Here is a 144,179-nt window from a genome sequence, read left to right as displayed (position 1 = left end):
GGACATGAGGCTTGTGCCAATATATCTTCAGACACTGCTGACACTCACAGTGGAAGCAGTTTTTACAATTATCTTACCGTTGAGCAATGAATTACATTTGTTTGAGGGGTGGAAATCTGTCCTCCTCTCAGTTTTCAAACTCTGAAAATGAAGCCGTTTCTTCTCTCGTCATATCTCCGCGATGGAGGTACAAAGAGCAATGAAAGTCGCAGTCAAAGTACACCAATGTCCGCTGATTCACCCAGTACAAGAATTATTCCGCTAGCCCTCCTAGTTTTGGAGTTACACGACGTTTTGTAACATCAAAAAACGGCGCTTTTCGCCTCTCACCGCGATCTAATTCTGACTCCTCAAGTCTCTGTCTTTCAGACCCTCACCCCCTTTCCAGGTGGCGCAATCAGTAATGACACGGCTCTGCAGCTCAAAAGTCGTGAGTTCAATCCCACCTTGTTCAACATTTTTTTTTTCACTACAAATTGATACACTATCACAGACCTGTAATTTATATTGCTAATTTATTACAATTCTGCAAAGTTTTATGATTTTAGCAGCTTTTCTAATATGGACCTCAGATTCTTGTCAACACCACATGGCAGAAATACATACAAGTAAACAGCCTGATGAAGCAGACAGAAGCAGTACCTCTGATTGGTGAATTTGAGCAGAACCAGGTTGTTCTGCCTCTTTTCAGCAGAAATTCTGCTCATTCACCTCTTTTCAGCGCAATGTTCTGCTTCTTTCCCTCTTTTCTGCAAAATTTTCAGCCCTTTTACCTCTTATGAGCACAATTCTCAGCAGCTTCTGCTCATTTCACCATAATTGTCAGTCTCTCCATCTCTTTCCTTGTGAGAGTCAGTTTGGCACAGTGAGATGAGTAGCTGACTTGAGCCCAGGAGGGCCAGGTTTGAATCCTCCTCAGGGTGACACCTTTGTTTTTTTTTCACCGCCATGCAACTTTTCATCTTTTTCAGCTTTTCAGCAGACAGCTTCAGTGTTAAGGCATCCACACAGCATTTTCGCAGGAAATGCAAATTTTTCTAGTTCTTTATTATACTTTATTCTGGTTGCTTCCGCACGTTTTTTGCCGCTTAACTACTGCTTCAGTTTTCAGCCGATTTTCAACGTTCAAACTCTATACTGTTCTGCTCTTTCTGCTGACGTAGGCTATGACTTTTGGTGTTTATTACTATTATACTTTTTAAAATATTACACTTTTTTCCTTTAATTTGTCCCATTGAAATGAATGGAAATCTTCAGAAATTCTGCTAAAACTTGCTTGTTTTTGAAACTTAACTACTTCCTCATACTTTCACCCAGAAACTCCATTCAAACTTTAAAATGTTCTCAGATTGGGCTATTCCTGTCTGATTCAGCTTTTTCAGACCTTCTACCGTTTAAATCTCATCTCTCTTTAAGTTTTCAGTTGCAAAATTGTGATTTTTCAGAAAATACATGTGTTGCTATGGTTGCTATGCAATTAACTCAGAGTGGACAGTGAAACTTTCTGAATTTTCACCACTTGTCTGAACAACTTCATGCTACTCGCTCAATTTCCACTCAACCCCCACAAATTATACATCAAAACGTAGGTATTTTTGCTGGCTTTCAGAAAATGTCACTATCATTCTTGTGGGACTTAGAGATGTTTTGCAAATCTCCTTAGAGTAACATAAAGTCTGAAAACTCTCCATAGAAACTCAATGGAGAGTTTCTTCAAAATCAGCGCTGGAATTCTCTAATGAGAGGCATTTTCAAATCGTCATATCTCCTTAACGAAACAAAGTTGAGACATGAGGCTTGTGCAAATATATCTTCAGACACTCCTGATGCTCACAATTCAAGAAGTTTTTTCTCACCTATTACCGTTCTGAGATGAGTTACACTTGTTTGAGAATAGGAAATTCGTCATTCGCTCAGATCTGTTCAGATTTCAAACTCTGGAAATGAGGCACTTTTTTCTCTCGTCATATCTTTTTGATGGATTTCCACAGAGACCTGAAAATTTCCATGACTGTTCACCAAAGCCTGCTGTTTCTTATGGTGAAAGAATGATTTTGATGCTCCATACAGATTTAGAGTTACAAAACGTTGTTTGAGGGCAAGTCAAGGCAGTTTTGCTTTGCCTCTACTCAGTTACAGCGTATTACAAGTCATATATCTTCAATAATTTATATTTTATCTCTGAATTATGAAGATCTGTAGATTCCCCCATCTCTTCTGAACAAAACGGTGTCAGAATGAGCGTTCTAGCCCCTACGGTTAGGAAATTATGGCCATTTGTTCGAGGGGAGTCCTGAATGTGAGAAATACACTGAAGAAGACTCATACTTCTCTCTGTGTCTGTGTGTGTAAGGGCTGATTACAGCAGGTGCAGCCAATTTAACTGACCTAGATATGCCAAGCCCAGACTCTTAACAGCCACTGTTCCCTTTAGGCTCTGTGTATGTGTGTGTGTATCAATATTTCTCCCATGTTAAAGTATTACTCCTCCATAATAGTATTTCTGCTAAATCAAAGTACTTCTACTACATCTTAGTACTTCTGCTCACACTGTTTTTGTGTCAAATCATGACATTTCTGATATGTTATAGTATTACTAGTAGGTCTAGGTATTTCTGTTGTTATAGTATATGTGCTGAATATAGTATATCTGCCAAATCATAGTATTTATCCCAAATCATAGTATTTATGCAAAATTACAGTATTTCTGCTAAAAAGCAGAAATAGTACCTTTTAGCAGAAATTTCTGTCAAAAGATATTATTTATGTTAAAACATAGTATTTCTGCTAAATCATAGTATTTGTGCCAAATCATAGTATTTGTACTAAGTCATAGTACTTGTGCCAAATCATAGTATTTGTACCCAATCATAGTATTTCTGCCATATCATTGTATTTGTGCCAAATCATGGTATTTTTTTGCCAAATCATGGTATTTGTGCCCAGATCATGTTATTTGTGCCCAATTAAAATTTCTGTTATGTTATAGTATTAGTACTAAGTCGTAGAATTTCTGTTATGTTATAGTATATCTGCTGATTATAGTATATGTGCCAAATCATAGTATTTATAGCAAATCATAGTATTTGTGCCCAAACATAGTATTTCTTGCCAAATTGTAGTATTTGTGCAAAAACATACTATGTCTGCAAAATCACAGTATAGCTGTTAGAATTAGAATAGAATAGAATTCAACTTTATTGTCATTGCACAAGTCACAGGTACAGGGCAACGAAATGCAGTTTGCATCCATCCAGAAAGTGCTTTAGTCGTGATATAGATATATTACAATATAAATTAGCAATAATAGAGATGTGTACGTATATTACAGAAATGGGTCTATTATGGTATGTTATAATGTACACAGTGTGAAGTATGTTATGAATATTCTATAACTATAAGTATGTACAGGCTGTAGTGAGTACAAGCTATGTACAGGCTATGAACAGGATATAAATATGAAATAAAAACTATACAGAAATCTGAGATATACAGTTATACAGAATGTGAACTATGTAAGTTATAAACAGTTGTGGGATTAAAAATTATCGTATGTACAGAATGATTATCTACACAGAACTATACAGTAGTGGTAAAGTGCTAGTGGTTGTGGGTGTGTGTATGTTCAGTCCATGAGTTTAACGTGGGTCAGATGTCAGGAGGCAGAGTTCAGAAGTCTGACAGCTGTGGGGAAGAAGCTGTTCCGGTACCTGGTGGTCTTAGTCCGGAGGCTCCTGTAGCGCCTCCCAGAGGGCAGGAGGGTGAAGAGTCTATGTGATGGGTGACTGGGGTCTCTGATGATTTTCCCAGCCCTTTTCAGACACCGCTTCCTGTAGATGTCCTTTATGGCAGGAAGTGGTGCTCCGGCGATGCGCTGGGCAGTTTTCACGACCCTCTGCAACGCCTTCCGGTCCGAGGCAGAGCAGTTCCCGTACCAGACTGTTATACAGTTGGTCAGGATGCTCTCGATGGTGCAGCGATAGAAGTTCACCAGGATGTCTGAGGACAGGTGGTTCTTCCTCAGAGTCCTCAAGAAGAAGAGGCGCTGGTGAGCCTTCTTGACCAGCTTGGAGCAGTTGGTCGTCCAGGTGAGATCCTCGGAGATGTGGACTCCCAGGAACTTGAAGCTGCTCACACGCTCCACAGTCGTCCCCTTAATGTGGATGGGTGGATGTGGGTCAGCATTCCTCCTGTAGTCCACGATGAGCTCCTTAGTCTTCTCGGTGTTAAGCAGCAGGTTGTTTGTGTCGCACCACTCAGCCAGACGATCCACCTCCTCCCTGTAGGCGGCCTCATCGTTGTCACTGATGAGGCCAATCACTGTGGTGTCATCTGCAAACTTAATGATGGTGTTGGAACCATCAGCAGGTCTGCAGTCGTGGGTGAAGAGGGAGTAGAGGAAAGGGCTCATCACACAGCCCTGTGGTACACCGGTGTTCATTGTGATGGTAGATGAGCAGCGGTTATCGAGCCGGACATGTTGGGGGCGGTTGGTCAGGAAGTCCAGTAACCATTTGCAGATGAGGGAACTGATGCCCAGGTCTGTCAGTTTCCTGATGAGTTGTGAGGGGTGGATTGTGTTGAATGCTGAACTGAAGTCTATAAACAGCATTCTGGCGTAGGTGTTGTTGTTGTCCAGGTGTGAGAGGACAGAGTGCAGTGCGATGGAGACTGCATCCTCTGTGCTCCTGTTCTGGCGGTATGCAAATTGGTGGGGTCCAGGGTGGGGGAGACAGGATTTGAAGTGTGCTAAGACCAGCTGCTCTAAGCACTTAGTGATGATGGGGGTGAGGGCTACTGGGCGGTAGTCATTGAGGCTAGATGGGTTGGAGTTTTTGGGTATCGGGACGATGGAGGTGGATTTGAAGCAGGCCGTACCACAGCGTGGGCCAAGGACAGGTTGAATATGTCTGTGAGCACTCCTGCAAGCTCCCCAGAACACGCTCTGAGAACACGCCCGGGGATACCATCAGGACCTGCAGCCTTGTGGACATTATGTTATGTTATAGTATTAGTACTAATGCATAGTATTTCTACCAAATCATAGTATTCCTTCAAAATCATAGTATTACTGCAATTTCATAGTATTTGAGCAAAATTGTAGTATTCGTGCAAAAACATATTGTCTGTTAAATCACAGTATATCTGTTATGTCATAGTATTACTACTAAGGCATAGTATTTCTACCTAATCATGGTATTCCTTCAAAATCATAGTATTACTGCAATTTCATAGTATTTGAGCAAAATCGTAGTATATGTGCAAAAACATACTATGTCTGCTAAATCACAGTATATCTGTTATGTTAAAGTATTACTAGTAAGTCACAGTATTTCTGCCAATTCGTAGTATTTGTACTAAATGATGGTACTTGTGCCAAATCATAGTATTTTTTGCAAATCATAGTATTCGAACCAAAACATAGTAGTATTTGTACGAAGTCATAGTATTTCTTCTAAATCATAGTATTTCAATCAAATCTCAGTAGTTGTGCTAAAACGCAGTATTATTGCCAAGTCATAGTATTTCTGCCAAATCATAGTATTTGTACTAAATCATAGTACTTGTGCCAAATTATAGTATTTGTACCCAATCATAGTATTTGTGCCATATCATCGCATTTGTCAGTTCAACTTATTTAACTCTTCTCAACAGGCAAACACCTCTTCTTCACCCCGTTTCAGCAGAATTGTGAGTTTTTTCACCCCTTTTCAGCACAAATCCCAGATTTTTCAGGTGTTTTCAACAGAAATCTCTTTTTCAGCAGACATTGTGCTGATTCACCTTTTTTCAGTGCAACTACTTCTTTACCTCTTTTCAGTAGAAATTCTGCTGATTCACCTATTTTAAGCAGAATTTTCAGCCTTTCACCTCTTATCAGTACAAATCTCAGTATCTTCTGCTCATTTCAGAAGAAACCTTTTCACCTCTCCTCTTTTCAGTACAAATTTGAACTTCTTTACCCCTTTTAAGCAGAATCATTGCCTTTCCACCTCTTTTCACCAAAAGTTTCTGTTTTTTCACGCGTATTTAGCAGAATTTTTCAGTTTCTTTACTGCCATACAATTTTTGCAGCTTTTCATCTTTTTCAGTCATTTTCAGCAGACAGCTTCAGCGTTAAGGCATCCACACAGCATTTTCACAGGAAATGCAAATTTTTCTAGTTATTAAGTGTGCCTATGCCAAGAGGCACACTTATTACTATTCCTCGGATTTATTATTCTTATTACTATTATTATTATTAAGTGTGCCTATGCCAAGAGGCACACTTATTACTATTCCTTGGATTTATTCTTCTTATTGTGTGGATGCCCTCAAAGGGCTTCCACACTATTGAGTTCCTGTTTCTCTTTATTGTGTGGATGCCCTAAAAGGGCTTCCACACTATTGTTTTCCTGTTTCTCTTTATTGTGTGGATGCCCTAAAGGGCTTCCACACTATTGAGTTCCTGTTTCTCTTTATTGTGTGGATGCCCTAAAAGGGCTTCCACACTATTGAGTTCCTGTTTCTCTTTATTGTGTGGATGCCCTAAAAGGGCTTCCACACTATTGAGTTCCTGTTTCTCTTTATTCTTTATTATACTTTATTCTGGTTGCTTCCGTACGTTTTTTGTCGTCTAACTACTCCTTCAGTTTTCAGCCGATTTTCTCAGTTCAAACTTTAAAAAATTCTGCTCTTTCTGCTAATGTTTGCTATGACTTTTGCTGAAATGAGCAGAAGCTGCTGAGAATTGTGCTGATAAGAGGAGAAAAGGCTGAAAATTTTGCAGAAAAGAGGTGAATCAGCAGAATTTCTGCTGAAAAGAGGTAAAGAAGCAGAAAGTTGCGCTGAAAAGAGATAAATCAGCAGAATTTCTGCTCAAAACAGTTTTTCCCGAAAACAGCTGAGACTTGTGCTAATAAGAGGTGAAAAGGCTGAAAATTTTGCAGAAGAGTTGAATAAGCAGAATTTGGGCTGAAAAGAGGTGAAAATTCTGCTGAAAAGAGTTCAATCAGCAGAATTTCTGCTGAAAAGAGTTCTGCAGAACTCTTTTCAGAATTCTGCTGAAAAGATGTTTTTGCTGAAAATAGCTGAAAAAGCTGGGATTTGTGCTGAAAACTGGTGAAAAAAACTGAAAATTTTGCTGAAAAGGGGTGAAAAAGCTGAAATTGAGTTAAAAAAGTTTAACTGTCAACTGAAAGAAATGTTGCCATAAGCGGGATTTGAACCCCGACCTCCCAGTCTGAGAACGGCTGCTTATCTCACTGAGCTAAAACACGGCTCAACCGGGCAAGGAAAACTAGTGAGGCCACTGATAATGTGCAAAAATGGGCAAAAAATATTGCAAAAAAAATTCAATATCTCAAAAAGTATAGAAGTTATGAGCACCAAAAGTCATAGCGCACATTAGCAGAAAGAGCAGAATTTTTTAAAGTTTGAACTGAGAAAATCGGATGAAAACTGAGGGAGTAGTTAAGCGCCAAAAAACGTACAGAAGCAACTAGAATAAAGTAGAATAAAGAATAAAAAGAAACAGGAACTCAATAGTGTGGAAGCCCTTTTAGGGCATCCACACAATAAAGAGAAACAGGAACACAATAGTGTGGATGCCTTTGAAGGCATCCACACAATAAAGAGAAATAGAATAGAATAGAATAGAATAGAATTCAACTTTATTGTCATTGCACATGTCACAGGTACAGGGCAACGAAATGCAGTTTGCATCCATCCAGAAAGTGCTTTAGTCGTGATATAGATATATTACAATATAAATTAGCAATAATAGAGATGTGTAAGTATATTACAGAAATGGGTCTATTATGGTATGTTATAATGTACACAGTGTGAAGTATGTTATGAATATTCTATAACTATAGGTATGTACAGGCTGTAGTGAGTACAAGCTATGTACAGGCTATGAACAGGATATAAATATGAAATAAAAACTATACAGAAATCTGAGATATACAGTTATACAGAATGTGAACTATGTAAGTTATAAACAGTTGTGGGATTAAAATTATCGTATGTACAGAATGATTATCTACACAGAACTATACAGTAGTGGTAAAGTGCTAGTGGTTGTGGGTGTGTGTATGTTCAGTCCATGAGTTTGACGTGGGTCAGATGTTAGGAGGCAGAGTTCAGGAGTCTGACAGCTGTGGGGAAGAAGCTGTTCCGGTACCTGGTGGTCTTAGTCCGGAGGCTCCTGTAGCGCCTCCCAGAGGGCAGGAGGGTGAAGAGTCTATGTGATGGGTGACTGGGGTCTCTGATGATTTTCCCAGCCCTTTTCAGACACCGCTTCCTGTAGATGTCCTTTATGGCAGGAAGTGGTGCTCGGCGATGCGCTGGGCAGTTTTCACGACCCTCTGCAACGCCTTCCGGTCCGAGGCAGAGCAGTTCCCGCACCAGACTGTTATACAGTTGGTCAGGATGCTCTCGATGGTGCAGCGATAGAAGTTCACCAGGATGTCTGAGGACAGGTGGTTCTTCCTCAGAGTCCTCAAGAAGAAGAGGCGCTGGTGAGCCTTCTTGACCAGCTTGGAGCAGTTGGTCGTCCAGGTGAGATCCTCGGAGATGTGGACTCCCAGGAACTTGAAGCTGCTCACACGCTCCACAGTCGTCCCCTTAATGTGGATGGGTGGATGTGGGTCAGCATTCCTCCTGTAGTCCACGATGAGCTCCTTAGTCTTCTCGGTGTTAAGCAGCAGGTTGTTTGTGTCGCACCACTCAGCCAGACGATCCACCTCCTCCTGTAGGCGGCCTCATCGTTGTCACTGATGAGGCCAATCACTGTGGTGTCATCTGCAAACTTAATGATGGTGTTGGAACCATCAGCAGGTCTGCAGTCGTGGGTGAAGAGGGAGTAGAGGAAAGGGCTCATCACACAGCCCTGTGGTACACCGGTGTTCATTGTGATGGTAGATGAGCAGCGGTTATCGAGCCGGACATGTTGGGGGCGGTTGGTCAGGAAGTCCAGTAACCATTTGCAGATGAGGGAACTGATGCCCAGGTCTGTCAGTTTCCTGATGAGTTGTGAGGGTGGATTGTGTTGAATGCTGAACTGAAGTCTATAAACAGCATTCTGGCGTAGGTGTTGTTGTTGTCCAGGTGTGAGAGGACAGAGTGCAGTGCGATGGAGACTGCATCCTCTGTGCTCCTGTTCTGGCGGTATGCAAATTGGTGGGGGTCCAGGGTGGGGGAGACAGGATTTGAAGTGTGCTAAGACCAGCTGCTCTAAGCACTTAGTGATGATGGGGTGAGGGCTACTGGGCGGTAGTCATTGAGGCTAGATGGGTTGGAGTTTTTGGGTATCGGGACGATGGAGGTGGATTTGAAGCAGGCCGTACCACAGCGTGGGCCAAGGACAGGTTGAATATGTCTGTGAGCACTCCTGCAAGCTCCCAGAACACGCTCTGAGAACACGCCCGGGGATACCATCAGGACCTGCAGCCTTGTGGACATTGATCCTGCTCAGCACCGCTCCTACATCGGTGGGGAGAGAGTCAGAGGTTGGTGGTCTGGCGTCATGTCTGTTATGGTTGTGGTTGTGGGGTTCCCTCGCTCAAAACGAGCATAAAAGTTGTTGAGCTCGTTGAGGAAGGAGGCATCAGAGGATGTGGGGGAGGGTTTGGTGGTCCTGTAGTCTGTAATGGTCTGGAGTCCTTGCCACATGCGCCGGGGTTGGAGTTGGAGAAGTGTTCTTCTACCTTCTTTTTGTAATGGTGTTTGGCTTTTTGATGCCCTTCTTTAGATTAGCCCTGGCTGTACTGTAGGCATGTGCATCTCCTGACCTAAAGGCGGTGTTGCGGGCCTTCAGGAGGAGACGAACATCCCGGTTCATCCAAGGCTTCTGGTTGGGGTACATGGTGATCCGTTTCTGGGTGGTGACACTGTCTGTGGTTTTGGAGATGTAATCCAGTACAGATGAGGCGTACTGGTCCAGGTCTTTGTGGGTGAACATATTCCAGTCTGTGTTTTTAAATCTGTCCTGGAGCACTGCGTCTGTCCCCTCTGGCCACACTTTAATTGTCCTCACAGCAGGTTTCACGCGTTGGATGAGTGGTGAATACCTAGGTGTGAGGAACAGGGAGAGATGGTCCGATTGTCCAATGTGGGGAGGGTGTTGCTTTGTAGGCTCCAGCCAGGTTGGAATAAACATGGTCTAAAGTCTTGTCTCCTCTGGTGTGGCAGGAGACATGTTGGTGGAATCTGGGAGGACTGTCTTTAAGTTGGTGTGGTTGAAGTCGCCAGCAACAATAAAAGCAGCCTCGGGGTGTTTATTCTGGTGTTTGTTAATGGCTGCAGAAAGTTCTTTCATGGCCAACCTAGCATTAGCATCGGGGGGGGATATATACTGCAGTGAGTATGATCGAAGTGAGTTCTCTGGGGAGATAATAAGGTCTGCATTTGACCATTAAAAACTCCGCATTAGGTGAGCAGTGACTCTCAGTAGTAGTGGAGTTCATGCACCAAGCATTGTTAATATAAATGCACAAACCTCCACCTCTGGTCTTGCCGAGTCATCTGCTAGCCTGTCGGCTCGGGTGTGTGGCGCCCTGCTAACTCGATAGCATTGTCCGGGCAGCTGTTGTTCAACCATGTTTCGGTGAAAAACATGACATTTGAGTCCATAATCCGTCTGTTGTTAGTGATGGAGAGCCGTATCTCATCCATTTTGTTTGCCAGAGAACGGACATTGGCGAGGAAAATACTGGGTAAAGGCAGCCGATGTGGTGTTAGCTTTAGCTTAGCCCGTAGCCCTCCGCGCCTACCTCGCCTTTGTTTACGTTCTCGGCGCCGTCTGCGTGCACTTCCGCCCGGCCGGGGAGAGTGGGCAGCCTCCGGTGTTCTGGAGATCTCTGGGATGAGTCGGAGATCGGCGATAAAACTGTTGGAGTTATGAGTCCAGATGTCCAGAATCTCTTGTCTGCTGTAGGTCAGCAACGCACAGCAATTCTGGATGAATAATCCGGTTAAAAGTAGATAAAAAACCGCTAAATAGCAGATTCTGGAGAGACACTGAGCCTCGCGTTGTTCATGCGCCGCCATCTTGGTCGCAAGAAACAGGAACTCAATAGTGTGGAAGCCCTTTTAGGGCATCCACACAATAAAGAATAAAGAGAAACAGGAACTCAATAGTGTGGAAGCCCTTTGAGGGCATCCACACAATAAATCCGAGGAATAGTAATAAGTGTGCCTCTTGGCATAGGCACACTTAATAAGAATAATAAATCCGAGGAATAGTAATAAGTGTGCCTCTTGGCATAGGCACACTTAATAAATCCGACGAATAGTAATAAGTGTGCCTCTTGGCATAGGCACACTTAATAACTGAAGTAAAAGGAAAAAGTAGAAATCAAGAAACAGACAGAATAAAGAAACAAATAAACATGGGGAGGCTATATATAATTTCACAGAGATAATCTTGGAAAAGCAAAAAGTATTTGGCACCAGACTGGATTTAGATCAGAATTCTGATCGCAAAAGCTTCCAGACAGGACAGGACTAAAAATGAAAGAGGTGTTGGCCGTCCGATTGGGGTCTGGGATGCGGGCCTCCCGGCTGCTGCAGGGCTGCGGGTGGTCTGCTTGTCTCCACCCTGGGGGAAAGGGAAACATCTCCTGGGTCTAGGTGTGATTTCCTCCTCTGGGGCGAGGGAACCTGGACCTGGGGTATAGAGTATGTTTGGGGAGTGTGATTATGTGTACAATGTCCATTTGCCATCGGGTGCCACGTGCACTTATGGACACTCTTGTTATGGCCAAACTGTGGTTTGCACAGAAGTCCAATAACAAAACACCGCTTGGGTTCAGGTCCGGGAGGCTGTTCCTCCCAATCATGGCCCTCCAGGTCCCGCTGTCATTGCCCACGTGAGCATTGAGGTCTCCCAGTAGGACAACAGAGTCCCCAGGAGGAGCACGCTCCAGTACCCCATCCAGGGACTCCAAGAAGGCTGGGTACTCTGAACCGTCACTCAGCGCATAAGCGCAGACGACGGTCAGGACCCGTTCCCCAACTCGGAGGTGAACGGAACAAACCCTCTCGTCCACTGGGAGAAACCCCAACATACTGGCAGCAAGCTGAGGGGATACCAAGATACCCACCCCAGCCTGCCGCCTCTCACCAGGGGCAACTCCAGACTGAAACAGAGTCCAACCCCTCTCCAGGAGGCTGTTTCCAGAGCCAAGCCATGCGCTGAGGTGAGCCTGACTATATCTAGCCGGTACCTCTCAGCCTCACGCACTAACTCAGGCTCCTTCCCCACCAGAGAGGTGACATTCCATGTCCCAATTGCCAGTCTTGGTGGCCGGAGATCGATCCGCCAGAACCTCCGCTCCTGGCCGCTGCCTGGCTCACAATGCACCCGACCCCTACAGTGCCTCATGTGGGTGGTAGACCTGCAGGAAGATGGGCCCATGTCCCTTTTTCAGGCTGTGACCGGCTGAGCCCCATGGACTAAGGCCCGGCCACCAGACGCTCGCCCTTGGGCACCCTCCCCGGGGTCTGGCTCCAGGGCGGGGCGTAACCCTATCACAGGCAAGGTGAACTGTTCCCTCAATGGTCTTGTCATAGGGGTCTTCTGAATCGCTCTTTGTCTGGTCCCTCACCCATGACCAATTTGCCATGGGAGACCGTACCAGGGGGCAAAAGCCCCCAGACAACATAGCCCCTGGGATCCCTGGGACACACCAACCCTTTCACCACGATAAGGTAGCGATTCGCGGAGGGGGGCTCTGAAATACCACCCTTATTACTGACATTAGTACTTTAGTAGTATAGGCCTATTTAACACCAAATTACAGTTTACATGAGACATTTTATTTCTTATATGAATGTTATTTATTTTAACTATCATAAACAGGATGTGACAAGTGATAATAACAACTGTACTGCATTAAAACATTCACAACTGGTGGGATATCCAATCATTAAGTTATGACCTGATGAAATCTGCTTCCAGGTCCTTTGCATTGATTAAGGCTGTTGTGTTTTTAACACGTTTTAATGCTTTGTATTTTGTTCTATTTAAACTGAACAAGCCCCTAAAAAACTCAGTGATCATTGTCAGGCTCTCTCGTTTTTTTTCATCACTATTCATTTTAAAGCTCAGATTTTATAACCTTATGATGTAACTACAGCCCAGCCCATGCAGCAGTATATTAAGGACTACCCTTATATTGCAGTTGTTCTTCTCACTCAAGTTTACAGCATCCTGCCATGCGATTGCATTTGTCCCTAACCATCAGGAACCCTCATTGAGTGGAAAAAAGTTAGCGTTCATCCTCCAGCTTAACTGTATTTATATTATGCTAACCCTAGCTGTGTAGCCAGCAGCACATCATTATAAACCAGCTAGACCAACTTCAGTAACCCTACAAATGCCACTGCTGTTTAGTTTTCTGTCATCATTTATGTTGGAAGTGATAGCAGACCTGTACGTTTTAATTTTTTCTGTGGCGTTTAAGCTGCCAGATTTTTGGCTTCACGACCCTCCTTTGAGAGTTCGTGCCCGTCGAAGTTTGCTCTTCGTGGCATTTCAGCCGACGACACAAAATATCATCATGTGGTGACCTCACTTTAGCCGCTGTCTACCCGGTGTGTGTGATGACCCTCCTCCGGGAAATACACCGCTCTCAAGGTGCTGCTGCTATGGCGCTACTCCCTCTACAATGCAGAGCGGGCCAAGAAATTCCTCCCTCTCTCGGGTTTGGGTGATGGTACCGCTCTCGAGCTCATGGAGAGCACGCTGTCCTTGCTAGGAACGGATGACAGCGAATTCCTCTTAACTCACGTCTTCCTCCGACAGTTGCCGGTACAAGCTGGCCTTGCCAACTCCCCACTGCTTGCCGCGAAGGATTACCGCTCACTTGCAGAAAAAGCAGATCACAGTCTCCGGGCTACCAGGAGCTTCGGCATTTAGGCGATAGTTCCCGACTCATCGAAGGCATTTCCCAAGCCCACACTGATTCTTCCAGGGGCCTCCGCCTCATCAATGGTGGCTGGGATGGCGGGACCGAGAAAAGGGCTGGGTTTTTACCATCAGCGTGACAGCGCCGTGCCGTCTTTGCAGTTTTAAGGCCCAAGAAAAAGAGCCTGCAAGCGCTCTGTAGCGGTCACAACCTCTGGCGATAAGGAAAGGCTGCTCTTCATAGAGGACTCATGCTCGGGGAGATTTTTTCTGGTTGACTCCGGCTCCCAGAAGAGCCTTGGGAACTCTCATGTCATCTTTGCATACCTACGCCATGGTATATTATTTAATCTTAAAAAAAATTTGGAGATTTCCCGTGTACCACCAGAGAGAGCCCATGTACCACTAGTGGTACGCATACCACAGTTTCACAAAGACTGCTCTAGCAGATCGTTACATGGAGAAACCTCTTGGATACAAGCGCGCTCATCCACACAGGTCTGCAGACAGGTGTACAAAAGGTGTTCACAAACACAAACTACATCTTTCTTGGCTGCTATCTCTAAGCAAATTGTGTGCTGTCTGTCCTGTATGCTGCAGAACAACATTCAATATTTAGTATTTACTGTCATTTACACTTAGCTAGAATAATGCGATAGTGCTGTGTTTATTATGTTGCGCTCTTTTTTTGCTTGTTTTCTCTTTTTTCTTTTTTATTCTCTCAACAGGTGATCCGAGAGATTTTTTTCTTTTTGAAGTGTCCTTTCTCACTGTCCCTCTTCCTTTGTTGGCTTTCAGACATCAATTCCGACAGCTAAAAAACCAAATGGGACGGACAAACCCATCCATCCTCCATCCTCATCCGCTTTATCCGAAGTCGGGTCGCGGGGGCAGCAGCCTAAGCAGAGAAGCCCAGACCTCCCTCTCCCCAGCCACCTCCTCCAGCTCATCCGGGGGAACACCAAGGCGTTCCCAGGCCAGCCGAGAGATATAATCTCTCCAGCGCGTCCTGGGTCTGCCCCGGGGCCTCCTCCCGGTGGGACATGCCCGGAACACCTCACCCAGGAGGCGCCCAGGGGGCATCCTTGTCAGATGCCCGAACCACCTCAACTGGCTCCTTTCGATGTGGAGGAGCAGCGGCTCTACTCTGAGCCCCTCCCGGATGGCCGAACTTCTCACCCTATCTCTAAGGGAGAGGCCAGCCACCCTTCGGAGGAAGCTCATTTCTGCCGCTTGTATCCGCGATCTCGTTCTTTTCGGTCACTACCCACAGCTCGTGGCCATAGGTGAGGGTCGGGACGAGATCGACCGGTAAATTGAGAGCTTCGCCACACACTCAGCTCCCTCTTCACCACGACGGACCGGTGCAGCGTCCGCATCACTGCAGCCGCAGCACCAATCCGTCTGTCGATCTCCGGCTCCCTTCTCCCATCACTCGCGAACAAGACCCGAGATACTTGAACTCCTCCACTTGGGGCAGGAACTCATCCCCGACCCGGAGTGGGCACTCCACCCTTTTTCCGGCTGAGAACCATGGCCTCAGATTTGGAGGTGCTGATCCTCATTCCTGCTGCTTCACACTCGGCTGCGAACCGTTCCAGTGCGAGCTGGAGGCCCCCACCCGATGAAGCCATCAGAACCACATCATCCGCAAAAAGCAGAGATGAGATTCTGAGGCCACCGAAGTGGAAGCCCTCCGCCACTTGGCTGCGCCTAGAAATCCTGTCCATAAAAATTATGAACAGAATCGGTGATAAAGGGCAGCCCTGGCGGAGCCCATCACCCACCGGAAACAAGTCCGACTTATTGCCGGCAATGCGAACCAAACTCTTACAACGGTTGTATAGGGATCGAATGGCCCGTAGCAGTGGGCCAGACACCCCATACTCCCGCAACACCTCCCACAGGACACCCGAGGGACACGGTCGAATGCCTTCTCCAAGTCCACAAAACACATGTAGACTGGTTGGGCAAACTCCCATGCACCCTCAAGTATCCTCGAGAGGATAAAGAGCTGGTCCAGTGTTCCGCGACCAGGACCTAAAAACCAGCGTTGTTCCTCCTGTATCCGAGGTTCGACTAACGGACGAACTCTCCTTTCCAGCACCCTGGCATAGACTTTCCCAGGGAGGCTGAGAGTGTGATCCCCTGTAGTTGGAACACACCTCCGGTCTCCCCTCTCTAAAGATGGGGACCACCACCCCGGTCTGCCAGTCCAGGGTACTGCCCCTGATCTCCACGCAACATTGTAGAGGCGTGTCAACCAGGACAGCCCTACAACGTCCAGAGCCTTCAGGAACTCGGGCGGACCTCATCAACACCAGGGGCTCTGCCACCGAGGAGTTGTTTAACTGCCTCAGTGACCTCGACCCCAGAAATTGGCGGGTCATTCCCTCATCCCCAGACTCTGCTTCCTCCTCGGAAGGCGTGTCAGTGGGATTAAGGAGGTCCTCAGTATTCCTTCCACCGCCTGACAATTTTCTCAGTCGACGTCAGCAGCGCACCGCCAGCACTATACACAGTGCAGGTAGAGCACCGCTTTCCCCTCCTGAGACGCCTGACGGTTTGCCAGAATCTCTTCGAGGCAGTCCGAAAGTCTTTTTCCATGGCCTCCGAACTCCTCCCACACCCGAAGTTTTTGCTTCAGCCACTGCCCGAGCCGCATTCCGCTTGGCCTGTCGATACCTGTCAGCTGCTTCTGGAGTCCCACAGGCTAACCAAGCCCGATAGGACTCCTTCTTCAGCCTGGTGGCTCCCTTCACCTCTGGTGTCCACCATTTGGTTGGGGATTACCACCACGGCAGGCACCAACCACCTTGCGGCCGCAGCTCAATGCAGCAACCCGGCAATGGAGACGCTGAACATGGTCCATTCGGACTCAATGTCCCCCCGTCTCCCTCGGAATGTTGTTGAAGCTCTGCCGGAGGTGTGCGTTGAAGATCTCGCGGACTGGGGCCTCTGCTAGACGTTCCCAGCACACCCTCACTACGGCGTTTAGGTGCACCGGGTCTGTCCAGCGTCCTCCCCGCCACCTGATCCAACTCACCACCAGGTGGTGATCAGTTGACAGCTCAGCCCCTCTCTTTACCCGAGTGTCCAGAACATATGGTCGCAAGTCTGGTGATACGATTACAAAATCGATCATCGACCTGCGGCCTAGAGCATCCTGGTGCCACGTGCACTTATGGACACTCTTATGTTCGAACAAGGTGTTCGTTATGGCCAAACTGTGATTTGCACAGAAGTCCAATAACAAAACACCACTCGGGTTCAGATCAGGAGGCCGTTCCTCCCAATCACGCCCCTCCAGGTCTCGCTGTCGTTACCCAGGTGAGCATTGAAGTCTCCCAGTAGGACAACAGAGTCTCCAGGTGGGGCACCTTCCAGCACCCCCAGGGACTCTAAGAAGGCTGGGTACTCTGAACTGCTACTCGGCGCATAAGCGCAGATGACAGTCAGGACCCGTTCCCCGACCCTGAGGCGCAGGGAACAAACCCTCTCATCCACTGGGAAAAACCCCAACGTACCGGCAGCAAGCCGGGGGATAGAATACCCACCCCAGCCGCCGCCTCTCACCAGGGGCAACTCCAGACTGAGACAGAGTCCAGCCCCTCTCCAGGAGACTAGTTCCAGAGCCCAAGCCATGCGTGAGGTGAGCCCGACTATATCTAGCCGGTACTTCTCAACCTCACGCACTAACTCAGGCTCCTTCCCCACCAGAGAGGTGACATTCCATGTCCCTATTGCCAGTCTTGGCAGCCGGGATCGGTCCGCCAGGGCCTCCGCTCCTGGCCGCCGCCCGACACACATTGCACCCGACCCCTATGGCGCCTCCTGCGGGTGGTGGGCCTGCGGGAGGATGGGCCCATGTCTCCTCTTCGGGCTGTGCCCGGCCGGGCCCCATGGACCAAGGCCCGGCCACCAGACGCTTCGCCCTCGGGCACCCTCCCGGGCCTGGCTCCAGGGCGGGGCCCCGTAACCCTATCCCGGGCAGGGTAAACTGTTCCCTCGATGTTCTTTTCATACGGGTCTTCTGAATCGCTCTTTGTCTGGTCCCTCACCCAGGACCAATTTGCCATGGGAGACCCTACCAGGGAGCAAAAGCCCCCAGACAACATAGCCCCTGGGATCCCTGTGACACACAAACCCCTCCACCACGATAAGGTAGCGATTCACGGAGAGGACAAACCCCACCCCCCAAAAACCCAGTAAGACTCGTGTTGTCTAGGCGAAATAAAGCATTTTTGTACAACATCATAAAGATAGCTGTAACTATTGAAAGAAGACTCAGACAAGCATATTTATGGCTGAATCTTATTGAATTCAACATTCCCATGTTGTGCAAACAGGTTTTGCAGCTTAAAAAAAAAGAAAAACTATTGCTGTGTGAGCTAACAGTTGGCTGGTGTTAGCTGAGGTCAGTTCATAGACTGCAGACTGTTAGGCGTTTCTCAATAATGTGCAGCTCCACATGATTATTAACAGAGAAAAAGAAATATTACTGATACAGAAATAGTTTTCTATATGAGATCACTGCAAAAAGTGCAGCCTTGCCTAATGTCCACCCTACAGTTACTCATTTTGTATTAAGATTTAAAAATCTAATTGGTATTTGTATGGCGAGTAGCCTTCAGTAATAGTAATAAGTCACACAGTAATAGTACATTCACGTACTTGTAAAAAGCATGACAATATATTAAGTAATACAAAGTATTCAGAATACATTACTCTCATTGAGTAACTTAACGGAATACGTTACAAAATACATTTTGGGGCATGTAATCTCTTATCTGTAGTGGAATACATGTTAAAAGTAACCTTCCCAAAGCTGGTGAAATCTGAAATGAAAACGTTTTTATGTCATGGAGATCATTAAAATAAAGTTCTCAGATACAGGGAGTGCAGAATTATTAGGCAAGTTGTATTTTTGAGGAATAATTTTATTATTGAACAACAACCATGTTCTCAATGAACCCAAAAAACTCATTAATATCAAAGCTGAATGTTTTTGGAAGTAGTTTTTAGTTTGTTTCTAGTTTTAGCTATTTTAGGGGATATCTGTGTGTGCAGGTGACTATTACTGTGCATAATTATTAGGCAACTTAACAAAAACAAATATATACCCATTTCAATTATTTATTTTACCAGTGAAACCAATATAACATCTCCACATTCACAAATATACATTTCTGACATTCAAAAACAAAACAAAAACAAATCAGCGACCAATATAGCCACCTTTCTTTGCAAGGACACTCAAAAGCCTGCCATCCATGGATTCTGTCAGTGTTTTGATCTGTTCACCATCAACATTGTGTGCAGCAGCAACCACAGCCTCCCAGACACTGTTCAGAGAGGTGTACTGTTTTCCCTCCTTGTAAATCTCACATTTGATGATGGACCACAGGTTCTCAATGGGGTTCAGATCAGGTGAACAAGGAGGCCATGTCATTAGTTTTTCTTCTTTTATACCCTTTCTTGCCAGCAATGCTGTGGAGTACTTGGACGCGTGTGATGGAGCATTGTCCTGCATGAAAATCATGTTTTTTTTGAAGGATGCAGACTTCTTCCTGTACCACTGCTTGAAGAAGGTGTCTTCCAGAAACTGGCAGTAGGACTGGGAGTTGAGCTTGACTCCATCCTCAACCTGAAAAGGCCCCACAAGCTCATCTTTGATGATACCAGCCCAAACCAGTACTCCACTTCCACCTTGCTGGCGTCTGAGTTGGACTGGAGCTCTCTGCCCTTTACCAATCCAGCCACGGGCCCATCCATCTGGCCCATCAAGACTCACTCTCATTTCATCAGTCCATAAAACCTTAGAAAAATCAGTCTTGAGATATTTCTTGGCCCAGTCTTGACGTTTCAGCTTGTGTGTCTTGTTCAGTGGTGGTCGTCTTTCAGCCTTTCTTACCTTGGCCATGTCTCTGAGTATTGCACACCTTGTGCTTTTGGGCACTCCAGTGATGTTGCAGCTCTGAAATATGGCCAAACTGGTGGCAAGTGGCATCTTGGCAGCTGCACGCTTGACTTTTCTCAGTTCATGGGCAGTTATTTTGCGCCTTGGTTTTTCCACACGCTTCTTGCGACCCTGTTGACTATTTTGAATGAAACGCTTGATTGTTCGATAATCACGGTTCAGAAGCTTTGCAATTTTAAGACTGCTGCATCCCTCTGCAAGATATCTCACTATTTTTGACTTTTCTGGGCCTGTCAAGTCCTTCTTTTGACCCATTTTACCAAAGGAAAGGAAGTTGCCTAATAATTATGCACACCTGATATAGGGTGTTGATGTCATTAGACCACACCCCTTCTCATTACAGAGATGCACATCACCTAATATGCTTAATTGGTAGTAGGCTTTCGAGCCTATACAGCTTGGAGTAAGACAACATGCATGAAGAGGATGATGTGGACAAAATACTCATTTGCCTAATAATTCTGCACTCCCTGTATGTTTCAGGATGGTTGCTGAGTGACCTGCTATTAGAATTATTTTTGATCTAAATAAAGGCTCAAATAAATATAGAAATAAAATTAATACACACTGGATGTTATAACACATGGTTCACCCTGACAACTTTGATAAAATTCAAGATGGGGATATGTTAGTGTAATTGACAGTACAACATTTGTACCTAGTAACTGTGACACCACGCATTGGTTTGTGAAGCATTAGGTTAGTGTTTCCAAACCAGATGTGACAAGTCAGAGGTGGATCTGGCTGTGAAACCACATGCTGATTGGCTAATTGACTGTCTTGTCAGCCTCATTAGCCAATGAGCATACCTTGAATAATCTACCATTCTGACACTTAGAATGACTTAACTGACTTAATGTTTTATTCATCACAACCTGTTACATCCCCGTATGGTTGTAAGAAGCAGGTGTCCCCGGCCCCAGTCCCCAAATCAGAGTCTAGTGCCAGTTCTCAGTAAAAAACATTGTCTACCTTTGCATACTTGGGGATAAACAAATATACCAATAATTTAAAGGAAATTACTCTGAGGTAAATCAGCAGCATTTCCACAAAGCAGTGCTACCAATCTCAGTGTTAAAACAATATTGTAACAGATCAGAACCACTGTGGGTTTCTAACATCCAATTAAAATCTTAATTGTGGACATTAAATTCTTAATCCTGTTGTTAATTATCCCTTATCCTGTTAATTAACCTGTATGGACAAAGTCGAACATTCATCTGAAGCAGACAAGGAAGCACACAGGCCATGAGAACCCACAGATTTATTTCCACAGACATTTCTAAAAATTGATTGAAAAATATTCAAACACAAAATAAACGAAACAAGAACTAAGGTGACAAATGATTCACATACACAATACAAGGTAAATTAAATCCAAGAACAGCAAAGGCTAAATAAACCTAAAACACGGACAAGATGTTAACAACAGCTCGACTACATCAAGATGGCCCCAACCGACGATGTCCTGAGGGAATATCTTAGGCAGCAGAAACCCGACCAAGTGGAGGAGGAGGAACCGTAATAGAAGGACCAGCCTCTGCACCGCGTGTACCACCAGCCGACAGAGGAAGTGGCTGACATCCAGAAATCCTACCAGTGGCTGGACAAAGGTGGACTGAAAGACAGTAAGGTGGCACTAATTATGGCAGCACAGGAACAAGCTCTGAGCAGAAGATCCATAGAGGCTGGGGTCTATCAAACCAGGCAAGACCCAAGGAGCAGGCTGTGTAAAGATGCCCCTGAGACAATCCAGCACAAAACAGCAGGGTGCAAGATGCTAGCAGGTAGAGCATACATGGAACGCCATAACCAAGTGGCAAGCATAGTATACAGAAACATCTGTGCCGAGTATGGCCTGGAAGTCCAAGGTCTAGATGGGAGACGCCCCCTAGGGTGGTGGAGAATGACCGAGCTAAGATCCTGTAGGCCTTCAGATACAGACGAACGAAATGGTGGTGGCTACCCAACCGGTCATAGTGTTGGGTAGACAAAAAGAGGAAGACGGCATGGTAATAGATGTTGCGATTCCGAATGACAGCAACATCAGGAAGAAGGAACACAAGAAGCTTGAGAAATACCAAGGGCTCAGAGAAGAGCTCGAGAAGATGTGGAGGGTGAAGGTAACATTGGTCCCAGTGGTAATTGGAGCACTAGATGCAGTGACTCCCAAGGTTGGCCGTGGGTCCAGCAGATCCCAGGAACAACATCGGAGATCTCTTTCCAAAAGAACACAGTGCTAGGAACAGCTAAGCGAAGACCCTCAAGCTCCCAGGCCTCTGGTAGAGGACCCGAGCTTGAAGCATAGACCACCCGCAGGGGCACGAGCAGAATATATATATATCCAGCAGTCATTATGACGTTCTATGTCACACATTTATGTTGAAATGCTAAATTAAACAGTTTCAGTTGCCATCTTTTCATTCCACACAAAAGAAAAGGTTTTGACTTTTATTAATATTTTCCTCTATGATTTTAAATAATCAGTACATTAATGTCTAAGTAATTCACACGGATACTTTACTCATGTGTCTTGAGACAGGAGTTGTAACTGATCCCCTCTGCTAACTGGAGTCAGTGAACTGGACCTCCTGACCTATGCTGTTGGTGGACTTTGGCTATTCTGAAGATGTTAAACAATGACCTACATTGTTATAAGAAGACACACTTATTTTTATTTCTCTGCTGCAAGTAATCCTCTTGACTTTTCTTCAACCTCTCAATCTCCTGTTCAAGGGTGTATATTTTTTTCTCCATTTCATCAGTATTCCCTTTCAAACCTTCTCCCATTTCAGATTTTTGGACTTCCATTTCATTTCTCAGATCTTTAATTTCCTTTTCAAGTTTTCTTATACAGTCATCCTTCTCTCTTTGCAGTTTTTTTATCTCATTCGAAATCAGATTTACTTTACATTCTATTGGTATCTTATAGTAGTTGCCACCATTGTTATCGACCATTGTTTGAATTTTGGTCATCAGCTCAGTGACTTGAAGGCGGTTTTTCTGATCTTTGTTGTCGAGGACATGGTATCTCCCTCCACATTCATCAATTAGTTTTTTGAGAAATTCAGGAGAATCTGTTTCTATGAAACTTTGAGCTGATTGATTGTTTAGGTTATCACCTCTGGTTAATACAACAAAGATAAAATTAACGGAATCCTGACCAAAGACCTTCTTGATCAACTCCACAGTCTCTTTTTCCTCCCGTGTAAAGCGACCGATTTGAAGCACCAGTAAGAACACGTGAGGTCCAGGAGACAACATGTTGATACACTTCAGAAGCTCCTTTTCAACATCATCATACGACAGCATTGTGTCAAACAATCCAGGGGTGTCGATTGCAGCAACAGGCTGTCCATCAACCTCTCCTGCTGCTTTCTGGCAAGACGTGGTCACTGACACAAAGCTGGCCTTCGATTCAAACTTTTCTTCACCCAGAATGGTGTTTCCAGTTGCACTCTTCCCACTGCCAGTCTTTCCAATGAGCACCATCCTGAGAGGCTCTTTGCTGTCACATGTTTCTACTGCCTTTTTCTTTTCTATAATCTCCAGCAGTTCTGGTATCTTGTCTTTGTCCTTCACATTGAAAACAGAATATTGTCGTCCAAACCTCTCACAGAGCTCCTGGATGTTCTTGTTTTCCTTTAGAAAGTTAACAACAGCTGGATCTCTAGGATCTGAGTCCACAGTGAACAGAATCATGGTGAAGTCATTGACTCGAGAGCTGAATGTGTTCTGGATGATCTCTAACTCTCCCTTGTCTTCATCAGTTAGGGAAGCCACAGGTAGGTCCAGGATGAAGGCATGGATACCCTCAGGATAACAGAGGGAGATACACCTGAGTGATTCCTCGATCACTGCCTCCTGAGGTTTTCCATACAAGGCAGGCAGCTCCACCACAGAAACCCGACGTCCACACACCTCTCCCTGATGTTTAACACACTTTGATGACTTGGATGCTGAATGAAGCTCTGTCTGACCTAAAATGGCCTTGGCTGCTGAAGTCTTCTCTGATTCTCTCCTCCCACACAGAACCAGGTTTAAGACTGGTTTGATGAGTTCAAACTTTGGTCTAATGGTCTGTTCAGTGACTGTGAGGAATTTTCCTTTGTTCTCATGCACAATGTCCTCAATCTTCTCCATTAACTGATTACGATTATTGTCAAACATGTTATAGTGTCTACCGTCACAATCTTTAAGAAGTGATTTGACAGACAAACTTGTCTCCTCCTTATGTGTGATGATGACCATGGAGTGTTTAAAGGCATCTTCACCAAACAAACTCAGGATGAACTTCAGAGTTTTTCTGTTCTCCTCAGTGAAATCAGAAGGTTTCACTAACAGCAGCAGAACATTTGGTCCAGAAGGACAGAGACTCACACAGCTCTTCATCTCCTCTCTCACTTTTTTCTCTGAGAGATCCAACATGTCTGGAGTTTTCACTAATCTAACTCTTTTTTCTCTCCACTCTCCATGGACAACTTGCTTTCCTGTTGAATTACCAAAACCTTTTTTCTTCACCATAAAGTCACAGAGTGCCTTCTTCTTTGTTGAGCTTGTCCCAAACAGCATAATCCCGAATTCACACTCTGTGAAGAAACAAATATAGATAAAAGATTTTAAAAGTTCCTGCAAGAAGTTTGACTGATCCTAAACAGCTTTTCCAGTACAGAAACTATTACAGGTTCTTTGTAGGAAGTGTCTCAGACAAAGTTTTATATTATTTCCTTTTTATTATAACATATTTATATTATTCATACATCCTCTCTTGATTGATGATCAGTAAATGCTGCTTCTGTTCCCTTTATTAAATTACAATGAATCAGTTTCAAAGTATTTATTAATAATGAAATTAAATGAACATGTTCTAAATAAATGGGCAAGGGATGCAGAAGTGTTTTATGCTTCAGGAATGTTTTTATTTCAGGAATTTCTCAAGGATCTTTGAGCCTTTTTCCTGCAGTTCTGGGATTAACAGCTACTATAAATCCAAGCTAACTAAAAAATGAACAAATGCATAAATACATTTCAAGACGGCTGTGTGTACTCAGTAGTTTACTCAACGTGGACTACAATACAAAAAACAAACAAACAAAAAAAAAAGTTCACGTTTAAATTAAATGTTTTTTTCACCTTAAAGTGTAAAGATATTTTCTATCACTTCAATGAACAAATCATAGTTCTTTGCTATTCTACATGATGCTTTGTGGATGATCTATTATTATCATGTTTTAATTTCATCAGTCTCTTGTATTATCTTAATCTTGTGTCTATGGTCATATAAAAATTGTGTACGTAAGTATGGATGATTCACACACTACTGCAGACCAAATGTAGCTGCAGTTACAAATAAAGCTCCCTGAACATGACCTTAACCATAGAAGTAACAGTTCTGAAACCATACTCATTTTTTGATGGCTACTGTCAAAAAATCCATTTTGTCTTACTATTGTTGTGAGCACTTTTAGAAAGTGACTTTACAATATGTTCAAATATCTGAGGAGGTTGACTTTCACAAAATTGTAAACAGATTTTTTTCTACACTTACCAATAGGCTGAACTTGTTTCCTTTGTTCGTTGCTGGGACAACAGGTCACATGTTTTCCATGGTTCCTTTCTACAGTCTGTTTTAATCCTCTCAGTAACTCCTGAATGTCAAGGTTTTTTAAATTCAGTGATGCGTTTCCACATCTTTTGATCATTTGTTCTAAGGGTGTGTCATGATTATGAGTATGTCTTTGATCTGAGAATCCTTCTCTGGGTGTTGATGCTAGAACCACAGAATAATCAAAAGATTGTTCACTGAACCGCTTCAGGACTCTGCAGAGTCTCCGTTTGTGATCTTCAGTGAAGTCTTCAGACTGTAGTACCAGCAGGAACACATGAGGTCCAGGATCAGAGAGCCTCACACAGGTTTCTACATGTTCCTGTATTTTGTCTTCAGAGATATTTGAATTGAGCAGATCAGGTGTATTGATGAGAACTATTTTTTTCCCTTGAATCTGTCTAGTGACTTTGACACATTGGTCCAGTTCTTTCCCTGGGCTGAACTTTGTGTCACTCAGTATGAGGTTCCCCACTTGACTCCTCTCAGACCAGCTGTTCCCCAGCAGAACAACCCGGACCTCAGACACTGAAATGATAGCAAAAGTAGTTTATGTAAAAAAAAATTATAATTGCAGATTTCTTCTATATGAACTGTATTTGGCTCATTCCATGAAAAGTTCTACAAAATCAAACCATGCAAATTTAAGGGCCTCAAATATACTGACAATATGAAGGTTCAAAGTATGTAGTGGTGAGTCAAGAGTTTCCTTTTCTTAAAATGTGTTTTTATTTCCATTTTTTGCACACTTTTTCAGTGATAAACACATGAAGATGAAGCTCTGTTGAAAACTGTAACCAAATCAATTTTTTGCTTTTGTTAATGATTTTTTTTCAGTTTCAGTTTCACTTTTTGTTTACTTTGTGTTCTATCTTAAAGTGTGAACTTAAAGTTTGCATCAAACACAATGACTTTTTTCAAAGACTCACTGAAGGGCGGCAGAAGTCCAAAGCTGCTCCTGTGTCTTCTGGGAAAAGGATCTTCAAGCTCTGCAAAGATAAAGACAAATTATTATTATTATTAGTAGTAGTAGTAGTAGTACTACTAGTAGTAGCAGTAGTAGTTTTTGTGCATTGGGACATAAGTTCAGGGACTATATCTGTGTGCAGAGAAGAAAATAACTTTTAATATCAAGAACAGAAACAGAAAATAAGGACTTACTGCCATGGTTCTGGGTCATTTTGACCCAGCTTTTTGAGTTTTTTATATTTTGGTATATTTCTGTATTATCATTTATTTTCTGTTTTTTTAAGTTGTGCTATTTTGATTATTATTCTAGGTTTAGTTCAGCGTCAAGTTTGCATCTTTGTGATTTGGTTCTTGTTTCCTGTTTTATTTTGATAGTCCCAGTCCTATGTCAGTGTATTCAGTTTTACTTCCCCTGTCTCATTAGTCCTAATTTCTCCCAGCTATGTCTGCCTCCTGTTTCCCATTCGCTGATTAGGTCTCTGTGTATAAAAGCCCTGTGTGTTCTTTTGGTCTCTGTCGCGTCGTTAACGTCTGCTCACCCTCATTCTGGCCTTTGTGTTTTGTTTCCAATTCTGATTTTTGACTTTGCCTGCAATAAATCAGTGGACTTTGAATTCTTCCTCCACAAGTCTGCATATTGGGTCCTTTATCATGCCTGCCTGCACACAGCCTTGACACTTACAGTCAGATGACAGTGGACTCATCTCTGTGCTTGTCCTGCTAGACCTCAGTGTAGCGTTCGATACTGTTGACCATAATATTCCATTAGAGCGATTAGAGCATGCTGTAGGCATTACAGGTTTGTATCATATCTATCTAATAGACTCCAATTTGTTCATGTAAATGGAGAGTCTTCTTCACTCAGAGGTTAATTATGGAGTTCCACAGGGTTCAGTGGTAGGACCAAGCACCTAACTAACGCAGTCTGCCAATCTGTTGCAGGGATAACACACAGAGACAGACAACCATTCGCACTCACACCTATGGGCAATTTAGATTGATCAATTAACCTATCCCCACTAAGTGCATGTCTTTGGACTGTGGGAGGAAGCCAGAGTACCCATGGAGAACCCATGCAAACACGGGGAGAACATGCAAACTCCACACAGAACGAGCCCGGCCTAATGGTGGAATTGAACTCAGGACCTTCTTGCTGTGCGGCAACAGTGCTAACCATCGTGCTACCGTGCTGCCACTGTGTGTGTTTCAAATAAATTTGATTCACTTTACATTTGCCTGCATTAATAGTGTCTGCTAATTTTGTTCTAGAATAATGTCATCGATGGCACTTGATGTAACAAATTCACCTTCGTTTAATGTCTAATATTAATTAAGATATTCATTTTTTTTCCAATCTCCATAAGTCAGGAGAGAAATCAAAAACTTAAATGACTGTCACAAACTGAAGAAAGTAGCTCAGCTAGTGTATGTAAGTGTGAGAAAGTGTGGTTGGACTCACCAAATGCTGCTGCCATACTGTCACTGTTTTTCAACTGCAGAACTCACTGACTGTGGAGTTAAAAACACAAAAACACCTTTATATCATCTGCATATGTTAACTTTAAAGTCATTTAAAACTTCTAAAGTGAAGGCAAAAGTTTTCTGTTTATGAGTTTACGATAAAACATCTTCCTGCTTTAGTTCATTGTTTAATAGTGATTTATTCTTATTGTCTCTGTTGTGCATGTTTTAATTTGTTACCTAAAAATACCATAACCAACTTCAGATTAATTTTACAATTTCTATTAATGTATCAGCACTGAGGTAGCTGAACTTTTATGTTAAAAGTTTAGTCCTTGTTGACCAGTTGGGAATTCCGCAGCACCTGATTTTTTTTATTGCTGTTATCATATCAGCAGTAAAATGAATCTTTCCTTGGACTTTAGACTGCACTCTAGAACAGAACTGTATCTGCTCACACTGATAATTGAATTATGTTGTTGAAATCTGAATAAATTTAAACTAGAACAAATTCACCAAATTACTCGACTGGATTTTTCTCTTTCAGGTAGAGTTCTTTAAACAGAACCACAGAGATCCTGCTGTCTGTGCCATAACTGATCAACATGCAGAGCTCACCTATACTGGCTGTAGCTATTGTGTCTTTGAAATCAATATACTGGTAATAGAATTCTTACCAACCGGTCTTTGAGCTAGCAGGCTTTAACAGTTTCCACCCATCTGAAGCAGATAAAGCCACTCACAGTGATGCATTTTGTGAAGCTATCTTTAGACTCGTACTTATATTTATATTTAGTTGTACTTACTGTGTGAACCAGTTACTGCTTCATTCTTTTTCCATGCACACGGCTTAATGTGATACTGACCTGTTACAAACATTTAATGGCACAGTAGGCAGGACGCTGTGCTACTGACATCAGCATGACATCACTGAGACACCTGAGTCAATTTTTAACCTGCAACACCTTACAGAAAACAACATGAATAAGAAGGACTTTGTTGTACTCACTCCATATACTGTAAAATCTGATATTGTGTTTAATTAAAAATATTAAGTAGACTGAGCTCAATTTTTTATCAATTTGTTATTAGAACTCACTTTAACTAAGTTACCAGGACTTTTTATTCAAAAAGCTGATCAACTCAGTTTATTTTAGTTGTCTTAAATTAGAAAAACTATGTAAACTGGAAATTTTGCTTCTCAGTGTGGAAAGATAAAACAATATGGATTGAAAATGCCATGTCACTGCCTTCCTCCTCCATCTCACCAATCAGTCCACATGTTCATGGCACCCAAAGCCATAAACCAGATTAGTGGCCTGTTAAATGGTTAAAGTCTAGGTTGGCTTTATAGTTGGAAATAAGGTAATTTAGCTTGTCCTTCTAAAGAATTTAGTTAAATCCCACAGTTGAATCATCAGAAACATTTTGGGGTTGCCTGTGTTACATATAAACACTGCCATATGTTTTATCTGGTCATTGTACTTATTAGAAACTTTATATATAAGTTAACTTTTAACAAGCATGTAATGATTACATTTAAATTGGTCCTGTATTTGAAGTGCAGACTTTAAGCTTTAATTTAGTGGGTGATTGAAAAGATTGCATAGAAATGTGAGGACGTAAAGTATTTTTAACACAATCTAATTTCAGGGTCTCAAAAGTAATTCTACAATTTAAATAATTGAAAATAGAATGTTAATTTCTCGTACTTGGTTGAAAACAACCAGAACTTTGCTGCAGGAGCTTTCAGTTGCTGTTTCACTAGCTGGGACCACATCCTCAGATGATGGATGAGCAGAGGCTCCCGGGCCCCGTGTACTACAACCCGTTCTCACTCCCAACACATAAAATACCGACGATTTGTCACGTGCCTAAACTTCTCATACTAACGCAAAAGGTACCCTTCCATATTTGTATGAAGCGCTGTGGGTTCTCAATTCACTCCAATATGAACCCGCTTGCGGCAGTAAGAGACGCTTAGAGCAGAGGCTCCAGCGGTCCATTTACTTCAATAACCTGGTCACAGTGAAACATGATGCTGCAAGGTACAATCTGATTGGAGAACAGAGGACCTTCTCCCAGGAAGTGTATTTCTCACTATTTTAGGGATTTCTTTTAATGACATCGTTGACATTTCTCAACAAAAACACATGAAAGTATCATTGATAATTCAACAATAAAATCGCTTCATGTTGTGGCCATCACATAGTGTTTTCCAAAGTGATTCAGGATGTGAAAGTGCACAGATTTAACGTATATAATGATTTGTTACGTTTATTATTCTTTATTTCTGAGGTCTATGTTTTATTTTCACACAAATGATATTCTCTAGGCACAGACTCTAAAATTTCTTTTCCTCATGTGTTCATACTCATACTCACACTTGTTGAGTCAGAAAATTGACAGAATAGTGTAATCAGCCACCTGCTTTGGTGTTATCAGTCCATTCAATCGATAAAAATAATAATATGTTAAAATAAACTTTTAACATATTTTCGGGCGAGAATGCAGCTGTGTTAACTTCAAGTATCTGAGCCGGTGAGAACAGCAAACTCCCGGCACATCGTTTTCAAACCCCCGAGGCTACTCAGATTAAACATGATAGATAAGTCACTTAGATAACTTAAAAATGTTATTGTTTGGCTTTTTTCAGTGTTTTATTTGTTCTGGACTAAATCGGTTTGGCTGAGATTAAAGTTATTAGATTAGGTTAAATTAAAATTTATTAATCCGTCAGGAGGATTCCTACACGGTTTTCACACAGCTGAATAAATGTCAAAAAGAAAACTGATTAAACAGAAGTGTGAGATGGTCGAGAATTTATGCCAGCGTCCAGTTATAATTTAAATAGCAAGGAGCAGACGGCAGAGTTTCACTCCACCCAGAGAGCTCATGGCGTAATTCTATTCAATTCAATTCAATTTTATTTATATAGTGCCAAATCACAACAAAAGTCACCTCAAGGCGCTTTATATTGTACAGTAGATCGTACAATAATACATACAGAGAAAAACCCAACAATCATATGACCCCCTATGAGCAAGCACTTTGGCGACAGTGGGAAGGAAAAACTCCCTTTTAACAGGAAGAAACCTCCAGCAGAACCAGGCTCAGGGAGGGGCGGGGCCATCTGCTGCGACCGGTTGGGGTTAGAGAAGGAAAACAGGATAAAGACATGCTGTGGAAGAGAGACAGAGATTAATAACAGATATGAATAACAGATGTGATTCGATGCAGAGAGGTCTATTAACACATAGTGAGTGAGAAAGGTGACTGGAAAGGAAAAACTCAATGCATCATGGGAATCCCCGGCAGCCTAGGTCTATTGCAGCATAACTAAGGGAGGATTCAGGGTCACCTGGTCCAGCCCTAACTATATGCTTTAGCAAAAAGGAAAGTTTGAAGCCTAATCTTAAAAGTAGAGAGTGTCTGTGACTAGAGATGGCACGATACCACTTTTTTATGTCCGATACCGATACCGATATCATAAATTTGGATATCTGCCGATACCGATATGAATCCGATATAGTGTGTTTTTTCATCAACAAAACTGTTTTTTTAATATCTTGCTGCATTTTGTATAAGTTCATACTCAAGTTTAAATAAACAACAACACTAAAGCTATTCTGTTATACCTGTATGTAAAAAATACACTGCACCCAAAATATTTCATAGTTCAGCAATACTGATCAATCTAATAAACTTAAACCTACTCCATCCTCCCTATTCTGGTATTTTAAAGAGTACTTAGCAGAAATATTAAGCAACCTAACTAATAGGGTTGCAAACTCCCAGCAAAAAAAAATAGATAACCACCCCCCACCTCATGATGCTTAATCGATGTAATCAACTTTAATTTGATGCAGTGTGAAACAAAATGCACATAAATAAATTATTTTTCAAGAATAATTAAATAGATTCAACATCTTTCTTCAACAGAATTGCAGACTGCACAGATGGTACCTTCCCAAAGGAAAAAGTACTATAGCTTACTAGGGTATATTAGACTTAACAGTTACTATATACAGTAATGGACTTCTATACATTTTACATCAGATTAAAACTTTGGGTGTAAGATTCAGATAATTATTTATTAAAAGCTAGACATTTTAAATGAGAATAAGAAAGAAAAGTATGTCTTTGTGCCCCCTTTTCCCTGTTCATGCCCTATCGGCCCCCCTGGCTAAACTTTGCTAGATCCGCCCCTGCACAGTTACCAGCCGTCAGCTACGTAGAAAAGGATCCTGGTCTAGAAAGTAATATTAAATAAATTCTAACAACAGCTTATCAAGCTTAAACGTGCTGCTGTTGTTCAGCCGCTGGTTTCCTCTTTCTGGTGCAAAGTGGTCCAAAAACAAAGAAGAGAGACGGACTCGCGACAGAAAAGCCGATCAGCTGATCATTAAATGTTTATATGCAGACTGCATTGTGAAAGAGTAACTCTGTGCCAAAATAAGACAGGAAGTTACATGTTTTTGTTCATTTGTCACCAACTGTTTATAAAAGCTCACCCACAGTGCCTGATATTTGGGTTCTTCTTCTCTCATCTCCACATGGTCTGCCACTGCAGATCATGACACTGCTATCTGTACCTGGGCTGAGGTAACACACAAATTTTCCTGCCATGGGATCAATAAAGTCTTACCTTATCTTATCTTATCTTATCTTAGAACTGGGCAGTGGCGTCAGAGAGGCGGATATTGTCCAAGATATTGACAATGCTGGATAACAGAGTTGGGAAATGGCTGCAATCACAGTATTGTACAATGGTCAGAGATCTACCCTTAGGCTCCCTCCTCAATTCAGAGATGGTTTTTCCTTTTCACTTTTTTTACTTCATGGATACTTATATGCCTTTCTACCCATTATCGAGTTATCTCATGTTTATGTGAGATGGTTTTTTCTTTTGGTGAAAGATGGTGGTGTTGGAATTTGATTAAAATGAAAGCAAAACAGTGACCACGAAACCTAGCTTTAGAGACATAGGCAGAAAGCTGTACTCAAAATATGTTGTGATTTCAGCAATATGTAATCTGTTGGACTGCACTGCTAATTTAACTAAAACCTTGCTTTTTCACAAATAATCATGATAATAATCAAAAGACGGTAATGTAAAGAGTTCTACAGGAAACACCATTCTCGGAAAAAAGAGTTTAAAGCTGAAAATAGCTGTTGTTGTGATTGACACTCCTGGACTGTTTGATAACAGTTTGTCACATGAAGACATTCATGATGAGATGGTGAAATGTGTCAGTCTTCAGGCTCCAGGACCACATGTCTTCCTGTTAGTGTTAAAGACTGACAGAATCACACCAGAAGAGAAGGAAACATTAAAACTTATCAAGGAAGGCTTTGGGAAGAATTCAGAAAAGTTCACCATCATCATTTTCAGAAGAGAAGGTTCACTGGAACATGAGGGGCAGTCCCTTCATGATTACATTAAAAATTTTTTGATGTTTTCTTTAAGAAGCTGATTGATGATTATGGGGGAATGAAAGAATTGGAACAACAGAAAACAGAAATTGAACAAGAAAGAAAACAGAAAGACAAAAGGCTTTGGAAAATCGAGAGAGACCTACACCAAAAAATGAAAGAACAAAAAATTTTAGATGAAGAAGATGGAAAGGAAAGAAGAGGAAGTGTTGAAGTGGAAAGCGTGGGAACCAAGGATTTTAAATTTAGAAGTAAAAATGAAAAAAGAACTGGAATCAAAGAAAACACCTGACAGACAACTGGAACAGAGCAAGGCAGAAATTTAAGAGAAACAGGAGGCATGGGAGGCACCTCAAAAAGTGCAAGTGTTGTACTTTTTTGTTGGTTGGTTGGCTTTCTTAACCAGGGAGGAGGTGTGCAGGGACCAGGAAAAATGAGGGTGAAAAATGTAGTGAAGATAATGGAGAGAGGTTGTCTGCCCTCCCATATCACTTATAAATACTCTAGGAACTATCATTAGTTAAAGCCAGAGACATTCTCACCAGAGGGGCCAGTCCAAATGCCCTAACCGAGGACTCCGAGTGGCAGTCGGGTCCAAAGTTTCTCCAACTTCTTGAAGATGAATGGCTGAAGAAATCCGCCGGAGAAGTCGCTGCCCAAGCTCGAGAAAGGGTCACAAAGCTACAGAAAAAGACTTTTGTTGCGGTCCTTACCAGAATCCACATGAAGGCAGCTCAGGACTCAGCACACGTAGAGTCGAGAAGACCACTGGCAGGAGTAGCAACCCAACAGCTAATCGACAAAAGGCGATTCAGCAACCTGAGAAGGCTGATTGGGACCATGGCGTGGGTCTGGAGGGCTGCCAAAAACTTCATGAGGTCCAGGACCAGAGACCAAGAAAAGTGGGAGGTAGTACCATCTTCGCGTGTCCTCACAGTCAGCGAGAGACGAGATGCTTTTCGAGACCTTTGCCTAGCAGCACAAGAGGGCGTCAACTTCCCAAGCACCACAACACACAGACTAGTCGTTTACAGAGACCAAACAAGTGGACTTCTAGTTTGTGGTGGCAGAATCCAGACCTTCAAAGAAGACCGCAAAGCCGTTCCCCTTCTACCATTCCAAGCCTGGTTATCCACCCTCCTTGCCAGAGAAGCACACAGCGAGGGACATGATGGAGTGACAGGAACCCTACTGCGGATGAGAATGAAGGCTTGAGTTGTCAGAGGAAGAATTATTGCCCAAAAGGTCGTTGACCAGTGCATCATCTGCAAGAAGGCAAAGGCAAGAACCTGTAAGCAAGAAATGGGAAACTTACCTGAAGAGAGGTCAAATCCTGCTGCACCATTCGACTTCACAAATTATCCTTTCAAAAGGCTGAAAGAAGTACAAACCATGGTCAACAACTTCTGGAGGTCCTGGAGCCAACTCGCTGGACCAAACCTGTTCATCTGCAGTAAGTGGCATATTGCAGAGAGAAAACATTGCTGTTGGAGACATAGTTTGGCTCTGCGACCAAAATGCCCTTAGAGGGCAGTTCAGACTCGCAAAAGTCATCAGCGTGAATCCTGATTCCAGAGCGATCGTTCGAGATGTGCATGTGAGGGGCCCGCCAAGTTCCAGCATTGCAGTCAAGAGTCCAAAATCCGCTACCAGAAGTCCTGAGCTGAGCACCATTTTACATCGGGACATCCGGCATCTTGTGGTCATTTTACCAGTGGAAGATCAAGCCAGGGACCAGCCCACCTGAGTGCGATCTTTCCATGCAGTGCTGAGCAAAGATCGAGTGGGAGGTGTCGCGCTGACCTAGTAGGTGTGGCTGTTACTCTTCTCTTCCTCCTTCTGCCCACTACCTGCTCTGTGCTGCTGCTGATTAGACCTTGTGTGCAATCTATAACTAAGCGCGGCCTGGTGTGCACTGCTCCGCCAGGTGAGCTGAATTAGAGCAATCAAGGGCGGGCGTGCCTAGTAGACCTTAAAATGCATGCAGCAGTCATTTGACCTGTGTGCGACATACTAAGAGGACAGCAAACAAAGCACAATCCACTTTCCACTGTGAGGAAGACTTTGGGCTAGAGCAGGCTATCGGTTTTCACTGTCAAGTGTTCTCTGTCTGTGAGGTGCCCACACTTGAAAAAGACCAGACTTTGAATTTCACTCAATTTATTTTTTGACCAGTTTCTTAGGTAGCTGTTTTGCTGGATAGATAGGTAGGTAGCTAGGTAGGTAGGTAGGTAGATAGAGCCTTTCGTCGATTAGCTGTTGGGTTGCTACTCCTGCCAGTGGTCTTCTCGACTCTACGTGTGCTGAGTCCTGAGCTGCCTTCATGTGGATTCTGGTAAGGACCGCAACAAAAGTCTTTTTCTGTAGCTTTGTGACCCTTTCTCGAGCTTGGGCAGCGACTTCTCCGGCGGATTTCTTCAGCCATTCATCTTCAGGAAGTTGGAGAAATTTTGGACCCGACTGCCACTCGGAGTACTCGGTTGGGGCATTTGGACTGGCCCCTCTGGTGAGAATGTCTGCAATGTTTGCTGACCCGGGAATCCACCACCAATCTTGGACATCAGTGCTACTCTGGATTTCACCAACACGGTTTGCGAAGAAGGTCTGGAAACCGTAGCTCTCAGGCTGGATTGCACCCAAGACGGTCTGGCTGTCGACGAGGTGGTACCATTTTTTGACCTGGATTCTGCAGTGTCTCTGGAAGTAGGTCTTCAGACGGGCAGCAAAACAGCTACCTAAGAAACTGGTCAAAAAATAAATTGAGTGAAATTCAAAGTCTGGTGTTTTTCAAGTGTGGGCACCTCACAGACAGAGAACACTTGACAGTGAAAAACCGATAGCCCGTCTAGCCCAAAGTCTTCCTCACAGTGGAAAGTGGATTGTGCTTTGTTTGCTGTCCTCTTAGTATGTCGCACACAGGTCAAATGACTGCTGCATGCATTTTAAGGTCTACTAGGCACGCCCGCCCTTGATTGCTCTAATTCAGCTCACCTGGCGGAGCAGTGCACACCAGGCCGCGCTTAGTTATAGATTGCACACAAGGTCTAATCAGCAGCAGCACAGAGCAGGTAGTGGGCAGAAGGAGGAAGAGAAGAGTAACAGCCACACCTACTAGGTCAGCGCGACACTATTCGTCATGGTCAGCTCAAGTGTAGGGTCTATGTGAGATTTGTTATCATTGTACTGAATTTATGAAGTTATAATATATGTTCACCCAAGTTATAATTCCCAAGTGATCAGTGAGGGTTTTATTGAAAATTTAAAATAATTGTTTAATAAACAAACTGGTTTTAAACATTTTATTTTACTTTAATTTTTTTAACAAGTCTGTATCATATGTGTAATATGGTGTAACTCTTCTGAACTTTTAATGGTAAAAAATGGGAAATGTTAAAACAATTGCTCCATTCTTATCTTTGAACAATTCTGCACTGTTTGGTTAGAAATAAATGATTTCTAATAAACGATTTCTAACCAAACAGTGCAGCACTAACTAAACATATATCTAGTTAAAGCTGTTAAGAAACACACAGTTTAGACATATAATGCTCTTCTTGGTCATTAGAAAGAATTTTGTCCTCCTTTGACTGTGACAAAAGGTGTCTTTTAACAAGTTAAACCTGCAACACTGTTAGAAACAAGGCTACTGTGAAGCCACCTCCATTATCATAGCCACATCAGAGTACTTTTCTACACTCAGTGTTAGAGTGTGTTAAGGTTCAAAATTAAGGAGGGATACAGGAGGTAATCCAAATAACAACACTGGTCCAGGACGATGAGTCAAACGATGATTTTAATGAACACACGTGTGGGAGATGAATACTGTACGCAGACAGCATTGATCTCTGCCCAACAACTACACAGGAATGGTTTTATATCATCAGGGTATGTTTACCTCATACGTCATCCGATACAATACATGCATGAGTTAAAACCACAAATGTTCTGTTGACAACTTTTAACACAGTTTGAAAAGAACATCGTCTTCACGGCAGGTGCTTCCTGTCGCTGCCGGACGCCCGCTTATCTCAGAACATCAGCAGCATGTCTTAAGGCATACTGTCACTTGTGCAGACACAATTTTGCAGTTGCAAGCAAAACATGATTAAACTTTCACCTATAAATGAACCCACTAACTGTATGTGTGTGTGTCTCGACCTTAAATGCTCTCTCATCTCACCTGTTGCACTTCTGACCTTTCACCAGAACAGAGGCTCATCCTTACATGTAACCTAACTGGAACTATATATGTAATATGTTGAATAACTGTTTTAATCAAGAACCTCTACTAAAAGCTTAATCAAAAGATATAAATGAATAAAAGACAATAATGAATAACCTGGTTATTAAAATAGCATCATCCAAACAGCTCCTCAAAGTAACTTACACTTAGATTCTGCTTTAGTTTCACTTTCACAAGCACGCTCAAAACCCTGCACTTCCTGTCTACTTTAGCACAGAGTGTACTCAGAGTTAGGCCTTTCTTTTATAATACAATGCAATCTGCCTATAAACATTTAAGATTGTACAAAGCATTCAAAAGCATTTAAGCTTATAGATTCAACTCAACAGTTTAAAGTGGTTATAACTGCACCTGTAATAAAGGATTATATAGTACCAGTATGTTTAAACATCTGAATGCAATATCAATATTAATTATTAATGTAATGGTAATGATGATTATAAAAATAGCAAGTGTCAGTCATCAAAGGGACAGGAATGTTGTGATTTGACTGGTCCCCCCAAAAAGTCTGCCGGACTAGATCCTGGTAAAGAGACTAAAAATGATAAATAATAATGAAATCAAAAACTACTAATTAAGCTGGGTCACCAACCCAGGACCATGACAGAGTAATTCAGAATCAATATTTCAAAATGACTACATGAATAAATCTTTGGATAAATACTTCAAATCACAAATGGATTTCACAAAAAAAAATTCTCAATAAAAAGCTCATGTAAAAACCATTTTCAAAGAATATCAAAATCCTTTTTTAAAATACAATTTTAAAAAGACAAATAAGTAAATGGATTCAAAAATCAAACATGTACTTCTGACATTTAAAATAGGAATTTCACTTCTCATTTCAAAATCCATTTCCTCACTACATTTCCTTTTCCTGTTAGCTCACAGATTAACTCTCCGATTAGCTATATTATTAGCTAACATATTAACTATTGGATTAGGGTTAGAATACTTGGATTTGTGGTTATGAATGAGAAATGAAAAATCGGAAATGGCTCGTTTCCAGATAACCAATTACAAATAGGGAAACAAAAACTGCTTTCTGTTTAAAAATAACAAACAAACCATTATCTGACTTCATTTGATGTGGTTATAAAGTCCGCTGTGAAAATCATAATTTTAATTTTTGCCCCTGAGCAGGGGATAGTACATACTTATGTACTGAGAGCCAACTTGATGTTGAAGTCACTAAAGGTATTGCCAAGGTAAGCTTTTTTCAAAAATTGTTTTCGTTAAATGATTAATGACTTTTGTGAAACATGATTACTTTAATGTACCTAAAAATCTCACTACAGCCTAATGGGAAGTCAGTCAGTGCTAATGCAACTTACAGATTTAACTGTGTAATAAACAGTGTTAGTCCTGCATCAGACAGGTGACCTGTCCAGAGTGTACCATGCCTCTCGGCCACTAGCAGCTGGGCCAGGCTCTGAATTTGAATTTAATATGTGAAAGAAAATGGATGAAAGGGCTATATGCATGCCTGTCGAAAAATATATTTTTCTTTAGCTCAAAAATTGTTCACCTTAGTCGCATTATTATTATGATAACTGTGACGGACCGAGCAGTGAAAGAAAGTCAAGCACAGGTTAAAGTAAAAAAGAATTTTTTTTTTGATTTAACCCAAAAACATAGTTGGTTAAATCATGCAAAAAAAGAGAAAAACAAAAAACAAAATCTCTGGTGCATAAAAGAGGTCAAAATAACAGAACTCTACTCAAAGTTAACAACAAACAATACTGATAACTCAAACAAACTGACCTAACTAAATGAGACAAGGGGGAAACTTAAATAGTGGCTGATCATCCCACAAAAACACAGGGGGTAAAACACACAAAAAACTGTTAAGGTTCAAAAATATAGGGAAGGAAACACAGGAGGAATGCAAGTAACCACACTGGTCCAAAGGGTAAAGACGATGATTTTAATGAAATGACACGCGTGGGAGAATGAGCGGACTCCGTAAGCAGACAGCCCCACAATCTCATCCTCCTAACATCAAAATACAGTTTTATATGCATCAGAGTATATTTAGTGACGCCCCCTCATTGCGTCATCACATACATCAGCTTCAAAACCACAAATGTTCTGTTCGACAACTTAAGGCCCAATTAAAAGTACACTGGCTTCCATCTTCTCCCCGGTGGTTTCCCGTAAGCCAGCTCAGCTCTCGCATCGTGCATCTACTGCTTCATCAGTCAACTCTCACCTACACCCCTAACAGTGTGTGTGTGTATGTCTCTCTTGCGTACACAGAGTGTGCATCTGCTCTCTGCACCTTAGTTGACCTCACTTAGGCAACCAGGCTAAGGCCATCCTGTGTTGTGATGATCTTAACTTCTATGTAAAATGTATAAGCTCATTATACAAACTCAGACTCTGGTTTTGGTTTCACTTTTGCAAAAGCACACCGTTTCCTGTCAGCCTGCAATCAGCTTCTCCCCCACTGAAGACTATGTGTAAGAATATAAAAACATTCAGAAACCTTTAAATTATAGATTCAACTGATTATAACTGAACCTGTAATAAAGACTAATATAATACCAATATATTTTGAACATCTGAGTGCATCTATGAAAGCAACATCCCTATTAACACTGAAATGTTAATGATGATTATAAAAATAGCAGCAACTAATAGCAGGACAATATTTCTATTCCTGACACTCCCTCTCTTGGTGACCCTTAAAAAGGGTCACCATACACTTATAACATTACTCTGACCCTCTCTAGCAATGCCCGCTCCCCCTAAGAACACTCCATGGGTAAAGTCAGGTTCGTCCTTGGTCCCTCTCTCGTGGAAATCTCCTCCTGTAAAGGATAGAAAACACTTTCTCCCTACTTTATTCAAACCTGATTCCAGCTAATATTACTCAAAACATGAACCTAATTTTGTATTTGGTTTTTTGACTTTTATTTTTATATCTCATTCAACCGTACTCAGCATTTGTAAAACTCTCAAAGCACTGCTTGCACGTCTCTGCAGGCTTCCTGTTGGTTCCTTATCTGATCACCCACATCCTGTACACATAACTGTCGCTGCTGCAAGTTCTTCTCACCTAAAGTCACCTATCACAAGAAAAATCCTAAACACTTATTCTACTAAAGGATCAAAGAAAAACAACCACTTTAATCAACTAAGTTTAAGCATACAATCAATTACTCCTAAATAACTTTCATCATAGCTAAAAGCTCCCTAGGAACAACTTCTGTGTGTTGACACTAACTTCATTGTAACACTCACAGTTCCTGTGTTATAACCTGTTTTAATATATCATTTTATTTCAGTTTACTACTCTTAATGTAATGGTACATTCTAATTATATTTTATCAGTCATTATATTTTATCAGTTTTAACCAAAATACATAAGCTTTCCCCCCTTTGGAAATGGTTTAAAGCAAAAACTTGATCCCTTCAACAAGTATTTGTTATCCTGTAGCTGCATTTTATATAATAAGACTCATTTGGAGCTGCATGTGTTATCTCAATATTTTACATGTCACCCAATTTAGTTACAAACGAAACTCCTATTCAGTTAAATGCTAAATGGATTTCAGGCCTTTTGCCTGGAATCAATACTGTCAGGTCTTAATGAACTCTATATGTCTGTAAGCGTGTGCAATCCTTCAATAACTCAGGTCATTCTCACAGTAGATTGGCTAATCATAACGTTAACCAAAAGTTTGTGACCCTCAAGAGACGACTCTCTGAGCCACAACTCCGTCAAAGGCACAAAAATGCAATGTGTATGAAAAATCATTTCTACATATATAATCTCCAATATTATTCATCTTATCCTAAAAATCAAAAAGAAATCCCACATTTTCTACTCATAAAATCTTCACTATTTTCCCCAAAGCATATCCTTTATTCCCACAATTACCCCTTTAAGTTTGGTGTACAACTTCTTATTAACCCCAGCAATTTATCTTCTAAACAGAATTCGGTTCATTTTACTCCTTTCTTTTAACAAATCCTCAGTTTTACTATATCTAGCTTATCAAACAACCCCAATCATTATAAAATCCTAGTAAAACCCCTTTCAAATTAAACAAATTAAATCTTAAATCCCTCTCTTTTTTGACACATCTCATGTGGCAAAAAACTCAACATGCTCCACCCAAGCTTAAAAGGAAAAAAGGTTAGTCATTTCATTTCTCATAACAGCTCAGCAATTCTCCTCTCCGGTGTTTTGCTTCAGCCCTGAAAACCTGTGTTTAAGGAACAAAATCAATTTAATCATCATGTCAAATCTTCTCCAACTCGTTGCTCCATTGAACTCTGGATCCTTGGAACTTCCTGGAAACAAAACCTGTACTTTACATTTCATACTCTCCCTCTATGATCCAGTCTGTGTCATGACAAAAAATAAACTTAAACAGAACAGTTATTAATCATGTGTTACCTCCGTTAATGGTAACTTGAGTTACATCAAACAATGTTTCCCTTTTAGCATTTTATAATGTAATAACATGGTCTAACCCAAATCAACAAAACAGAAATTCACTCAAAAGAACATCAGCCTCCCCAGATTTAAGTCTCCCACTTCTCCTGTTTGTCAACCTTTTATTTATTTCCCCCCTTGGTCCAACCACATGCATTCACTCCCATGCATTCACACATGATATTTTTTGCTGATCTGCAGCCCTCCGCGCACGTCATCAGATGCTCCACATCAGCAAAATGAGCTCAATCATTTGTTTTATTTCGTTTTCGTTTTTAGGAAAATAGTTCTCTATACTTTTGACTGGATTGAATCGATACAATCCATTTTTAGACAGAGACTTGCCGCCAATCAGTCTCTGATTGTAATCAATTATAATTCTGTAAAGCCCACCTGATTTTCGTACTTGGTAATTTTGTCAGCGCCGTCCGTTCACTCTCTTCCAGGCCTGCTTAGAACAAAAATGAAAAAGAGAGCTGATTATTAGCTCATCAAAGTACAAAACAAAATCACCTGACAGGTTTTTTCCTGAGTGCACTACTACAAAAAATTTTTTTTTTTTTTTTTTGGGGCCCCTCTCAGACATATCCATGTCTTAATTAAACACCCTCTCTGGAAATAAAACAACAGCCTCAAAAATCTGAAACAATCTTAAATTTCACCCGTTCAACACCGAAAACCTCGTCAAAAGATCAAAGACCGTTTGCACAATGTCACCCTTCCTCACTTTGCCATGTGTTCATTCAGCACAAGATAAAGACCAATTTCAACCACATATCATCCTTAAATTATAAATTTCCTGTCCAAATCTGCCCCTCTGAACAGGCCTGACCACCGTAATCAACTATCCTGATACTTTACCATTATATTTTCGCCAAATACTCTTCATCAGCCCCGATCTCTCTTGAACTGAAAGCCTCCGACACACGCACACAGGAAGTGTCTTTGTCACTCACTCACTCCAGCTAATTTGCATAAACCCACAGCTCAACAGCCAACTTAACAAGAGGAATACATGTTTAAACCTTATCACATTATTGAATTATTTTCATTTTCTTTCTATACTAATCACTTACTTTGATAAATCAGTGCAAGAGCACTCCTAAGTAATTACTCCTCTTTTGTTTTTGTTTTTTCCATAACTCACTCCCTTGTCATACAGCTTCGTTTGAGTTATTCCACAACAACTCTATTTTATCCAAGTGTGTTTTAAGTGTATTTTCTTCAACATTCACACCATTTTAACCCTCATGAAATTAGCAGGCTGATTTAATTACGTATGTTTGTGTTCTTAGCCAGGTTTTAAATCATTATCTGTTCATTAATCTTCATGAGCTTGTCTGTGTAAGGTTAGTGCATTTTCTGTTTGTATGTGTGATTCTTATAAATGTTTCTTTATGATCTTTGTGATCTTGTAAATGTTTCTTTTCCAGTGTTCCAAACTCCTTTTGACAGGGTGTATTTTCTCTCTTTGGCTCATCACTGGTCATTGTGAATGACATTTCCCCTCCGCCTGTGCCCAGTGGCCTTACCTGTTAAATCCCGTCTCCTCCAGTGACTCCAAGGTCACTCCGGGACTTAGGTTCGAGCAATCGTGACTGCGCCTTGCCTTAGGTTGTCCCAGGGTTTCGAGGTGGGATCTTACCCGTCATGGGCTGTCCAGCCTTCCATGCCCGCCTACTACAGGGGCCAACTGGGCAAGGGTGTTATCAGGCCTAGGGGACACACTGGTTCTGGAAATTAAAGGAGTGTAAACTGCTTTCTTTATTAAACTTTCAACAATAATTTCACATGTAACAGTTTGTGTACGTGCATTTTCAATTCATTAATGTAATTGTTAGTTCCTGTATTTATTTCTCTCAGTCTGTCTCTTTTCTAAAACCTGTAATTAATATAATTTTATTACTTTATTACTTTTCTTAAAACATGCATCCGCTTCATCTTCTTAGAATTTAACTCTGTCTATTTCTCTGGGTGCTCCCCTGACATCATCAGTCACACACACACACCTTCCTCTCACACACACTTTTAAATAGAGCTCTTCCAAACATCAGGACAACTAACACTTCTCCACGGACAGGACCATTCTTTAGGTCAGTTTTATAGCATCAGTCACCCAATAATCTCTTAACTGGGTTTCCCAAGTATATATACTTATGTATTTTCAATCGGAAAAAATACACTCAACCTGTCATAACATCTCTCATGGATTTCTTGAATTAAAAGCACTTTCAAACTTTAAAACATCCTACTTTTCCTCACACAAGAAATATATTTCACACTCCTTTATTCCATACACACCTTTAAAAGTTCTAACCTCTTTAGTCATTCAGTAATCGTCTCACACACACTGCCTTCTCTCTCTCAAACTTCCATTTTCCACTCACTCAGACAAATCATGCAGCGTCACTCAAATCAAATACTGACAGCCTTCACACAGTTAAAATCACACAAAATACGCTTTCATACGAGTATTTTGGACATGCCTTCCATGATCAGAAAGAGCAAGTCAAAAGAAAAAGAAAAGAAAACTGAAACCTCTCATCGCCTCACACCCGCTTCTCCCCCACACACATAACTGAAAATAAAACACACCAACATTTATGGCTCACGAAATATACATCTATCCATATTCAGTCATTTACTATACATCCACACTAATATATTCAAACTGTATTTACACTCTCATAATAAACAAAACCAACCTCTTATATACAGGCATTTAGCAAAAAGCTCAATTCTGTCGAAATTGAAACCACCCTCTCTGCGCGTCACTGCTGCTCATTTGCATTTACACACACCATCCGTGCACATCCGGCTGTGCATTACTGACACAGAGATTGATCCTACTCATAGATCTCATATTTTATATTACAGACGTCTTATTAATTACAACTGCACAGATTTTTTTAGGCCTTGTCGCTCCTACAAATTTCGAAAATTTTCCATAACCGACTCGAACGGGCAAACCTTCAGGTTTTTGCGACCAATTTAACAGACCAGACTCGAACTGCTCTGTCCAGATTTCTAGCCCTAACTTAATTTACGGTAGCCAAAAAGCGCAAGAATAGGGGACTTGAACCCCTAGCTTATCTCAGGATGCCCTGTACCCCACGGTCAAGCCAAACCGAGCTAACCCTACTCGCCGGTAGGTCAACAATGCGCGTCCGCATCGAGGAGGGATCGCAACGTCCGGGCTACGCGCTTCTTAACAGACGCCGCTGTCGTCCTAGACAAATTTAGAATAATTTGAAACAACAATCTACACCCAACACAGGATTAAGATTGAGGACAACCCTCAACAGTTTTAGAGATTCCCCAGTCCTCTTCGGATGTTGCCCGAAACTATCCCTAGTCATCGCTAGGTGAAGGATAAATTTCTCTATCCAGCAGGGAGCGTCACCTCCGAGAAAGTTCTTAAGGGTTGCATAACCAATGGGACTTGAACCCACACAATGACCAAATTCCCTATCATTCTAAGAGTTCACTTAGCAGCTCCAACTGCTTTAATTCTCTTTTCATTCCTTTATTCTTTACTTATTTTCTCTTATTCTCTTTACTCTTTACTTATTTTCAACGTTTCATCATCTTTACTTCAACTTATACTTTAGTTCTCATGAGATTTTCACCAAAATCAAAACAGACATCTATCAGTAATTTCAGTGAGTAGACTTTCAATTTACACAGCCCAATTTGACACACTTTGGTTCATAAGATCAACAGGTGGTGCCTACCTTTTGTTATATGCCGGCTTGTCACTCACTTTGACCACTGACCAATGCCTGAGCGCCTGACGCCTCGGACCTTTCTCCATCCTGTCTCACTTCCCCCCTCGGACGAAGCCCCCAAATGTTAAGGTTCAAAAATATAGGGAAGGAAACACAGGAGGAATGCAAGTAACCACACTGGTCCAAAGGGTAAAGACGATGATTTTAATGAAATGACACGCGTGGGAGAATGAGCGGACTCCGTAAGCAGACAGCCCCACAATCTCATCCTCCTAACATCAAAATACAGTTTTATATGCATCAGAGTATATTTAGTGACGCCCCCTCATTGCGTCATCACATACATCAGCTTCAAAACCACAAATGTTCTGTTCGACAACTTAAGGCCCAATTAAAAGTACACTGGCTTCCATCTTCTCCCCGGTGGTTTCCCGTAAGCCAGCTCAGCTCTCGCATCGTGCATCTACTGCTTCATCAGTCAACTCTCACCTACACCCTAACAGTGTGTGTGTGTATGTCTCTGCGCGTACACAGAGTGTGCATCTGCTCTCTGCACCTTAGTTGACCTCACTTAGGCAACCAGGCTAAGGCCATCCTGTGTTGTGATGATCTTAACTTCTATGTAAAATGTATAAGCTCATTATACAAACTCAGACTCTGGTTTTGGTTTCACTTTTGCAAAAGCACACCGTTTCCTGTCAGCCTGCAATCAGCTTCTCCCCCACTGAAGACTATGTGTAAGAATATAAAAACATTCAGAAACCTTTAAATTATAGATTCAACTGATTATAACTGAACCTGTAATAAAGACTAATATAATACCAATATATTTTGAACATCTGAGTGCATCTATGAAAGCAACATCCCTATTAACATGAAATGTTAATGATGATTATAAAATAGCAGCAACTAATAGCAGGACAATATTTCTATTCCTGACAAAACATTATGGTGAAAGATTTAGTGTAGTTTTATCTGCCATAGGGCAGATAAAAAGGGGGATTTGTAGAAATGTTTAGCTTATTTTAGAGTTTAGAAATGTGTTAAGATAGAATGTAGAATTATGGTAGAGACACTGACACTGCCCTGGATATAAATAAAGGCCTGATTGTGTCATGAGCTTAGAAGTAGATTTGTAACTGGATAACTGTGGTCTGGAGGGGAGATGGTATTTATGGCCCCTAGGAAGAGACACACACCCACAGTGTTTTAACTGATATACTCCCACACCTATATGCACACTCACTCACGTGCACTCACATAGACACGCGGGTAGGCGCACACACGGGCACTCCCTATATTTTTGAACCTTAACATTTGGGGGCTTCGTCCGAGGGGCAAATTGGGCTGTGTAAATTGAAAGTCTACTCACTGAAACTACTGGTAGATGTCTGCTTTGATTTTGGTGAAAAGTTGAAGGTTGAAGTAATGATAATGATAAGGAAGTATAAGTGACAGTACTGAGTAATGAGAATAAAGGAATGAAAAGAGAATTAAAGCAGTTGGACTGCGAAGTGAACTTTTAGAATGATAGGGAATTTGGTTATTGTGTGGGTTCAAGTCCCATTGGTTATGCAACCCTTAAGAACTTTCTCGGAGGTGACGCTCCCTGCTGGATAGAGAAATTTATCCTTCACCTAGCGATGACTAGGGATAGTTTCGGGCAACATTCGAGGAGGACTCGGGAATCTCCAAAACTGTTGAGGGTTGTCCTTAATCTTAATCCTGTTTTGGGTGTAGATTGTTGTTTCAAATTATTCTAAAATTACTTGAGGACGAGGAGTCTGGGACCCTTAAGAAGCGCATTTTCTCCTTGGTAACGCTTGCGCTAAGACAGGACGCTGATCTTAGACCTACTAGGACAGTAGGGATAGTACCGTCGACAGCGGGAGAGAACTTGGGAACCTCTGAAATTGCTAGGAGTTAGAGTCTCCTATTTGCGCTTTTTGGCTACGATAAATTTGGTTAGGGCATTAGCAATCGGGCCACCGTCAGGGGACGGAATACTGGCTAAATTGGTGCATAAAAAGTCAGGGACTTTTATCGGTTGGACCGTTATGGATAAATTTGTCGAAATTTGTAGGAGCGACAAGGCCTAAAAATCTGTGCAGTTGTAATTAATAAGGCGTCTGTAATATAAAATATGAGATCTATGAGTAGGATCAGTCTCTGTGTTAGTCATGCACAGCCGGATGTGCACTGATTGTGTGTGTAAATGCAAATGAGCAGCGGGGGACGCGCAGAGAGGGTGGTTTCAGCTTCGACAGAATTGAGCTTTTGCTAAATGCTTGTATATAAGAGGTTGGTTTTGCTTATCACGAGAGTGTAAATACAGTTTGAATATATTAGTGTGGATGTATAGAAAATGATTAGAAAATGACTGAATATGGATAGATGTATATTTCGTGAGCCATAAATGTTGGTGTGTTTTATTTTCAGTTATATGTGTGGGGAGAAGCGGGGTGTGAGGCGATGAGAGGTTTCAGTTTTCTTTTTCTTTTTCTTTTGACTTGCTCTTTTGATCATGGAAGGCATGTCCAAAATACTCGTATGAAAGCGTATTTTGCGTGATTTTAACTGTGTGAAGGCTGTCAGTATTTGATTTGAGTGACTCTGCATGATTTGTCTGAGTGAGTGGAAAATGGCAGTTTGAGAGAGAAAAGGCAGTGTGTGAGACGATTACTGAATGACTAAAGAGGTTAGAACCTTTAAAGCGTGTGTATGAAATAAAGGAGTGGGAAATATATTTCTTTTGTGAGGAAAAGTAGGATGTTTTAAAGTTTGAAAGTGCTTTTAATTCAAGAAATCCATGAGAGATGTTATGACAGGTTGAGTGTATTTTTCCGATTGAAAATACATAAGTATATGTACTTGGGAAACCCAGTTAAGAGATTATTGGGTGACTGATGCTATAAAACTGACCTAAAGAATGGTCCTGTCCGTGGAGAAGTGTTAGTTGTCCTGATGTTTGGAAGAGCTCTATTTAAAAGTGTGTGTGAGAGGAAGGTGTGTGTGACTGATGATGTCAGGGGAGCACCCAGAGAAATAGACAGAGTTAAATTCTAAGAAGATGAAGCGAATGCATGTGTTAAGAAAAAGTAATAAAGTAATAAAATTATATTAATTACAGGTTTTAGAAAAGAGACAGACTGAGAGAAATAAATACAGGAACTAACAATTACATTAAGGAATTGAAAATGCACGTACACAAACTGTTACATGTGAAATTATTGTTGGAAAGTTTAATAAAGAAAGCAGTTTACACTCCTTTAATTTCCAGAACCAGTGTGTCCCCTAGACCTGATAACACTCTTGCCCAGTTGGCTCCTGTAGTAGGCGGGCATGGAAGGCTGGACAGCCCATGACGGGTAAGATCCCACCTCGAAACCCTGGGACAACCTAAGGCAAGGCGCAGTCACGATTGCTCGAACCTAAGTCCCGGAGTGACCTTGGAGTCACTGGAGGAGACGGGATTTAACAGGTAAGGCCACTGGGCACAGGCGGAGGGGAAATGTCATTAACAATGACCAGTGATGAACCAGAGAGAGAAAATACACCCTGTCAAAAGGAGTTTGAAACACTGCAAAAGAAACATTTATAAAAACCACACATACAAACAGAAAATGCACTAACCTTACAGAGACAAGCTCATGAAGATTAATGAACAGATAATGACTTAAAACCTGGCTAAGAACACAAACATACGTAATTAAATCAGCCTGCTAATTTCATGAGGGTTAAAATGGTGTGAATGGTTAATACAATTGATGGAAAGATTTAAAAAAGATGGAAAAAACAAAAGAAAAGTCTCTATAAGAGTGACTCAGGAGTGCTCTCGCACTGATTTATCAAAGTAAGGGATTAGTATAGAAAGAAAATGAAAATAATTCAATAACGTGATAAAGTTTAAACATGTATTCCTCTTGTTAAGTTGGCTGTTGAGCTGTGGGTTTATGCAAATTAGCTGGAGTGAGTGAGTGACAAAGACACACTTCCTCTGTGCGTGTGTGTCGGAGGCTTTCAGTTCAGAGAGATCGGGGCTGATGAAGAGTATGGGGAGAAATATATAATGGTAAAGTATCAGGATATTTGATTACGGTGGTCAGGTCTGTTCAGAGGGGCAGATTTGGACAGGAAATTTATAATTTAAGGATGATACGTTGTTGAAATTGGTTTTTATCTTGTGCTGAATGAAAACGGTCTTTGATCTTTTGACGAGGTTTTCGGTGTGTTGAACGGGTGAAATTTAAGATTGTTTCAGATTTTTGAGGCCGTTGTTTTATTTCCAGAGAGGGTGTTTAATTAAGACATGGATATGTCTGAGAGGGGCCCCAAAAATTTTTGTAGTAGTGCACTCAGGAAAAAACCTGTCAGGTGATTTTGTTTTGTACTTTGATGAGCTAATAATCAGCTCTCTTTTTCATTTTGTTCTAAGCAGGCCTGGAAGAGAGTGAACCGACGACGCTGACAAAGTTACCAAATCACGAAAATCAGGTGGGCATTACGAATTATAATTGATTACAATCAGAGACTGATTGGCGGCGAGTCTCTGTCTAAAAATGGGTTGTATCGATTCAATCCAGTCAAAAGTATAGAGAACTATTTTCCTAAAAAAGGAAAACGAAATAAAACAAATGATTGAACTGATTTTGCTGATGTGGAGCATCTGATGACGTCTTGTGAAGGCTGCAGATCAGCAAAAAATATCATGTGTGAATGCATGGGAGTGAATGTGAGTGGTTGGACCAAGGGGAAATAAATAAAAGGTTGACAAACAGGAGAAGTGGAAGACTTAAATCTGGGGATGCTGATGTTCCTTTGGGTGAATTTCTGCTTTGTTGATTTGGGTTAGACCATGTTATTACATTATGGAATGCTAAATGCTAAAAGGGAAACATTGATGTAACTTAAGTTACCATTAACTGAGGTAACACATGATTAATAACTGTTCTGTTTAAGTTTATTTTGTGTCATGACACAGATTGGATCATATAGGGGAGAGTTGAGTAAAGGTTTTGTTTTCAGGAAAATTCCAAGGATCCAGACTTTGCATGGAGCAACGAGTTGGAGGATTTGACATGATGATTGAATTGATTTTGTTCCTTAAACACAGGTTTTCAGGGCTGAAGCAAAACACCGGAGAGGAGAATTGCTGAGCTGTTCTGGGAAATGAAATGACTAACCTTTTTTTCCTTTTACTGTCCTAAGCTTGGGTGAAGCATGTTGAGTTTTTGCCACATGAGATGTGTCAAAAAGAGAGGGATTTAAGATTTAATTTGTTTAATTTGAAAGGGGTTTTACTAGGATTTTATAATGATTGGGGTTGTTTGATAATTTAGATATAGTAAAACTGAGGACTTGTTAAAAGAAAGGATTAAAATGAACTGAATTCTGTTTAGAAGATAAATTGCTGGGGTTAATAAGAAGTTGTACACCAAACTTAAAGGGGAAATTGTGGGAATAAAGGATATGCTTTGGGGAAAATAGTGAAGATTTTATGAGTAGAAAATGTGGGATTTCTTTTTGATTTTTAGGATAAGTTGTAACAGTGACATAATGTTAGAATGTTGTTATAATGTAGTAAATAGATTTATTTTTAGGGTAGAGGAGAGCTTTTTATGAGGATGTTAAAAGTCTCGCTGACTCAAATGAATAATATTGGAGATTATATATGTAGAAATGATTTTTCATACACATTGCATTTTGTGCATTTTGTGGCTCAGAGAGTCGTCTCTTGAGGGTCACAAACTTTTGGTTAACGTTATGATTAGCCAATCTACTGTGAGAATGACCTGAGTTATTGAAGGATTGCACACGCTTACAGACATATAGAGTTCATTAAGACCTGACAGTATTGATTCCAGGCAAAAGGCCTGAAATCCATTTAGCATTTAACTGAATAGGAGTTTCGTTTGTAACTAAATTGGGTGACATGTAAAATATGGAGATAACACATGCAGTTCTAAATTAGTCCTCTTATATAAAATGCAGTTACAGGATAACAAATACTTGTTGAAGGGATCAAGTTTTTGCTTTAAACCAGGTCCAAAGGGGAAAAGCTTATGTATTTTGGTTAAAACTGATAAAATATAATGACTGATAAAATATAATTAGAATGTACCATTACATTAAAAGCAGCAAAATGAAATAAAATGATATATTCAAACAGGTTATCACCCAGGAAATGGGAGTTCAAAATACTGTTAGAGTTCAGCTTTTAGCTATGATGAAAGTTATTTAGGAGTAATTGATTATATGCTTAAACTTAGTTGATTAAAATGGTTGTTTTCTTTGATCCTTTCAGTAGAATAAGCCCTTATAATGATTTTATGATGATTTTGCTTGTGAAAGGTGACTTTAGATGAGAGGCCCTTGCAGCAGTGGCAGTTTTGTGAACAGGATGTTGATGATCAGATAAGGAAAAACAGGAAACGTATGACAGCAGTGCTGTAAGACTGTTAGAAAGCTGTAGATTGAGATGAGTGATGTTTAAGATTATATAGGAATAAAAGTCAAAAACCAAATACGAAATTAGGTTTATGTTTTGAGAACAATCGAGGAATAGAGTAACTTAGAGCATAGTAGGGAGAAAGTGTTTTGTTTCCTTTGCAGGAGGCCCAGAAGAGAGTGGGACCCAGAAGAGGAGCAGAGACCACTTAAGCATGAAGTGTTCTCAAGTGGGAGAGGGCATTTTATAACTAAGACCACCTAGATGACATGAGGTTGTCTGATTTGTTAAGTCACAGGATGCCAAGAGAGAGTCAGAGCTAAGAACAGTGATCCTAAATGTCCATGACGTCAGGGGTGGACAGGGAAGCAGTTGAATGGGCCAAGGGTGACCCAACACACAGTATGGTGACCTCTTGTGGTCAAGAGGTCAAGAGAGGGAGTGTCAGGAATAGAAATATTGTCCTGCTATTAGTTGCTGCTATTTTATAATCATCATTAACATTTCATGTTAATAGGGATGTTGCATTCAGATGCACTCAGATGTTCAAAATATATTGGTATTATATTAGTCTTTATTACAGGTTCAGTTATAATCAGTTGAATCTATAATTTAAAGGTTTCTGAATGTTTTATATTCTTACACATAGTCTTCAGTGGGGAGAAGCTGATTGCAGGCTGACAGGAAACGGTGTGCTTTTGCAAAAGTGAAACCAAAACCAGAGTCTGGGTTTGTATAATGAGTTTATACATTTTACATAGAAGTTAAGATCATCACAACACAGGATGGCCTTAGCCTGGTTGCCTACGTGAGGTCAACTAAGGTTCAGAAAGCAGATGCACACTCTGTGCACGCAAGAGAGACATACACACACACACTGTTAGGGTGTAGGTGAGAGTTGACTGATGAAGCAGTAGATGCACGATGCGAGAGCTGAGCTGGCTTACGGAAACCACCGGGAGAAGATGGAAGCCAGTGTACTTTTAATTGTGCCTTAAGCTGTCAAATAGAACATTTGTGGTTTTGAAGCTGATGTATGTGATGACGCAATGAGGGGGCGTCACTAAATATACTCTGATGCATATAAAACTGTATTTTGATGTTAGGAGGATGAGATTGTGGGGCTGTCTGCTTACAGAGTCCGCTCATTCTCCCACGCGTGTCATTTCATTAAAATCATCGTCTTTACCCTTTGGACCAGTGTGGTTACTTGCATTCCTCCTGTGTTTCCTTCCCTATATTTTTGAACCTTAACAGTTTCCATACTGTGACTCCCCATTTCCCAAAAGTGGTCTCCTGGTGTTGGACTTTGTATCAGATTCTCCCACAGCACGATTGATGAGTCTTACAAGCAAAGCTCTGATACAAGGCACACAACAACACCCACACGTCGCTAATATTGCAGTAAAAACAGACAAAGAAACCATAATTAACATAATGAAACCTTTCCATTGCCCAAAGACAGAAATCATCCATGCTTCCAGCAGGTTATCCACTCCTGAATGCTCATACATCGTGGTGGATAACGTCTTTAGGCCTTCCAGAGTTCGAGTCACAGAGCTGTCTGGAGCTGTGTTGTTTAAAATAAAAGTACAATACATATCCCCAAACATCGCGCAAACGCCTCCTTTTTATCCCAACAACATATCTAACACCATCTGATTTGTACTGTCATTAAAGATGTTGGACCCAACTGTTCAGCAAGCTCTTCAACCGCGTCCCTGGTAAGGTTCGCCAGTCTCAGGACGTTATAATGCACATAATTAATACAATCCACATTCTTATTTGGAGTTACTGGAAAAAATGCAGAAATTATTGGGAGATTTTCAAATCCTCCAGCAATTTGGTCCGCTAACTTAAATTTATTAGGCACACCCCTAGGAACCCCAATAGCATCTATGTATGTTGGTGATCCTATTGGAGTGCCTAGGGGTGTGCCTAATAAATTTAAGTTAGCGGACCAAATTGCTGGAGGATTTGAAAATCTCCCAATAATTTCTGCATTTTTTCCAGTAACTCCAAATAAGAATGTGGATTGTATTAATTATGTGCATTATAACGTCCTGAGACTGGCGAACCTTACCAGGGACGCGGTTGAAGAGCTTGCTGAACAGTTGGGTCCAACATCTTTAATGACAGTACAAATCAGATGGTGTTAGATATGTTGTTGGGACAAAAAGGAGGCGTTTGCGCGATGTTTGGGTCAAACGATCCTGGTGACCGTTTGGCCAACACATGACGTCTCCGCCTGGCTGTCAGTTGAGCGGTGCCGGGCTTAGCCAGACGCACCCCCTTTTCTCCTACTAAAACGAGAGGTGCACCTATACGTACCATGGCACAGAGACCAAAAGTCCCACTAGGAATTCTAACATAGAGTCTGTAGCCACCATAATAATACAAACCAGCACGTGCCCACAGGCCTATTTCGGTGCCGGTGTCTTTTGATACCTTTCCTCTGGCCAGGTACGTCACAGTGCACCAATCGGCGATAATCTCCCCGGCCTCATGCTCATGTCTGTCAGGGAAAGACACAGTAAAGTCAAAACACGTGTAGTTGGGTCTTCTTGGCATGAAGGAACCAAGCACAGTATATACCTATTGGTGGAAACAAACTTGCTAACATAGTACAATTACCTTCAGAAGTCGCTTCTCTGGTGAGTCTGAGCATGCACTCAAATCCCCACTGCTCTTCGGGATATAAAGGAGCTGGTTCTGTGAAAAGATGTGGGCGGGCCGCTGCGCACGGCACACAATCTGAAACATTCTGTTCTCTAGCATTTTGGATGAGGCAGTCTGGCCACAGATTGCTTTCACGATAGCCAGTGGCCATTGAAATGAACTGTTTAGGTTTGAGTCTCGTATAATCTACCTCAAGTATTTGTGTGCCCGATTCTGAAAGTGACAATGGTGGGGGAGGTGTTAATACAATTATTTCAGCCACATCAGGTGCAAAATCTCTAAAATTAATTTTAACCAGACCGTATGGGTCCTTCCCTGAGACGTCTACTCCTATGAATAAGTACACCACGGATCGAGCGGGCCACACAGTGTCATGCCAACGATTCAGTGAGAGGGTCAACGGGTTCTGCCCAGCTGAGAAGTCCCGCTGAAACCCAAGCTTCTGCCACGTGGTGTCCTTGTACGGGCGCCACGTGCCAGAATACTCCACTATGGTAGACCAGTACTCACACGGGCCCTTCCAATAAGTGTGATAGGGGTAGCCAAGCTTCTGATTATTACACTCTATATCTACCATTGGATTGTAACCTACCCAGACATCATATCCCCGCCATGAACTGTTTAAACCTTTACATTTAATGACAGCACAAAGATCAAATGTATACGAAGCTGTGGACCCTTTAACGTTGTCCAACTCTATACCGCCATAATAATCAAAACACTCATCTGATTTACCTGTTTCCCTACGTTTGGTTAAACCGCGCGTGGCCTGTGATGGTGGAGTCGCCGGAATGGATTCGGGTCTGTCTCTGGGCAATTCACTTATAAGAAAAATCACAGTTACAATAACAACAGTTATCACACCTAACACTACCGTTTCTCTCCAATTTCCCCTTAACCAGCCTAGAGAAGTTGACATGATGTAAATGTAGATGAAAGGCTTGTCTGTTTACATCTTTTCCCATGCAGAAGGCTTCTCTGCAGAGCATCAAATCATTTGTGCTGTTCACAAAATCACAATTCCATCGCTGGACTTCCTCTGTGCTGTCTCTTTTGGAGCTTGGCACGCTCTCTCCATCCCTCGATTCTCACGTTCCAACGCTGCTGAAGATTTTAAGGCAGAGCACGTCGTACACCTTAGTTGTCTTCCTCAACGTCAACGTCGACACTCTTTCATTTTATTTAAAATTTTGCTGTGCAGAGTCTCATCCTGACGATCTCCTGCGCGATGTCTGCTGTGCTGAAGGTGATCTCTGATCCTCCTGAAGACTCTCTCCTGGCCTCAGCTCCCATCTTGTAGACGATCCTCAGTCACTGCTTCTCGTCATGGTACCTCACGACATCTACAGATTTAAAAATAACACTCCTCTCCCCACATGGCTTTCACCATGTGTCAACTTCCCAGTGAGACATAGAATGTTGCACAGTCTCCCTAAAACAATCTCCAGGGTTTCCCACTTGGAGCAGCCATATTCCAGCCTGTAACCCTGTGTAAAAACATCAGTCAGCAATTAAATGTTTAGCTTGTCTAACTCCCAGCTCCACCTGGAGCCTATATCCTGGAAGACAAATCTGTTAAATCAAACTTCACATTTTCAACCGACTATAGATCATAAGAATAATAAAGTATTCAGCATAAAGACAAGCATCATGTGGAGGTTTTCTCAAATCATTAAATCACTATTATTGCCATAATTTGTCCCAAATCATGAATCATCCCAATTTAGTCCACAATTTAATCGGTGACCTTCCTTAAGGGTTAAGCAATGTCACTCCACTCATTTTATCACTATGAGCTCAGTAGTGGCCAGCTAATGAGTCCCATATTCAACTATTCCATAAACACTGCATCTCTTATTTGTTTTCTCATGTCACTTGTCTGTTTTCTGCTGAATCCTCTACATGCACTCTTAGAAAAACAAACATTAACAACACACATGGACAATCCTGGTGGTCAGGCGCAGGTCGACAGGTTCCAGAGGTGCTGTAAAAGGTCATAAAGTTAAGCCTGCTGTAAAAGGAATGACACTGATTTCAACACAGGATGTGTCTTACATTTTATTCACATCGTAAAAGTAACCTTCACATTCTCCCAACATCACAGTGTAACAGCATCACCAACTCATAACCTGTAAACACAGTTTTCTTCCCACATAAACCCAGCAATCCTGTAGTAGAAAGAACATTAACCATTAGTGTGTCCTGCTGTAACTCACATAATCAAACACATGATTAACTCTCTGCTGTAGAAAAGAAATGTAAATGTTAACACTGCGCACAAGCCCATGAATGACACACCCCTGATAGACTGACAAACACAGAAAGTGGCATTAAAAAGGTAAATCGTCACGCAACCTAGGATGCTGCTGTCATCTCCCTGCTCCTGTAAAAGGAAACACACATAAATTCATCCACCCTTTTGTCCTGTCTAGGTGGAGGTTAACCTTGAGTAGTGGTCAAGTCTTGTCAGCTTTTACCAGTCAGTCAGTTTTTTCTCTTTCACTCATTCATTCATTCATTCTTTGCTGATAGTGGAAATTATCGTTGCATTTTCATTTCCACCCACAGCAAAATGACGTCATTTCAAAAAAGAAAAGAAGAACTTTTAGATTGGATTATCTCGCTGAATCCTTTTTGGGCAGGGACTCATTTTCTAATTGTCCCAATTAAGCGGCTTTCTCCAGAGCCCCATTGTAATTTTTGGAGAAACTCACTTGCAACGGTTTTCTCGACATGTTGTATATGTTAGGATGCCTGGGTCGTTGACCCAGGGCTTTTGAGTTTATTATATTATTTATCATTTCTAGTCTTTGGTTTCTTTGTTAGAGTTATGTCTTATGGTTTATGTCTCTGTGTTCTCTAGTTGCTGTCTCCCTGTGTCCAGTCAGTCTGTGTCTGTAGTTCAGTCTGTGTTATGATTCCTGTTTTATTTTGAAGGTCCATGTCTGATGTTAATGTGTCTGGTTTTGCTTCCCCTGTTTCGTTAGGCCTGATTTGCCCCAGCTGTGTTTCCCTCCTGTTGCCCATTTCCTGATTGCTCCCTCTGTGTATTTAAGCCCTGTGTTTCAGTTTTGTCATTGTCGCGATCTCCCCTTATCTTGCTGTGTGTTCTGTCTACGTAAGTGTATTTTGTATTCTTAGTTTTGTTACACTTTTGAGTTCAGCATTAAAGCTGTTTTGAATTCACGTCTGTCTCCATAGTCTGCACTTTGGGTCCTTTTCCTGTCTGCACACAGCCTACACCTAACAGTATAGCGCTTTTAATTCCCGTCGTGCAGATCTGCTTAAAGAAAAGAATTTCACAAACACAAGTCAGTGCACTTGTTCAAAACAAAAATAAAATAAAATAAAATAAAATAAAATAACAAACAAAACCGTCAAACAAAACTCCCAGTGCACTGTCCAAAAACAAAATAAAAATAAAAATAACAGATCAAAATGAAAAACAAAATTAAATAAAAATACAGAAGCCCAGTCTTAGGACTTGTCCCAGAATATTCTTTTTCTAATAGGTGAAAACACACCAAGTCTAAGAGTTGGTGCCATGGTAAAACCTTCCCCATACATTAGAAACAAAAAACAAAACAAAACAAAAAATCTGCTAGTTTTATTCATTTAAACTCTGGCTGCAGGATTCTATTCACCCCTGTCATCATGTTCCCCAAAATAATACTAATTCAGTTGTCTATGTATCACTTCTCAACCCACTCAATAAACCAGACAGGATGATGGAAACAGGATTGCCTACTTAAAATTGTGTTTGATCCTAATGAGCTTCATTGCGTGTGTGTGTGTGTTAGTAGGGTTAATACATTTTCTATTTCTGTGCGTCCTTTTATGTACCTTCCCCCTTTTTTCTGAAACAAAACTCCGTTCACTCCAAATTTTGTTTCAGAAACATCTAAATGAAAATCTCTGTCATAGTCAGGACATCAACCTTGCTTTTTCAGGATGAGAATGGGAAGCTGCAAAACAATTCAGCCAAAAATTCTGGCTGGAGTGTTTCTATTTTTGTTTTCTAATGATCTTAACCTATAATTTTCTACCGACTGCTGCCCGTGGAGAATTGATCCAGGTCCGTTCCCCACCTGTAATCGACAGACTGAGAGACTTTCATTATTCAGTGTGACTGCATATGTTTTCATCACTCCTAAAGCAACACATCTCCACTTATTTTGTTTTGAACTCTACTAACTTTAAACCCCGAAAATAAAATTCCTATTTGTTAACCGCAAACACAAAAAATCTTCTTGATGTTGTTGTTAATTATTTTCACCCACAATATTCCAAATTATGTTTTCTTTTGTGTCCAGCAGGGGAAGAAGATGACCTGTAGTGTCACTGCTTTCCCCAGTTGGAGACAATTTCTCACTCACACTTCCACACTTTTTATTTTCTTTGTTTTCATTATTTTCTTTCTCTCTTTTTTTACACCCACACATTAACCTGTAAACTCACTCCTCCAAGCTCATTTTCCTTTCACCCCAACAGCTCTCATACAGTCAGCAATCAAATTCTCCCTTCATCCTTGAGTACTTGGTCACCTTTAAATGTCACTATTAATTTTATCACATTATTTATCATTACCTTAACACTAATCCACTGTTTAGTTTTATTTATTTATTTTAGTTCACTTTCTCCTATTTGATCACTTTGATTTCTTAATTATTATTATTTCACAGGAAATCAACTAATCTACTTTTTCTCCCTCTTTTGTCGTCAAGGAATTCACACACACACACAGGCTGGTCACTCGCCCCCACCTTTCTTTCTTTCTCTCTCTCACACACACACACTTTACTCCTCCTTTTTTCCACCTGTGAACCCGCCCCTCGAGGCTGGCTCACACACACCTCATGCTTCTTGCAGTCCCATTCAAACTTTCTGCGAGACACTTCCTCTGCTGATTCAGGACAACGCCCTGATCAGCACGAAGAGCGGGTGCCGTCCGCTCTTATACACCTCAAGCTAACTAGGACAGTTAGGCTCACGATCTTTAGATCGCGCCACATTTGCCTCACGAATTATTCAAACTGCGCCACGGACTGGATACCGCAGTTTCTCTTCCCCATAAAAATAAAACCAAATTAAACCCCCCAGTTGACTTCACAGTTTGCAACAATTGGCGACACGGCCTCCTGCCGCGATTTCTACACACCACAAACACACATTTTTAGACCCAAATTATTTTTGTTACTTTAATTGACTCCCGTAATTCAAACGAGACACCGACTCTAACAGCGCTTTTCACACACACAACGCAATCTACTAACGGTCCAGTCAGTGGGGTGAGCCAAGCCGTCGTGCTTTCACTAACGAAGCAACTTGCCCCCACTCTCATGCAGGTTATCAACTGCGACTAGGATCCAACACCTAGCTTTAGTTATTTAAGGCGTCCCCGGTTCCTTAGGTAACCACCCTGGAATCTCCTGTCCCACAGGTCCTATCCCCGCGTCCGAGAATAGGTGGAGCTACCAAGCCCGGAACACACACAGCCCTGAGCTGGCGACGAGGCCTTTCAGCCCCGCTTTCTAACTAATAGTAACACACGTTTCCTGCTTTAACGTACGGAGGACGGATCACACACCGCCACTTTTTCCTAATAACTAAGACGGATCACACACCGCCGCGGATGAAACACCGATTCTATTAATTACTAACTAAGACGGATCACACACCGTCACTAAAATGGATCAAACACCGTTTCTTTTAATTACTAACTAAGACGGATCACACACCGCCACTAAAACGGATCAAACACCGTTTCTTTAACATACTGAGTGAATTTACACTGAGACACGCTGAACTTAGCGAACAGATAATTTAGGCTTTAAACAATATGCACGGTTCGAAAATAAACAGGTCGTGCTTACCTTTTAATCATGAGCTAGCTCTCTGTTCGCCTCGTTTCACGATCTCAGCTCTGCCAATTCATCCTCTCTGGGCCTCGAGCGAATCCCAGGGTTTCGGCACCAAAACTGTTGCGAAATCAGTTTTTACCCCGGTTCTTTTATTCGTCGAGGGATCCAGAGATGGCACCGAAACTCAGTAGTTATTTTTACAAAATCTTTATTCATCTTTATTCATCTTCATTTAACCATGCACTTCTAGAAGGGAAGACGAGGCCGGTGTCCCTCTGAAACAATCTTCACCTCTTTGTTAGTTACACCCAGCTTTATAGCAGCGACCCCATCATAAATCCCCATGGTGTGCTGCAAACTCTGTGTCTGTGTCTATGTACACGAGCACGTGAGTGCCTGTGTGTGCGCGTACCTGCGTGTCTATGTGAGTGCACGTGAGTGAGTGTGCATATAGGTGTGGGAGTATATCAGTTAAAACACTGTGGGTGTGTGTCTCTTCCTAGAGGCCATAAATACCATCTCCCCTCCAGACCACAGTTATCCAGTTACAAATCTACTTCTAAGCTCATGACACAATCAGGCCTTTATTTATATCCAGGGCAGTGTCAGTGTCTCTACCATAATTCTACATTCTATCTTAACACATTTCTAAACTCTAAAACAAACTAAACATTCCTACATGTCTAAACTCTAAAATAAGCTAAACATTTCTACAGGAGATGGCAGGGCATCGATAGAAGGCCCGGGTCTCTCAGCCGCATCCAGAAGATTCCGTCCCTAGGCAAATGGCTGCTTCCCCCGGGTCATCCAGTTGGCTCGAAACCATCACTGGTGGTCCTCCAAGGAAAGACACAGATGATCCAGAACTGTGTGGCAGATATCATCAAATTCACACAAACTGTGTATGGCCCAGGTGGACAACAGATGGACTTCGGTTGATTAATAGGCTGGTGTGGAAAATTGCTCCCACACTGCCCCCTTGGCCTGTGTTTCAAGAATTCTGATAGTTAGAATGACTCAGGGGTGTTGATTCATTTAAACTACCAAAATCATCCAACTGTGCACATGGTGCACAAAAGTGACAGGGTGCACTGAGGTGTGATTAATTCTGTGGTCCTCCAGGCAGAAACCTAGATGATCCAGAACCACACAGCAGACATCGTCAAAGTCCCCTTGAGATGCTGGAAGCAGACCCAGGACTGCCGTTTGGGCCTCTCCTGAAAGCAGCGGCAATAGCCACTGAGGCCACTCCGGCTCCGGCGACCGACACGCCAGCACCGTGGCACGGAAAGTGTCCATGAAGATCTGCAGGTCATCCCCTGCTCTCATCTGCTGCAAAGCTACAGTTAGTGGAGGGTGGTCCAGTGCCGCAGCAACCCCTGCAAGCCGCTGCAAAACCTCTGTCTGCCGCTCGGCTTGGTCCCGCAGCGTAGCTAGCTGCTCATCGTGAGCTTCCGCCTGCCGTGGACATCACTGCCACCTCCACCAGTATTTGGGCAAGCAGCTGGAGAGGTTGGGCAGGCAGGGCAGCCTGGGGGTCATACATCCTGCTTGGGTTTCGGCACCACTGTACCAAGGACCCGACACACACACAGTGTTTTGCTGTGCTTGTATTTATTTATTTTGTTTTTCTTTCAGTTCGTTGGGTCTAAGGTGCTCTTGCACCAGGAGGCAGCTCCTTCCTCAGCTCCTCCACTGCACACTCATGCACCTCGTCTGTCTCATCTGTCATCAGTCACAGCACACACACCTGTCTCCTCTGCCACCTCGAAGCCGCCCCGAGTGCTCACTGTACTACCCCTCCACTGCAGCAGGCCAGACACCATACCCCTGCCACAGTGTTCATAAAAAGCTGCAGAGGCTGTAGGTTAGCATTCCAGTGTTACGCTAACCCAGCTAATTTCAGTAAAAATTCCTCTTCCTCTGTAGGATAACCCAATAAATTAAATCAGCTACTGTGCTGGTGACATGAAATGCAAACTTTGCAGCCTCTGTAGCTTTCTAGTTACTTATTTGCCCATTCCAACACGTTCTCACTCCCAACTCGTCAAATGTGTGACGCATGGTCAGGCTCCCTCTGCTTCACTTATCAACGCGCAGGGTACCTCCCTCGCGTCGAGAATTGATGTGCAGGGTCCTCTCATTGAATACTATAGAGCTCGCTAAACGTTGTTTATTGACGACAAGAGATTGCCGCGGAAGAGCCTGTTGTCCGTATATTTATACATTTCCGAAATCACATTGTAGTGACGTGTACTGAACACAATATATTATATAATGTAAACAACTACCTGAGAAACAGCAGATACAGCAGCTAAATTAATTATAGGCTATTACTTTTGTATCATTTATTGCATTTATGGAGGGAGAGGTGTATGCTGGGTAATGGCACAGCTAGCGACACGGTGACTTTATTCACCCACTTCGGCTGTTATCAGTCCATACAATGGGCGTTATTAGCAGAAATCAGTCCCATAGATATGGACCATCTCCACCTGCTAGATTGTTCAGAAGGTTGTTATCATCCATCCAGATGGAGGATCAGTAACAGGAGCGTGGAAGACTCCAGAATCCACTCTGGCTGGAATCCGGTGGATGCAGCAGTGTTTACAGATAAGACCATTTAAATGGACAGCATTTATAGAATGACTATTAAAAGTCAGCGAGTGTCAATAATGTTAATGTGGTTATGTTAGTAATACACCGAGTGTAACAGCTTTAAGATGCATTTGTAGATATTATTACGTGTTTTACCGTCTTTATGGTGCTAGCTTAAAGTTACGGTGTAAACGTTAGCTTATATTGTAGTAAAGCTGTTACTGTTTAAACGATGTTAGCACAGAAATATTAGCTTCTGTCATGACTGATGAAGTTACTAGTTAATAAAGTTTCCAGTAAAGTGATTAATCGCAGCCACAGATTAACAGTAAATATCTCGATTAGCTTCAATGCATCTGTAATAAATATGTGCACGTTTCAGTGCTTCGTTTAAACTGTATGATACTTATACTGACCGAGGGGCAGTGTAAAATACAATCCTAGCTGTGTGAACAAAGCCCGGCTCCTTTAATCCTGCATGACAAACCTCAGGATGCAGGTTTTTATTACTCTTTCCTGCTGGCACACCTGTCACACCTGAGAGTCAGCTAGAAACTTACAGTGACATGGACATCATGCAAAGACTGCCAGACTCTGTAATACTGTAAATGATCAGTGACTCAGGTTAACACTAAACTTTAAACAGTACCTCTGTGTCTCTGTGTGTGCTGAACATCTGGAATCAGATTGAGTCAGGCTGCATCAGCTGAATCTGTTATTTGTAAATATCAATATTTTTTATTCAGGTGTGGGGATAATATGTAAGACTGCAGTGAAGCGATGTACCAGATTAATCCCTGGCCAAAGGCATCGTACTTAAATCAGACTACTGATCCAGCCACATCAGCCTTTTGTGAGGTCTGTTTAAAGTAGACTAAAAATGAACTCCAGGTTCCTGAGAGGTGGACTGTGAGCACAGAAATACATGTTCATACATACAGCTGTAGCAAGCTTACATTAATTTTAAATAGATTTGTTACTCTGATGTCTGTCTCTGTTAGTCCTCTGACAGACTGGTGACCTGTCCAGGTTTGCTCTACCTCTGACTACTGGGACAGGCTCTTGCTCCTGTAATAGAAATTTTCTATTATTCTCATTTAAAGTATTTAAGTGCTTATGCATATGCTTAGTTGTGACACTGTTATAGACTGTTCAGTGAAAGTTTCTAAAACTAGATGAACTTACTTCAGCGTCAGCAGTTTGAGAAAACAACTCCCTTTACAGGTGCTGATAAGGCCAAGGGCACAAAACAGCTTAACCATTGATCTGTTAGGTTTCATAGCGAGGCGCGTGAAGTGTGGTATGATCAGTTTGTAACTTCCTCCCTCTTCCTTGGAATGCACAAAGGAGTAGGAGCACGACTTCTGTGGCAGAGCTGACATGACTGTGAACTGTGATGTTTGATGTGTGTTGGCTCTCCTGCGTGCAGTAATAAATAGCTTGATCACAGCAGATTTTATTTACAAAATTCCATGATACCCCCCACCCTCCCACTGTGAACATGAATTGAATATTCAGAAGACATTTGTTTAAATAGTTCTAGAAATCTGAGCTGTTGGTGTGGTAATAATATTAGAGCTGGCAATCTTTCTTACTGAATCTCTACTCTGAGTCATGTTACCTGAGATTAATTCTATGTTTACCTGACAGCCTGGACAAATGTGCTGTGTGAAGGATGTAAATCAAATCAGATCTTAACTGCTTACATTTAAGGAGCCTGGTCATATTTAATTGTAATATGAACCAATGATTTTCTGATTGCTGATTCTAAGAGAGTCTTTGTGGAAATCCTGTTTGGCTTTTTGTCATTTTAATTCTCTTTTCTGTTTTCCAGAACAGTTCTCCACAGTCACTGTCCACATGGGTCAGTGGGACCAAGAAGCACTCTGCTAATGTGTGGACTCTGACCAGCAACATCCAGCAAGACACTCACACTTGCAGAGGTAAGTCAGTTTGCAGAGATCCCTCCCACCCTGGCTTTTATGTGCTAGATTTCATATCTGAAACAGTAATATTTCACTGACTGCTGCTTATACCACAGGTTAATACACACTACTGATCCCTGATGGGAGAATCATCACCTCTGCCAACAAAGAAGCCTGGTGGATGTTTGTTTACAGACTGATGATGGGACATCATGCTCTGCATCTTCAAAGTTTGTCTCTTGATTATTATTCATACACAGTAATGTGAAGCATGCTCATATCTAGTATAACTGGACCAACCTGGTGCTCTTCATTTATGGAGGCTGTTGAGTCTGAATGTTGGATGTTGTGTATCTCGTGTTCTCTGGGCTTTGTTGTCCTCAGTCTTTTTGCAGGATCAGAAAACAAAACCAGGAGACCTGTAAATGTTTCTTCTCCAATTGGATGATGATAAGACTGTGACATGGGATGCCACCTTTAGTCTTGTGATGAAGCAAAGCTCAGGAAGAAGTGTGATTAAATGGTACCCACATGTGTGCTGCTGAGAAGGATGTACAGGGGCACCTGCAGCCAAATCCAAGCCTCCTCAGGTTAGTTGTAGTTGCAGAATGCTTTAGGACTGAGACAGCTGAGGCATCAAATGTTTGATTAAAGCGATGAAAAAGAGAAGTTTCTTCCCTGTAATTATCACTTTTTAAAATCTTTAGCAACTTCAAGTCTGTCAGCGTGCTGAGGTCACAGAAACAAGAAAAGCAGCTTCAGACTTCAGAGTGTTGTTTACAGTTTTCTGTCATCATGATCTCCCCTGAAGTTTATCACTATTATACAAGCAGTAAGTCCACAGTACTGTAATGAAGATTCAGACTTTGGTTACAGTTGCATAATATTTTAATAATATACAATTATTTTTTGTAATTCATATTTTTTCTGTTAATTAAAAATTTACTTTGTGAAATTTGTATTTGAGAATGCAGAATGTGACAATATATTTTTGTTCAATATTTAATTTCTTTCAGTTGCAATTGTTAAATGAAATATATATATATATATATATATATATATATATATATATATATATATATATATATATATATATATATATATATATATATATATATATATATTCTGATCTATGCTCACAGATGGTGATGGTGTGGAGAGACGGTGGTGTTTCCTCAGAAGAACTAGCAGAGTCACAAAGGGCACCTTGACTTGCTGACTGATGTTCGTCTGCACTGCACAGAGGAAATCAACTGACCGAGGTTTGTCCAGTGCAGTGTTATGAAATGTATATTTGTTTTATGCTTACAGATTTGTTTTTCTTGACAGAGGCTCTGCAGAGGTTAGACAAAGCAGAGAAAATATGTGCTTTACATTTCACTGTGATTTATTGAGATATTTGTTGCCTGATGTTCAGCAGGAATGGAGAAATGGAATCAAAGGGAGAAGTTTTTGATGTTTTTGTAATGATGTAAGTAACTCTCCAGTTTCTGAGTGAGGGAGAGAGGAGTCATCATCCAGGTAAAGTGACGTGGATCAGTTGATACACTTGTCTCCCCTTTAAAGGAGACACTCTTAGAGAGAGACGATCCGAGTCATCATAAAATGTTAGTGCTTTCAAATACACAAACATTTTTAAAGGACAAAATCGAACATCCCACTTTGACTGTAATACAATTAAATCTTTGCATGTGTGTTTTCAAACTCTCAGATGGGCAGGATATCACTATTGGACTGTCTAACCTGCAGGAGCAGCACTGAATGATCACCACACATGAGCATGTTCCTGCAACATTCAGCAGCTTTGCTTTTGGTAAGTAGAGTTACCTAAATACAGTAACTATAAACACATGCCATCCATTTCTAACAGCCTGGTTACTTCCTGTCAGTTATTTTAGAAACCATGGGGTCACCTGACCTAACACTGTTTCTTCTTCTTCCCCTTAATGTTGAAGTGTCAAATGTCAAACAGCTGGAGAGGAGACTAAACCAGTGTACTGGGATGTTTCAGCAACGCGTGCCAGATGCTGTAACTTCATGGTTTCATCACCAGAGACAGCCCCGCCCACCTCAGGACCTCGCCATTGATCATGATGATTATAATAATGACAGCGAGCGGAACTAAAACTGTAAAAATCCACGACCAGAATGTTTAGATGCTTTCTAATTATTAATGAATACTGAGAACCTCTTTCTGTGTTTTGTCTGTTTTGTTTTGTTTTGTTTTTTACCTCATTTGTTACTAACAAAGTTCACCAAACTCACACAGTTTACATTCTGTATGTTTCCATCTTTACCAGCCACACTCTACCTGCAATCAAGCAAATAATCCTTAGAAATCATTGCTTTTCTCTTTTGTAATTGATGATAATTCAGTGAATATACTGCGCTGCTTCCTTTTATTGCATCACACATTGCTTTAAGTTTTTCAGTGTCCAGTTATTTTTTTACTGCTGTTTGAATTCTCTGCATGTTTGACCCTGTAGACTGTTTAATGGACTGCTTGTCTTGTAACCGCTGCCTGTTGTTGACTAAAGATTTGGATTTCTGACTTTAACACAGCCTCTGCGTGTCCTCCCTTTGTGTCCTCTTCCTCTGTGAATGTGTTGCATGTGTCACAGATTCATTTTATTAACAGCTTTCCCACAGTCAGTTGCATCAGCATTCATTCACAGCACATTTCAGAAGGATTCAGATTAATACAGTGATCTTACAGTCAGAATTATCCTGACAGACTGCCACTGTAAATTATCTTTCATCAGGTCAATTTTAAAGTTCAGTATTTCAAAGCAGGCGTTATGAAGAATCATATTGGCATTAGGACTGTAACAATATGTACTAACGAAGTCAAAGTTTTTTAATTATGCTAGAATATTGGAAGACAATCAACTTTTAGTGTTTTCTGCATATTAATTATACTGAAATAGAGATGGTGACCCTAACTGTACAGAAGCACTAAACAACTGACAATCTAACAGACATTATTGGCCTGAGCCGTCATGCACAGTGAGTCTGATCCTTTGCTGGAAGAAATAATATCACAATGTTGATCTTTTTTTCAATATTCCTTTTACAACATAAACTGTGATCAAAGCTACTTATGTTCACAGCATGTAATAATAGTGACAGTCCAGAGCATTGTGGTCTGTTGAGCTAGGGTTAGGGTTAACAATTCAGACATATGTAATCAATCTCTTGCTGGATATAACAAATATTCATATTCAGTATCAGTCATTTTATATTATAACCATGTATCCACCCAGGCTCATGGTGGGGCAGGGCTCTGTCCTGGGATGCTTGAGTACAAGGTAATGTACACCCTGACCAGGTATCCAGTCTGTCAGAATTGTTTTCAATATTTGGTTCTAAAATATGAGTGAAAACAAAAATCCAACTAGGATTCTTGCACATGATGGGTGAAGTCTGTCTTTGACTGTATTGTCCAGCTGATCCATCAAACCCCTGGCATGAACCTTATTCATGACATGGTAACAATGTAAAAAATTAAACAGCAACAGTCTAAATGTAAAGTGCATTCTAAACTCCTCTTCAATAAATTATATGCAAAGAGTCATTCAGGACTGTAAAACGTGAACTACAGAACCCAGAGTCTTCATCATTAAATCTGTGGTTGCTTCATTTTTCTATCCTATATCAGATACTTTAAAGGTTTTAGTAAAGTTGCATTCTCATGGTGAGGCAAAGTGCTTTATGTGTGTGTGTGTGTGCGTGCGTGCGTGTCATGAACGGCTGTAAAAGCCCTTTAATTACAGAACAAAGCGGGGTTTGAGTTCGAGTTACGGCAGACTGGTGCTACTTCTAAACGGAACGCAGCCTTCCTACGGCGGACAGCTAACAACAGGAATCGGACGCGGTCCACCCTAGTCCACAGCAACCACCATAGCAACAGCCTAGCATGTCTTTAAAACACATTCTTTATTCATAACTATCAAAAACGTGAAATGATTTGTAAAGTGTGAAAGTGTTACAGCTGCAGAGAGCTATGGCGGTATCTTTCTCCATAAGCAGAGCTTCTAACTCTTATAGCTTTTAGCACATCTGTAGCTGTGCAGGCTGACAGGTTTTTAGTGGCTCTTTTTACCCCACACTGGTTGTGAGTGTGTAAATAACCCCACTAGTTCTTTTGGGTTGCAGTTAACTTGGGAGGAAGGGGTGGGTCTGCCATGACTAGATGACTAAAAATGATCTGGGATACATAAATTTCATAATGCATGCATATATCTCTATAAACCTGGCCTGAGGGCTGCCATTTTTACATTCAGTTGTTTCTCTTAGAAATGCTGGATCTAAATAATGAATGTGTTACAGTTAAACTGAACTGGTCAGTGTAAATGGCTCATTGGGACACAGAAACCTTTAAATTAAATACCATCACCTGATATCGAGTGTCAAACAATATCAAGACTGTAAAAGCTGTTTACAGTCAGAATGTATAAAAACTATGATTGTAAATAAATTCAAACAACTGAGCTTTTCTCTTTTTGCTGAATATCAACACTGTGATTTCTTAGACAGTAAGCTTTACATCAGCACAGTTGTAGAAGCCGTCACTCCAAATGTCTTTTGATAACAAGAAAAAAATACCTTTTCAGTCCACGGCCTGAAGTTCTTCTCCAAACATCTTCTGCCATCGGCTTTGTCTGCTGGTTTGAAGACAATAAACCACAAAAAAGATGATTTAGTCACTTTGTCTGCAACATGCAGCTCGACTGTGTCATGTAACGATGTTGAATAGCCGTCGTTATCCCTCTGCTGTGTCAGTAGGATTGTACTGTACAGCATCTCATTCATATGTGAGGAATGCTAATGTAACATGATAACAGACATCTGGTCTTACATCATTAAAATATAAAGGGCAGGAGATATTTAGATATTTTTATATTTATATTATATTTTATAGCTGACAGATATTACTAAATAGATAGAATTTACTAAATGGTTGAAAACATGAAAAATATGTCCATAATCACAAATGACCATGAGAGCCAGTAGAATTAATTCAACTAAACACTCAAAAGACGTCCTTAAATGTTCTTTAAGTGGCAGAACAAACGAACAAACAGTTAATCGCTTACTTGAGATGAAATCTGCTCAGCTACTTTGAAAACAGCTTCTAACTGGTTCCTCCTTTAACAGGATGACTTCTCAGGGGTAAGGCCATGATGCAGTCCAGCAACCTTTATGGTCCTGCTTTGATTCACCAGGAACTATAAGGGAAACCTTTCACTGCCTCCTGTGAAAGACACAGGAATAAACACACAAACATTTATTAACATGTTCCACAGTCTTCCAGTTTGATTTTCTCATCCTGTGGACAACAACGTACAGAGATGCAGGTTTATTGTTAACTTTTGTAAGGTTTCTTTACTGAACATATCCAGCTGCAGCTCCACTGTGATCCTGAACTGGATAAGCACTTAAGAAAATTTGTCAATAAATGCACATACATCAGCTTACTATATTTATCCAAACAGACTGGACCAATAATGCTTCACTGAGTTAGAGACTTTAACAGTCTCTTCTATGTAAGAATGTCTCGTGCTGATATACCAGCAAACTTGACAACAAAAGTTTTTCAGACTACATGTAGCTGTCCTCTATGTCAGCTAACACATTTACATTCATGTCACACTTATTTCTGCTTTCCCATTTTTACCATTAATGCTTATATTTTGATTGGATACCTTGAGTTTGTAAATGATGAGATTACATTGTTACGTTCCCCTGAGGGGTCTAGGTGGTGAGGGGGAAGTAACAAAAAGTATCCGGGTCAGAAAAAGGAGACAAGAAGGCAAAGAGGGTTAAAATTAAATAGCTTTATTAAAGTTGGTATTAAAACTAACTAAAAGAGACGGACAAGCCGCTATCACCATTTAAAGAAACAAACAAAACTCAAGCGTTGGTCAATAACGTAAAACGTAAGCCAAAAAGAAAGAGAGCAGCTCACTAGCTGCAAACACTGCAAACACGGCAAAGACACACGCAGCTCACTAGCTGCAAACCACAAAGCACAGCTCACTAGCTGCAAACCACAAAGCACAGCTCACTAGCTGCAACCCACAACAGCACAGCTCACTAGCTGCAACCCACAACAGCACAGCTCACTAGCTGCAACCCACAACAGCACAGCTCACAAGCTGTAACCACACTAATGGCACACTGGCCCAGAGCTCACCTTTCCCTGTGCTTAAATACTCTTGATTACTGACGAGCGTCAGCTGTGTCAAAGAAAAGAGGTGGCACCTCAGGCAGAAGAGGTGGTGGGACACGCCCACACAGGCACCTTCAGGAGGAGGCCCTGCTAGGGCCGTAACAACATAATTGGAATACAATGTATCCAATTCAAGGTCGCGGGAGGATGAAGCCTATCCCAGCTGATACAGGACAAAGACAGGACAGGCTGCCAGTTTATCGCAGGGCTAATACAATACGTGTGACAGAAAATCCACTTAAATGTTTGATATTTCTAATAATAATCATAATTATGATTATTATTTAAAATATTATTTAAAGGTTTCTTTATAAATACATTTAGAATTTTTTATAACCCCTAGAATATAAACCTGGGCTGTTTCAGATTCTGACCTCTGACCTCAGTGACCAGGCTGTGTCCTCACTGCAGCTCCCTCTTGGAAGTACGTCTGCTTCTTTTCTTCCCCCAGTGATGACCGCCTGCCCTTAATATCACGTACTGTACCTGAGGAACAAAAAAGGACAAACACTTGCCTTCATTTAAGAAGTACATTCATAACGAGATATGAAAAACATATCATTATGGAAACACACTAGTTCACCGTTTGGGAGGAATCAGTTCCTGTGAAACATTTCTGTAAATGAACATCATGGAGAATTAAATGAGTTCTTCAGGTGACTCAGCAGTCCCACACTGACAAATGAAACTTCTGTGGAAGAAGAATCTGGATTTTTTTTTATTTCCAATCCAGTCCTGCTTTAAACTATTAAAGATTAAGCAACAGTGCTCATATTTGCTCTTCTGAAATCTGTGTTAAGCAACAACAAACATAAATTAGTAACAAAAATACAGCTGAGTAGAGGCTTTACACACCACGAGCAGCCATAACGCTAAATTTTAATCTTCAACTGTTTCTGAGCCGTCTTCAACCTGTTTTTAACAGAGAAAGGTCCCACAGTCAATGCAGCCTGAATGAAATCCTGATTCCAGATGTTCAGCACACACAGAGACACAGAGGTACTGTTTAAAGTTTAGTGTTAACCTGAGTCACTGATCATTTACAGTATTACAGAGTAGAGATGGACCGATCCGATATTACGTATCGGTATCGGTCCGATACTGACCTAAATTACTGGATCGGATATCGACGAAAAATAAAAAATGTAATCCGATCCATTAAATATCAAAAAAGCACCTCACAAAACTTGCAACACGGCGTAACTCGGCTCATAACCGTAGCACGTTGCAGCAGTATGCGTCATGTGATAGAGCGGCTGTGTGTATTTGTAGCCTCGCTACCAAACCAGCATTTCATCTCCGAGGAAGTTATCCCAGAGAGAAGTAAAGCAAGTGTGTAAGTTCATCTCTGAATGTTTGTAAAGCATTCCCATGTTAAGCTTAACAACCGATATATGGAGCGACTGCCTCTCTCTCCCTCACCTTCCTGCTGCTACTTTAATCGTGAAACTGCTTAATGATCAGCTGATCGGCTTTTCTGTCAAGTCTGTCTCTCTTCTTTGTTTTTGCCCCACTTCGCGCCAGAAAGAGGAAACCAGCGGCTGAACAACAGCAGCACGTTTAAGCTTGATAATCTGTTGTTATAATTTATTTAATATTACTTTCTACACCAGGATCCTTTTCTACGTAGCTGACGGCTGGTAACTGTGCAGGGGCGGATCTAGCAAAGTTTAGCCAGGGGGGCCGATAGGGCATGAACAGGGAAAAGGGGGCACAAAGACATACTTTTCTTTCTTATTCTCATTTAAAATGTCTAGCTTTTAATAAATAATTATCTGAATCTTACACCCAAAGTTTTAATCTGATGTAAAATGTATAGAAGTCCATTACTGTATATAGTAACTCTTAAGTCTATATACCCTAGTAAGCTATAGTACTTTTTCCTTTGGGAAGGTACCGTCTGTGAATTCTACGGTGGCCCTGAGAGGCCAAACGGACTGCAACTTCAGAAAAATGCTGCAAAAAGAAAAATGCTGCAAAAAGAAAAACACCTGCAAAAAGAAAACACTTGCAAAAAGAAAAATGCTGCAAAAAAAAAATGCTGCAAAAAGAAAAACACCTGCAAAAAGAAAAATGCTGCAAAAAGAAAAATGCTGCAAAAAGAAAAACACCTGCAAAAAGAAAAACACTTGCAAAAAGAAAAATGCTGCAAAAAGAAAAACACCTGCAAAAAGAAAAATGCTGCAAAAAGAAAAACGCTGCAAAAGCACACACAACACAACGGAAATAGGAAAAGACACAACGGAAATAGGAAAAGACACAACAGAAATGTTCCTGGGGAGACAATAACCCGACGGACCAGTTGCACGAACCAAAACATGCTAACCAGTGCGACTGGGAGACACTTCAAAGAAGTGGAGGAGAGGTAAATGTGTTGTAATCTCATGATTCTAATAATACTACAGATATCTGGAATACACATTCAAAGATAATTCTAACAAAGATAATGTTTAATGTAGCCTTAGAAATGAAGCTTTTTTAAACTCGATAACAAATAGTAATAAGTCAAAGTCATTAAGGAGTGTTGCAGTTAATATGTCCAGGTTTTAATTTGGCATTGTGTCTTCATCAGGCAATGTATTGTCCATATTGTGGAATCCAGCTAGTGGGGCAAATTGGAGTTTTTTGTGGGTCCCGTGGATCTAACATTCAAGCTTTAGCACCTTTTAAAGAGAATGGTAAGCACTTCACTTTCCTAAGTTCTAATATTTATTGCTCACCTTTTAATTGCTTCATAATGACTGATATACACCACAGTAGCTTCAGTAGTGCGTGTTAAACTTTTTTTGGGGGGGGAGAATTATTATTCATGTGCCATTCCAAAAGCACTATATTCATTTCCTCATTCTAAGGTTTTTGTATTGTTAAAGACTCTGTATGCAAAGATAAATCAGAATTCCAAAAACGCAAAGGCGTGAACTGGTAGGTACTAAGAACTGTATTCTGGTTTAAGCCTGCCACCGGTTCTATGGCATAATTTTAAAAAATTGTTCATGACTTGTCTATAGCAATAGGGCATATGTACACAGTGACGAAATTCTTCTAACTTCTCTTATTTTGCTCATTTTGAGTTGTCAGCATAGAGGTCTTAATGAGAGTGATAAGTCCTGAATCCTGGTCCATGTTCTTTGAGCTTTCTCTGGCCTTTAAGCACACATCAAGAAGATTAAATACATGAGTCATGTTTATTGAGAGTTGTTTCAGATGTGGTATTTTTTTTAAAACACTTATTAAGTGCATTTATGGATTCCTGCGGTCGTAATTATCTTTTCATGTTTTCTCTTCAACCTTAGGCCCAGTCTCAGTCACAGACATCATCAATAAGTATTTCTCTGAGGGCCATACATATGAAGTGATCCTGGATTTTCTTGAAAACAAGCATAATATTTGTATGAGTCTGCGAACATTAAAGAGGAGGCTAAAAGATGCTGGAATGACTAGAAGGACTGACTTTACTCCCACTGACATTGTCATTTCCACTGTTACACAAGAACTGAGAGGCTCAGGTCAGCTTCTGGGTTACAGATCCATGTGTCAGACACTGCGACAAAAGTATAATCTGACAGTTAAAAGAAATGATGTAATGCACATACTCTCAAGACTAGATCCACATGGTGTTAAGCGTCGCTGTAAACGAAGGTTTGTTCGAAGAGGATATTTTTCAGAAGGACCAAATCAAGTGTGGCATGTGGATGGATATGATAAGCTGAAACCCTTTGGTGTTGCTATTAGTGCATGTGTCGATGGATTTTCAAGGAAAGTTATGTGGCTCAGCTGTGGCAGCTCAAATAATGACCCAGGTATCATTGCAAAATATTATATGGAGTGCGTGACACGGTTTGGTCAACTTCCAGCATGCCTTCGTACAGACTGTGGCACAGAAAATGGCACAATGGCAGCCATTCACTGTGCTTTAAGATCAGACCATGGAGATGAACTTGCAGGAGCCCACAGTCATATGTATGGCACCTCAACTACAAATCAACGGATTGAAAGTTGGTGGTCTTCGTTCAGAAAGCAAAGGTACATGGCTTTTAAAATATATTCTGAAACTTAAAATTGAATGGTTCTGAAGGTGTTTCGTGGTCAGCGATATACTTTTTCTTGTGGGTGGGGTTTTATACTCAAATATTAAATTACAGTCACAAACAAACAAACAAAAACATAGTCACCTACACATTTTTCTTATGTGATGCAAGACTGCTTCAAAAACTATAATAAATGGTTTGGTATACCAGTGACATTTGTTTGTATTAAAACAACACACTCAAAAAGAAAATCCGACTCACACATTCCACAAAAGTCCTAAAAAGGAACTATGAAAAACAACAAACAAACTGACATTCAAAATTTTAATAAATTATTATAAATCCTATAGGCAATGGCATCAGTAAAGATTGATCTATTTAAAATTGAGTAAAATTTATTCAATTTTGTGTGCCTACGTAGTACCAAACTAACATCTAGATCAAATAGTTTACCTGTAGGGAGTCATATAAATAAAAGAACAAGGGATTCTTCAAATTTGAGAACTGTAATAGGAGTAATATAAGAACATTGATCCAACATGACAGAAATCCATTTGTTATAGGAGGTCATTCGTTTCAGACATTTCTTCAACGTTGTGTGCCCAAAAAAAAATACTGATGTTTTCACTAGCTTTTGGATTTCTGTGTGGTATCTAACAAGTGATAACAGCTTCAGTGTTCATGTAGAAACAAAATAGTACATTTATATGGACAGACCTGTATATTACAACTTTTCTTAAGTTCAGCCGCCAAATGCAGGAATAACTGAAGGATTAATCATTTTGTTAAATTTTGTCATTTGTGTGAAGTTGCTTTTTTTTTTCCTGCAGTGCATTGATGAAACACTTCAGAACATGTGAATAAGCTTTTCTTTGGACGAAATTGCGCACAGTTCAATATTCTTAAGATTATGACTTTCTTTAAAGAGGACAATTACATTGAATTACTTGTGTTATTAAATTTTATATGCCTTGTCATTCCACCATTAGAACTCAGTTCTGGATTGAACTCTTCAGTGACCTGAGGGAGAGGCATCTTTTCAATGGCAGTCATGAACATAAATGCCTTCTACGATATGTCTTCCTCAATGTCTTGCAAAAAGAGCTTGATGAGTACAGAGATCTCTGGAACACTCACACCATCCGACCTGTGCGCCAATCTTGTTGTCCATCTGGTAAACCAGAAGCCATGTATCACCTGCCTCATAGGTATGTATTTAGTCCATGTATTTTATTTCATAGTTTTACTAAAATTTTTCTTCCTCAGTATAGTGTATTGTATGTGCAGGATACCTGTCCAGCTTGCTGTTAGTCCACCTTTTGTTCATTTATAAAATGGTTCAGGAACAGTCCATCCCTTAAGTGCACTCTTTTCTTTCTTGACCTAACCACTTGAGTTAAGTAAGCAGTATGTCATTTAGGTTTAACAATTTGCCCTGTTACTCACTGTAGCAATTGAATAGTGTTTTGTTGTTTTCACCTTTTTGCTGAATAGAAATTAAAGTTGCCACTTGTGTTTTGCCATTAGTTCTGTTCTCTGACTTCATGCACGTACGTTTTATTTTTATATTCCCCCCCCCCCAAAAAAGTTACACAATCATATTTTAACTTTGGATCACATCTTGGCTAAAAACAACAAATGTAGATACGTATATGCATAATTAAGATTCTTTAAAACCCCATTTTTCTGTGCTGACTTTTAATTATAAGATTGACTTTGCGCTTTTGCTGTAACCTTGAAGGATAGTACCTGGAGAAGTGACTGAATTTGTTCATTTTTCTGACTGACTGGAAGAGAGTGTGGATTCCAAGTGCCTCAAGAAATCCTGCACCAGTTTGATGACATTCTACCTGCTCAGTACAGTCTATGTGGGGACGACAATCTCCAGGTTCATTTCACAAACTTGGAAAGACAGAGTGAGCTCCCTCGACCAGTCAACTGGACTACTGCAGTTGAAAATTATATAACACTCAAAAATATGACTGGACTTTAGAAGTCAATGTAAAATCATCTGCTAGATGTGGGTACAATTACCACTGACACTAATTGTCACAAACCAACTTTAATGAGCATTTAGGTTTAAAAAATAGTACCATAGTTTGTAAATAAATAGTTTCACTACCGTCAACTTTACAGTGTGTACGCTTTCTACCTGAAGAAATCAAAAGACCATACTGTACAAAATAATTTGTGCCTTTTATTAGGTACTGTAACAAACATGTTGATTTGGAGATCTTTTTTTTACAAACAAAGGTTTACAAAAGCATTCTGCAATACCTGTATTTATGTGGGTTTTTCTTTCTTTTTTTTAACTCAAAGAACAAATTGCATATCTTACAAAAAATGTAATCAAACACAGAAGTGTTTGATTAAATAAAGCCTTTTAAGTGAATTTATCAGATTTTTTCCCCCGTGTTATTATACTAGCGTGTCTCAGTACATTAGAATACTTCAGAAATGTTTTATTTTGTTACTTTGGCAATTTCTTAACACAGTGAAATATGTCTAACTTGTTCTATTGTCCCATTATGATATTATGCTTTTGAAAATCCAAAACATGATTGAACTTGCTGAGATGCATTAAACTTTATATGATTTACAGAAATTATTATAAATTATTAGAAACAAAACTTTCAGATTTTAAAATCACAAACTTCAAATGTTTGCTAAAACCATAAACGTGGCTTAAAAGCAAAAGGACTTGGACCTTAGGGAAGCCCAAACCCAGGAGAGTTCTGGATGCCATAATCCATGGCTTCTTGGAAGTCCTCATAACTGTGTAACACTGGGATTTTGATAGTAATTGCACAGACATCTGCTACAGGGAAGCGTGAAGTGGTCTGGAAAAGAAGCTGTGGCTTTGGCTGAATGGCTGCAGGAGGAATTTCCCTCAGTCCAGTTGCAAACATAAGGATGTCTTCAAGATACAGACTTCCATTTCTCTCTGAAAATGTAAAGAGAAAAGTAGTTATTTCTAATGATAATAAACAGGAAAAAGGGGCCATTACACTTTGCTGACATAAATGTACTCATTTCAACATTTTCAACCAAATTTAATACCTTCTACAGAAAGCAGATAGTCTTGCCAGTAGCTTAGTACTCTTGTCTCCTCTTGACGCCTAGAGCTGCCAGGTGGACCAAATTGTACATGAAAGATGTTCTCCAGAAGATCAGCTGTCAGCCTGGTCTCAGTGTAGCACATGAATGAGAAGAAGAGTGAAGGATGCTGTTCCAGGGCATTTAGAAAATCCAGTGTTGCTAGACCCTCTCTGAAACTAGAAAACAGTCTAATTTTTAATAGAATGTTTAATGTTATTTGTGCAAGCAAGCAAAACTTCACATGGGAAAATACTGTGTTAAGAAAGTAACCAACATTCTTATCTAGCTAAGACACTCATCCTGCTACAAAAAAGAAGTCCTCCTGAAAAAGGTCTTGCATTTAGAATATATTTTTTCCGTCCTTTAAATTTCACTGGAATAAAAAAATAACAATTTATTCTTCTGAAAAGATTTTGTTAAATGGGCACATAATAGTCGGAATTCTATACCTTTGGATGGAAAGATGATTTCGGTAGATGAAGTACCACTGAATGTAATCCGCTACTACCTTCTTCTTATCCTCCAGTGTCCTCATGAATCGATAGCATCCTGCTGTCTGGAGCATGCTTGAGTGTTTTTCTGTGATTACTTGGAGCTCACTTAGAGATGTTGCATTCTTTATCTAAAGAGAAAAATATATATTACACACACACATACACATACACAAGTGACATCCTTCGCATGCTGTCTATTAATGTGCAATTTAACACAGTCTTGGATTACACAATCAGTAATCAATAATCATTAAGTAATCAGTAATCATTTCAGGCATTAGTTAGTTACCAAGATTATGTTAAGTGGATAACTGAAATTAACTGTAGATTTTTGCATTTATTGGCGTTTGTCATAATCATAACATCACAAATTTACCTCTAGTAGAGCCTTCTTGATTTCTTCATCTGGTATATCATCAATTGGTGCCTCGAATGTCTTGTCTTTTCCAACAAGGTACATAAAGAAGTTTGGAGATAAACAACATGGCCCTGGACCACCATGGACAATGGAAACTGCAATCATTCTTCCAATGTAGAAATATTCATTTTCATCTGCAGCTAAAGATAAAGACATTACATTATAATAAAGTAATTTTGACCATGGAAAAAAATGTGAAAAAAACAGATACCTTTACTATGAAATGTGAGATATTTGGCATAGTCCTTTCCTTCGAATATTCTTCTCGTCCTTATGGCTTCCATCAAAAGGGTGAGAAATTCTCGAGTAGGCCCACCTGTGTCTATTGCCTCTTCAGCCAGCCCCACGTCATCAGAGAATTTCACCATCATGCCAGAGTTGGGACTATATGAAGACCTTCTGAAGCCTCGGTAGGCACCATCCCAGACATTGGCTCGGTTAATGTTGAATCTGCTACAGGAGGTTTTGTTGATCTTCAGAGCCAGATTTGAGATGACATCTGCAGCCGTCAATCCATCAGGTTCATCACTGTAGAATGAGTCAGTGAAAAGCAACTAAATATTTACACTATTTACACTTTATATATTTTTTTTGTTTAATATCTTTTAAGTAATTTTTCTTGCTTTATCAATTGGCCTTTTTCTGTTAATTCATTTTAAAAAGCAAAATAGTAATCTGAAGAACAATCATCAGCAACCAAATAATTTTACGAATCTTTTTTTTTTTCTGAATACAATCATCAGTAGAATAATTTCACAGGAACAGTTAAGCTATGTTTGCTCCTGTAAAAGGTTAGGATCAAAAATAGCAGCAGTACCCAGCACTATTTTTAGTAAACAAATATTTGATAAATAAGTTAACTGCAAGTCACACACTATGGGTTTATTGTTCTTATTCAAGATATGAAAATTACCAGTTTTCCTTTTGCAACTCCTCTCCCTCAGCATCTGAAGAACTGCTGTCAATAATGACAGGTGCATAGATATTGGTATACACAGTGTTGGGAAGGTTACTTTTAAAATGTATTCCACTACAGAATACTGAATACATGCCCCAAAATGTATTCTGTAACGTATTCCGTTACGTTACTCAATGAGAGTAACGTATTCTGAATACTTTGGAATACTTAATATATTATCATGCTGTTTACAACTACATGAATGTCCTATTGCTGTGATTTATTACTGTTACTGAAGGTCCAGCGGCTCCGAAAGCGTAGTAAAGGGACCTCTGGCTAATACGTCGGGTTCGTGTCGGGCTGGTAGCGAAAACTAGCTTTACTTTGTTGTCTGGGTCAACTTTGCTTATGGGGAGACAGAGAGGCGTTGAAAGGCTGCTCCAACGGAACTTATTTTTCCGGAGGAAAACACGAACACAGTGTACAGTTGAGTCTTAATAGCTTACTTACAAATGGGCTCCTCAGGCACTCTTCTTGGCTGCAGTGGTTATTATTATATTTACATGCTTCCAGCTCCCGTTTTTGCTCCGTGACAGCTCGGACTTTTCCTTTCTCTCCTCCCTCGCTCACAGACACATAACGGGTATGGTAGTCCATTCTCCTGCAGCACGGACTACACTGCCCATCAGGCTACATGCTTTAGAGCTATGCCTGTAGCATTCTGCCTTTTAGCTTAGCACAACAACAACAACAAAAAGCGCTCTCTCACCCAGGAAACACGCAGAGAGAGCGCGTCACCCTGTAACCATGGCAACCGTAACGCTGCCGCCTGGAACAACAGAACGTAGCTGTCAAACAAACCCAAACAATCCTGACCAGCGACAATATGAAACAGGAAGTACCGCCGTGTATTCCATTTATTTCAACAAAGTAACTGTATTCTGAATACCACCTTTTTAAACGGTAACTGTAACGGAATACAGTTACTCATATTTTGTATTCTGAATACGTAACGGCGGTACATGTATTCCGTTACTCCCCAACACTGGGTATACATACTGTCAAAGAAGAGTAAAAACAGAAGATTAAAATACATTTTATGTAATAGTAATTCTGGCTCTACATTTGGCTGGGTTGGGTCTGTGTCACGGTCTGCGGGGACAGGCCGTGCGGTGGTGTGTGTGATGGACCCAAGTGCGTACACAAGTTAGTAGACGGGAGTGAATTTAACAGAAAGCGAGCCTTTATTATGGCTGAGAAAAAGTGTACAAACAAAGCAGGGATAGAGTGACCAAACTAGACTATAACTAAACTGGGAAAACTAATACTGTGACAAACTAAGAAGACTCAGGGACTATGATGATAACTGCAAAGACTGACCGTGAAAACATGGGGGTGAGAATACAGACGACGCGACACAGACTGCATGAAACACAGAGACTAAATACACATGAGGGATGATCAGGGGAAGTGGCCACACATGGGAGCACAGCTGGCACACATGAACCTAACGACAGGACAGGATACGTGAAACTAAATACACTGACATTGAATACAGACTTTCAAAGTAAAACAGGAAACATGGAGATTAGACATAAGACATGACATGAACTTAACATAACATAACTGTATAGACATGGAACCAGGGAGACTGAGTACAGGGGAAGATGGCATAAACAACTAAGGAACAAAGGACTAAACAGCAATCTCAAAATAAACCAGGGCACAAATGAATAAAAAAGATACATAAACACAAACACTGGGTCACACGACCCAGCCATGACAGAGCCCCCCCCTCAAGGGCGGATCCCAGACGCCCAAAACCCCGCAAAAAAAGAAAAGAAACCCAAAACAACCCACCCAGGGCGGGCGGCGGGGGTCCAGGACGGCGGGCCCGAAACTGACCAGAAACAACAAGAGACACATCAAACCCGAAGCTCAAATAGCGCGAAACAAAAAGCCCAAGAACAGTTCGTAAGCATTCCAAGAGCCGTCCCCGAGCCCAGGTGAGCAAAAGTCCAAAACACCACTCAGGAGGTCGACCCGGAGGGCGACAGCACAAAAGCCCACAATTCATCAGTTCAGGGGGTCGACCTGGGGGGCGATGGCACCAAAGCACATAACAGAGCAGGTCTGGTGGCCGACCATGTGGATGGCAACAGCGGCGACGTGGAGGCGGCTCAGGCGGCCGACCCGGAGGTTGGTACCACAACAGCCCACAGTTCAGCAGTTCAGGAGGCCGACCCGGAGGTCGAGGGCACAATAGTTCATACCGTCTCCTGTCAGGGGGCCGGCCTGGAGGGCGGCAACATAACAGCCCACGGTTCATGAGTTCAGGGGGCCGGCCGCGTGGAAGGCAGCAGCGTTGCGGTTCAGGAGGCCGTCCCTGACAGCAGTGGTGTCCAGCTGACGGCCTGGAAAGTGGCCAGTGATGTGGCTTGGCGGGCCCCGGGCCTGGACGTGGCTCGGCGGGCCTCGACGAGGCAGGAAGCCGGACGGGCTGTTCAGACCCTCCAGCAGGATCAGGTGTAGCAGAAGCCAGACCAGGCGTCGGCGGAGCTGCCGCAGGCCACGGAGCTACAGGTGGTGGAGCGGCGGGTGGCTGGACGGGCTCCTCGGGCCCTCCAGCAGACGTGGCGTGGGGCTGGACGGGCTCCTCGGGCCCTCCAGCAGACGTGGCGTGGGGCTGGACGGGCTCCTCGGGCCCTCCAGCAGACGTGGCGTGGGGCTGGACGGGCTCCTCGGGCCCTCCAGCAGGCGTGGCGTGGGGCTGGGCGGGCCTCGGGCCCTCCAGCAGACGTGGCGTGGGGCTGGACGGGCTCCTCGGGCCCTCCAGCAGACGAGGCGTGGGGCTGGACGGGCTCCTCGGGCCCTCCAGCAGACGAGGCGTGGAGCAGCGGGGATGCTGCGGGGTGCCAGGCTGGCACACCTGGCCATCCAGCAGCAGATACCGAATGAGCTGCTAACTGGACAGGGAGCTGAGCTGCTAACTGGACAGGGAGCTGAGCTGCTAACTGGACAGGGAGCTGAGCTGCTAACTGGACAGGGAGCTGAGCTGCTAACTGGACAGGGAGCTGAGCTGCTAACTGGACAGGGAGCTGAGCTGCTAACTGGACAGGGAGCTGAGCTGCTAACTGGACAGGGAGCTGAGCTGCAAACTGGACAGGGAGCTGAGCTGCAAACTGGACAGGGAGCTGAGCTGCAAACTGGACAGGGAGCTGAGCTGCAAACTGGACAGGGAGCTGAGGAAAAACAGGCTGTTGAGGCATAATCCCACAGAGAGAGAGAGCAGGTGAAAAACAGTCTATAGGGCTTACTATCTCAGCACAGGAGTCCATGAAGTGAGCAGTGTTAAGGACCACCAGTTCTGTGCTAGCCAGCTTTAGGTTCTCAGGGTCTGTACCAGTTTTAACTGGCTTAAAGGCAAATGGCCCAGTCTCTGTAGTCACAGGAGGAGTCGACCTAAGCTTGTTGGACCTGATTAATGGCAGTGTAAGGCGCAGAGGGGCTGGTTTAGCCATACGAAAAACAAGAATTGCCACCTGACCCACAAAAACAAGGCTTAGACCATTAGGGTGAGGCTCCTGGACAAACATTAAACACTCGGGTATGGACCTAACCAATGGCATGTTAGTAGTATGACTGTGATATGTTGGACAGACACATGTGCTGGAACCCGCACCTGTAGTGATCTGTGGCGTCGGAGCGCTAGCTATATGGAGTTGAGAGACAGACACAGGTAAAACAGCACTTGAACCATTAACTGCAGCAGGTGACACATCAGGCTGTGAACGAGTGGTAACACCGTTGTCCGGGGTCAAAACCTTATCTAGTGATGAGTTCACGGAAACAGGAGAAAACGGTGTCACATTAACTTTGATGTCAGCCTCCACCTCCTGATTGGATGTCATAGTGCTGGAGCAACACAGTTCAAAATCACCCTGTTCGCTACCTTCAGGAAGACAGAATTCATGTTGTGGCATTACACAGTCCTGGTTACCAAGATCTGCATTTATGTTTTCGTCTTGATGGATTAACGTGAGTTCATGATCAGCATTTTCAGTCTTCAGTTCATTGAATATAGGAACAGCAGGCAAAACAGGGTCACACATCTCATACTCAGTCCTTTCATATTCTATTTCATGACCTGCCTCCTCTGAAGTAGCCTTACTTGCTATGAAAGCACAGGGGCCTTCTTCGAGTAGTTCATTGGTGAGCAGAGTAGGCTCAGGAAGGGAGGCGTTAGCTCCAGACAACTCAGTCTGTGATGGAACCCCAGGCACACTACATGACACAGAAGAAAACACTTCTACCCCACTCCCCACACAATTAACATTAAGGTCTGTGGAAGTCTTTTTCAAACTAAGTGTAGTGTCAGAGGTCCCTACAAGGTTACTAGGTTTGTCCATGATTATTTTTGAAACAAAACCTCTTGGCTGTGGCTCGGTTATCGGTGCGTTGCTCAGTCTAAAGGTAGCACTAGCTGATTCTGAAACAGTCTCTTTATTTTCGCTAACAGAAACACACGAAACAGGGGATTCCCCGGTCGGCTTAGGGGCTGGACAGTCAAACTCCTGTTCGATTGGAGGTGACAAGAACACAGGTTGAAACTCTCCAGTGCTGGGATTCACAGTCTGTGTAGGTCTTACTCCTTGTTCATAGAAGCCAGACGAACTGACCGTACCATTCTCAGTACTAGAGTCAGCCATCTTCACGCTATGAGTCTCTTTTAACCTTGACTCTTGAATCTGAAGTTTTGAATCTAGTTCATCTTCAACGGGGGCTGATGATAAGAGACTGCATTCACTCACCTCCGGTCGTTGCGCAGCGCGGCGGCGACGCGCACGCCGTCTCTTCTTGATTGTCGTTTCCGACGAACCAGACAGCGGTACCTCATGCGCGCCAGCCGGTGTCGCAGAGGCTGGGGAACTGGGTGATGACAGAGCGGTAGGTGAAAGTTCCTGGAAGCTCAGGGGACCCCCGAGAGCCAGGCGAGTTCCGCGGAAAATTTCTTCGTAGTTAGGAGCGGGCCACGGCTCCCACCGGAGCTCTTCCTCTAGTTGCGCGCATGCGGCGCGCTGCCGCTCCTCGAGGTCGAAAACCATGCCCTCTACATCATCCTCGTGTTGCTCAATGGAGGGCAAGACAGGCCGTAGCAATGCGCCACGGCGGCGTGAACGCCGCTTCCTCTTTGAAGCGGCCGTGGACAAAACTGGACTTTCCACGGCGACCAGCTCCTCGTCCTCCGACCACATCCGTGCTAGGTAGGAAGCAGGAGACGAGTAGTCTGATCGAGGCGGCGAGGGTGGGCGGCAGGTCCGAGACGGGGTGGCTGGCGAGATCCCCCTCTCGGGGATGAGCCAGGGCTTCCAACGGAGCTCGTCCTCGCGATACGCCTGTAACACCTGCTGCTTCTCTTCCTCCCCGAAGTCAATAGCCTCTGGCATCTCCGTATGCCGCGCAGTGCAGTCAGGCGATGGCGAAGATGCGGAAGCCGACGAAGCGTGAACCGACGGTGTGTCGGCAGTGAGCCTCACTGTTCCGACTCTGACTGCTTCTGGCTCGCGAGGCAGCGGGGTAACGTTGCAACAGCATGGCTCTGGGAACGATTCACGCACACCGGGCAGCTGCTGCTGCGGGCGGAGTCGGAGAGTGGAGACGAGAAAGTCACTGATGAGGGGGTGCAGTGTCTCCCATAACCAGGGGAACACGGACACGCACACTCCTACTTGGCGGGCTAACTCTTCCCTCTCCTCCTCTCTGGAACAGTGCAGCCATCTGGTGCATAGTGACTCCACTGTCCGAACGATCTCCGTCTTTTGTGCCGCTGGGTCCGGCATGGTCGCGTCGTACTGTCACGGTCTGCGGGGACAGGCCGTGCGGTGGTGTGTGTGATGGACCCAAGTGCGTACACAAGTTAGTAGACGGGAGTGAATTTAACAGAAAGCGAGCCTTTATTATGGCTGAGAAAAAGTGTACAAACAAAGCAGGGATAGAGTGACCAAACTAGACTATAACTAAACTGGGAAAACTAATACTGTGACAAACTAAGAAGACTCAGGGACTATGATGATAACTGCAAAGACTGACCGTGAAAACATGGGGGTGAGAATACAGACGACGCGACACAGACTGCATGAAACACAGAGACTAAATACACATGAGGGATGATCAGGGGAAGTGGCCACACATGGGAGCACAGCTGGCACACATGAACCTAACGACAGGACAGGATACGTGAAACTAAATACACTGACATTGAATACAGACTTTCAAAGTAAAACAGGAAACATGGAGATTAGACATAAGACATGACATGAACTTAACATAACATAACTGTATAGACATGGAACCAGGGAGACTGAGTACAGGGGAAGATGGCATAAACAACTAAGGAACAAAGGACTAAACAGCAATCTCAAAATAAACCAGGGCACAAATGAATAAAAAAGATACATAAACACAAACACTGGGTCACACGACCCAGCCATGACAGTCTGAAGTACTTCACCATGACTGAATTTATTTGATTTATCTAGATTACATTTCAGGAAAAAAAAAGTGGTCACATATTAGAAAAGTGTTGTCAGACAACAGATTAACATTTAAAAAACTTTTTATTTATACCTTCACTGTTTTCTTTGATTTCTTTTTGGATTTTGAGAACATCCTCCTTTCTGCCTCTTTACCTTCACGGTACTTGAAGAACTGCTGAACAACTGTCTTGGCTGAACAGGAAAAAAGGGTGAAAGACAGAGAGACTCTTTATTTGTCTATCGTTGTTTATAATTCAAAAGCAAACATGAAAAAGTCATTATTTAAAAAACTTATGAACATAATGCACAAAAAAATCTACCTCTTCCCCACAGTCACATCCAGCAGAAAAATGTCTTTGCTTTCAGAAATGCAGATTTATTAGTCACATGACACCTGATGTCTATAATTTTCCAATTTTTTTTCATTTATGACACTATCTGTAAAGTACAAACACCTGAACAAATCTTGCCCTTTTAAATTTTTTCTGTATAAAACGAGTTGGAGTTAGAATAGCAGGAAGTTCAGAAAAAATTACCTCTTGAGTGTTCTTGTTCTGTGGAAGCATCTTTAGCTGGTACAAAACTTATGTCTTTTCCACAGGAACAGCAAAATTTTGTCAAGTTCTCAAACTGGAATCCACAGAATGGACAATACATCTTAACCTGAAAAACATGAGTTGTATGATTTTAGCAATTTATTTTACAAAGCAGTCATACATATATACATGTATATATATATACACACACATATATATATATATATATATATACATGTATATATATATATATATATATGTATATTGTTAAGGTTCAAAAATATAGGGAAGGAAACACAGGAGGAATGCAAGTAACCACACTGGTCCAAAGGGTAAAGACGATGATTTTAATGAAATGACACGCGTGGGAGAATGAGCGGACTCCGTAAGCAGACAGCCCCACAATCTCATCCTCCTAACATCAAAATACAGTTTTATATGCATCAGAGTATATTTAGTGACGCCCCTCATTGCGTCATCACATACATCAGCTTCAAAACCACAAATGTTCTATTTGACAACTTAAGGCACAATTAAAAGTACACTGGCTTCCATCTTCTCCCGGTGGTTTCCGTAAGCCAGCTCAGCTCTCGCATCGTGCATCTACTGCTTCATCAGTCAACTCTCACCTACACCCTAACAGTGTGTGTGTGTATGTGTCTGTGCGTACACGTGCGAGGGCGCGTGCATGCTGTGTACTGCGTACGTGTCATGACCTCTCACTATTTGTCTGTCTGTGCGTGCAGAGTTTGCATCTGCTTTTCTGAACCTTAGTTGACCTTAACTTAAGCAACTTGAACTTTCCCTATCAGTGATTCCTCTAACTAAGTGTGCGTGTGGTTACGTGTATGTCGAACCAAGACTATATATGTGTACTCTACTGAATTAATGTTTTGATCAAAAGCCTCTACTAAAAGCTTAAATCAAAGATAAATGCATACTAACTCTTTGGCTCTTTGGCTTTCACTCGCTCTGCTTTCGGTTTCGCTTCTGCAAAAGCACACCGTTTCCTGTCAGCCTGCAACTCAGTTTTCTCCCCCACTGAAGACTATGTGTAAGAATATAAAACATTCAGAAACCTTTAACTTATAGATTCAACTGATTATAACTGAACCTGTAATAAACCTGTTAATATTTGATTATGATAACCCCTGTAATACAAATTATAACCTAATGCCAGCACTTCAATAAATGCTTGGATGAAATGATAATTAATGCAATGATAAAGATGATGGTTATGAACAGTAACCCTAAAATAATTCCTATAATTCTACACTTCCCTCTCTTGACCTCTTGACCACAAGAGGTCACCATACATTATGTTGGGTCACTCCTTGGCCCATTCAGCTGCTCCCCTGTCCATCCCAGACATCATGGACATTAGGATCACTGTTCTTAGCTCTGACCCTCTCTTGGCATCCTGTGACTTAACAAATCAGACAACCTCATGTCATCTAGGTGGTCTTAGTTATAAAATGCCCGCTCCCACTTGAGAACACTTCATGCTTAAGTGGTCTCTGCTCCTCTTCTGGGTCCCACTCTAGTGGAAATCTGGCCACCTGCAAAGGAAACAAAACACTTTCTCCCTACTATGCTCTAAGTTACTCTGTTCCTCGATTGTTCTCAAAACATGAACCTAATTTCGTATTTGGTTTTGACTTTTATTCCTATATAATCTTAAACATCACTCATCTCAATCTACAGCTTTCTAACAGTCTTACAGCACTGCTGTCATACGTTTCCTGTTTTTCCTTATCTGATCATCAACATCCTGTACACAAAACTGTCACTGCTGCAAGGGCCTACCTTTCATCTAAAGTCACCTCTCACAAGCAAAATCATCATAAAATCATTATAAGGGCTTATTCTACTAAAAGGATCAAAGAAAAAACAACCACTTTAATCACTAAGTGTAAGCACCTAGTTAATTGCTCCTGTATTTTGAACTCTCATTTCCTGGGTGATAACCTGTTTGAATCTATCATTTTATTTCATTTTGCTGCTTTTAATGTAATGACTCCTTCTAACTTAAACTTTATCAGACTTAACCAACATATATAAGCTTTCTCCCTTTGCTTCTGTTTTCTGTATTTCTGTATTCTGTAACTGCTTATTATATAAGAGGACTAAGTTAGAGCTGCATCTGTTATCTCAATATTTTATATATCACTCAGTTTAGTTACAAGCAAAACTCCTATTCAGTTCCTCTTTCTGTCATTTGTTATTGGGCCAACTCAAATTCAGTTAAAAGCTAAAGGAATTTCAGGCCCTAGGCCTCACCTATGTTTAAACCATATGTGTTTGTAGCGTGAATGCTGTTTATCCTTCTGTTGCTCCAAGTCCCCTACAATATATCGACTGAGACATAACGCTCATCGAAGCTTGTGACCTTCAACTGGACCGAACCATCAACTCTGTTAATGAGCACGATTGCAATGTGTAAGAAAAAATCATTTCTACATATATAATCTCCAATATTATTCATTTGAGTCCATACCACTCTTAACATCCTCATAAAAAGCTCTCCTCTACCCTAGAAATAAATCTATTTACTATCTGTTTCTAAAGCCTACATTATAACAACATTCTAGCATTATGTCACTGTTACAACTTATCCTAAAAATCAAAAAGAAATCCCACATTTTCTACTCATAAAATCTTCACTATTTTCCCCAAAGCATATCCTTTATTCCCACAATTTCCCCTTTAAGTTTGGTGTACAACTTCTTATTAACACCAGCAATTTATCTTCTAAACCTAATTCAGTTCATTTTAATCCTTTCTTTTAACAAGTCCTCAGTTTTACTATATCTAGATTATCAAACAACCCCAATCATTATAAAATCCTAGTAAAACCCCTTTCAAATTAAACAAATTAAATCTTAAACCCCTCTCTTTTTGACACATCTCATGTGGCAAAAAACTCAACATCTCCACCCAAGCTTAACAAATTAAAAGGAAAAAGGTTAGTCATTTCATTTCCCAGAACCGCTCAGCAATTCTCCTCTCCGGTGTTTTGCTTCAGCCCTGAAAACCTGTGTTTAAAGAACAAAATCAATTTAATCATCATGTCAAATCTCCTCCAACTCGTTGCTCCATGCAAAGTCTGGATCCTTGGAACTTCCTGGAAACAAAACCTGTACTTTACATTTCATACTCTCCCTCTATGATCCAGTCTGTGTCATGACAAAAACAAACTTAAACAAAACAGTTATTAATCATGTGTCACCTCAGTTCATGGTAACTTAAGTTACACCAAACAATGTTTCCCTTTTAGCATTTAGCATTCTATAATGTAATAACATGGTCTAACCCAAATCAACAAAGCAGAAATTCACCCAAAGGAACATCAGCATCCCCAGATTTAAGTCTTCCACTTCTCCTGTTTGTCAACCTTTTATTTATTTCCCCCCTTGGTCCAACCACTCACATTCACTCCCATGCATTCACACATGATATTTTTTTTCGTTTTCCTTTTTAGGAAAATAGTTCTCTATACTTTTGACTGGATTGAATCGATACAATCCATTTTTAGACAGAGACTTGCCGCCAATCAGTCTCTGATTGTAATCAATTATAATTCTGTAAAGCCCACCTGATTTTCGTACTTGGTAATTTTGTCAGCGCCGTCCGTTCACTCTCTTCCAGGCCTGCTTAGAACAAAAATGAAAAAAGAGAGCTGATTATTAGCTCATCAAAGTACCAAACAAAATCACCTGACAGGTTTTTTCCTGAGTGCACTACTACAAAAAATTTTTGGGGCCCCTCTCAGACATATCCATGTCTCAATTAAACACCCTCTCTGGAAATGAAACAACAGCCTCAAAAATCTGAAACAATCTTAAATTTCACCCGTTCAACACACCGAAAACCTCGTCAAAAGATCAAAGATCGTTTGCACCATGTCACCCTTCCTCACTTTGCCATGTGTTCATTCAGCACAAGATAAAAACCAATTTCAACCACATATCATCCTTAAATGATAAATTTCCTGTCCAAGTCTGCCCCTCTGAACAGACCTGACCACCGTAATCAACTATCCTGATACTTTACCATTATATATTTCGCCAAATACTCTTCATCAGCCCCGATCTCTCTCTTGAACTGAAAGCCTCCGACACACACGCACACAGGAAGTGTCTTTGTCACTCACTCACTCCAGCTAATTTGCATAAACCCACAGCTCAACAGCCAACTTAACAAGAGGAATACATGTGTAAACCTTATCACATTATTGAATTATTTTCATTTTCTTTCTATACTAATCACTTACTTTGATAAATCAGTGCAAGAGCACTCCTAAGTAATTACTCCTCTTTTGTTTTTGTTTTTTTTCCATAACTCACTCCCTTGTCATACAGCTTCGTTTGAGTTATTCCACAACAACTCTATTTTATCCAAGTGTGTTTTAAGTGTATTTTCTTCAACATTCACACCATTTTAACCCTCATGAAATTACCAGGCTGATTTAATTACATATGTTTGTGTTCTTAGCCAGGTTTTAAATCATTATTTGTTCATTAATCTTCATGAGCTTGTCTCTGTAAGGTTAGTGCATTTTCTGTTTGTATGTGTGATTCTTATAAATGTTTCTTTATGATCTTTGTGATCTTGTAAATGTTTCTTTTCCAGTGTTCCAAACTCCTTTTGACAGGGTGTGTTTTCTCTCTTTGGCTCATCACTGGTCATTGTGAATGACATTTCCCCTCCGCCTGTGCCCAGTGGCCTTACCTGTTAAATCCCGTCTCCTCCAGTGACTCCAAGGTCACTCCGGGACTTAGGTTCGAGCAATCGTGACTGCGCCTTGCCTTAGGTTGTCCCAGGGTTTCGAGGTGGGATCTTACCCGTCATGGGCTGTCCAGCCTTCCATGCCCGCCTACTACAGTGGCCAACTGGGCAAGGGTGTTATCAGGCCTAGGGGACACACTGGACTGGAAATTAAAGGAGTGTAAACTGCTTTCTTTATTAAACTTTCCAACAATAATTTCACATGTAACAGTTTGTGTACGTGCATTTTCAATTCATTAATGTAATTGTTAGTTCCTGTATTTATTTCTCTCGGTCTGTCTCTTTTCTAAACCCTGTAATTAATATAATTTTATTACTTTATTACTTTTTCTTAAAACATGCATCCGCTTCATCTTCTTAGAATTTAACTCTGTCTATTTCTCTGGGTGCTCCCCTGACATCATCAGTCACACACACCTTCCTCTCACACACACTTTTAAATATTCTAACCTCTTTCAGACGCCATGACTCGTCTCACACACACTGCCTTCTCTCTCTCAAACTTCCATTTTCCACTCACTCAGACAAATCATGCAGAGTCACTCAAATCAAATACTGACAGCCTTCACACAGTTAAAATCACACAAAATACGCTTTCATACGAGTATTTTGGACATGCCTTCCATGATCAGAAAGAGCAAGTCAAAAGAAAAAAGAAAAGAAAACTGAAACCTCTCATCGTCTCGCAGCTTCTCCCCACACACACATAACTGAAAATAAAACACACCAACATTTATGGCTCACGAAATATACATCTATCAAAATTCAGTCATTTCCTATGCATCCACACTAATATATTCACACTGTATTTACACTCTCATAATAAGCAAAACCAACCTCTCATATACAGGCATTTAGCAAAAAGCTCTCAGTCCTCTCAAAATTGAAACCACCCTCTCTGCGCGTCACTGCTGCTCATTTGCATTTACACACACCATCCGTGCACATCCGGCTGTGCATTACTGACACAGAGACTGATCCTACTCATAGATCTCATATTTTATATTACAGACGTCTTTAATTACAACTGCACAGATTTTTTAGGCCTTTTCAACTCCTATGTAATTTCGATAATAGAACATAACGGCTCCAACCGATCAGTCCCAGACTTTTTGTGCTCAATTCACCAGGGCGGTCCCAGACTGTCCTGTCCAGATCTCTAAACCTAACTTAATTTGCCAGCATACCCAATAAGCTTAAAAAAATAGGAGACTCTAACTCCTAGCAATTTCAGAGGTTCCCAAGTTCTCTCCCGCTGTCGACGGTACTATCCCTACTCTTCAGGGTAGGCCAAGGGTCAGCGTCCTGCCCAGGTGCAAGCGTTACCAAGGAGAAAATGCGCTTCTTAACAGACGCCGCTGTCGTCCTAGAAAAATTTATAACAATTTGAAACAACAATCTACACCCGGAGCCGGATAAGATTGAGGCAGATCTCCCGTTGTGGACATAAGGGACTTGAACCCACGAACTGACCATCACACGTAGATCAAATGACCAACGGGGCTTCACCCCACACAATGACCAAATTCCCTATCATTCTAAGTTCACTTAGCAGTCCAACTGCTTGGCAGTCCAACTGCCTTAACTCTCTTCATTCCTTTATTCTCATTAACTCAGTACTGTCACTTATAAACTTCCATTTCATTATCATTACTTCAACCGGTAAACTTCATGAAAACTTCACCAAAATTAAAAAACAGACATTCACCAGTAATTTTCAGTGAGTAGACTTTAATTTGACATGTCCAATCTAGCACATTTTGGAAAATTCAACAGGTATGTGCCTTACCTTTTGTTATATGCCGGCTTGTCACTCACTTTGACCACTGACCAATGCCTGAGCGCCTGACGCCTCGGACCTTTCTTCGTCCTGTCTCACTTCCCCCCTCGGACGAAGCCCCCAAATGTTAAGGTTCAAAAATATAGGGAAGGAAACACAGGAGGAATGCAAGTAACCACACTGGTCCAAAGGGTAAAGACGATGATTTTAATGAAATGACACGCGTGGGAGAATGAGCGGACTCCGTAAGCAGACAGCCCCACAATCTCATCCTCCTAACATCAAAATACAGTTTTATATGCATCAGAGTATATTTAGTGACGCCCCTCATTGCGTCATCACATACATCAGCTTCAAAACCACAAATGTTCTATTTGACAACTTAAGGCACAATTAAAAGTACACTGGCTTCCATCTTCTCCCCGGTGGTTTCCCGTAAGCCAGCTCAGCTCTCGCATCGTGCATCTACTGCTTCATCAGTCAACTCTCACCTACACCCTAACAGTGTGTGTGTGTATGTGTCTGTGCGCACGTGCAGTGCGGCGGCGTGCATGCTGTGTACCGCGCACGTGTCATGACCTCTCACTATTTGTCTGTCTGTGCGTGCAGAGTTTGCATCTGCTTTTCTGAACCTTAGTTGACCTTAACTTAAGCAACTTGAACTTTCCCCTATCAGTGATTCCTCTAACTAAGTGTGCGTGTGGTTACGTGTATGTCCGAACCAAGACTATATATGTGTACTCTACTGAATTAATGTTTTGATCAAAAGCCTCTACTAAAAGCTTAAATCAAAGATAAATGCATACTAACTCTTTGGCTCTTTGGCTTTCACTCGCTCTGCTTTCGGTTTCGCTTCTGCAAAAGCACACCGTTTCCTGTCAGCCTGCAACTCAGTTTTCTCCCCCACTGAAGACTATGTGTAAGAATATAAAACATTCAGAAACCTTTAACTTATAGATTCAACTGATTATAACTGAACCTGTAATAAACCTGTTAATATTTGATTATGATAACCCCTGTAATACAAATTATAACCTAATGCCAGCACTTCAATAAATGCTTGGATGAAATGATAATTAATGCAATGATAAAGATGATGGTTATGAACAGTAGCCCTAAAATAATTCCTATAATTCTACAATATATACACATGTATATATATATATACACATATATATATATATATACGCAGCTCTGAACTGTTGTAAAGGGACCTCTGGCTAATATGTCGGGTTCAGTGTCTGGCTCGCACCTGGAACTAGCTTTACAGTTTTGGTCAACTTTGCTAGTGAGAGACAGAGAGAGGCGTTGAAAGGCTGCTCCAACAGAACTTATTGTTTCGGAGGAAAACACGAACACAGTGTACAGTCGAGTCTAAATAGCGTACTTACATCTGGACTCGTCAGGCACTGTTTTTGGCTGCAGTGGTTATTATTACATTTACATGCTTCCAGCTCCCGTTTCTGCTTGATGACAGCTCGTACTTTTCCACTCTCCTTTCTCTCCCTCCCTCGCTCACAGACACTTAACGTGTACGGCAGTCCATTCTCCCTGCAGCACGAACTACACTGCCCATGTGGGCACATTCTTTATCGCTATGCCTGTAACACTCTGCCTATTGCCTTCATATTATTAAATAATTTTTTGAACAATAATTATTGAAAATATTTTGTCATGTCATTATACTGCCGCAAGTAGAGGTGGCATGGGCCGTGAAACTGAGACACAGGCATTAGAGCCTCTTAATGCTGTTTTGTTTGGGTTTCCACCAGAGTGGAATTACCAAAAATAGAGAGGGCATAGCCTAACATACGAAATAGGAAAAGAATGATGTGTAATCTATTTATTTCAACAAAGTAAATGGTAAATGGCCTGTATTTATATAGCGCTTTTCTGGTCCCTAAGGACCCCAAAGCGCTTTACATATCCAGTCATTCACCCACTGGTGATGGCAAGCTACGTAGTAGCCACAGCCATCCTGGGGCGCACTGACAGAGGTGAGGCTGCCGGACACTGGCGCCACCGGGCCCTCTGACCACCACCAGTAGGTAACGGGTGAAGTGTCTTGGACACAACGACCGAGACTGTCCGAGCCGGGGCTCGAACCTTCCGATTACAAGGCGAACTCCCAACTCCTGAGCCACGATCGCACTGTATGTAACTGTATTCTGAATACCACCTATCCATCCATCCATCCATTCGGTTCCGCTTATCCTTTTCAGGGTCGCGGGGGGTGCTGGAGCCTATCCCAGCTGTCATAGGGCGAGAGGCGGGGTACGCCCTGGACAGGTCGCCAGTCTGTCGCAGGGCCAACACACAGGGACAGACAACCATTCACACCTAGTGACAATTTCGATTATCCAATTAACCTATCCCCACAAGCTGCGTGTCTTTGGACGGTGGGAGGAAGCCGGAGTACCCGGAGGGAACCCACGCAAACACGGGGAGAACATCCAAACTCCACACAGAAAGACCCTGGCCTGATGGTGGAATTGAACTCAGGACCTTCTTGCTGTGCGGCAACAGTGCTAACCACCGTGCCACCGTGCTGCCTATTTAAACAGTAACTGTAACGGAATACAGCTATTCATATTTTGTATTTTAAATATGTGACAGTGTTACATGTATTTCGTTACTCCCAAACACTGCAAACATATCTGTAGTATTATTAGAATCATGAGATTACAACACATTTACCTCTCCTCCACTTCTTTGAAGTGTCTCCCAGTCGCACTGGTTAGCATGTTTTGGTTCGTGCAACTGGTCCGTCGGGTTATTGTCTCCCCAGGAACATTTCCGTTGTGTCTTTTCCTATTTCCGTTGTGTCTTTTCCTATTTCCGTTGTGTTGTGTGTGCTTTTGCAGCGTTTTTCTTTTTGCAGCATTTTTCTTTTTGCAGGTGTTTTTCTTTTTGCAGCATTTTTCTTTTTGCAAGTGGTTTTCTTTTTGCAGCACTTTTCTTTTTCCAAGTGTTTTTCTTTTTGCAGGTGTTTTTCTTTTTGCAGCATTTTTCTTTTTGCAGCATTTTTCTTTTTCCAAGTGTTTTTCTTTTTGCAGGTGTTTTTCTTTTTGCAGCATTTTTCTTTTTGCAAGTGTTTTCTGAAGTTGCAGTCCATTTGGCCTCTCAGGGCCACCGTAGTAGAATTCTGCAATTCTGTTGAAGAAAGATGTTGAATCTATTTAATTATTTTTTAAAAATAATTTGTTTCTGTGCATTTTTTTCACCCTGCATCAAATTAAAGTTGATTACATCGATTAAGCATCATGAGGTGGAGGGTGGGGGGGTGGTTCCCTATTTTTTTTTTTTTTTTGCTGGGAGTTTGCAACCCTATTAGTTAGGTTGCTTAATATTTCTGCTAAGTACTCTTTAAAATACAAGAATTGGGAGGATGGAGTAGGTTTAAGTTAGGTTTTAAGTTAGGTAAGGTTTATTAGATTGATCAGTGTTGCTGAACTATGAAATATTTTGGGTGCAGTGTATTTTTTACACACAGGTATAACAGAATAGCTTTAGTGTGGTTGTTTATTTAAACTTGAGTATGAACTTATACAAAATGCAGCAAGAAATTAAAAAAACAGTTTTATTGATTAAAAAACACACAATATCGGATTCATATCGGTATCGGCAGATATCCAAATTTATGATATCGGTATCGGTATCGGACATAAAAAAGTGGTATCGTGCCATCTCTATTACAGAGTCTGGCAGTCTTTGCATGATGTCCACGTCACTGTAAGCTTCTAGCTGACTCTCAGGTGTGACAGGTGTGCCAGCAGGAAATAGTAATAATAACCTGTATCCTGAGGTTTGTCATGCAGGATTAAAGGAGCCAGGATTTGTTCACACAGCTAGGATTGTATTTTACACTGCCCCTCGGTCAGTATAAGTATCATACAGTTTAAACGAAGCACTGAAACTTGCACATATTTATTACAGATGCATTGAAGCTAATTGGGATATTTACTGTTAATCTATGGCTGCGATTAATCACTTTACTGGAAACTTTATTAACTAGTAACTTCATCAGTCATGACAGAAGCTAATATTTCTGTGCTAACATCGTTTAAACAGTAACAGCTTTACTACAATATAAGCTAACTTTTACACCGTAACTTTAAGCTAGCACCATAAAGACGGTAAAACACGTAATAATATCTACAAATGCATCTTAAAGCTGTTATATTAGCACTCGGTGTATTACTAACATAACCACATTAACATTATTGACACTTGCTGACTTTTAATAGTCATTCTATAAATGCTGTCCGTTTAAATGGCCTTACCTGTAACACTGCTGTATCCCACGGTTCCAGCCAGAGTGGATTCTGGAGTCTTCCACGCTCCTGTTACTGATCCTCCATCTGGATGGATGATAACAACCTTCTGAACAATCTAGCAGGTGGAGATGGTCCATATCTATGGGACTAATTTCTGCTAATAACGCCCATTGTATGGACTGATAACAGCCGAAGCGGGTGAATAAAGTCACCGTGTCGCTAGCTGTGCCATTACCCAGCATACACCTCTCCCTCCATAAATGCAATAAACGATACAAAAGTAATAGCCTATAATTAATTTATCTGCTGTATCTGCTGTTTCTCAGGTAGTTGTTTACATTATATAATATATTGTGTTCAGTACACGTCACTACAATGTGATTTCGGAAATGTATAAATATACGGACAACAGGCTCTTCCGCAGCAATCTCTTGTCGTCAATAAACAACGTTTAGGGAGCTCTATAGTATTCAATGAGAGGACCCTGCACGTCAATTCTCGACACGAGGGGGGTACCCTGCGCGTCGATAAGTGAAGCAGAGGGAGCCTGACCATGCGTCACACATTTGACGAGTTGGGAGTGAGAACGTGTTGCCCATTCATATTCAAATGATGAATAGCAAGATGCAAACTATTTCTCCAGGCTAAGTGATGATCTTCTGACACGCCATTTCCTCTCCAGCTTATGAGTTAAAAGGGAGTTCGAATCCACTGAACGGCTACCCTGAGGTACCCCTGAGCAAGGTACCATCCCTACACACTGCTCCCCGGGCGCTGGATTGGTGGCTGCCCACTGCTTCACTAAGTGAATGGGTTAAATGCAGAGAGAATAATAAAGTATATATCATTATTATTATTATTATCATTATTATTATTATTATTGTTATTATCTGCTTTAACCTACGTGTTTTAGAATTATACCACTGAGTCATCAAGTACTTCTCATTTGAGGCTCTATTTTTCACAGGAGCTACAGTATCCAGAGTCATACGTAGTAAGGAGGCAAAATTATTAACAAGATAACCGACCTCTGTTGGAGTAGTGTTCAGGTAGCTGCTCTGCTCTGTGTTGGTATAGGGCAGGGGTCGGCAACCCGCGGCTCCGGAGCCGCATGCGGCTCTTTAGTCCTTATTTTGCGGCTCCGGGTGGTTTGGGAAAATAGAAGAAGTATTTAGCTGAAGTGTATTTTATTTGTGTTTAGTTCTTTTTTTTTAACTTGTAGTTCTAAATTGGAAGATTATTGTGATTTTGAAATATAAAAATAAAATGATATCTTATTATATTTTTCATCGCTCAAAATAAGCGCCACACTCATGAAGCCAGTGTACCCGCCCAAACGCCGTGCATGTATCGAGACTTTCAACCCCAGATAGGCCGATTATGGATCTTCGGATCCACATTATGTCGGCAGCTGTTCTCCACCGTGAACTATGTTAAAAAACAAACACCGCTCCCGCCTCACAGATGACAGCTTACAGTCCTGCGTAAAGATGAAAGCCCCGATTTGCAGACGCTGTGCGCCGAGGTTTGGGACCAGAAGTCTCATTGTAAACATATCACTGCAGACCCGACGATGTTTGCATGGACTTGCTTTTCAGCATCTCTTTATTGACCACTTTTCACACGCGGTTGCTGTACGCATACAGCCGGCTGTAGCGTCTCAGCTCACAGCCCGACAACACAAGAGCAGAGAGAGCACATTTAAGGCGGCGAGGCGCGATTGCGGGTGCCGCTCAGGTGCGTCCGACTCCCATGCAGCGGCACTGCAGACCACGCCCCGCCACACACATTAACAAGGTAAAACAGATATTTAGGCAGAATTTTGCAAATATCCTTTTTTTTTTTAACGGCATAGTGCTTTTTTTTCCAATTACTTTTTAAAAGACAGGTCAAGGCTCCAAAAGCCCACAGGCGATATAAGGGTGGCGGCTCACAACAGTTTTTGTTTGCTACACGGATCATTTTAGGTCAGCTGGGTGTCTTTCCTTTTGTTATATTTCTTTAAGAGTTTAAAATGTGTTAATTACATAAATAAAATATAATTTTCTCTGTAGCACTTCATGGATTACATAAGCAACACACCTTAGTTGCTCTGTAGATTCTTTTAAAAAGCAGTTAAAAACCTTTCTGTTCAAACAAGCCTTTTGTTGATCTACGTATTTTATATTCTTTACATTATTTACATTTGATATTTTACATTGTGTATAATGTCTATTGATTGTATTGTTTATTTTAATATTTGTGTACAGCGCTTTGTGACTGCCTGTCTGTGAAAAGTGCTTAATAAATAAACTTTACTTACTTACTTTAGTTGTCCGCACAAAGCACAAAAAACAATATATACAGTGTTATCTTCATTTTAGATTTCAAAAAGTATTTGCGGCTCCCAGTGTTTTCTTTTGCGTGGAAACCGGGTCCAAGTGGCTCTTTGGGTGTTAAAGGTTGCAGACCCCTGGTATAGGGCATTGAAGATGATAACAATGGGGGAATTACATTCTGAAAGTCAGTTACAGTGCTTTCAGAAAGACATCTACCGTGATGAAATCTACTGCTGTGTAATCAGTTATTGTAAATTTAAATGTTATCAGGAAATGATCGGACAAGAGAGGGTTTTCAGAAAACCCTGTTACATGCTCCGTTTCTATGCCAGATGTTACAACAAGATCTAGAGTGTGATTAAAGTGGTTGGGTGGGTTCTTTTCACTCTTGAAAGAAGCCAATTGATTTCAATAAGAGATAAAAAGGTGTGTTGAGGCTGTCATTTTTAGCATCTACATGGATTTTAAAATCACCCACATTAATTATTTTATCTATAAATCAAATAAAAACTCAGAGAAATCAGACAGAAACTCACACAAACTCTGTATGGCCCAGGTGGGCGATAGATGGACAAATTAGACTTTTTTTTTGAGTTTTACAATTCTCTGGGTCTTTGGTTGATTAATAGGCTGGTGTGGAAAATTGCTGCCATATCGCCCCTCAATCTGTGCTTCGAGGTGTCTGGTAGTTAGAATCACTCGGGGGTCTTGATTCATTTAAACTAACATAATCATCATGCTTTAACCAGGCTTCCGCAAGGCAGAGTAAATTCAGTTCAATTCAATTTTATTTATACAGCGCCAAATCACAACAGCAGTCGCCTCAAGGTGCTTTATATTGTACAGTAGATCATACAATAATAGATATAGAGAAAAACCCAACAATCATATGACCCCCTATGAGCAAACACTTTGGCGACAGTGGGAAGGAAAAACTCCCTTTTAACAGGAAGAAACCTCTGGCAGAACCAGGCTCAGGGAGGGGCGGGGCCATCTGCTGCGACCGGTTGGGGTGAGAGAAGGAAGACGGGATGAAAGACATGCTATGGAAGAGAGACAGAGATAAATAACAGGTATGATTCAAGGCAGAGAGGTCTATTAACACATAGTGAGTGAGAAAGGTGACTGGAAAGGAAAAACTCAATGCATCATGGGAATCCCCTGGCAGCCTATGTCTATTGCGTATAAATGATGACACTGGATGCAGTGCGTTCGGGTGATGTTTTCCAACTTTACTTTGTAACCCAGAAGTTCCCCCCCCCCCACACAGTGTTATGGGTACAGTAGTCTACCGCTACATATTGCAGCATAATTAAGGGAGGATTCAGGGTCACCTGGTCCAGCCCTAACTATATGCTTTAGCAAAAAGGAAAGTTTGAAGCCTAATCTTAAAAGTAGAGATAGTGTCTGTCTCCCGAGTCCAAACTGGAAGCTGGTTCCACAGAAGAGGGGCCTGAAAACTGAAGGCTCTGCCTCCCATTCTACTTTTAAATACTCTAGGAACAACAAGTAGGCCTGCAGTGTGAGAGCGAAGTGCTCTAATAGGGTGATATGGTACTACAAGGTCATTAAGATAAGATGGGGCCTGATTATTTAAGACCTTGTATGTGAGGAGCAGGATTTTGAATTCAATTCTGGATTTAACAGGGAGCCAATGAAGGGAAGCCAAAACAGGAGAAATATGCTCTCTCTTTCTAGTCCCTGTCAGGACTCTTGCTGCTGCATTTTGGATTAACTGAAGGCTTTTCAGCGAGTTTTTAGGACATCCTGATAATAATGAATTACAGTAGTCCATCCTGGAAGTAATAAATGCATAAACTAGTTTTTCAGCATCACTCTGAGACAGGATATTCTAATTTTAGAGATGTTGCACAAATGGAAGAAAGCAGTCTTACATATTTTTTAATTTTAATTTTAATATGTGCATTGAACGACATGTCTTGGTTAAAAATGACTCCAAGGTTCCTCACAGTGTTACTGGAGGCCAAGGTAATGCCATCTAGAGTAAGAATCTGGTTAGATACCATATTTCTAAGATTTTCAAGGCCGAGTACAATAACCTCAGTTTTATCTGAATTAAGAAGCAGAAAGTTAGCGGCCATCCAGGTCTTTATGACTTCAAGACATTCCTGCAGTTTAACTAATTGGTGTGTGTTACCTGGCTTCATGGACAGATAGAGCTGTGTGTCATCTGCATAGCAGTGAAAATGTATGCTATGTCTTCTGATGATACTGCTTGAGAGAAGCATGTATAATGTAAACAGAATTGGTCCTAGCACTGAGGACTCTCCATTTACATGCAGAAATTGGAGTCTATTAGATAGATATGATACAAACCACTGCAGCGCAGTACATGAAATACCTACAGCATGTTCTAATCGCTCTAATAGGATATTATGGTCAACAGTATCGAACGCTGCACTGAGGTCTAGCAGGACAAGCACAGAGATGAGTCCACTGTCAGAGGCCATAAGAAGATCATTTGTAACCTTCACTAAAGCTGTTTCTGTGCTGTGATGAGCTCTGAAACCTGACTGAAACTCTTCAAATAAGCCATTCCTCTGCAGATGATCTGTTAGCTGTTTGACAACTACTCTTTCAAGGATTTTTGAAACGAAAGGAAGGTTGGAGATTGGCCAGTTTTGTAGGAACCAGGTCTAAAAGATATGTTGATGGTTTGGAGGAAGTAATTATTGAAATTAACTCAGAAGGATTAATTGGAGAAAAAGAGTCTAAGTGAATATCAATGGAACTAAAAGTAGCTGTAGGTAATCTTACTTCTGTGAGATGATTATGGGTAATTTTTTCTCTAATGATTACAATTTTATTTCTGAAGAAGTTCGTGAAGTCATTACTAGTTAACGTTAAAGGGATGGTTGGCTCAGTAGAGCTCTGACTGTTTGTCAGCCTGGCTACAGTGCTGAAGAGAAACCTAGGGTTGTTCTTATTTTCTTGTTGTTCTTCCGCACCTAGTGCTCCAATTACCACTGGGACCACTGTTACCTTCACCCTCCGCATTTTCTCGAGCTCTTCTCTGAGCCCTTGGTATTTCTCGAGCTTCTCGTGTTCCTTCTTTTTGATGTTGCTGTCATTGGGAACCGCTACATCTATCACTACGGCTGTCTTCATCTGTTTGTCTACCAACAGTATGTCCGGTTGGTTAGCCACCACCATTTGTCCTACTGTATTTGGAAGTCCTACGTGATCTTAGCTCGGTTATTCTCCACCGCCCTAGGGGGCGTCTCCCATTTTGACCTCAGGACTTCCAGGCCGTATTCGGCACAGATGTTTCTGTATACTTTGCCGGCCACTTGGTTATGGTGTTCCATGTATGCCCTGCCTGCTAGCATCTTACACCCTGCTGTTATGCGCTGGATTGTCTTAGGGGCATCTTTACATAGCCTGCACCTGGGGTCTGGCCTAGTGTGACCCCAGCCTCTATGGGTCTTGTGCTCAGAGCTTGTTCCTGTGCTGCCATTATTAGTGCCTCGTGCTGCGTTTTAGTCCAGCTTTGTCCAGCCACTGGTAGGATTTCTGGATGTCAGCCCCTTCCTTTATCTGCCGGTGGTACATACGGTGCAGGGGCCTGTCCTTCCATGATGGTTCGTCCTCATTCTTGGGTTTCTGCTGCTTGGGGCCATCTTACTGATGTATTCGTGGATGTTTGTTGTCTCATCTTGGACCGTGGTGCTGACACTCACCAGTCCCCGGTCTCCTTCCTTCCGCTTGGCGTAAAAACGTCAGGGTGCTGGACTTGGGGTAAAACCCTCCATGCATGGTCAGGAGCATCCTTGTCTTGATGTCAGTGGCTTCTATCTCTTCCTTTGGCCAGCTTATTGTCTTAGCAGGTTACCTGATCACGGGCAGGGCATAGGTGTTGATAGCCCGAATCTTGTTCTTACCATTCAGCTGACTTCTCAGGACTTGCCTGACCCTCTGCAGGTACTTGGTGGTTGCAGCTTTTCTAGCGACCTCTTCATGGTTCCCATTTGCCTGTGGGATCCCCAGGTACTTGTAGCTGTCCTCTATGTCTGGAATGTCGCCTTCTGGTAGTTCAATCCCCTCAGTTCTGACTACCTTCCCTCTCTTTGTTACCATCCGACTACACTTCTCCAGTCAAAATGACATTCCGATATCTTTGCTGTATATCCTGGTGGTGTGGATCAGTGAATTGATGTCTCATTCACTCTTGGCATAGAGCTTGATGTCATCCATGTTCCATTCTGTAGTCGGTATCTGTAGCCAGTCTTGTCAATGATCTCACTGAGGGGATTCAGGCCTATGCAGAACAGCAGTGGGGACAGAGCATCTCCTTGGTAGATCCAGCACTTGAAGCTTGAAGTTGGCCTCTAGTGTTGTCCGCCAAATCCCCATTGAGTCCTGTTGATCTTGTATAGTTCTAGGCATTCCAGGATCCAGGTGTGGGGCATTGAGTCAGAGGCCTTCTTGTAATCAATCCAGGCAGTGCACAGGTTGGTCAGCCTAGTCTTGCAATCTTGGGCGATTGCTCGGTCTACCAGTAGCTGGTGTTTTGTGCCTCTGGTATTCTTGCCCATCCCTTTCTGTGCCCCACTCATGTATTGACCCATGTGCCTGTTCATCTTAGCCACTATGATGCCTGACAGGAGATTCCACTTGATGCTGAGGCAGGTTATTGGTTGGTAGTTAGAGGGGACCAGTCCCTTCTGGGGGTCCTTGAGGATCAGGACTGTCCGGCCTTCAGTTAGCCATTCTGGGTGTCTCTAGCCAACTAGCAGCTGGTTCATTTGTGCTGCCAAGGACTGCAGTCAGCTTCTTCAGCCAGTAGGCGTGAACCATGTCGGGGCCTGGTGCTGTCCAACTGTTCATACTGGAGACCCTTTCTTGGATGTCTGCCACTGTGATTGTTACCGAAACCTGTTCAGGGAGGTTGCTGTGGTCTGCCCTCAGATCCACTAGCCACTGAACATTGCTGTTATTGGTTTCTTCCTTCTCCCATATGCTCTTCCAGTATTGCTCCGTCTCCAGGCTTGGTGGTGCTGTTCTCATATTCTTCTCCTCCCACTGAGAGTACACCTTAGCTGGTTCTGCGGAGAACAGCTGGTTAATTCTCCTGCCTTCAATCTCTTTAGTGTACCTCTTCAAGCGGCTGCCCAAGGCTGTGAGTCGTTGCTTGGTCTCAGGTATGGACAGCTTGCTGTACTTGTTAGGCACCTTCTTCATCGCACCTTTCTGCAGGTCCGATAGTTGGACCTCCCTCCGTGCTACCTTGATCTTTGCCTCTAGCCTCCATCTCCATGGAGGTTACTGCTCCTTGTGGCTGTTCAACTTGTAGCCAAGCATTTCACTGATCACTGCTGCCGTGCTGTAGATCAGCTTGTTAGTCTCTGTAATGGTGGCTATAGGTATCGTCCATAGTGCTGCATTAACATCATCTACCAGACCAGAGGGTACTTCACCTAGTCGTGGTAACCGGCTACGGGGGATCCAGGTTTAAAACTTGGCCATGATCCTATCTTCTATCACACTTGAGGCTTGGTACCCAATCTCGGGTGGGGGGGATGATATCATCCCCCTGACCTGGTGTCCTGGCTCCGCCTTGCCGTAGCATTTGTGTTGAAGGAAGGAGACCAGGTACTAGTGAGTGTCAGCACCACGGTCCAGGATGAGATAACAAACATCCACGAATACATCAGTAAGATGGCCCCGACTGACAGCGTGCTCAGTGAATATCTCAGGCAGCAGAAACCCAAGAATGAGGAGGAAGAGGAGGAACCATCATGGAAGGACAGGCCCCTGCACAGTATGTACCACCGGCAGATAGCGGAGGTGGCTGATATCCAGAAATCCTACCATTTCCCGAAGAAAATTATGGGTTAGAGCAGGCAGCATGCTGGTTGGCGCATGCGCACTCACAAAGGGCCCCTCCGACCAAACATACTTACACAAACATCACACTGGGGAGTGTTAAATATCAACACTTCCCCGAGTTCTTTTGATTCCTCATAGGCATCTGATGGAAGACAACACACTGCTCAGTAGACCATTTCACACTTTTATTCTCTTACACAACAATTCTAGAAGGGAGATGCATCCTGCATGATCTTGAAATGCCAGTGCGTCCCTAACAGTTTTATTAGAAGCTGTCCCACTCTAGTCTAAACAACAGTGTTACACAGGCATCCAGTAGTCACGTTGCATAGGGTAGGTTATTGTCTATTAGCTGCAACACATCTTTTCTCAGCTCCGGCGACACTGCGACCTTGCCCTACTCCCTTCTAGTAAATTTCCACTAGCAGATGGTTCCCTGTTATCAACTCTGCAGACAAGTGTGGGAGAGAATCTCCTCCATTCTACCACTAAAGGACACGTAGTCTAAGGTCTTTATTATCAGGGCCACTTCCTTTCAATACTACACTGTAAGATTATATGACACTTATTAATATAAAGTGTCATCTTAAAAGGAAACAGGTGAGAGAGAAAAACAACGAAAGTACACAACATGAGGTAAGAGGAGGAGAAAAAAGCTTCACCCAAACTGAGCTCCTGATGAGAGAACAGTTTGAGGAAAGAAAAAAAAAAAACAGCATAAAAACACATGAATCTTAATACACCATAAAAGCACATGTCAAGCTACAGGGGTGGGTAAGGGGTGAGCGTAAGCTAGTGTAGACAGTGTATCTGGTCCTGTAGCATGCGCTGGGCCCAGATCCGCTGTCTGACCTCAGCGTTGGAGATAAGCATTGGAAGGCATTTGGAATCCAAAGAGTCAAAACAGAGTCTGTTATCAGGGAGGGACTTTTTTGTTGTTCAGCTCCAGCCTTGAGACCACAGCTGGTGCCGATTTGGTAGCCACATGAAATGATGGTGGTTTCCTTTAGTGCGAACAACTGCATGTCAATTTTACAGTCGATCTAAATGTCGGTCACTGGTCTCTCAATCTACAGTTGGAGAGCCGTGAGGTTCTCTGAGATGTTATCAATTTTGTGCTCATAGAGCATAGTTTGAGTACTCACAAATGCCATGAGCTTCTCCAAGATGTCATCACATTAACGCTCAAAGAGCATAGTCTGAGTACTCACGACAGCCTCGATCTTCTCCAAAATCTTATCCATGTTGATGAGCACATTTTAAGAATTCACAACTTGTCCCATCGTTTCAATCATCGCAGGCAGCCTCGTGGGGTTTTGAACAGCCATTTCCGCTTTGCTCAATTTCCGATAAGCCAGGGCCAAGCCATCTCCGATCAGCAAGAACCCCGTTATCATTGTTCCGAAAAGGTAGATGTCTTCAGTGTCCTCGATCAACAGTCTGATATTGATATTACTGAGACACCTCAGTCAATATTTAACCTATTATACTTCAAAGAAATCTAATTAACAACTGTTAACAAGCTGAATGAGGAGAAGGTTTTATTGGAACCACGATGGACAAACAGCACATTCTTCTTTGGCTCTTGACCAAGGCGGTCGCACTTTTCTCCCTCTCCCGTATCTTTCCTGCTGGGCTTCTCATGTCCTTGTCTAGTCTCGTCTACTTTCTACTTAACCCTGGAAGACTCTCACTGTCTGTTCTCTAAAACCTAAAAGAGGAATTATGGATTTGATCAACTGGTCCCTGAATGCCTGACACCCTCTTCTCAACAAGAAGCCTGAGCTTGGGGGAGCCCGATTGTCCTGGAGGGCTGTTTCCCGCCAGGCACATGACCCTCCAGTTTTTCCACCCTTCCATCGTGTATCCGGTGGGGATTCCTCTTTTAGGAAAAGAAGTGCGACCGTGTGGGTCCAACAAAACCTTCTCCTCATTCAGCTTGTTAACAGTTGTTAATCTAACATTAGATTTCTTTGAAGTGTCACAGGTTAAATATTGACTGAGGTGTCTCAGTAATATCAGCAGTGCAATGTTCTGCCCATTGTGCTGAGCAAAGGCTGTGCCAGGTTGAATTTTATTTTATGTGGGAAGTGCCACATTCATTTACGTACATGGAAAAAGAATGACTCAATAACTAGATCGCACGGTGGGTACAAAATTGAATAAATAAGCATAGCTAGAATTCTAGAGACTGCTTCTTTAAATATATAATTGTAAACTGTCTGAATATTTTTCCCCAATGCCTACTTATGGGACTGACAACTATGTGTAGCCGATAGACCTGAAGAATCATTGTATGACTTGTGTTACCAGTACAGAGGTATCACAGAGAGACGTAACAGCTACAGACAACTCAGGTAAGCTCTACATTTTGATCTAATCTAAAGAAAACAAGTCACTGGTTCTGTTTGTAAAGCGTCATTTAAAATAAGGAAATCCAGTGAATTGATTTGTTGAATTTACAGCTTAAAATTTGATAGGATCTCAGCAATAATGCACTTAATCAGCTTCAACAGATACATTTCTGTTTAAGAGTGTAAAGTCTCAGGAAGGATCAATTTGATTTCATTTATGATGGTAGCAGCGGTCAAAAAGATTTTTAAAAAGATAACAAATAACCGTAAGAAAATGTAATTAAGGTTACTTTTAACTTAGTAAATGTAGATCTGTGGTTTAACAGTGCAGCTTCTATTTATCTGAATAATCAATAGTGGGTAAAGCTAGATTTATCTGTCTACCAGAAAAACATATGCACCATTTATGATTCTACATATTTTGTGGGCATCATAATTCTGAATACTTTAATTTTTTTAATCAGTTAGCAAATAGCATGCATATGCTAAGAAAATATCTGGCAGACCAAAAACAATTTTTCAATGAAATTTCTCATAAGTTGTTCATAGTTATTTAATATGTTATTCTGTCATGAAAAATGATCTCAAATAGATTTTAAATTAAATTAAGAGGTCAATTTTGGTGGAATCCCCACTAGTCACATGGACCAAAGCTTTTTTAATATAAAAATATATATATTTTTTAAATTTAAAAGGTTCAGCTGCTTTAGTTGTAAAAATAATATCTATATACTGTAATAGTAATAATATATGTGTGTGTCATGAAACAGAACTTTCTGGATAGATTACAGAAAGTGCTGATAAACTGACTTTTTTTTTAATCATTAACTCATAGTCATAGTTATAAAACCAACCTTTGACTACAGATTGTAAAATGAATCTGATTTTGATCAGTTAATGAATAACAGCATGTACATTTGGAACAGCAGAAATAAACCACCAGTGAACATTCAAATGATGGTGGTTGAGTTCCACTGTAACTTTAAAAAAGAACATTTTAAAACTTTAGGACACCTTCATTTATTAAAAACGGAAGTAACCGCTGACACACTTCTTTATTAGCTTGTTCCTAACTTGTAGTTAAGTGGGAAGGGCCTCACAAATATTAGAGAGTAAATTAACCACTGAAAATGTTTCCATTTGCAAACCTGGATGTTGTGCTTTTCATCTAGAGCAGTGATGTACAGGGGTACTCAAGCTCTTAAATTAGCACAAAAACCATTTCTTCCCCACCAAATTTTTATTCAACATTCTTTAGCTGTGAACAATGTCTCAAAGTAGTGTTTAATGTGAATAAATAGAATTAGACATAAAATAACTGCAGTGAAAATACAAATAGGCACTGTATTACAAAATGAACATGTAATGTAAAAAATAAATTGAAAACCAAAGACCAGACTCCACATGAAGCCAAGTGTGTGTGTGTGTGTGTGTGTGTGTGTGTGTGTGTGTGTGTGTGTGTGTGTGTGTATTCATGCACATGAGTGGCATGTGACACTCAGGTGAGGTGGGCCTTGCAAACATAGGCATCACATTTGCAGCATCTTAGGCTTGTTTTGTTGTCTCTAGGGGCACAGAGCTCACAGCGCTTCCTTTTTTGCCCATTTGCTTGTTGGCGGAGAGCAGCAGCAGCTGAGGCTGGGGCTTGAACACTCCTAACCAGACTGTCAGAGGCAGGTCTGCGGGAAATGTGCTGACGCCGTTGAATAAGAGGAGTCACTAAAGCTTTCCCCAGCTTTGCTAGTAAAAGTCTCCTCTTGAAACTCTTCCCCTGATTCCAGGTTGGGTCGATGGCTGTCCACACCACATATGCATTGTAAGGAGACACATCAAGAATGTTGTGGAACAGTGCCAGGCCGACGGGCTGTCATTCACTTGCAGGTTTGCAGCTTACTGGTACCTGTACCAGTAAGCTGCAATAAAAGGAACAATAAATAAGAGATTAGGAATAATATTTAGTCTGTCATACACAAAATGCTATTATTCACATAAATAAAAATAAAATAAAATGCATGATGGATGAAACTTTACGTTACCTTATCAAGCCAGTCAATGTCTCCTTTGTTCTTGTTGTAGTCCTGGATCATAAGGTGCTTCCTGTTCTCTGTGGTTCTGACAGCAGCATCTTTGTGTAGCGTGCTCATCAGGATGACATTTCTATTCTTCTTGGGAACATATGACACAAGAGTGTGGGTGTCAGTGAAAGGAAATTTTGATTAGAGTGCCTCTCTTCCTCTGGTCGATACCAAGGCAGGGGGAAGTTCAGGCTTGTTCTTCTTCACTGTCCCTACGATGGTGAGCTTTCTTTTCAAAGGGTCCTGACCAAGAGCATATGATTTGAAGAAGTTGTCACATGTGATATTGTGCCCTTGGAGACCGGTTGTCATGTCCAGCACAACATGCATGCCCTTGTTTTTTTCGGCCCTTCCAGTACTGGGTTTCCCCATGTATACCTGCTTATTCCAGGCATAGCTTCTCCTGGCATCACATGCTACCCAGATCTTTATTCCTTTTTTCCCTGGTTTGCTTGGAATGTACACCTTGAAGAAACAGTGACCTCTGAAAGGAACCAGGCGCTCATCAACTGTCAACCTCAGGGTCTGGATTGTACATAACGGGTACCACTTGTTCAGTGGCCAATTCAATAGGTCGTTCAGTGACCCATTCACTGTCCTATTCAGTGGGTGTCGTTCAGTGGGTTGCTCAGTAGTCCATTCACTGAACAACCCACTGAACTACCGATTCAGTGGGATACCCATTCATTTCCTATGGCAGTCACCTTTGACTGGGAACACCACAGATGTAACAAAGTTGATTAAAACACTCAAAATTTAATGAAAGAGGTGATAATCACTGTTATATGTTCAAGTGCATGGTGTGGAGGAGTGTTTTAAGTTGTAAATCGGTCAGATTTGACCCAAACATGACAGGAAGGCTTAAAAAACTCACAGTCAGCGATGGCAGCAAAACATTTTTTGCAGACCAGTCCGTCAAACCTGTAGATGTGTTCACAATGAGTAACAAAATGTTTTCAAGAATCTCATCCAGTTCCTCTATTGTTTCACATACTACTTCCAAAGAGCCATTACATTTTTGTAAAATACAGCACCTTTATTTGGATTGGAGAGTATTCAGAATTTCCCTGGTTAAAAGAAACTTTAAAACCTGGTGTCAAAGTAAGAAAATCACCATGTATACGTACATGCAACGTGCATTTGTTTTAGTTAAATTTATTATGTCTGTAAAGATTTTAAAACTTATGTATAATAAGAAGGTAAACCCAAAACAGGTAATAATAATATTCTAGTTAAGGTACAGTAACATTAAATGTAACAATAAAATATTGGGTCTTTCACTGAATGTGTGTGTTTGTTTTTAACTCAACAGTTTGTAAGTTCTGCAGCTGAATGACAGTGAGAGTATGGCAGCAGCACATGGTGAGTCCAGGCTTTCTCACATTTAAAACGGTGCATGTGCATGACTTTTCTCATTTTCTAACAATAATTTAATTGTTTCATAGTCTCAAGGTTCTCCTGATTAAAGAAGGTTGGAACAAATTGAAATCAAAAACTATTTCATACCATCTGACTTGAGGACAAATAAATGTCCTCATATGCGAATATATAAACACAAAAAGTAAAGAAATTTATCTTTGGTTGATTATTTCTTTCTTGTAACAATGCTTATTGGCAGTAAATCATGTACTTTGACAGTGGATTTATTTTGCATTAAGGCCCCTGTTTGTTAAATAAGTTGTTAATTTTATAATATGTCATTTTTTTTCTTCTGACTTCAATCATCCAATCCAATAAACATTACCAAGCAAGAGTCAGTAACAGAATAAGGTGTTTGGCATTGCCAGAGAAGATCTGGCAAGTTTTTCATGAGCACAGCTCACATGCTCAACTCTGCTTCTAAACCCATAAATGCATGCAATATGTCAACATTTAAGGAGAAATAAACAGGCTTTCAAACAGTATAGGATTTATTGCGAAGGGGCATTGTTACAACAAAGAAAAAAAATCAACTGTCAATCTGTAGGCCCACAAACACCCTATACAGGAAGTTAATTTTGGCTCTCTGTAGAAGAAGTTCTAATCCCTGATCCTATGAGTATTACCCAGTAGACAATGTTGGTTCTGGAGCCGATGTGGGTGAGGGCACTTGCCCAGTACTAACTACCTCAAAATCTTCCAGGTGTCTTCCCTGCTAACACTGATAAGAAGAAACCTAAGTAGGCTTGCTGCTGGTCAAATCGGATCAGTTACACTTCTTAACAGTAGCTCCCCTCTTGATCGTGGCACGTGTTACTCCTGGGATGACTTTAGCAGCCTGACAGCAGGCTCCAAGGGAAGATTATTTTATTACACTGGGGTAACTTGTAAGAGCTATTTGCAATAATAAAGAATAATACTCAAACATCTACCATTACTGTTTCACAAAAGGTTAAAAAGTGAATTTCTACAATTTAGAATTTAATTGTATGAAATTTTATTAAAGGAATTTAGCAAGAGAAAAGCAAAAGCAACTCAATAATAATAATCCTGTCACGGTTAGCCGGGGAAACCGTGTGGAATTATTAAAGGGCCCAAGATGCGGCACAATTGAGGTGAGGAAGCTTTATTTATGGAGCGTGCACATACAGCAAAGGCAAGGGTGGCGAAAAGAGAAAACCCAAACTGGGAAAACTAAGCAAAAACAAACCTGAAAACGGAGATGCAGGGAGACACAGAAAATTATGCAGAATGACGCAGAGAGTGAACACAGAATGACGGACGGAGATTACACATACGAACCAGCAACTAACAGAGGCAGACACAAGGCTTAATTACACAGAAGGATAACAAGGGAATGAGAGGGCAGGAGGGAACAGCTGGGAGTAATCAGACATGATGGGACAGGGGAAAACGTAAACTGAACACACTGAGATCCAGTTTCAATTTGTACATGTAAATGGAGAGTCCTCTTCACACACTAAGGTCAATTATGGTGTTCCACAGGGTTCAGTGCTAGGACCAATTCTGTTTACATTATACATGTTTCCCTTAGGCAGCATCATTAGAAGACATAGCATACATTTTCACTGCTATGCTGATGACACCCAGCTCTCTCTATCCATGAAGCCAGATAACACACACCAATTAGTTAAACTGCAGGAATGTCTTAAAGACATAAAGACCTGGATGGCCGCTAACTTTCTGCTTCTTGATTCAAATCAAACTGAGGTTATTGTACTTGGCCTTGAAAATCTTAGGTATTTAACCAGATTCTTACTCTGGATGGCATTACCTTGCCCTCCAGTAATGCTGTGAGGAACCTTGGAGTCATTTTTGACTTGAATTCAAAATCCTGCTCCTCACATACAAGGTCTTATATAATCAGGCCCCATCTTATCTTAATGACCTTGTAGTACCATATCACCCTAGTAGAGCAATTCGCTCTCACACTGCAGGCTTACTTGTTGTTCCTAGAGTATTTAAAAGTAGAATGGGAGGCAGAGCCTTCAGTTTTCAGGCCCCTCTTCTGTGGAACTAGCTTCCAGTTTGGATTTGGGAGACAGACACTATCTCTACTTTCAAGATTAGGCTTAAAATGTCACAGAATGCCAGGGCAAGCCGTGGGGGATGTTGGAGAAAGGACCCAAACGCTGGACTTAGTGCAATGAACAATGCATTTATTTACAGTGGGGTAAAGGTACACCACACAATAAATCTCCAAGGTGCTCCCTCAACTCCTGTGTTGCGCCTTCTCCTAAGTGCTGGTATTCCGTGCTCTCTGCTCCTGTGCCTACGCAAACCCCGTGTGTCCTGCAGTCCTGTGTTCCGCTCTCCTCCTGAGGAAAAACAACAGACGCAGCCATTATGGCACCAACTCCAGCAGGCATACACTAAACAGTACTTGAGACACTGACATGGAGTCTAACTCAACGATCCTGCACCGGAAGAAGCTCCATCTCTCTGCTAAGTAGCTCCCCCGACGAGCCTGATCAGAAGCAGGTGTGTGAGAACCTAGGCGTGACCGGCAGCTGGCAGGGCCACACCCATCAGGCCTGCAGGTGGCTGTCCTTCATCCTCCAGCCACACCCGCAGACACACCCGCACACATATACACCCACCAGCATGGAACACAAGAGCACAGTGCAGAAAACATACATCCAATACAATAATAATAATAATAATAATAATAATGATAATAATAACAATAATAATAATAATAACAATAATAATCATAATAATAACAATAAAGTTCCACACTGCTCATGGACCCCGAGTCCCCGGGACCAGGTCCGTGACATAAAACTTTCCTTTTTGCTAAAGCATATAGTTAGGGCTGGATCAGGTGACCCTGAATCCTCCCTTAGTTATGCTGCAATAGACATAGGCTGCCGGGGATTCCCATGATGCATTGAGTTTTTCCTTTCCAGTCACCATTCTCACTCAGTATGTGTTAATAGACCTCTCTGCATTGAATCATATCTGTAATTAATCTCCGTCTCTCTTCCACAGCATGTCTTTATCCTGTTTTCCTTCTCTCACCCCAACCAATCACAGCAGATGGCCCTGCCCCTCCCTGAGCCTGGTTCTGCCGGAGGTTTCTTCCTGTTAAAAGGGAGTTTTTCCTTCCCACTGTCGCCAAAGTGTTTGCTCATAGGGGGTCATATGATTGTTGGGTTTTTCTCTGTACCTATGAAGCGCCTTGAGGCGACTTTTGTTGTGATTTGGCGCTATATAAATAAAATTGAATTGAACTGAATTGAACTGAGATCAGACACGGACCTTCAATGTAAAACAGGAAAAACACACACACACACACACACACGCAAAGACACAGACTCAAAGACGCGGGCTTAACACAGAGACCTGACTACACTAGAGGGGATACACAGGCAGGGATGACACCAAACAGAGGGAGCACAGGCTAAACACTGGGAAACCGAAACACAAACAGTCATAATACATAAAAGTATCAAAAGTAAAAGTACAAAAACCAAAAACACTGGGTCACCGACCCAGGACCGTGACAAATCCCAAAATAATCAAATCCCTTAAACTATACTTATCTAAATTATCTGACTTACAAGATTTAACATAAAGTTTAAAATTTTACTTTAAAATAAATTCATTACATTTTCTTTGTTATATTTAACATAAAGAATTCACATTCAGTCACATATGGATACAATCCACTTTATGTTTCATTCAGATTAAGTAATTCTACTTTAATTACATTTTTCTCATAGATATTTCTGTTGAATATGTTGGCATATATTTTGATTTGAAGTGTTTCTGCGGCTGTGTTAACCATCAGTAAATCCAATATATAACATTTTTCTGTGTTTAACAGTATCAACACTTAATGTTATTTCTTTGGCTCAGCATTATGTGTGTGATGAATTGGCGACAAAGTTCTAATCTTCCTGCATTTACTCGAATTTTGTGGTGCAGTTTTGACACAGAGTCAGACACACAGAAACTACCAAGGTTTTGTGTGTGTTTGAAGCTAGCTCATGTGCACACACACACACGGCACTACAAAACTCAACAGTTTTTGTAGACAGTTATTCTACTATTCAAACTACATTTTTCATTAATATGTTGATCAAACTTATATTTCGTTTATATTATATATAAACGAATATATCATTTATCTTTGATTAAGAATAAAAATGCCTTATTGTTAGGAAAAAGAAAAATGCTCTATGTTAGCATTCTGATCTATTTTAATCACATAAGGCTGATATTAAGACCTTTTAACCTCTCATAGCTGTGATGTAGAGGCGGCGATGGGGGGGACTTCAATCTCTTTCTAGCTCAGGTCTCTTGACACAACCCAACACAAATTTTCTTACTTTTTATACAAAATTTATATAGTGGAAATATGACTTCTCCTGACAGATCAAGGTTCATACAGTCACAGAAAATATGTTTTTAGCCTTTATTGTTACAGGATAATGGAGAGAAGACATGAAAGCTTGGAGACACACAGTAAATGGCCAGAGGTTATTAGTCCTTTATTTATTCAGGTAAAAATCTCATTGAGATTTAAAATCTCATTTCCAAGAGAGACCTGTCATCATGGCAACAAAAGTCACATAAAAGTCACATACCTATATATTATATTTGATCCTTGAGCCTCTGCATTAATTCAATTCAATTCAATTTCATTTATATAGCGCCAGATCACAGCAATACTCGCCTCAAGGTGCCTTATATTGTACAGCAGATCGTACAATAATAGATACAGAGAAAAACCCAACAATCATATGATGGCCTATGAGCAAGCACTTTGGCGACAGTGGGAAGGAAAAACTCCCTTTTAACAGGAAGAAATCTCCGGCAGAACCAGGCTCAGGGAGGGGCGGGGCCATCTGCTGCGACCGGTTGGGGTTAGAGAAGGAAGATAGGATAGAGACATGCTGTGGAAGAGAGACAGAGATTAATAACAGATATGATTCGATGCAGAGAGGTCTATTAACACATAGTGAGTGAGAAAGGTGACTGGAAAGGAAAAACTCAATGCATCATGGGAGTCCCCCGGCAGCCTATTTCTATTGCAGCATAAATAAGGGGGGATTCAGGGTCACCTGGTCCAGCCCTAACTATATGCTTTAGCAAAAAGGAAAGTTTGAAGCCTAATCTTTATTAAACCCAGTTCTTTGATCCCCATGATAGAACAGAGAAAACCCGACTCAGGAGTGGTGAAAACATTTATAATTCTTTATTCAATCATCTTCCGGAAGAGAGAGCCCTGCACAGCCCAAAGCCAGTTGCAGAATCTCTAACATTAGAAGCTAAAAATGTGTCTCATATAGGTGTTATTTTGGTACTTCACACGTCACACATAGTTTCGATACAAACAACTGCTTATATGTTACTAGTTCCTCTTTTTTGTGTCTGGTTTCCTGTATTTATTTATATGCTTGTACAGCTCTACACTAACTTCCTGTTTTTCAGTCTGGCTAAGCACTTAGTTTGTGAGTCAAAAGTGCCCTTGCTTTACAAGCCTTTATTACTAAAATACATAAAACAATATGATCAGAAAATAAGCACTAAGAATATATGTTTATTCCTTAACCCTTGGATGCACAACCTACCAATACCTACCTACACCTACCTAGAAACAATGCATTTTGCTATAAACTTGGTTGTTATTCTTTAAAATCTTTAAAACAAAGAGTTGTAATATTTTCATATTTGAGGTATTCGTCATAAAACATGTTTGTGACATGAGGCCCTTTGCATTTTAATTTATTTTTTCATTAATTTTAAGAAATTGCAGTTTTTGTATCCTTGTATTACTTTTGTATGCTTGCTCTGCATATACTGCAGAAGCTGGGCCTTCCCTCTGAAAGGCACAAGTTGTTCATTCACTGTAACACAATCACTGAGGGTGAATTTCTGCCTGCAGTTGACCAGGAATAGGTCCCATATGTAGCGGAAAGCTGCCATATGGGTTGTTTTCAGTCGGTAGGCTCTGGTCCTCTTGTCATCAAAGTGCAAGAAACGGCGAATATGTTCAAATCTTTGAATTGACATAGTGGCCTTGTACAATGGGTTATGCAGAGGACTCCCAAAAAACCCACTGACTGGTACATCCCAGTTCTTCTCACTTCCTGCAAGAATGGTCAATCAAATGAAGGCTAGGAGCTTAAGTTTGATTACATTTTTCCACTCTTTTCCCCTGTCTGTGGCTACTCTTCATGCCTCCATGTTTGTGCATGTCAGCACCTCTTCTATTATATTATCAGACATGAACATCTTCCAAGCATCTATTGGGGAGACAGTACTAAACCCAGGTGCAAGCCCCAGTATATTGTGGCTAGAGCAGTAAGAGGGGCTCATTCTGTTAGACTCAATAGCCATTTCCTCTTCAGAGGACTCCTCTGTATCTGACTGGCCTTGTTCAGTGGGGGGGGGACAGTCTGGGTCCTCTATAGCTTAGATGTCAGATTCTGAGTCAATGCCTCTTATGGGCTCATCATCCCATCTGTCCTGGATCATTTGTAGGGCAAGGTCCACAGGGATCCTAGCTGGCCTCATAGCAGCGATGTTACTTTAGATATTTTAAAAAAAACCCATCAGAAAGGACAATGTTTGAAATGCACAGGAAACTATAAACAGGGCTGCACATAAATGGTTCGCAGGTGCGCATTCGCTGTCAAAATAAAAGACGCACCAGATAAGAAGTTGGAATGCGCGTTTGCGTACATAAGATGTTCTGGAGGAGGACAGACATTTGTTCAGAACTCTTATAGATGTCGTAGAACCAAGCTCCATGAGCAATTACTTTGGTGTTCCTCCACCGCAAAAGAAGCGGGTATTCTCTGAATTTTAGGGAATACTTTTATTTTGACAGTGAATGTGCACCTGCGGACCACTTATGTGCAGCCCTGACAATAAATCATGTATGTTACTGTGTAAAAATTCATTCCTGATCCATCAGATGAATAAGTGGGACAGTCAGAGCTGCTAAGAATGAAAGTTTCATAGAAGATTCCATAGGAACTGCTTGGGGTCATTTTTGACCCCACTTGTGGAAGAGTGGGGTAGTGATACAAAAACTGCATTTTTTTTTAATTAATGAAAAAATAAATAAAAATGCAAATGGCCTCATGTTACAAACATATTTTATGAGGAATACCTGGAATATGAATATATTACAACTTTTAATTTTAAAGATTTTGAAGAAAAACAACCCGTGGGGTCATTTTTGACCCCACGTGTGCATCTAAGGGTTAACAGTTTACTTTTTTCTACAAAAGTAGAGATAGTGTCTATCTCCCGAATCCAAACTGGAAGCTGGTTCCACAGAAGAGGGGCCTGAAAACTGAAGGCTCTGCCTCCCATTCTACTTTTAAATACTCTAGGAACAGCAAGTAGGCCTGCAGAGCGAGAGCGAAGTGCTCTAATAGGGTGATATGGTACTACAAGGTCATTAAGATAAGATGGGGCCTGATTATTTAAGACCTTGTATGTGAGGAGCAGGATTTTGAATTCAATTCTGGATTTAACAGGAAGCCAATTAAGGGAAGCCAAAACAGGAGAAATCTGCTCTCTCTTTCTAGTCCCTGTCAGGACTCTTGCTGCAGCATTTTGGATTAGCTGAAGGCTTTTCAGGGAGTTTTTAGGACATCCTGATAATAATGAATTACAGTAGTCCATCCTGGAAGTAATAAATGCATGAACTAGTTTTTCAGCGTCACTCTGAGAAAGGATATTTCTAATTTTAGAGATGTTGCACAAATGGAAGAAAGCAGTCTTACATATTTGTTTAATATGTGCATTGAAGGACATGTCCTGGTCAAAAATGACTCCAAGGTTCCTCACAGTGTTACTGGAGGCCAAGGTAATGCCATCCAGAGTAAGAATCTGCTTAGATACCATATTTCTAAGATTTTCAGGGCCGAGTACAATAACCTCAGTTTTATCTGAACTTAGAAGCAGAAAGTTAGCGGCCATCCAGGTCTTTATGTCTTTAAGACATTCCTGCAGTTTAACTAATTGGTGTGTGTTATCTGGCTTCATGGACTGATAGAGTTGGGTGTCATCAGCATAGCAGTGAAAATGTATGCTATGTCTTCTGATGATGCTGCCTAAGGGAAGCATGTATAATGTAAAAAGAATTGGTCCTAGCACTGAACCCTGTGGAACTCCATAATTGACCTTAGTGTGTGAAGAGGACTCTCCATTTACATGCACAAATTGGAGTCTATTAGATAGATATGATACAAACCACTGCAGCGCAGTACCTGAAATACCTACAGCGCGCTTTCATCGCGCTAATAGAATATTATGGTCAACAGAATCGAACGCTGCACTGAGGTCTAGCAGGACAAGCACAGAGATGAGTCCACTGTGAGAGGCCATAAGAAGATCATTTGTAACCTTCACTAAAGCTGTTTCTGTGCTGTGATGAGCTCTGAAACCTGACTGAAACTCTTCCAACAAGCCATTCCTCTGCAGGTGATCTGTTAGCTGTTTGACAACTACTCTTTCAAGGATTTTTGATATGAAAGGAAGGTTGGAGATTGGCCTATAATTAGCTAAGACAGCTGGGTCTAGGAATGGCTTTTTAAGTAAAGGTTTAACTTTACAGCCAGCTTGAAGGCCTGTCGTACATAGCCGATAGCATTAGCCTTATGACATATACTTTGCCTCTATACCTTATAAATAATAATAATAATCATAATAACAATAATAATAATAATGTATACTTTATTAACACTAGATTTACTATCCTGCGCAAATTTGCGTAACTTCCCTAAACCCAATACCCCCTAGAATTACTGGCTTTTTTATTTTCTGGTGCAAGTCCCGAGGTGTTAAGCACCCCTGCTGAGATTTTCACAGGTCGTCAGCTTGTTTCTCCTACAGCTTTTGTTGTGCAAACCACCCATTGTCCTTGAGGCCTGGCACATTTGCATTTGCTCACTCAGAGTTGCTCAGATCCAAGGCAGGCCAAACCTCTGTGTTACAACTTTCAGAAATGCCTGATAGAAATGCTTCAACTTACTCATGAGATTTTGACCACATTTTTTGCGGAAGTCACAACTATATTGAATGCACGACCGTTGTTGCCAGCTGCAAGAAATGCTGTTCCCTACCAAGGTTCGTTTCAAAGTTTGAAAGACTTTGAAATAAAACAGACTTGTGTACCCATATATTGTGAATGTCTGTCTTTTGTATGTAGGTTGTAACACAGAGGTTTGGCCTGCCTTGGATCTGAGTAAACAAATGCCAATGTTGCGCACACACACACACACACACACACACACAGCAAATCTGCATTTATTTGTCCCACAAGTGGAAAATCTGCATTGTCATTGCAAAAAAGTGGACAGAGCAAGGTATAGAAAGTGCACTATACAAACATTTTATATATATATATACATATATACATATTATATATATATATATATATACATACATAGTTATACACACACATACATAGTTATACACACAGACACATCTATATCATATATACACACACACACACATATATATATATATGTATATATATATATATATATATATATATGTGTGTGTGTGTGTATATATGATATAGATGTGTCTGTGTGTATAACTAGACTTTATGCATATTATATAAGGTGTGGCTATATAAATATATAAATATATGTACAACTCTGTGTATATATGTTTATGGACAGGCATGCAGGCAGGTAAGGAAGGAAAGCAGCCTTGCAGGGAAGGAAAACTTGAATCTCTCATGGTTAGGGGTTGGGGAGGTGTGTTTGCACAACAAAAGCAGGAGAACAATGGAGCTGACGACCTGTGAAAATCTCAGCGGGGTGCCAAGAGGTGTTAAGGTCGGGGGGAATTTACGCAAATCTGCGCAGGCCAGTAAATCTAGTAGTAGGGACTTGCACCAGGGAAAAAAGGCTCAGTAATTCTAGTGTTAATCCCTGTGGGGAAATTCCTCTCTGCATTTAACCCATTCACTCAATGAAGTGGTGGGCAGCCATTGGGTGCCCGGGGAGCAGTGTGTAGGGAGGTTACCTTGCTCAGGAGTACCTCAGGGTAGCCGCTCAGTGGATTCAAAAGCATGTATAAATGAAACTGAAAGGCCTGCAGGACCTTAAGACTCAAACAAGTCATGTTCACAACAGAAAAGAGGAACAGACAAACAAAAAGAGATACCAAACATACACATATATCAATGTTATTGTGACAGTAAAGTTTGACTTAATATAAGTCAGTCTTTTAAGTAAAATGTCATTTACTTTTAGTTGTAATTTAAGCATCTATAACATTTTAGTTTTACTTGACCAAATATCATGCGATACTCATAGATTAATTTTTAAAATTGATTCAGTGACTAAAATATAAAGTGTAAAGCTTGTTTTTTTTTTATGTGCTCCACACAGTTTGCAAAGAGTAAACCTGACATCAAAGTTGAAATGTGTTCATATTTCTATTCTTCTCTTCCTTCTAAGGATTAGCATTTTGCCTTATTGCATGAGAAAAAGAGGGTTGCCTGTTTATTGGCACCAGATCAAATATGTACGTCTAACATTACTGCACAAGATTACTTTTGACTGGATCACTTCCAAACTTATCTTGCCTTTCTTCAAAACCTTAATAGGGTTAGGGTTTCATAATTATTTCACCCACTATTTTTGGTCTTTGTCCTTTTATGTGTGCATAGGAGTGTTTATGCAGGAATTAATCTGCATTTTTAAACAGTGCTATACAAATACCATCATTATTACTGATAAGAGTAATACCAGTAAGCAGCAGTGAAACTAAATTCATTACAGAATCTTTCAGCACTGTGGGTCGATTGTGGGAATACACAGACAATTTCCAAAAAAAGTAGCATATAACGGAAAAGATTATTTATTTCTATAATTCCATTCAAAACAAACTTTTATAGATTATAGATTCAGGGCCCACAACTTAAACGATTTCAAGTACTTAGTTGTTTATTTGTACATAACTTAGGCTTCCAGCCCATGAAACCCACGAAAACAGGATTTCAAAAAATTTGAATACTGTGATGACATCAGCCCAAATTTTACAGGTCATGAATGTTTTAAACTGAGTGTCACACACAACTCATCTACTAAACTCAAAGCACTTGCACAGGTTTTCCGAAGTGTCATTAAATTGCTTCACTTTGATCCAGTTGTCTCAGTTGGTTCAATATGGGGAAGACTCCAGACTTGACAACTGGCCAGAAGAGCTTCATTGGCACCCTCCATAGGATGGGTAAGCCACATAAGTTCATAGCTAAGGAGGCTGGCTGTTCACAGAGTGCTGTTGTCAAGCATATCAATGTTAAGTCTAGTGGAAGGGCAAAATGTAGCAGGAGAAGATGCACCAGCAGAAGAGATGACTGTGGCCTTCAGCGGATTATCAGAGAGAAGATTCCAGAATCTGGCAGAGCTCCAGAAAGAGTGGAATGAGGCAGGAGTCAAAGCTTCAAATCCACTTCTGAGCTTGAGCCAACATTGGAAGCAACTCAACTGGGCCAAGAAGAAGATGGACTGGACTGTTGGCCAGTGGTCAAAGGTCCTCTTTTCTGATGAAAGTAAAGTGTGCCTTTCATTCGGGAATCAAGGTCCAAGTGTTTGGAGGAAGATGGGTGAGAAACAGAACCCAAGCTGCTTGAGGTCCAAATATCCACAGTCAGTCATGATTTGGGGTGCAATATCTGGTGCAGGTGTTGGTAAACTCTGCTTTCTTAAATTCAAGGTCACCGCAACAGTCTACCAGAATGTTTTAGAGGGCTTCGTGATTCGATCTACTGAGGATCTGTATGGAGATGCAGATTTCATCTTCCAGCAGGACCTGGCCCCTGGCCATACCGTCAGAAGCACCAAAACCTGGTTTGATTGACATGCCATCACAGTGCTTGACTGGCGGGTGTGAAGAGGAAAATGAAATGCACCAGACCCAAAAACAAAGAAGAGCTGACAGCAAGCATCAAGAAAACCTTGGCTTCCGTAACTACCTGGCAATGCCACAGACTGATTGCTTTAATGCCACGGCGCATCGAAGCAGTGATTAAGGCGAAGGGATTCCCAACCAAGTATTGAAGATTGACATATCATTTTGAAAATACCATATTTTGATTGATTTGATGTGATCCTAATTTCTTTCTTTTTTGTCCTGCAAAAACTGAGAAGTAAATGGTGATGTCTTCACAGTATTCTAAGTTTTTGAAATCCAGTTTTCGGGTTTTATAAGCTGGAAGCCCAAATTATGTACAAATACACAACTAGGTGCTTGAAATCATTGAAGTTGTGGGCCCTGAATCTATAATCTATGAAAGTTTAATGTTTTGAATTATGGAAATAAATAAACTTTTCCATGATATTCTAATTTTTTGGAAAGGGTCTGTAACTTCGAACACTTGTGCAAACACCAGATGTTTTTAGAAAACAGACAAAAAAAATAATACATCACTGTAAAACTTTGCTGTGATGTGACGTGGCTAACCCTTTTTTGTTTTGTTTTTTTGTTATGTTTTATTTTGTTGTTTTTTTTCAGCATTCCAGCTCAGGATTCTGCTTTTGGGAGACAACAAGGATAAACTGAAAGGAGTCGGTGACTTCATCATAGGGAGTAGATATTTTTGTTCACCATTTGAGGAAAGAAAAGTATGGAAAAGAAACTCTCTCACAGTTGTGAAAACTCCTGACATCTTTACTCTATCTAAGGAAGAAGTGAAAGAAGAGCTCAAGACCTGTGAGAGCCTCTGTGCTCCTGGTCCAAATGTGCTACTGATGTTAGTGGAACCTTCTAAATTCACAAAGGAGTGCCAAAAAACTTTCAAGTACATCCAGATGTTTTTTGGCCAAAATTTCTTAAAACGTGTAATGATCATCACAACACATGAGGACAATGAGACAAATGATTATTTTAAAAGGCTTCTAAAAAAATGTGAAGGAAAACAGTACAATATGACTGAACACAATCATCAAAAGCTAATGGAGAAAATTGAAAACATTGCTTATGAGAACAAAGGAAAATTCCAAACAGTCACTGTAAAGACCACAGAACCAAAGTCTGAAAAGGTCAAGCGGACTTTAAACCTGGTTCTGTTTGGGAGGGAAAGAGCAGGAAAGACTTCAGCAGCCAAGGACATTTTAGGTCAGACAGAGCTTCACTCAGTCTCCAACTCATCAGAGTGTGTTAAATATCAGGGAGAGGTGTGTGGACGTCAGGTTTCTGTGGTGGAGCTGCCTGCCTTGTATGGAAAACCTCAGGAGGCAGTGATGGAGGAATCACTCAGGTGTATCTCCCTCTGTGATCCTGAGGGTGTCCATGCCTTCATCCTGGTCCTACCTGTGGCTCCCCTCACTGATGAAGACAAGGGAGAGTTAGAAACCATCCAGAACACATTTGGCTCTCGAGTTAATGACTTCACCATGATCCTGTTCACTGTGGACTCAGATCCTACAGCTCCAACTGTTGTTAACTCTGTGAGACAAAACCAGGACATTCAGAAGCTCTGTGAGAAATTTGAAAGGACATCCATTTTTCTCAACATCAAGGACAAACAGGAGATCTCACTGATGTTAGATACTGTAGAAAATATGAATGATGTGGAATCTAAATGCTTTAGAAAGGAAATGTTAAGAAATCCTCAGGTTAGTGTTCAAACTGTAACAAAGAGACAAAGTAGAAGAAATAAAAATGTCGTTGGTCGAAGAACGAGCAAAAAGGGAGCAGAAAAATGTCACAGCAAAGAGCCTCTCAAGATGGTGCTCATTGGAAAGACTGGCAGTGGGAAGAGTGCAACTGGAAACACCATTCTGGGCAAAGAACATTTTGAATCGAAGGCCAGCTTTGAGTCAGTGACCACATCTTGTCAGAAAGCAGCAGGAGAGGTTGATGTACAGCCTGTTGTTGTGATCGACACCCCTGGATTGTTTGACACAACGCTGTCAAATGATGATGTTGAAAAAGAGCTTCTGAAGTGTATCGACATGTTGTCTCCTGGACCTCACGTGTTCTTACTGGTGCTTCAAATCAGTCGCTTTACACAGGAGGAAAAACAGACTGTGGAGTTGATCAAGAAGATCTTTGGTCAGGATTCCGTTAATTTTATCTTTGTTGTATTAACCAGAGGTGATGACCTAAACAATCAATCAGCTCAAAGTTTCATAGAAACAGATTCTCCTGAATTTCTCAAAAAACTAATTGATGAATGTGGAAGGAGATACCATGTCCTCAACAACAAAGATCAGAAAAACCGCCATCAAGTCACTGAGCTGATGACCAAAATTCAAACAATGGTCGATAACAATGGCAATAACTACTATAAGATACCAATAGAATGTAAATTCAATCTGATTTTGAATGAGATAAAAGAAATGCAAAGAGAGAAGGATGAAAAGAATGACCTCATAAGAAAACATGAAAAGGAAATCATAGATCTGAGAAAAGAAATGGAAGCACGGAAATCTGAAATGGGAGAAGGCTTGAAAGGGAATACTGATAAAATGGAGAAAAAAATAAATACCCTTGAACAGGAGATTGAGAGGTTGAAGAAAAGTCAAGAGGATTACTTGCAGCAGAAAAAGAAAAATAAGTGTGTCTTCTTATAACAATGTAGGTCATTGTTTAACATCTTCAAGTCCACCAACAGCATAAGTCAGGAGGTCCAGTTCACTGACCCCAGATAGCAGAGGGGATCAGTTGCAACTCCTGTCTCAGGACACATGAGTAAAGTATCCGTGTGAATTAGATAGACATCAATGTACTGACTATTTAAAATCAGAGTGGAAAATATTAATAAAAGTCAAAACCTTTCCTTTTGTGTGAAATACAAAGATGGCAACTGAAACTGTTTAATTTTGCATTTTAACATAAATGTGTGACATTATGGATATATATATATATATATATATATATATATATATATATATATATATATATACATATGCAGGTTGTTTTAGGTTTATTTAGCCTTTGCTTTTTTTAGCCTTTGCTGTTCTTAGATTTAATTTACCTTGTATTGTGTATGTGAATCATTTGTCACCTTAGTTCTTGCTTCGTTTATTTTGTGTTTGTATATTTTTCAATCACTTTTTAGAAATGTCTGTGGAAATAAATCTGTGGGTTCTCATGGCCTGTGTGCTTCCTTGTCTGCTTCAGATGAATGTTCGACTTTGTCCATACAGGTTAATTAACAGGATAAGGGATAATTAACAACAGGATTAAGAATTTAATGTCCACAATTAAGATTTTAATTGGATGTTGGGAACCCACAGTGGTTCTGATCTGCTACAATATTGTTTTAACACTGAGATTGGTAGCACTGCTTTGTGGAAATGCTGGTGATTTACCTCAGAGTAATTTGCTTTAAATTATTGGTATATTTGTTTATCCCCAAGTATGCATAGGTACACAATGTTTTTTACTGAGAACTGGCACTAGACTCTGATTTGGGGACTGGGGCCGGGGACACCTGCTTCTTACAACCATACGGGGATGTAACAGGTTGTGATGAATAAAACATTAAGTCAGTTAATTCATTCTAAGTGTCAGAATGGTAGATTATTCAAGGTATGCTCACTGGCAAATGTGACTGACAAGACAGTCAATTAGCCAATCAGTATGTGGTTTCACAGCCAGATCCACCTGTGAATTGTCACATCAAACACTAATCGCAAAGCTTCACAAACCAATGCGTGGAGTCACAGTCACTAGGCACAAATGTTGTACTGTCTATTACACTAACATATCCCCATCTTGAATATGATTTTATCGAGATTGTCAGGGTGAACCATGTGTTATAACATCCAGTGTGTATTAATTACTTTTATTTCTATATTCATTTTAGTCTTTATTTAGACCAAAATAATTCTAACTGCAGGTCACTCAGCAACCATCCTGAAATGTATCTGAGTACTTATTTTAAAATATTATTGTTTTCAATGATCACCATGACATAGAAATGTTGCCATTTCAGATTTCATCCATAGATTTAAGTTCATCATTCTTTCAGCATCTCTCTCTGCTTAACAGAAACCACTTATGTTAAGGAAACAGCTTTAATATTTTTGTTGCTCGGAAAACTGATCAGTGTTATCCACCTAATCCTTAACCTAAAGATAAAATTCATTAGAATTTTAACTCCAGTCTGCTGAAAATTACTGACCATTGAATAAAGGTTAAGAATTCAAAATAACTGATTTCCATTAGCTGGCGTTCTTAAAAGGAGTTCCTGGGGACGGCTTCACGTAAATAAAGGAAACTGCCATTAGGAAATGTTCTCTCATTAATGTCATGATCCATCAGTGGCGGCCCTGACTATCAGTGGTCATCTGATATTCACACCCACGCACACACCTGTGGCACATTTCGACTGAATAACACCAACCATATTTAGGGCCTGGTTGTAGTTAGGGATGTGTATCGTTTAGGTTTTATCCGATACCGGTGCCAAACCAGTACTTTTTAAACGGTGCTTGAACCGGTGCTTAAAGAACGGAGAACACAAACTTTGTCCAAAAACCTCTTATGTTTTTATTTTTAGCAGTCTCTTTTTTTCTGTTGCTTTTCTCCACGTAATACCAAGCAGGTATAAGTGTGTTGGATAGATCATCCCTGGATCGGGGCTGATACCTCGGATTAAGGGCAGTGGACATCTCCATGAATTAAAAAAAACAAAACAACAAAATTTATAAATAAAAAATTTTGTTTGACTTGAAATTTCCACATAAAATAAATAAAACATATAACCCATCTCCCTGAATAAAAAGAAAATACATTTGAATTTGAATTAGATTTTTTTCTTACAGATAAAAAAGACAAAGTACAAACATATAGCTCACCCTTTATTCAAATATAGTTTACCTATAAACACCTAAATACATATTTACACCAACAATTTAGAAAAGAGTTACAAGCTAAGCAGCTATGAACATAGTAACTTATACAGTATTATACAGTCTATGCGATACTATTTTTTTATGTCAAAGTAATACAACGTTTTTCACCTGAATGATGGTGACTCCACCGTTGAAAATGGATGGAGATCTTTGACTATAAATTTTGTCACTGCCCTATGAATTTTGTCCACCTTTTCTTTGGTCATTTGAGCCTTTTTGGCCATGGTGAAGGGAGTATCTGCCATCAAACAAGAAAACAGCCGCATGTAACTACAACAGTGTTTGCTAGTTCACCTTACATGCATTAATATAATAACGTGGTTAGCCTACTTAACGTAAATTACACAGAAACAACATTAGGCTACTCACCCAGAGAAGAACGGCTGCTGCTGCCATCATCATCCGTCATCATTTCTGCTACACTGGCAGGGCTAGGGCCAGGACTCTCCTCTTCGGGTTCTTGGGGGATGTTGCTAACTCCGGGTCCAATAACAGGCACCGCACCTGCAGTAGATGTGCTCGGTGTGAGGTCTTGCAGCAAGCTATCAAATAAGGTGCATTTCTCGGCTTTTAAAAAAATACCGTAATGGCACCGGATATCAGTACCCATCCCTAGTTGGAGTGGTGTTCCTCGCCTGACCGTTGTACTCCCTAGTACCTTCCTGGAACGGAACCTGTCTTCTCTGGGCCCTTTCTTATTGAGCGTGAGTGAGAGTGAGCACGGTTTTGGATTTGACTGTGTGGACATAGTGGAGTGTGAGCAAGTGTTTCTCCCCATTCTGCAGCCCTGGACCTGCCCTTGGAAATCCTGGACCCTTCCTCTCCCTGTTTCACTGTATATATGTACATATCAATTCAATTCAATTCATTTCAATTTTATTTATATAGCGCCAAATCACAACAGCAGTCGCCTCAAGGCACTTTATATTGTGCAGTAGATACAGAGAAAAACCCAACAATCACATGACACCCTATGAGCAAGCACTTTGGCGACAGTGGGAAGGAAAAACTCCCTTTTAACAGGAAGAAACCTCCGGCAGAACCAGGCACAGGGAGGGGCGGGGCCATCTGCTGCGACCGGTTGGGGTGAGAGAAGGAAAACAGGATGAAAGACATTCTGTGGAAGAGAGACAGAGATTAATAACAGATATGATTCAATGCAGAGAAGACTATTGAAACATAGTGAGTGAGAAAGGTGACTGGAAAGGATAAACTCAATGCATCATGGGAATCCCCCCGGCAGCCTACGTCTATTGCGCATAACTAAGGGAGGATTCAGGGTCACCTGGTCCAGCCCTAACTATATGCTTTAGTAAAAAGGAAAGTTTTAAGCCTAATCTTAAAAGTAGAGATAGTGTCTGTCTCCTGAATCCAAACTGGAAGCTGGTTCCACAGAAGAGGGTTAGGGATGTGGAATCGAGTCCGGTCCCTGAAGGGTCCAGACAGTGCTCTGTCCATCCCTCTGCCTCTGCCGCTTGTCCCCTGCTGGACACGCCTACGGGAAGGCAGCCGCCCTCTCCCGTGACGCACCACCGTCCAGCCCTCCGAGTCCATCCGGGACCCCATGTTTTGGATATTTTAATTTTTTGTTTTGTGTGTCTCTTGATGTCGCCTTTGTTATCTTTATTTAATAATTGTTTTACTGTGCTATTTATTTCAGTTAGATATGAAAAATATGTGTATATGAATTTACAATCACAAACAAAGGCGAGAAAAAGAAAAACGTAAATGAAATTTGTGTTTTAAATAAAAATAAAAATAAATGAAATTAATAAAGTTTTTAATTTTTAATAAGTGAAAATCAATGAGTTACTGTGCCCACTGTCATGACGTTTCGACCCAAGATAGGTCTTCCTCAGGCTGGGGCACAATGAATTATAAGCTGGGAATGCACAGAGAGAGAGAGATGTTGCCTCTTCAACGGTCAGCTCCCAAATGAGCTCCTCTCTGCTGTGCAGCCTTTTATAGGCTTGGTTTCGTGTACATTAGTTCTTTTGAGTTTTAGGTTAGGCAATGTGTTTTCAAATATGTGTGATGGTTTTATACTACTATGAATGTGTGTTTTTTAACCTTTGTAATGAAATTGCATGAAATGTGTTTTATAAAATGTATTTTGCAAATTATGTGAATTTTTAAGAATTATGTTTTTCTGAAGTAATGTATATAAGATTTAGCAATTTGTGTTTGTATGTTTGTAATCCAATTAGGTTTTTATGAATTTTGTAGGTTTGCCGAGAAATATATTTATAATTTTAAACTTGGATGAGTATGTTTTTTACCGAGTTATGGTTTTATGATTTTTGGGTTTGTATATTTTTCGGCCATATTGTGTTTTTAAGGGTTTTAATAAAGTTTGTGATTTTAATGACTGTTGTTGTGTTTTAACTGTAAATTATGAAGTGATTAAAAGGGTCATAAATCAAAATATCGTGGTTTTAATGGTTTTAATAAAGTTTTGATCCCCAATATGTCCCAATTCCCCATGTGTTGTTTGTTGTACATTATTGTTATTTATTGTAATCAGATAATTATTTATTTATTTATGTATTTAAAGAAATTAACCCCCCCAAAAATGGTTAGGGTTAGGGTAAGTGATTGGGGTGGGGCTAAAATCATAGTGGTTAAGGTTAGGGCAAAGTATGGGGGTGGGGTTAAATAAAACCATAGGGGTTAAGGTTAGGGCAAGTATGGGGGTGGGGTTAAATTAAGCCCAGGGTTAAGGTTAGGGTAAAGTATTGGGGTGGGGTTAAAATAAACCAACCCGAATAGGTTGGAGCTAGGCTAGGGTACGGACCGGGATAAGGACTCCCACCGAATAGTGGTCACCAGAATTTGGGTCGTAATTTGGGTTTAGAATGAAGTGTCTAATTATATTTCATATTCAGTCCCCCCGGTTCTCGTGTGTCCAATAACCGTATCCATTTCCTCTCCATTTTCTTTCGTTCTCCCTCCGTCCAAGTCGAATTACTTTGCAGTCCTAATACCCTTAGCGAATGATATCCATGTGCAATGAAATGTTTTACTAAAAGTGTGTGTGTTTCCTTTTTGTTTTTGATGTTATACCTGTGTTGCATCATCCTGGTCGATATTGAGTTTCCGGTTTCTCCAATATACTGTATGTCACATTTGGAACAGAGAATCATGTACACACAATTGGCCGTGCGTGGCGTAAAAGTCTGAGGGATCTTAAATATAGTTTTATTGAGCCTATTTTGCACAAAGTCCAGTTTAATGAAGGTGCCAGCCAAGACTGTGGTTTTCTGCAACGGCTGTAAGGGAGCAAGCCTTGCCCTCACCAGGTGGTCCTTGAGGTTGCTGTTTCTCCTGTATGCCGAGATTACCTGACATCTACTCAGGAGACCCTGGTTTTCCATGATCATCTTATAGTTATTTTTGAGTTTGCAATTGAGTAACCTGCTCCTAGGTGAAAAGGTGGTGATGAGTGGAATCCATTCTTTATTGATCTTCGGTCTTTGGATGTGGAAGGTCTTAAGACAATGTCTCAGGAAGGACCTTGAGTATCCCCTCTTCCTAAGAGCCCGGAAGAGAGTTCTGACTGCCTCGAAAAAGTCTGTCCTTTGAGTGCAGATCCGATGGAACCTAATGAGCTGGGACTTGACGAGACCTTTGTAGGTGTGCCTGGGGTGATAACTGGATTTAAACAGCAATGAGTGTGTGTCTGTCGTTTTGAAATATACCTTAATGTCCAGTGTTTGTTGGTTGTGAAAGGACTGTCCCTTGTACACAGTAGTGTCTAAGAAGTCAATTGACTGATGATCAAATTCGTATTTAAGCCTAATTGAGGGGTCATGAGTGTCCAGTATATTAATGAATTTCTTAAAGTCCTCCTCCGAGTGGTTCCAAATGCCGAATATATCATCTAAGTACCTGAGGTATGTGAATGGTTTCTTCTCACACTTGTTGAGGGCTGCTTCCTCCCAATCCGCCATGAAGATATTGGCATAGGCGGGGGCAAATTTTTTGCCCATGGCAACCCCCTTGACCTGGAGGTAGTACTGATTATTGAATTCAAAATCATTTCGTCCCAAATTTATTTCCAGTAGAGTCACAAGTTCTGTATCAGGTCTTTGATCGTCAGGGTATTTGCCAAAGATCTTTTTAACTGCTCTTAAACCAGCTTCTGTTTCAATATTGGTGTATAAACTGTCGATATCAATGGAAAAGAAGAATGAATTTGGAGGAATTTTTAACTTTCTAATTATGGAAATGAAATGGTAAGTGTCTTTTATGTAGGATGGATGCTTTGTTGAGAGTGGATTTAGAAAGTGATCGATGTACTCGGCCGTGGCGTAGGTCTCACTCCCACAATCTGAGACAATCGGTCTCCCAGCCGGTATCTTGAATGGTATTGTCCATTTGTCGGGGTCCTTGTGTATTTTGGGTAAGATGTAAAATCGTCTTATTCTGGGTTCCACTTCCCCTTTTAAATACTGTTTCTGCCTGATGTTAATGAATTTGTTATTGTACAATTGATCTATTACATGTTGCACCATAGGCACCGTGTGCAGGTAAATTGGGCTGTCTAATTTCCTATAATAATTTGTATCCTCCAACTGACGCATGGCTTCAAAAATATATTGATCCCTACTTAAAATGACAACCGCACTCCCCTTGTCTGCGGGCTTAATTACTATGTGTTTGTTGTGTTTTAATTCTGTGAGTGCCTGAATTTCATCTTCTGTTAGATTTCTCTTGTCTCTGTGTATCTTTTCATGTTTATGAATTTCCTTATTATCTTGTTTAATCAAAAATGAACTTCTGGTGGTAATTTGTGTGGTGGTGGTGTCCAATGTGATGGTGGTGTAAATCGTGGTTTCTCCGTTTTCCTTATTTCCAAAATATGTGGCCAATTTTATCTTTCTGTGATAGTTTTGTATGTCCAATAACAATTGTGTCCTTTGTTTCCTATTGTCTCCCACTGTAGGGATGAACGTTAACCCACGGTTCAGCAGATCTAGCTGCGCTTTGGATAAGCTGAAGTTCTCAGCTACCACCATTACATTCTGAAACATACGGGGTCTGTCACCCCCGTTCCCCTCCTCCACGAGGCTTAAGGGGATTTTAAGTTTAAATGGGAAACCCAGTGTTCCAGCATGGCTCTCCCAGTTTGTCTTGTCCAATGCAGGTTGTCCCATTCAGTCTGAAAGGACGAGCTGGGAAGGGCCGGGATGAAAGGCTGGTTCCTCATGATATGAGCGTTCAGAGTGTGCAAAGTAGTTCGTTCTGCCAACGAAAGCGAAGGAGAATAATTGATCACGGGACCCAAATTTTGAATATGGGAAGTGTTTTTGCAGCTCTGACTGCCCTTGCAGCTGCTTAATTGCAGTCTCCTTTGCCCGCTGCCCCTTGCAGTTGAGGCCAAACGCCAAGACTACCTTTTCCACAACCACTTCACTCGTGGATTTTGCCATCAAGGCCTGGGCATGTCTGAAGTTTGCCCCAGGGTAACTGTCAATTTGCAGGTCCGGGATACTGTATCCCGGAATCCTAGCCAGATTGGAGTCCCCTATCATGAGCCACTTCTTTCTTACACTAAGGCCCCAATCTATCATCTTCCGCTCGGTTCTGACATGTTTTGTCACTCTCAAGAGTTGCGGTTTCGGTGTGGAAGTGAACATGTCTTCAGACGTGTTTCGTGGAGAAACTGCTCCTACTGCACTGGTCTGTCCCATTTGTAGTTCCATCTCTTGGGATTGTTCCCTGGAACGAGCGTGAGCACTCACCGGTGTCAACATTTCACCCTCCCCAATGTGCTCCTGGATTGCTTCATCCAGCAACCAGCTCCCTTCGGCTGGTGCTGGCTCACCACGGCCTCCGTCACTTGGGGAGTCCTGCCGGATCTCCTCAATCTGTAGGAGATCATCCTCTTGTGGAATTACACAAGCATTTTGCAACCCTCTACGTTTCGGTCTTTGCTCCAAGGGTCGCTCATATTGTGGAACAGGCGAAGGAGGCACTGCATGTACCATCACCTCCGTCATGGTACCAACCGTCTGGTGAGGTGAAGATTGTTGTTCACTGCTCACGGTCTGCGGGTGTGCAGTTTGCACCATCGATGTCTGCTGTTGGGCATCTTGCCTTTCCACCCTGGTGCTCTCTACCACAAGGTCCTGTCCAGGACCCTGTGCTTCATGCTGTGCAGGCACATCTCCTTCTCTCTCCCTTCTGGAAGAAATCAAGGCCTCCGCATGGTCCAAGACATCTTGGGTTATGCGGGGCAGGTTCCTGCGGGCCCAGCGTGTGGCCACTTCAAAGGCCGCCTTCCAGTCCGGAACCAAGTCCCCTTCTAAATCCACTAACATGGTCTCCAGGCCTGCCATGTAGTGTTCTTCCAGAATCAGCAAAGTGTTATAACCCCAATTTGTTGCATTCCCCCAAATGAGATCCACCGTTCGTGGTGTGGGAGATGCGGGCTTAATCATTGAGGCCAAAACCTCCACCATACGAGCAATCATCCGTGGATGAGCTTTCCCTGGTTTGGGGGAAACATTTTGCAGATGGTGAACCATCTTGATCACTGCGTGCAACTTTCGCACTAATTTTCCAAAAGCGGGGTCTGTGGGCTGCTGCCTAAACCGGTCCCCCAACCTAGGCTGCCCTTGTCGACCCCCTGATCCAAATCTGTCATTCATCCCACGTGTCACTGCCGCATATGAACGAGATTGTGGTCCAAGGTAGCGGCTAGAAGTGAAGGGAGGCACTGGCTGGTTAGGGATGTGGAAGTGAGTCCGGTCCCTAAAGGGTCCAGACGGTGCTCTGTCCATCCCTCCGCCTCTGCCGCTTGTCCCCTGCTGGACACGTCTACGGGAAGGCAGCCGCCCTCTCCCGTGACGCACCACCGTCCAGCCCTCCGAGTCCATCCGGGACCCCATGTTTTGGATATTTTAATTTTTTGTTTTGTGTGTCTCTTGATGTCGCCTTTGTTATCTTTATTTAATAATTGTTTTACTGTGCTATTTATTTCAGTTAGATATGAAAAATATGTGTATATGAATTTACAATCACAAACAAAGGCGAGAAAAAAGAAAAAACGTAAATGAAATTTGTGTTTTTAAATAAAAATAAAAAATAAATGAAATTAATAAAGTTTTTTAATTTTTAATAAGTGAAAATCAATGAGTTACTGTGCCCACTGCCGCGACGTTTCGACCCAAGATAGGTCTTCCTCAGGCTGGGGCACAATGAATTATAAGCTGGGAATGCACAGAGAGAGAGAGATGTTGCCTCTTCAACGGTCAGCTCCCAAATGAGCTCCTCTCTGCTGTGCAGCCTTTTATAGGCTTGGTTTCGTGTACATTAGTTCTTTTGAGTTTTAGGTTAGGCAATGTGTTTTCAAATATGTGTGATGGTTTTATACTACTATGAATGTGTGTTTTTTAACCTTTGTAATGAAATTGCATGAAATGTGTTTTATAAAATGTATTTTGCAAATTATGTGAATTTTTAAGAATTATGTTTTTCTGAAGTAATGTATATAAGATTTAGCAATTTGTGTTTGTATGTTTGTAATCCAATTAGGTTTTTATGAATTTTGTAGGTTTGCCGAGAAATATATTTATAATTTTAAACTTGGATGAGTATGTTTTTACCGAGTTATGGTTTTATGATTTTTGGGTTTGTATATTTTTCGGCCATATTGTGTTTTTAAGGGTTTTAATAAAGTTTGTGATTTTAATGACTGTTGTTGTGTTTTAACTGTAAATTATGAAGTGATTAAAAGGGTCATAAATCAAAATATCGTGGTTTTAATGGTTTTAATAAAGTTTTGATCCCCAATATGTCCCAATTCCCCATGTGTTGTTTGTTGTACATTATTGTTATTTATTGTAATCAGATAATTATTTATTTATTTATGTATTTAAAGAAATTAACCCCCCCAAAAATGGTTAGGGTTAGGGTAAGTGATTGGGGTGGGGCTAAAATCATAGTGGTTAAGGTTAGGGCAAAGTATGGGGGTGGGGTTAAGGGTTAGGGTTAGGGGTTAGGGTTAGGGGGGGTTAGGGTTAGGGTTAGGGGGTTAGGGTTAGGGTTAGGGTGAGGAAGAAAATCCCTTCTCCGGAAGGAAAAGGAGCGTGCACGGTCCATCCCTCCCTGCGGTCCTCCGCACCCGTCCCAGAAGACTTGGCGGTCACGTTGGCGCCGGGCGGCCATAGCGCACCACCGTCCAGCCGTCTTCCATGGCGCCCAGTATTTTTTCTTTTTCTTCTTTTCAAAAATATAAAATTTGTTCTCCAAAAAAATTGTTTTCTTTTTAATATAAACAAAAACACTTTCCAAAAATGTGGAAAGGAAAAAGTCACATAAAAATAATAAAGAACAAAGGAAGGTGTGCCAAAAAACTGTTTATTCAAAAATAAACACAAAAAACACAACGTTTCGACCGTGTACGGTCTTCCTCAGGTGTGGCACACAGAAAACTGTAAGCTAGGGTTAGCTGGCAACAGTTGGACTGGCAGAGATGTGCTCTCATCGAGTGCCGAGTGGAAAATGAGCTCCTGTGCGAGCTCCGCCTTTTATATTCTCCCTCGGCTATGTAACATCCCATTCGTCTTTTTAAGTTTCGTTCGGTAAAAATGAATTTGGTTGTTATTTTTAATCTGCATTACATTTTAACTGTTTTTAACCAAAAATAACATATTTGCACTCTATGAAATTACTTTTAATGAACTTTAAAGCCAAATTAATTTTTAATAACTGTATTTATTCCCAATTTGTTTTTAATCCATTTTAACTGTAAATAGTCCTGCAAACCCCATGAATTGTGCTAATAAATTTATAAACCCCGTTTTTAATCATTTTTAAGCCAATTTTCAAATTTTACTAATTAAATTCCCATTATTAATTAATACCCATGCAACCCCATATTAAATCCAAAAATCAAAGGGGTTGGGTTTAGGATTAGGGTTTAAAATGAACTTAGGGTCAAAAGGTGGGGATAAAGTGGTTAGGGTTAGGGCTAACATACAGGGCTGGGGTTAGGTTCAGGATAAGACAAAGGGCTGGGGTTAGACTGACATAGGGCGAACATTGAGGTTAGGTTTAGGGATGGGACTCGGGTTGGGGCTAGGGTCGTGTGAAACATTGAAAAAAAAAAAAGGTTGGGGTCAAAATCAAGATGGGTTCGGGGTTGGGGTTAAGGAGGTTAAGGTTAGGGTGTAATTAAGGGTTGGAAATTAACAAAACCTTCTCCAATAAGAGCCTAATTCCATTTTACGTTAAGACCCAATGGTTCTTTAGTTCCCAATGTGTAAATCCAATATCTCTCCCTCTTTTTTCGTTCCCAATCTGTCCAATCCATGCCTTGTTGTAGTCCAGCCATTCTCAGCGAATCCCAGCCATGTTTGAGAAAATGTTCAACTAAAGGTGTATCAGGTTCCTTCGTTTTCCTGATATTATACACATGTTGGTACAATCTACTGTACAGATCATTTCCAGTTTCGCCCACGTACATTTTTTTTCCACATTTTGAACAAAAAAATAACATAAACACAATTCTTGGTTTGTGGGCTGAAACTTTGTGTGACTGAAATAATAGTCTTGTCCTTAGCGTTCCTAACAAACTCAAGCTTTACAAACAGGGCCTCCAAAGACTTCGGGTTTGCTCGGGTCGAGCCGTGGAAGTCTTGCCCGTACAACAGGTCAGCCAAGTTTTGTTCCTCCGAAGGCCGAAATGACTCTTGAATTTGGCAGAAGAGCTGCCTGACCTATGACCTCATCAAAATGATTCTTCATATGTCTATTAAAATACCTGCTGTTGGAGGAAAATGTACTAATGAGTGGGATTAAGTCCCCTTGACCTTCTCACTTTCCTCTTGAAAAGTCCTAAGACATTTCTTCAAAAAGGGTCGAGAATATCCCCTTTCACGCAATGCCTTAAACAGGGTGATTACTGCCTTTCTAAAGTCCGCCGGTTGGGTGCAAATCCGCCAAAACCTAAGAAGCTGCGACTTAACGATACCACGGAATGTGTGTTTTGGATGGAAACTAAATTTGTGTAACAAGGCGTGCGTGTCTGTAGTTTTAAAGAAGACTTTGATATCAAGTTTCTGGCGTGATGTTAAATGCGGGCCCTTTGAACACCGTGGTGTCCAAGAAGTCTATGGCCTCCTTATTGATTTCAAATTTTAATTGAATCGATGGATCGTGGGAATTCAATGTTTGCACAAATTCTGTAAATTCCAATTCAGATCCGGTCCAAATCCCCCAAATATCATCCAAATATCTCAAATAATGGGCCGGCTTCTGTTTACACTTTGGAAGCACTTCCGCTTCCCAATTGGCCATGAATATATTTGCATAAGCGGTGCAAATTTCTTGCCCATTATGTGCCTTTAATTTGCAAATAAAATTGTTCATCAAACATGAAATCATTCTTTGTCAAATTAATTTCTAGCAATTGTAGCAATTCCTGATCAGGCCTTTTAGGATCCGGAAATTTCTGAAAATATTCCTCACAGTAGCAATTCCGCCTCAATTGGAATATTAGTATACAAATTGTCTACATCCATGGAGAAAAATAAAAGTCCTCAACAATTTTAAATTTTAACAATTTCAATGAAGTGATACGTGTCCTTCACATATGCGGGATGCTTTATAGATAATGGATTCAAATAATAATCTAAGAATTCCGCTGTACGATAAGTCTCGCTCTCATAATCAGACACAATGGGCCTCCCGAGGGATCTCGTGACGGGATGGTCCATTTGTCTGGATCTTTGTGTATTTTGGCAATATGTAAAACCGCCTCTCTCTAGGTTGGGAACTGCCCAGTAGGTATTTGTACTGTTTAGAATTAATGAATTTTTGTCCTTTAGTGATTTAAGTATGTTTTTAACAATTGGAATTGTTTCCAAATACAATGGTTTGTCCAATTTCCTGTAATATGTGGTGTCCTGTAATTGCCGTTGTACTTCAAATGTGTATTGTTCCCGACTTAAAATGACCACTGCCGATCCCTTATCGGCTGGCTTTATTACAATGTGTTTAGTGTTTTTTAGCTCCCGCAGCGCTCTAATTTCTGCCAATGAAATATTCTGTTTTTCTCTAATTGGTTTATAACAACTTTTAAACTTTTCCAAATCTCTATGAATTAAAGTTTCCACTTCTGGTGGAAGCTCCTGCACAAGCGGTGTCCAATCTGACGGACCCGTGAAAGGCATTTTCTCTCTCCTTTTGAGTTCCTAAAATATGTAGCTAACTTAACTTTTCTATGGTAAGTCTGCATATCAAACTCAAACTTAAGCTTTCATGCTTACCTATATACAATGCTGGAACAAAGAATAGTCCTTTTTCAACAGTTCCCGTTGTGGCCTCGAGAGTCTGAAGTTCTTTGCCAAGACCACCACGTCCTGACCTTGAAGGCTTAGTCCACTGTCGCCCCATACTGGTCCAGACTCAGGGGTGTTGCAGTTTAAAAAGGACATCCAATGGTGAAACATGGCCTTGCCCGTTTCCGCCGTCCAATGGATGTCATCTTCTTCGATTGTGGAACAAGTCCTCGTCCAAAAGGGGAATGTGGACCCTGTTCCTGTAGATGTAGTCATTCAGGACCTGCAGATTCGACTTGTCTTCAGCTGGCAGGTTCTCCGAAAAATTAATCTGAGGAACCCAAATTTCTGCATATGGGAACCGCTTCTTCGCAGCTCTCACCGCCGCCTGCACATTCTTGATGGTCGTTTCCTTTGGCTTGTTGGCCCTGCTATTGATCCCGAAGGACAAGACCATCTTCTCCACCACCAGATCCTGTGGCGGTACCGTTTTCTTCAACAAGGCTTCTGCATGGCGGAAGTCCGCCCCTGGGAAACTCTCCACCTGCAAGTTCTTAGAGAAGTCCGGGAACTTGGTGAGGTTCGAATCTCCCAAGAAGATCCATTTGCGGTTCGCCACCCAGTTCCAGTCAGTCATCTTCCTTGTGGTGTTCTGATGTCGATTCACCCGGAACCGAGGACCCATGGAACTCTCGACCTCATCAAACAAATCCCCTGAAAGATCAATCAACGGCTCCTCGTCCTCTGAGCCTTCGTGGTGGACCCGGGCTTGAACCTGTACATCTCGTGTTGAAAGCTGGGAAGATTGTCCCTGCTCCTCTGCTCCCTGGGCCTCTCTCTCGGCCTCCGCTGCCGCTCTAGCCCTGGCCTCATCTCGTTCCTCCTCCGCTTGCATCTCATCGAACATGGCCTCCAACTCCAACTGGGAGGCTGTGCGCTCCGGAGGAAACAAGGGTTCAAAATCTGACAGGCGCTCCTCCTGCACTTCTTCCAGAAAGAGATCTTCTTCAGGAAGAACCACCACTTTGGGTCTCCTCGTCCTTCTTTGGGCCTCCCTCCTTTCCAGGGAGATGGCATCCATTCAGCCATGTTAGGGCTTGACCATCCGGCCTCTGCATCAGGGACCCGGTCTGTCATGGTGGCCACCGAGGTCTTTGGCGCCGTCTGCCGACGAGGTTGCACCATACGTGCGGACCCACTTGAAGAATCCACGTCACGCTGTTCTCGCACCTGGACGGGTTCACCCTCGAGCTTGGTTGAGATGAGAGCCTCAGCGTGGTCAATGATGCTCCGCGTGATCCGTCTTAGGTTCCGCTTGGCCCAGCGGGAGGCCACCTCAAAGGCCTTTCTCCATTCACAGTATCCATGCTGGAGAGTTCTTGCAGAAACCTCTCCAAGCTTCCTTCATAATGTTCCATCAAAATCTGGAGGGTCATCTGACCCCAATTTCTTGCATTCCCCACGATCATGTCTGTGGTCTCCTGCCTCGGGTACGCCGGCTTAATCATCCCAGCTAGGATATCCACCATCTTGACGATCATCCTGGGCTCCGGCCTACCTGGCTTTGGAGCCACGTTCTGGAGATGGTGCACCATCTTAATGATGCCATGCAGCTTGCGAATCAGTCTTCCAAAATCGGGACTTGCCGCTTCTCTTATCACATCGTCGTCTCTGGTCCTGGAAGAGCTCCCTCTTGGGCTGGTTGGAATCGTCCCTGCCGGACCACAGCTGCATCTGACGGAATGGGACTTGGGGACCAAAGTAACGGGGGGCCCGGGGAGGCGCTGGCGGGTTAGGATGAGGAAGAAAATCCCTTCTCCGGAAGGAAAAGGAGCGTGCACGGTCCATCCCTCCCTGCGGTCCTCCGTACCCGTCCCAGAAGACTTGGCGGTCACGTTGGCGCCGGCGGCCATAGCGCACCACCGTCCAGCCGTCTTCCATGGCGTCCAGTATTTTTTTCTTTTTCTTCTTTTCAAAAATAAAATTTGTTCTCCAAAAAAAAATTGTTTTCTTTTTAATATAAACAAAAACACTTTCCAAAAATGTGGAAAGGAAAAAGTCACATAAAATAATAAGAAGAACAAAGGAAGGTGTGCAAAAACTGTTTATTCAAAAATAAACACAAAAAAACAACGTTTCGACCGTGTACGGTCTTCCTCAGGTGTGGCACACAGAAAACTGTAAGCTAGGGTTAGCTGGCAACAGTTGGACTGGCAGAGATGTGCTCTCATCGAGTGCCGAGTGGAAAATGAGCTCCTGTGCGAGCTCCGCCTTTTATATTCTCCCTCGGCTATGTAACATCCCATTCGGTCTTTTTAAGTTTCGTTCGGTAAAATGAATTTGGTTGTTATTTTTAATCTGCATTACATTTTAACTGTTTTTAACCAAAAATAACATATTTGCACTCTATGAAATTACTTTTAATGAACTTTAAAGCCAAATTAATTTTTAATAACTGTATTTATTCCCAATTTGTTTTTAATCCATTTTTAACTGTAAATAGTCCTGCAAACCCCATGAATTGTGCTAATAAATTTATAAACCCGTTTTTAATCATTTTAAGCCAATTTTTCAAATTTTACTAATTAAATTCCCATTATTAATTAATACCCATGCAACCCCATATTAAATCCAAAAATCAAAGGGTTGGGTTTAGGATTAGGGTTAAAAATGAACTTAGGGTCAAAAGGTGGGGATAAAGTGGTTAGGGTTAGGGCTAACATACAGGGCTGGGGTTAGGTTCAGGATAAGACAAAGGGCTGGGGTTAGACTGACATAGGGCGAACATTGAGGTTAGGTTTAGGGATGGGACTCGGGTTGGGGCTAGGGTCGTGTGAAACATTGGGAAAAAAAAAAGGTTGGGGTCAAAATCAAGATGGGTTCGGGGTTGGGGTTAAGGAGGTTAAGGTTAGGGTGTAATTAAGGGTTGGAAATTAACCAAAACCTTCTCCAATAAGAGCCTAATTCCATTTTACGTTAAGACCCAATGGTTCTTTAGTTCCCAATGTGTAAATCCAATATCTCTCCCTCTTTTTTCGTTCCCAATCTGTCCAATCCATGCCTTGTTGTAGTCCAGCCATTCTCAGCGAATCCCAGCCATGTTTGAGAAAATGTTCAACTAAAGGTGTATCAGGTTCCTTCGTTTTCCTGATATTATACACATGTTGGTACAATCTACTGTACAGATCATTTCCAGTTTACATACGTTTTTTTTCCACATTTTGAACAAAAATAACATAAACACAATTCTTGGTTTGTGGGCTGAAACTTTGTGTGACTGAAATAATAGTCTTGTCCTTAGCGTTCCTAACAAACTCAAGCTTTACAAACAGGGCCTCCAAAGACTTGGTTTGCTCGGGTCGAGCCGTGGAAGTCTTGCCATTACAAGCAGGTCAGCCAAGTTTTTGTTCTCCGAAGGCGAAATGACTCTTGAATTTGGCAGAAGAGCTGCCTGACCTATGACCTCATCAAAATGATTCTTCATATGTCTATTAAAATACCTGCTGTTGGAGGAAAATGTACTAATGAGTGGGATTAAGTCCCCTTGACCTTCTCACTTTCCTCTTGAAAAGTCCTAAGACATTTCTTCAAAAGGGTCGAGAATATCCCCTTTCACGCAATGCCTTAAACAGGGTGATTACTGCCTT

At 41.4% G+C, this 144,179-nt stretch overlaps 4 protein-coding genes and 2 long non-coding RNA genes across 12 annotated transcripts; 3 read left to right on the top strand and 3 right to left on the bottom strand.

Annotated features, from left to right (window-relative positions):
• Window positions 1-21,126: 21,126 nt before the first annotated feature.
• LOC120436459 (GTPase IMAP family member 8-like) lies at window positions 21,127-28,803 on the bottom strand. 3 transcript variants are annotated; one of them, XM_039607483.1, is made up of 6 exons: window positions 28,713-28,756; window positions 28,584-28,626; window positions 27,905-27,954; window positions 26,406-26,465; window positions 25,420-26,004; window positions 21,127-24,460 (listed from the first exon to the last, which is right to left on the bottom strand). In XM_039607483.1, exons 3-6 carry the CDS (start codon window positions 27,918-27,920, stop codon window positions 22,524-22,526), a joined length of 2,598 nt encoding a protein of 865 aa, XP_039463417.1. In that variant the 5' UTR covers window positions 27,921-27,954; window positions 28,584-28,626; window positions 28,713-28,756; the 3' UTR covers window positions 21,127-22,523. The 3 variants fall into 3 exon arrangements, with proteins under 3 accessions (XP_039463417.1, XP_039463418.1, XP_039463416.1); XM_039607484.1 differs by having other exon boundaries at window positions 28,588-28,626; window positions 28,713-28,744; XM_039607482.1 differs by lacking the exon at window positions 28,584-28,626 and having other exon boundaries at window positions 28,713-28,803.
• Window positions 28,804-64,845: 36,042 nt separating this feature from the next.
• Window positions 64,846-68,000, top strand: LOC120436464. Of its 4 annotated transcripts, none has more exons than XR_005610449.1 (7): window positions 64,846-65,289; window positions 65,388-65,501; window positions 65,656-65,861; window positions 65,979-66,103; window positions 66,414-66,533; window positions 66,689-67,084; window positions 67,227-68,000. It is a non-coding gene; the product is annotated as an uncharacterized LOC120436464 (long non-coding RNA). The 4 variants fall into 4 exon arrangements; XR_005610448.1 differs by having other exon boundaries at window positions 65,388-65,861; window positions 66,689-66,878; window positions 66,983-67,084; window positions 67,227-67,995; XR_005610447.1 differs by having other exon boundaries at window positions 65,388-65,861; window positions 66,692-67,084; window positions 67,227-67,995.
• Window positions 68,001-73,813: 5,813 nt separating this feature from the next.
• LOC120436160 lies at window positions 73,814-76,842 on the top strand. Its single transcript, XM_039606623.1, has 4 exons — window positions 73,814-73,868; window positions 74,076-74,181; window positions 74,797-75,526; window positions 76,521-76,842. Exons 2-4 carry the CDS (start codon window positions 74,079-74,081, stop codon window positions 76,840-76,842), a joined length of 1,155 nt encoding a protein of 384 aa, XP_039462557.1. The 5' UTR covers window positions 73,814-73,868; window positions 74,076-74,078.
• A 982-nt stretch (window positions 76,843-77,824) lies between these two features.
• On the bottom strand, window positions 77,825-79,213 carry LOC120436379 (G2/M phase-specific E3 ubiquitin-protein ligase). Of its 2 annotated transcripts, none has more exons than XM_039607317.1 (3): window positions 79,080-79,213; window positions 78,592-78,806; window positions 77,825-78,475 (listed from the first exon to the last, which is right to left on the bottom strand). In XM_039607317.1, exons 1-3 carry the CDS (start codon window positions 79,193-79,195, stop codon window positions 78,240-78,242), a joined length of 567 nt encoding a protein of 188 aa, XP_039463251.1. In that variant the 5' UTR covers window positions 79,196-79,213; the 3' UTR covers window positions 77,825-78,239. The 2 variants fall into 2 exon arrangements, with proteins under 2 accessions (XP_039463251.1, XP_039463252.1); XM_039607318.1 differs by having other exon boundaries at window positions 78,592-78,713.
• A 7,868-nt stretch (window positions 79,214-87,081) lies between these two features.
• On the bottom strand, window positions 87,082-96,892 carry LOC120436510. The gene is made up of 3 exons (XR_005610512.1): window positions 96,778-96,892; window positions 87,513-87,639; window positions 87,082-87,168 (listed from the first exon to the last, which is right to left on the bottom strand). It is a non-coding gene; the product is annotated as an uncharacterized LOC120436510 (long non-coding RNA).
• Window positions 96,893-108,584: 11,692 nt separating this feature from the next.
• LOC120436426 (GTPase IMAP family member 8-like) lies at window positions 108,585-127,211 on the top strand. Its single transcript, XM_039607427.1, has 4 exons — window positions 108,585-108,671; window positions 108,798-108,882; window positions 112,267-112,316; window positions 124,893-127,211. The coding sequence occupies exons 3-4, from the start codon at window positions 112,301-112,303 to the stop codon at window positions 126,953-126,955; spliced, it is 2,079 nt and encodes a 692-aa protein (XP_039463361.1). The 5' UTR covers window positions 108,585-108,671; window positions 108,798-108,882; window positions 112,267-112,300; the 3' UTR covers window positions 126,956-127,211.
• Window positions 127,212-144,179: the final 16,968 nt, after the last annotated feature.

Source organism: Oreochromis aureus, linkage group 23, assembly GCF_013358895.1.
Source record: "Oreochromis aureus strain Israel breed Guangdong linkage group 23, ZZ_aureus, whole genome shotgun sequence".
Taxonomy (NCBI): Eukaryota; Metazoa; Chordata; class Actinopteri; order Cichliformes; family Cichlidae; genus Oreochromis; species Oreochromis aureus.
Note: the sequence above shows the minus strand (reverse complement) of the source record. Positions and strands in the feature narration are given on the sequence as shown.

Excerpts from the sequence above, each read along its gene's own strand:
- LOC120436459 (XM_039607482.1), bottom strand. Across the intron at positions 26,005-26,405 it reads TGGACTTCTGCCGCCCTTCA|TGTCTGAGGTCCGGGTTGTT; the intron begins GTGAGTCTTTGA and ends CTATCATTTCAG. Across the intron at positions 24,461-25,419 it reads GAAACAAGTTCAGCCTATTG|AGTGTGAATTCGGGATTATG; the intron begins GTAAGTGTAGAA and ends GTTTCTTCACAG.
- LOC120436160 (XM_039606623.1), top strand. The coding sequence starts at position 74,079 with ATGTATTGTCCATATTGTGGAATCCAGCTAGTGGGGCAAATTGGAGTT. Across the intron at positions 74,182-74,796 it reads AGCACCTTTTAAAGAGAATG|GCCCAGTCTCAGTCACAGAC; the intron begins GTAAGCACTTCA and ends CTTCAACCTTAG. Across the intron at positions 75,527-76,520 it reads TCTTCGTTCAGAAAGCAAAG|AACTCAGTTCTGGATTGAAC; the intron begins GTACATGGCTTT and ends TTCCACCATTAG.
- LOC120436379 (XM_039607317.1), bottom strand. The coding sequence starts at position 79,195 with ATGCTCCAGACAGCAGGATGCTATCGATTCATGAGGACACTGGAGGAT. Across the intron at positions 78,807-79,079 it reads AATCATCTTTCCATCCAAAG|TTTCAGAGAGGGTCTAGCAA; the intron begins GTATAGAATTCC and ends ACTGTTTTCTAG. Across the intron at positions 78,476-78,591 it reads CTATCTGCTTTCTGTAGAAG|AGAGAAATGGAAGTCTGTAT; the intron begins GTATTAAATTTG and ends TTACATTTTCAG.